The sequence below is a fragment of the Sceloporus occidentalis genome, unplaced genomic scaffold (assembly GCF_023333645.1).
Source record: "Sceloporus occidentalis isolate IW3139 unplaced genomic scaffold, rSceOcc1.0.p SCAF_1, whole genome shotgun sequence".
Classification (NCBI taxonomy): domain Eukaryota; kingdom Metazoa; phylum Chordata; class Lepidosauria; order Squamata; family Phrynosomatidae; genus Sceloporus; species Sceloporus occidentalis.
Genome location: NW_028316981.1, coordinates 106,425,018 through 106,560,982, shown reverse-complemented (window position 1 = coordinate 106,560,982; position 135,965 = coordinate 106,425,018). Strand labels below are relative to the sequence as shown.

General features: G+C 42.3%; 1 long non-coding RNA gene across 1 annotated transcript; it reads right to left on the bottom strand.

The window, feature by feature from the left end:
* Positions 1–17,462: 17,462 nt before the first annotated feature.
* Positions 17,463–74,527, bottom strand: LOC149321928 (uncharacterized). Its single transcript, XR_016281872.1, has 2 exons — positions 74,362–74,527; positions 17,463–18,076 (listed from the first exon to the last, which is right to left on the bottom strand). It is a non-coding gene; the product is annotated as an uncharacterized LOC149321928 (long non-coding RNA).
* Positions 74,528–135,965: the final 61,438 nt, after the last annotated feature.

The following is a 135,965-nucleotide window of genomic DNA, read 5'->3' as shown; positions in this document are numbered from 1 at the left end:
AATAAATGCAAATGACTATAGAATCTTAGTATATTACTGTTCATTATGAGAGCATGGTTGGTCAGGAAATTCCAAAAGTAAAAGTGTTTAAACTAACAAGGAATAAGGACAGTTTGGAATAGGGCAGGAGATCTTTTTGCATGCAGGTTGGTTGTTCCCTTTTCTTCTACATCTGACACTGCATAGAAGTACATCCTCTCCCACAGGAAACTGCATTTTGAAGTTCTTCACCTTGAGACCTTTGTTGGAATCAATGAGCTAAGAAAAGGAGGAAGTTAAGATGATGAGATTATAAGGGAAATAGGAAGAAGAATCAAGAGAAGAGATTTTGGAGGAATGTCATTTCAAAAAGATGATAAATGGCATTTCAAAAATTCATGCAGCTGTTTCATTCTTTCCCAAACTCGAAAGAGAGACCGGGTTTCGACGGGGAGAATAAAATCATGGAAGGCATTTCCCCCTTCTTCCTCTGGTAAGGATTTTAGCTCAGGCTAATAATAATTTCAACTTAAAGAGCAAATTAACATAAATGTATTGGTTAAGGTTTTCCATTTCTAATGCAAATGAATTAAACATTTTACTTTATTAACTATCAACTAAACATATTCTTTCTGACAACTCTTCCTGAGGCCCAGAAGCACTCACAGAGATGAAATGGAGCACATTTCTATGGATCACTGCTATGAATTAGCAAATCTTCTCTGAACAAATCTTGCCAAACAACAACAGAAACTCCATGACAGGTTTGCCTTATGGTCACCATAAATTGGAAATGACTTGAAGGCACACACAACACACACAGTATTTAGGATTATATGCCTTCTGAACATGGCTAGGTGCCAATGTTTTCAGACACTTTGAGATCAAGCACACATTGAAAGAGGACTACGTTTTAAAAAATAAAACAAACAAACAAATGTGTATTTGTTCAATGGCAGCATTTTTGTAAACTACCTTAGGATGGATTGATGAATCTCACATTCATCACTAGATAAAGCACATTAACTCTAAGGGTGCCTATCGGACATACTCTTGGTTATCAGCAAAGCCATGTGAAATGTTTGGGATTTGAAGAAATATCTCAAATTTATAGTGCGAAAAGGGCAAGAACTGAATCTAGCAACAGGGTCAGGCTCCCAGTTTATGGGCCTTTTGCTTCATACTCGGATTATTTTTACTCTGTGGTCTCTTCTCGGTCACTTAAAATCCCAGTCCAAAGAAAGGATGGGAAAACTGCCTGAAACCCCAGCAGTTTCATATCCTGTCCAGTTTTCTCACTTTAAAAGAGAAGAGAAAAAAAATATTTTAAAACAGTATGTAGTATGCCTTGGACTTTCCATCTTTAGACTAGAGAGTCAGGGATGAAATTGTGCGTGCCTGTGATTGTACAGTATATGTCTGCATGGGCATAGGAAATAGCTATTGGGATTTTTCATCTAAATATCATGGCACATATGTATCCTGAATTCCTTGACCTGAAAGGAGTGTGATGTGTGTGTGTGTGCGCGCGCACGTGTGCACACATTCACAGTTTAACAAAAATTGGTCATGTCTAGGTGAGAAAGTGAAAAAGCGGATGGAATTTAGTTGTCACTAAATCCTACTCCCATAGATTTCAACTGGATTGAGAAAGGACTGTCAAAACAAATCACAAATTGATCTGGAAATGTTCTTTTAAGTACTTGCAGCAAAGACATACACATTTTGTACACTTCAAGAGTAAAGCCTGCATTTGGATTCATTTAACTGATGATGAGTCATCTGTGAACTTTCAGGATCTTTTAATTCAGAGGGGCATTGTGGTCAGCACTAAAAGCTACAATGGAAATGCTTAAGTGGAAGCTGCAGCTAATCTGTATGTTGTAAAGCATTTGCATAAATGTCATATAACAAAGTCTCGTGTCAGCTTAGGTTTCTCAGCTTCTGCTTTTTTGCCAGCTAAAACAAGAAATTTGAGGATGGCAATCGTAAATGTTCAGAATTGTGAAACTGGGCCTCACATTGTTGAAAGCCTTAAAATGGAATGATATATTGTTGTTGGCAGGGATCTCATGGGCATTTACCTCAACCCTCTGTACTGAAACAGAATCTTTCCTGTGCATGTTTATCTTGGAGTTATCACAGGAGGATGAAGATTAGATTTAGTGTAAGCCTTCACACTGAGGAAGCTCTTCTGTATAAACCTCTTCTAGAGTTAGTCCATGATGGTAATGATGATTATGATGAAGATGATTCTCTTTTATCTTTATTATGCACCTATGATATAAAATAATTTTCCACATTTTAAATACCAGAGGTAACAGTATTAAATGTGTCTGAAAAGACAACAAATCCAAAACACACACACACAAAATAGCATTTCACTTAAAGCAGCAATAGTCTGGATGCCTGCCTGGGGTCAGTAATGGGCTGGATGAGGGAAAACAAACTCAAGCTGAATCCAGAGAAAACAGAGGTACATGTGATAGGTACCCCAAACCCAGACAGGGAAATTTGCCACCCTATCCTGGATGGGGTTACGCTCCCCCTAAAGGATAAAGTTCGCAGTTTGGGGGTACTCATGGACTCATCTCTACAATTATCATCTCAAGTAGATGCGATGGCCAGGACTGCTTGGTATCAGCTGCGGCTGATAGGTCAACTGCACCCCTGTCTGGACAGAAAGGACCTTGAAACTATAGTACATGCACTGGTAACCTCTCGCTTAGATTTCTGTAATGCGCTCTACATGGGGCTACCTTTGTACCAGGTTCGGAAGCTACAACTAATTCAGAATGCTGCAGCCAGATTGATCACAGGTATCCCAAGATCTGACCATATAACACCTATATTAAAATCTCTCCACTGGCTAACTATTAGCTTCCAGGCGCAATACAAAGTGTTGGTCGTTACCTATAAAGCCCTATACGGCTTGGGCCCGAGTTGCTTAAGGGAGCGCCTCTCCCTACATAATCCGCCCCGCACCCTCAGAACAACGGGGAAACTTTTAATTGACTGCCCCAAGGTAAAACTAGCAGCAACTCATCGGAGGGCCTATACGGCGACAGCCCCTACCCTCTGGAACGCACTCCCAGAAAAGATCCGACTCTGTCCCACAGTAGAAGCTTTTAAGAGGGCATTAAAAACTCACCTTTTTCAAGTAGCTTTCCCTCCCGACTTTGTTTAGATGAGGAAGTCCCCCCCCCCCCCCCCCATAACTGATGGTTTTAATGGTATGTATATGGCTCAGGTTTTTATGCAATCTGTATGAAATTGTGATTTGTAATTAACGAAATATTGTACTGTTTGTACTGTGACATGTGTCACACAACTGTTATATTGTAAACTGCTTTGATCTTCAGGAAAGGCGGTATATAAATAAAGTTATTATTATTGTTGTTGTTGTTGTTATTGTTATTATTATTATTATATCCAAAGAACAGGAAATAACTCAAACAATGAAAGCTTTTCAAAGAGCATCCTGCTCAAGATCTTCACTGGCTGCCTATTCGCTTCCGAGCACAATACAAGGTGTTGGTAATTACCTATAAAGCCCTACATGACTTGGGCCCAAGTTACTTGAAGGACCGCATCTCCCCATATAATCCGCCCCGCACTCTCAGAACAACCGGGAAGAACTTGCTCGAAGTCCCTACTTTGAGATATGTTACTACAGTCGGCCCTTCTTATACACGGATTTTTTATACACGGATTTAAGCATACACGGTTTGAAAATGTACCAAAAAAGTATAAATTTACCTTGATTTTCCATTTTTTATAAGGGACACCATTTTGCTATGTCATTATATGTAATGGGACTTGAGCATACACGGATTTTGTTATACACAGGAGATCTTGGAACCAAACCCCAGCATATAACAAGGGTCCACTGTACTTCTCAGAGGGCCTTTTCAGTAACGGCCCCCAAGCATTGGAATAGTCTTCCCGAGGAGCTCCATCTTATTACCTCCCTTGAACTGTTTAAAAAGAGACTTAAAACCTTTCTCTTTAACCAAGCATTCCCCCATGTTCACTGAAGTTATGTTCGATTCCCTTTTCTCCCTCTCACTTACATACACCTATGAATTGGATTTTAATTGTATATTGTAATTAATGTAATGTGGTTTTAATTTTATGTTGTTTTAATAATTTTACTATGTACACCGCTTTGATCACTGCGGAAAAGCAGTATAGAAATAATAATAATAATAATAATAATAATAATTATTATTATTATTATTAAGAGATCTCTTTCTGCAAGGGTATTCACTGAAGCTAGTGCCACCAGTGAAAATGTCTTCTTGCAAATGGAGACTTCCAGATTGTACTTACGTAGCAAGACCACCTAGAGCAGGGCTTCAGTTACTACACAGAGTGCATGAGAAGACACGTGCAGGTTACAGACTCTCAAAAATATAACAAAAACAGCATACATACATACTCAATTACAGTCTCAGCAGCTACTGACACATCCAATATGATACAGAATCTCCCATATTTTTTCACTCTGTTTAGAAAAAGGCTGCTCCAAATTTGCTAAGATAACCATGTAAGGGAGAAGCAAGTCTTTAACATCTTGTGAGCATATGACAGGTTTGTGGGTTTGTGCAGTGTGCCTGACATATGCTCAAAAGTGTTTAGGGATGTGGGTAACCATGAATCAAACATGATTATACCTGCAGTGTTATGGAATATTCCAGTTCTTAAAGGTAAGATGGAAGTTCTTGGTGGCAAGACTGTTCAATAATGGAACAGATGGCTTCTTTGGAAATCTTCATACAGAGGTTGGATGGCCATCTGTAGGAAAGCTTTCACTGTGTATTACTGCATGTCTAAGGGTGGACTAAGCACCCTTTGCAGTTCCTTCTAACGCCACAATTCTATAAGCTCTAACAATACAGCAAAAGAAGTTCCCTATCTCCTTCGTGCTAAACAAGGACAAGCAAGGTGACAGAAGTTCAAGCTCAGGTTAAGAAGACACAAGAATGCTATTAGTATCCTCTGGCCTCCTTGGGTATTAAGCATGACCTCAGATGGGAGTCAAAGCCCTACTGCACCTGGCACCAAAAGGCCTATGTCATTTTATCAGGTGATTTTGCAGCCCAAGAAAACATCTACTATAGTGAACAAGAACCAGTGAATACAGAGAAAGGTCTTGACACATCTACAGATCACAACCCTCTTGAAGGCCTGGCAGTGAAGCTAGCATGCTGCATAGCCTTCTAACAGGGTAGGTCCTTAAGATTATTAAAGATAGCTTGCAAATGGCTACTAGCCAATTCTGAAGCACTCATTTGTCTTGCCCTCTACAAGAGGGGTTTATGCCATTACATGGATGGAAGGAAGCAGCAAATTAAAGGTGAAGAGAGTAAAGATTAGTTTTCTATATGTTCTGACCCCTTCCCATGGGTCAAGAGCCATTTTGTATTACAAAGGTGGTTAACACTAGTTTCTTATCAGATCGACAAGTTACACTTCACTGCTCTGCTGTGTCTAATCCTACCCTTTTATGGAATTTCTGGTCTCTCTCTTAACATGTCCCTAACCGTGATCCCCTTAAGGGCTAATTAAAATGTACAATGTACAATCACTGAAGCAATAGAGTCTACACAGTTCAGTGTGCCACCTTGGCTTCCATGGAGAGAGTAAGCTCCCTTACATAAAAATGACTCCTTATCTCACAGACTACTGCTTCAAACAAAACACTTCTATATTCCAGTCTTTTCTTTGAGGCTGTATATTGGAATAAAATCAGGATTTTTACAATGAGAACACTAGATAAGACCTGACAAATCTCTGTAAAGCAGAGTAGTCTTGCAAAATAATTGTCCCACCTCAGTGACTACATGTCTTCACTGGCATTAAAGTTCAGTTAAGAACCATCTACTCATGGCAAGCAACCTGCCAGACTAGCAATAGAAGAAATGCCTCAGCTTATGAGAGTAAAGCAGAGCTGTGCTACTCAAAGTGGTGGTCAACTGACAGGTCTCTAGTTAATCAGTAAAGTGTCATCTCCCCCACCCCCACATCAGATAACTTGAGTTGCACAGATGTGGGGAACAAAGTGTCTGTGATTTGGCTTCCTCTTGGTCTTGATACCTGATACTACATAGAGGGACCCACTTCAGGTTCAGTGCTTTATTAGCCCTTTTGGCAGAGAGAAATAACTAATTACCTTTGGCAGCAAATACTGGGGAGTAGCATAAGTTTTCCAGAGCCACTTCTATCTGTTGGCAAGCAGAGTTATATATGGCCACATGGCCTAAATACTCGAACCTAGCCTGCTGAATCTGGTACACTGGAGGATGCTATTCTCTTGACTGGCAGTATGTATGAATAGAGAAGGGCTGCCATTTTCCCCTTCAACAGAAGATTCAGTTGTCCTGGGCTGGCACTGCTCTGTGTAAGGCCCACCCATACTTTTCTCCATCAACGAGTAGCATCAACAATGGAACCAGGCCCCCATAACCACCAACACATAACGCTGGAGGTAATTGGGTATCAGAAATGGTAGATATCTCCTTCAAACTCACCCTCCTCACCAGATGTGCCCAAATATCATTGTGCCTTCCATACTCATGTGAAAATGCTAAGAGCAGTCAGTTCCTCAAAATGCAAATTAAGCCTTGAAGAGAAGGTTTATTTGTTTTAAGACAAATAAGAAAAAATGGCCAGGTTCCCAACAACAATGTCCAAGAGCTGGAGGTACATGAAAGGTCTATAATTCTGAAATGGAAGATTGCACTCTGGGATAAAACTGTAATGCAATATGATAGCCACAGTATTGGACGTTTATTGCATCATTATAATCTAGTCTTTAAACTGTGAGAGGAAAATCACTAAATCTTTCAATTTCTTTTGGCAAACCCTATCGTTTGTTTCTCCACTGCCCTACTCAATGGGGGAGACCTTCTTTTAATTGTATTGTGTCTCTGTAGGGAATTCTATTATAGGTTAGTATAATACCCAGTTGTGTGAGTCACCTGAATCTGGGCCCCAGAACTGGTAAGATATTGTACAGTAACTCATTATCAATAATTAGTTACCTGCAATTAATTTATTTATGGACTAAACTAGAGCATTATGATTGTAAAGTTACAAATGTTAACATTGCACCTTTTACAGTGCAACTTTAAAAAAAATCATCAAAAATATTTCAGTTAGTTTTGTATAAGAAAGTAGAGTTACTTTTAAAATCTATGATCATAACCAATTACTTGTTTAGGTCTTTGAACTCTAGCTGGAAGTAATTACTTTTCAAGAGTAATTGTGTAAGCTCTGAGAAATTGTGGGTGGAGGCAATCTATGGGAAAAGACTTCCCACCTAAACATTAGAAAGAACTCCCTGATGTACAGTTCTATTATTCAGATCAGAACTTATTGCAACCTTTTGTTTAATCAAAACAATTCCCATTATCTCATTCTCTAATCCTAGAAAATTCATCCAGAATAGTTCTATTTTCATAGTAACTAGCATTGCAATCTTAAGCACATTTCCCCCTTGCTGAGGGGAGAAGTTACTATAACAGTTAAGGAACATCTTTGTATAAAGAAAATATCTTGAAAAAGTTAGTATTTCAACAAATTTGAATAATCACTCCATTTGTTGGACCAACTTAAGTTTGCTTTTTCATTAACCCTTGCTATATTTTACTCTTCTGTTGTATTCACAGATATTCTTTCTACACTTTAAATACATATTTGGGGGGAACAGTCTACCCTTCACTTCCTACCCCAATCTTTTGACCCTAACTGGTTTTCTCAGTAACAAACATATTTTACAAATCCCATTCTAAGTTTTAAATCTGATGGAAGAGTGGAAAATACCAACTCGTAAATGGTTCTGGTAATTACTCATGATAATTTACCTGTGCCATGAGAGAACTAATAATATCCCTTGGGCACTCATAAAAAAACCTCTCAGACTGCAGCTTTGGTAAATTATCAAGTGCGAAGGAGCTACCCTAAGTAGGGTTAGTTTCTAAACAATGCTTTCAGCTCCCATTGTCCTGCAGCAGTCTGCTTGCATCTTGCGGACAACTTCCATGCTTCTTATTTATTTCCATTCCCCCCAAAATCACTGCAAAACATGTTCATCTCCACCAACCTCCCAAAATTGTCTTCCCTAGTAAAAGAATAAAGTATAAGCTTGAATCTCTGAAGGCATGATCTAGCCAAAGCAAAAAGTCTGCTGTTGCACACAAAGAGCCACTTATTACCAAATTATTATAGAAAGGCTCTTACTTACACCATCCTTGTACGTAACAGTAAGATTGTGAAAAAGGTGGATGCAATTGTCTGAAAATGCAAATATTCTCAAAATTTGTTGTATAGGCTGACACTTAAAATTGTATCTAAAATATGTTTGCTGGAATCCTATATGATCCATTATGTTACATAATTTTACGTATACTTAGCTACATTGCAGAGGTGATAATAAACCCCCTTTAGTGAACTGCAAACATGTGTAACAGGACTCTGCGAAGAGTGCCTGTTGCACACTGGACACTTAACATTAACAGCAGCCCTCTACTGGGTATGGATGTTATGCAGTTGTGCAATTCTTAATCTCGCAGGTTTCCCAGTGGAAAACTTCAGCGGATGTCTTGGCATGACAAGACGTGCTTCCCATTTTGGCAGCTATTATTCTTGCTCAATCATGATCCCTTCTTTGTATGATTTTTGAAAAACATAGCCAGGGGCATGTATAAGGCAGGCACTCCTGCTGAAAGCTAACTTTCTTGCACTTTTCTCTCTAGCAGAACTTTCTGAGAGCATGAACCAGATTTGGCATGAAGAGAGTGACTCTAGCTTTAAAAGAGCACTCTTTCCATTCTTCTTTTTTGGATTCTTCTAAGTCTTTTTTGGATTCTTCACTGTGAAATCCAAATCATAGAATCATAGAATATTACAGTTGGAAGAGACCACAAAGGCCATCCAGTCCAACCCCTGCCATGCAGGAACTCTCAAAGCATCCCCGACAGATGGCCACACTGTGAAATCCAAATCACCACAGCACCAATGGAGGTGACATCTGAAAGACACAGGGATACAGCCGCTCTGGGCTACCAAGCTTAAAAGCTAAAAGCAGCTGGGGAAAGCCTTTATCCCTCATGGCTTCTGAGTAAATCTTTCCTATTAACAATGCCACCTTCAAAGGAATGTTTACTGGATAGCTGTTCCCTGGCTATCAACCTGCCTATCAAGAGAGGCTAAGTTGACCCCTTCAGTCTTTCTTTCTGCCAGCAAGCAAATATCTTTTTATTTAAGCAAGCCTTTGGCAGATAAACTCAACTGCTGTCAAGGGGCCATTTAATCTAGGCTGCTGCCATTTTTTTCCCCTCAACTGATGCATTTTTAATTGCTGGATAAGTTTTCTTATGTTTTCATTAATCTGCTCTGTATTTTTAACTATATGTTTTATTTGATCTGACTCTTTGCTATGTTTTCCTCAATCCAATTTTACATTCCAATGAGAAGAGCCACTGGACCAACTGAATATTTAAATACTGACCTTCTAAGTTCCCATTGATTAAATGGTCTACTGTAGTTGGGACTAGCAATTGGATTCAGGCCCGAGTCCCATTTTTGCGGGGATAGAGTTGGCATACAAATTAAAAACAATTAAAACCCCAAAAGGAAGACTGAAAGAAAGAAGGCAGAAGTGAAATAGCAAATGCCGGGATTTAAGTAAACACTCATCCTGTCTACCCCCCTGCATTGCTAGATACACACACACACACACACAGAGAGAGAGAGAGAGAGAGAGAGAGAGCCACAAAATGCCTCTCTTTCTCATCTGCTTTCTTGTTTGACTATTCCTTTTCACATAAAGATTAGGAACTTTTATTTGCCCTTTATCCCATGGTACATCTGTAAAAATATACCTCATCTAGATGGTGACAGAATTCAAAGACAGTGATGTTAGGGGCTGTGCAGACAGCCCTGAAGGGGCAGCCTCCAGCTGCCTGCCCCTTTTACAGCCTGATCAAGGCCATGGCAACCGCAAGCCATGGCCCTGATCTGGCCTTTGCAGGGCGCAAAAAGTGGCTTTACGGTGCTCCTTCGGCACTGCATCATGTGGACACAGCGCCAGAGGAGCACCATGACGTTGTGCGCTGTGTGGTGCAGCACAAGGCTTCACATCAGCCTGGGGGCATAACCAGGCGTGCATCATATGGACTCTATGCTCTGACTCCACCCCCAGGCCAGCTTTCTTGCTGGTCTGCACAGCTTATTAAGTCTGGAAAATCAGTATGCAAAGAGATATTGTACCACCTTTGAGACTGTTGGAAGATTTTTGCATTCTCTTTCTCCCTCCTTAGATAAATAGATATTTCCCACATGCAAACTCCCCCCTCCCCTCATTCAGTCTAACCATGTGATTTAGGTCAATCCTCCTTTTGGTCTAACAGATATTCTCTCAAAGATTTTCTACTGAATTGTTGGTTTTCTTCCCCTCTCAACTTTCTTTGGAAAGATGGTGAGATAAAGATTTCTTTTTACCTGAATTATTTACTAGCTAGATTAGGACACAGCTTTTAATGTAAATATAGATTTACATTATTAAACTTTTATTTTAAACTGCAAGCTACGTTTGTTGTTTTTGAGTCAGTCTTAGTTCTTAGGGAAGCAAAGGTGCTGTACATACGGGCCCTACGGGGTGCCGTCATTACATGCGAGGGGCGGCACTTCCAGATGCGACTCGGCCCTTGCATGTGACGAGGGCATCAAAATGGCGGCACCCTGTACATATGGGCACTACCATTTTGATGTGCCGGATGCATAGCATCCGCACGTCTTGGTGCCTTGTGGTGTCACAAAGGTGCCACAAGAAGAACCCACTTTTTGCAGGTTGTTTTTGCTCCATGATGGAGACGCATGGTTTGTCCGCTGCGGCTCCCTCATGGAGCAAACCAAGGCAGCGGGAGACCGCCCTTTTTGGTTGGCCTGTATCCCGCCATAGTTAGACAAGAGCACAATTCCACTGCTCTGCTAATTTAAAGCCAGACCCTAACAAGATTGGCTTTAGTATTTTTGATATTTAAATATTTTTGATTCCTTACCAAAAGCTAAAGCCTTAGGAAACTTAAATTACCCTACAGAGACTAACTGAAAAAAGAAGCTGGTATCATGAGCTTTTGTAGATTGGAGTAGCATCTGAGGAAGCAGACTCAAGTCTAGGGAAGCGCATGCTACCAGTTTCTTTCTTTCAGTTAGGGCCGGTACAGATTGGCAATAAAAGTGTATGCACCAGCCAGAAGCCACCCACCTGCCCACACGTGGGCTGGCTTCAAGGTGCTCCGGCGCCATGGCATTTAGATGTCACATGTCCCCCAAGTGTTGCAAAGTTGTGGTGGCGGCAGAAAGGGCACCCTTTTGTCAGCTCAAAGAGGAGCAGCATTTTGCTGCCTCTTTTTGAGCTGGCAAATAGCCGGATCAGGGCTGTAGCGTGTGGTTACCTTGGCCCCGATCCAGCATTCAAAGGGGTGGCATGAAGCCACCCATTCAGGGCTGTCTGTTTCAGTCCTTAGTCTCAAAGGTGCTACAAGATCTCTTTGCATACTCATACAGATGGTTAATCATTCACAACTCTGGGAAATGTATCAGAGGAGTGTGAACTAGGAACAGAACTGTGCTGCAAAACACTGTTTTCAGATGGTCAGGAATCATCCAAAGAGCAGTTAGAGGTCTAGAATCTTCATTTTGGCTCTATGTAGAAACACACTACAGAAAAGACCAAAGCATATAAAGGAAAGGGGGAGAAATACTTTTTAGCTTTCAAATTAAATCACCACAGATTATTCTCCCCCATCCATCAGCTAAAAATCTCTGTGTGACCCAGGCAGAAATCCATAGAGAGATGAAGCTCCTTCTGATTTGCAGTGTACCAAATGCATCCATACAATGTGTTGCTGCTTTTTGTTTGGTAATTAGTTTGCTAATTATGTTTAAGGATCAATTGCTATGCATGTAAGTTGTGTGTGTGTGTGTATCCTGAAAAAAACCCACAACTAATAATACTGCTTACAGGTAGAACCTGGATCCCAGAAGAATACTCTAAAATTGAAACTGATTTAACAAAATGTTTTAAAATGACTGAAAACAAGCATTCATGAAAGATTTCAGTTTCTGACTTCTTCGGTGATGTCTGTTGTAAATTGCTTTTTCTGGAAGGGAAATGAGTATATAAATGTTTGTTTGTAACCCATGACAGGATCACTTTAGTGTCACCATAAATCGGGAATGGCTTAAAGCACACAACAACAACAACAACAACAACAGCAAGAAGAAATCCAGGTATGCTTTTTGTATTGTGTTGTATCCATACCCTCCTAATTAAAAAAATACTTCATTTTACAAAAAGGAGCATTTAAGTAATAATAATAATAATAATAATAATAATAATAAAATCTATTTGTATCCCGGCCCTCTGAGAACAATCGGGGTGGCTAACAAAGTTAAAAATACAAAACATATAAAATCTCTGGTACCCTCCCTTCCTTAAAAAAGTATTAAATTCAATGCAACATTTAAAAAACAGAACAAAAAAAACAACAAACAAACAAACATACAAGTTAAAAACTGACCGTAGTAGACATATGAAGTCTAGGATTCAAAATAGATTATAATTCAGTCATCTATTTTGTTCACAGAATTTGCTCTAAATACACACACAATTAATTAGCTGAGTTGTGTAGACTGGAAGTGCATACCTTCTCTTGCTAGGACAGCAGTCTTATTAACATTGATATAGACAGTGATGAATGGTGCATGTTTTACCAAAGCTAGGAAATATCACTTTTTGGAGTATAACTTTCAGAATCCCCAGCCAGCTTCACCACTGGCCACCTTAATAAGGGAATTCTGGGAGTTTCCCCAAGCTCTGGACCTTACTTTTATGAATATATTAAAACATACTTAGCATCTGCACTGGGACTAGCAATGGGGAGACCATCAGACTGCAGGTTTTGCTGTGGGGTTACCCTAGTGCATGAGAGCTGCACAGTCCACCTCACTACAACTGTGACTGTCTTGCTGAGGATGAAAAAGAAAAAGCACTCTTCCTTGTCCTCCTCAAGGGCAAACAGAGAGCGAGGTGGTTGGATTGTGTTTGATTTAAGGGCTCTTACGCAAGTCTCTAGCTACTCTGAGAAAATATTTAATGGGAACAAAGCTTTTGCAGGAATACGGGCCAAACTATCATGTTTGCATATAATTCCCTTTCAAATCATGAACAGATATGGTAATCCAGCCCATAACAACATTTTAGAGTAGTTTTAAGGTCAGAAGATGAACCTTTGAAACTGGGACATAGAACACAGCACTAACTTACTAGATCAGGACATGCTCACCTCTGAATTCTGCCTTAAATACTAAATTCAGTTACATGTTTTTCTTTTCTTTTAAAGCCATGATTTAGAATGGCAATTATTCACTCAGTTTTGAAAGGTAACAATTATCAAATTATAAGAGATCACATTTTTCTTGAGTTCACTACACTTGATTGCCCTTGTTCAGGACAACGAAACCATAGCAAGGTGCCAAGAATAGAATAATAAATTACATTTCTGCACAGTTTTTAGAAGGCTGACCCAGTGTAAAGTTGTATATATAAATATACCTACTCACTTACCCTGAAATTCAAACTTGCCCCCAGGCAAAACCATCAACTCGGGAGAAGAGACTAAAATCATGTGCCCATTGCCAGTTGGTTCTGGCTAAGGCACGCTTATGTTATTGCCAGTAATGCACAGGCCACCTGCATTCACCTAGCCACGCTCCTTCGTGCTATCTGCCTGGAGACACTGCATTTTTCAAAAACTTTATTTTCCAGCTCATGAGAAGGACACGCAAGAGATATTATCTCCAGGACTCTATGAGCCTGAGGTGTAGAGCCAAAATTTTAAGTAGTAGGTGCTAGACTGGGCATAAAGATCTATTAGTTAGAGCACGTCCTTGTATTGTATTTGACAAGGAAGGAAGTGGAACTCTAGGAGACAGTTATGCTGTTTGTTAGAAAGACACCTCCTGCCTACAGCAGAATCTTGATTTCCACAAGAGTCAGAGAGGACTGTCCCATGTTCAAGTCCCATTATATACGATACAGAAAATGGTGTCCCTGCCTTATATAAAATGACAAAATCAAGGTTTGCTTTGTGAATTTATGTATTTTAAAAATATTTTCAAGCCATGGATGCTTGAATCTGTGCATTAAAAATCTATGGATTTTTAGGGCTGACTGTATACCATCTTCACAAACTTTGACGGCTCCATTCTCTCCAGCAAGGAACAGCTGCTTCCAAAGTCACGTGAGCAATAGCTCTGATTATTGTGGGTGCAACCATGTTGCTTACCTTGTTCTTTATCTGATCAACCTCCATGCTCAGAAGGGACCATTACCCTTGCCACTACTGCTGCCACCTGGGGGCAGTGCTAGACCCAGTGTCCTTAAACAGACTGGTCTGCCTCCAATGTCACCTTGGCAAGAAATACTACATTCAAACTTTGGAGTGTTGGGGGGAGGTGTGGAGAGAGATGTTGGTGCAGGAAGAAGATAAAGGTAGAACTGCTGATCTGCTTGGAAAAAGAGAGAGCAGTGGAGCACTGGAATCAGACTGTGCCACTCCAAAAGCTGTTACTCAGTCTGTGACCAATGTCCTGACTACCTAGATAGGTAAGAAAAGGTTGTAAGTATGCAAGATTGGTCAGAGATGCCTAGTATATTCTTGTGTTCCTACTCACCGCACACTTCTTCAAACAATTCTGTACAACTATTTCTATTACATCCCACTACATAAAACATGAAATGAACAGACATCTTATTTTATAAAGAACAGAACTCATCCCTGGCACAGGATCTGATTCCAACTCTTCTGAAATCCTGCTTTCCCAAATAAAGGATCGTCCAGAAGATCCTAAGCTAAAAATAAGCTTAACTGATTGAATATTTACAGAAAACAGAAGCAACTGTAGCCATAATATATTACCTTGTGCAATTCAGTCAGGCACAGCCACTCTCCATCCCCCCTCCCAGCCAGTTCATCACTATTCAAACTAGCAAAGACATCCCTGGTCAATTCAAACTGTCTTTGTTACAGGACAGAATCCGAGGCATTCACATCAGTGGTTCTTTGCTGTGACAGTATTTTTATTGGTAGGAGCCCAGATTGCTGCTACTTTCTCCTCCTGGCATTACAAACAGAACAAGGCAGAGAGTGGAGTGCCTGGTAACTGTCCCCGTCAGCAGGTTTCTCAGACCTTGAAGTGTCCTCAAAAGCTACCGTATTGATGATGCGAGGCAGGTGCCGCCAAGGGTGGTTGGAGGAAAAATCAGCTTGGTATACACACACACAGACAGCTGATATCGACTCACTTTCTTTACGCTGCTGCTAGCAAGCCAGGAACAGCAGAGTCATGTGCAATGGAAACTGAGAAAACTGTGAGAGGTGGGGGTAGGGGAGGGCTTTGATACCAGAACAAAAAGAGCTGCCTCTATACCCAGGCAGAATCAGCTTCTATGATGTGTCTCTTGCTTTACACACGCTTCTTTCTTCAGAATGGTGGGGGTGGGATATTGAGAGATAGGGACACCAGAGCTAAAACTGTCATGATACAGTGAGATTTGTGACTGGATCTCCTCAAATCTTTGTTCTTTAATTAAAAGCAGATGCAGAAGATGAATGGGCTGTGATTCTTATTTGGGCAAAGGCACCAAAGAAGGAGGTATTTAACCATTTAGCACTTTCTACTAAAGCTTTTGGAGATGGGGAGTGAATATCAGTAGCTATATGGTGTTTGCATTTTTCTCCCAGGTGAGTTAACAGCAGCATCGGTGGGGGCATTTTGAATCAGCATGTAACAGCATGAGGAGAAGTGTTTAACACACCCCTCCAGTTTCATTTCCCAGATGAAATTAGCAGGACCACTACACACAACTGGGGAAATATGTTGGCAGATTGCCCATGTCACACCTGTTTGCATCCTCATTTCTGAGGAATCAATGGCTACGTTTAATTCCATAATAAAAAGGAATAAGCTAATGTGCTAATCAGAAATCTAGGCAAGCAAGCAAGCAATTCCGATTTACAGAATGAAATATTTTCTCTGGACTGGTTACATCAGTCTTCCTGAAAGTTATGTTAGATTATAACTCCCATGGAAAATGGAATGGAAAATAATGGAGGCTGTACTCAAACGCTGCTGGAGGCATCAGGCTAGAGAAGGCTAGTCTATGAGGACATACTTAGAGCATACTTAGAGCTGCCAACCCATGGATCTTATACTAGTACAGTACTTCCCAGGAATGAGTATCATGACACCCATCCACTGTATGTTGGGGGATATATACCTGGCCTTCACATTTTATATATATCTTACAAGAAACACCGTTGTTAACATCTGCATGGCTATGTAACATGTGTATTATTTCTTCCAGTATAATACAAGAATGGTTGCACCCATAGCAATTTTTGGCTAGGAAGTGATTGTAGTCATAGGCTTTGAAATGAGCGTCTATCTTCTGGTTGAGATATCTGTTTCCTCACAGGCAGCCAATAGGAGAGCCATGTTCTCTGACCAAATACAAACCACAGTCTCTCCTACCATGTGACATCTAAACAGTAGTCAAACATCTCTGTAGGTTCTGTTCAGCCTGAGTCCAAGCAATGTTAAAACCTGACAGTGTGGAACAAGCCACTAACAAGAAATCATGAGAACATGTATAGCCCTGTTACACTATGAATCACAAGTCATCAGCCCTCCTAATGGAATAAATCATATTTCATAAGGACTGAATACTGCCAAAGGAAACATGTGGACTACAGTATGCATGCAGTGACTGAGCACCGGACTTCTGTCCATGACTCATGCTCTGCTTGGTTCTCCTTGCTGTAACTTCCCATACACAAACTAATTTATGACAGGGATAGTACCATGACTGATATTCAGGTCAGATATGCACTATTTTGCCCATACCTATTATGGCTATAAACATCTGGCAGTCCACTATTAGTAACCCCAGTTGGCCTGCTGCATACTCTGCTGCACCTGGACAACACTAATGGGCTGCCTTTGTTTTGTCCTTTTGAAATCTAGGTTCAACATGAACAGAGGGTGGATCTGAGTCATGTTAGCCCTGATACTTTGTTACAAAGTTGCTGAAAGCCATCTAAACCAGAGACTGCTTCTTTCACTGAATCCAAAGGGTGGGGATATCCCATGTGTATTGCTTATTTTTTATTTTTTTTAAAAAAAACCTGGCAAATGTTCCCTGGTTCAAACAGTTCTTGACCTAGGTTTCAGCTTTTGCAAAGCAGTCAAGGTTTTTTTAAACACTGTTCCTCTTGGGAATGACAAAGTAAAGGTCAAAGTGGGTCAGTGGGCGGGCTCTGTCCCGGGATACACAAAGAAATCAAGATACGTCTCCCCCTGCCAAGACTGGCAAAAGTAATACTAAAAATGGAGATACCCTGGAAGACATGTTTTTACTACAAATTTTACTACAAATTTCTGTGCAAGTACATGAAAGCTTTGCCAAACGAAATGAGCTCACAGCCAAACTCCTTGGATTTCCTGGATCTGACTCTTCTCTGACCCTCCACTGCTGAGTGCCAAACTCTCGGTGTTGTTTGTTGTGGTCTGTGCTGGATCTTCTCTAAAAGCTTCCTTCAGCAGTGGCGCCAAGAAGGAGAAGAAATGGAAGCAGTGAAAATTGTTGGTATAGTGTAGCAAAATCCATTGGTCCTCCTGTGATGCTCCTTTTAGTCTGTGCATCTAAATATAGCATCCAAATTTATTACCATGCCTGCTGCTCGGCTTGGTCTAGGATGAGCCAGGATGCTTCTGATAAGATTCCCCATGTTCCTGGAGATAATGCAGAATTGAATATGCACACATAGATGCAAGCAGCTGGCCAGGACACCTCAGAGGAGAACCACAAAAGGGGAAAGGAGAAAAGACTTTGCAAGCCACAAAAAGTCTTTCTTCCATTAAGACTTTAAATATGCATGGGCTCTGATGCAAATAAATCAGAAGGAAAATTCTGAATGGATCCCTCACTAGGTGCCATCATATCCATCTGCAGGCAGAGAATAAGCTGCAGAGGGAATAAAAATTGTTGTTTTCTTTTAAAAGATAACTGAGATATAAATAGGACCATTTAAAAAAACACATTTATATTAAGTGCCTCTTTTAAAAACAACAACTAGGTTTACCATAAAATCTGCAATTTAATATAAACAAACTTCTCAATGGCCATACTTAACGTTTTGAAACAGAAACATGATTATCTATGCAACAAGATGAATTAAAGATAGCTTGTTTTGGGGGGAAAGATCCATTGTAGAAAGAAAAGACAAGACAAGAAAAGGAACTGTCTTCTAACAAAGTGTCCCAAATAAATGTGCTAGGCAGTGTGCCCCACTAAACACAGTAAAGTGTGTGTGTGTCTGTGTGTGTCTGTGCGTGTGCACATGCATACACAAACCCAAGTACATGGGATTTTCCCAGGGGGAAAGCTCAATTTCAAATCAGGGCTGGCACCAGCACCTGACAAGCTAGCATAACTGGTAGGGCCCAATATTGATGCCCATCCTGAGGGCCATACACACACACACACACACACACACACACCACAGCCTCCCAGCACTGGAGAGCTACCATGGCAGTCAGACAAGCTTACCAACATGCACTTGAATCCATGGGATGATACTTGGCCCAGTGCTCCCTAAACTTGGAGAGCCCTTCCTGGAACCCTGAGTCTGTGGTGGGGATAGGGGAAGATCTCAATCCAAAGTTCCTAGCAGCATTCAGGCTTGTGTCTTTCCTCCTATACCACCAGCTTTCAGTTTCTACTTCAAACCTTACAGAACAAGGTTCAGGATCCAAGGCTGGAGGACCAGCTTGGCTGAGCAGTGAGCTGATCCTGAAGGCCAATCCCCATCCACCAGACTATTCAGAGCCCTAGTGCTACAGGGTGCTCTTTAGTCTGAAGAAAGTCTTCATGGTGTAAGCATCATTGATACTATTTTGGTTGCTTTACTGTAGGTTCAGTTGTAACTCCTGCTTTGGAATTCAAACCTTGCCCGTCTTGAACTTCACCCCTCCTTTTGGGCTAAATGAATGTAGTATCTTCTCATCTTGGAACCCAGTTTGAAGCCTGACACTTACAATGATAGTGACATTACAAAAGCTGGCTGAAAGCAGCTATGTGTACTTTTTCGAAAAGATTGTAGGGGATTCTCAAGAAGGGGCACATGGCTGAAAGAGAAAGTACCGAATGTGCGTTGCCAAGTTTTCACTTTCAATGTTCTTCATTGTAGTCCCCAGTGCTAAAGAGACAAGCCTTTGTCTCTTTGTCAGTGAGAAATGCTATAATGAAATTCCAGCTACATGCTCCATCCCCTTGACTGCGAATTCATGCCCCTTCTTTAAATCCCAAAATACATGCTTTCAAGATTGTTTTAGTAGGCTGTACAGGTTCTAGATTACTCAGTATGCAGTAGGATAAGTGGCTGAACAACAGAATAAAACAACTATCATATATCACAAACCCCATCTCAGTGCCCATTTCAAAGCTGAGTTACTGGTCTTTTAAAAGGCTTTGAAGGATAATACGCAAAAATTAGTCTCCATCTCTCACTGACAATAGCTTCAATCAACACAGCTCAAGACACGTAGAATCAGACTGAAGTGTTGGTGCTTAAAAATATTCCACAGAACACACAACAATGCTTATGAGGGAGTTGTGTTATTCATACAATCACCAGCCTCTCTGAAGTACTAGAAGAAGCCAGCAACAACTGTGGCATAAATACGAGAATCCTCATTATTCCTCAATTATATACATACTTTTAAAAAAAAGGTCAACCATTAGTCACAGCTGAAGAGGAAAAACACCACCAGATTGTTCTGGTGATGAACACCACCCTCAGTATGAGCCTCGCCATTCTTTAAGTAACAGAAACAGGAGACAAACAGGAAACCAAAATCCCACCAACTGTGGGAATGCTTGTGCTACAGTCGATAAGAGGTACAATGAACAGTGGGGATGTATGTAAATCTGAGACACAAAAACTTACTAATCAATTTTCAGGTATGCATATTAGCCCAGGTAAACGTGATTTTTTTTACAACTAACTTACTTTTGAATATTCCCATCATTATTGGTGTAAATTGAAGTGGAATCAAACATCCAGAGAATTTCCATAATATTCAAGAAACTTAACAGTAGAAAAAGCAGAAATAGAGGTAATCGGCTCTGCTAGTGATGCAGGGGTTCATGCCTTTCAACATCAGAACATGATATTCCACAAAGCTGGAATATGCTCTGTCATTTCAACAGGTTTGCTCTTTTCCTTGCCCCATATCAGCTGCCATGACTTTTGAGAGCAGGGGTAGGGGTAGAAAGCAGGGGTGAAGGTGGCAGTAAATTAAGGCATAGAGCAAGTTGGCTACAAACAGGCCCCTGCTTGATTAGTATTAATTCATAGAAATCAAAGATGGGGCCTAGAACTCAAGAATCCCTAGCAAGAAAGTGAACCCAGCACATCACATTCTGGCTGGGACCAGTTCCATCTGTGGTAAAGATATCTCCACTGAAAGTCTGGAGAACACCTCCCCTTCCCACCTTTTCTTGTCCTAGGTAAGGCAGAGGGTGGATGGATGGAGAAGAAAGTGATGGCTACTTTAAGTGCATACTGTATGAGTATTTTGCATGTGTTTCATTGACATACTAATATCAAATTCTGTCAACTTCAATTTCAGAGAGGTCCTAACATTTTCCAGTGAATACCAGGTGCTACAGGCTATATTTCTGAGGAAAGAACTGGCAAAACCACCTCTGAGTATTCCTTTCCTATGAAAACCCTATGAAATTCATGGGGTCACCATAAGTCAACAGGTGACTTGAAAACACACATATACATACATGTCTATTCTGCCCTTATCCTGCACTGTATTGTGATTTCCCCCCCTCTAGTTTTCACAAAAATCTATGCCTATTTTTTCCACATTTTGGAGGCATCTTTTCTATCTCTTTTCCTAAATGCATACATTTCCCAAGCAATTTACAAGTGAATAAATTTTCCATGCAGCTCTATTTAAGCAATCAAAAAATGAATTGAGCATTTTGTTCACATTTTTGTATGCATTAAAAACATTGGCAATGTATGGATTCCAAGGACAAAATATGGCACAGTACAGACCGCCCAAATGTGCCGTGATGGTGCCAATTTTAGGGTTAGCAACCCTAGCATGGCATGGTGTCGTAACAATGCCACTGACAGGCACCGCCATTGTTACGCAAGTACTGCACGGTGTCCGTGTGTGACCATGCATCGCTTACATAACAAGTGCACCAGTGGCACACTCATTACATCGGTCGTGTGGCACAAAAAGAACCTGTTTTTTCTGGGTTCTTTTTCCTTCAGAGGGAAGCCGCGCAGTTTGGCGGCTGCAGTTTCCCTCTGGAGGAAATTAGGACGCCGGCAGGACACCCTTTTCAGGTCGTCAGTCCCACGCCTATGTTACCTTTTGTGAAGTTCAGGAAGTGCAAACCTGGTTAAATTTACAATGAAATGGAAACCAAACAAATTCATCACACTTCCCCAGCCTAGAGAGAGCACATACAAATAAATCTTGCTAGGTGCAAGCACAAGAACTCTAGCAATATATAGATATGGAGAGACTATTTTGTGTGTTATTATTTGTACATTACTTGCTGTAAAAATATTTAAAAAAATATTTTTAGAAATACAGTGGGCCCTTGTTATCCACTGGGGTTTGGTTCCAGGACCTCCCATGGATAACAAAATCAATGGATGTTCAAATCCCATTAAGTACAATAGCATAGTAATTGTGTCCCTTATAGGAAATGGCAAATTAAAGTTTGCTATTTGGAATGTATGGTTTTTTAAAAAAATATTGTCAAGCTATGGATACTTTAATCTGTGGATAAGGAGGCCTGACTGTATTATTCAGTAACAGCCACCACCACTGCTAAAAATTCTTCTATAATTTTTCCACAGAAGCAAGTACTACTCAGCAAAGGTTCTCTCCAATGCTGATTAATAGTTTCCTGCTTATAAGTTCAGCCTTTTCATTGCTTCCTGCTGAATATACCATTTGACTATAAAAAAATGAAATGTAAAAAGGGAAATTAACAATTGAAATCCCCCTAGCTTTATTTACTAACCTATGTTAAAGGATAATTCAAGAGAAAATAAACTATTCATCAATAATACTCCTGCCCTGCACAACAGGAAGTGATAAAAAAAGGCAGAAGCAGCAAGCAAGAAATTTTTAATTAAAAGCACAGGAGTCCTGAAAAGTTTCAGTAGTGCTTTGGCTGACTATTCTGGACAAGGTGGCACTGCAATGGAGAGGTGGGGTGGATGACAACACTAAAAAGTACTGGTGTACAATGGTGTTGTTGGGAATTTCTATAAAAAATAAGGGAAGAAATTGGAAAGCAGTCTGGTTCAATATGAACAAAAAAACCATTGTAGTCTTTTCTTTCCCCCCTCTTAAGATAGAAGAGACTTATAAATTCATAAAAACTAGTCCCAAATAATTGTGCATAGGGATGCACTCTTTTAAGCGCCCCACTCAGTTAACTCTCATGTTGCTGTCTGCTTTCTATGTCACTTCTCAAAAGTTTCCATACTGGATCATGGTGACAGGCCCACAAAGGATTAATTGGTAAGACTACCCTCCCATAGAACTCTCACTACAAAAGTCACCTTGTGGGAGATAGAGAGCAGTCATGTGAATTGGCTCGTAGGCAGCAAAGATAGTGAACTGTATAGCCTATTGTTGAAAGATGGTGCAAAGTCCAGCTTGCCTTCTGCGGAAAGCTCAGTGAATGGGTCATGTTAGCAGGAACATGGTACTAAATGCTGTATACTTTCAGAGTATTTATTTAAAAAAACACACACAAAAGAACTAAAGAAATACAAGTATGAAAGACCTTTAGCTCCCTAACTGAAACAACCGCCTTCATCACCACCATTCTTCCTTCTTAATTTCAGAGCGTTACTACTTTCTGATGAGGCCCCCTTTCTTTTAGAGTGCTGCTACTATCCCAGGCTTCAGTACCCAGAATGAGTCAAACCTGATAGGCTAAATATATCTGTGGCAAGGTTGGGCAGTCTTCTAACCTGTAAGATCTCTTGGGCTAGTAGTACAAAAAGACACATGCTAATTTGTTTTGAATACCAGAACAGAATAGTGCTCATGGCCTTTGCACATAAAAACCTATTCCTCATTACCTCAAGCTTTGTTCAATTTAGGCAGTATAATTTTATTGCAATGTTAAACAATTGAGAACTGGAGCTAGCTGCCAATGTACTCAGATTGCCCTCAGAGCTATCCATAGGTCTAGCTCCACCTTCTTCAGCTTACCCTTCAGCTACAGCAATGGCTTTAAAACTCCCTATTAGGGAATTTTTTTTTCCGTAAAAGCTTGTCTGCTGAGGAACCCCTATGCTTGGCATGCATACAGTCAGTCCACAGGGAGTGATCACCAGAATTGCCAGATATGCACTGCCAGGATAACTGGTAGCAGTATACAAGTTACCTGTAAGGGAAGCCTGTTTGCCATTTTGCCGCATCTCATTGGAGGATTCTCTGAATAAGACCCTAAAGTACTCTTGGCTTCACTAGAACACAAGCATGGAACACAATTTTGAACACTGACTTAGTGGTATCGATTTTTATGCCAACCTCTTGCTTCTCAGAAAAGAAATAAGAGTCACCAACTACATCTTGGCATTCTTATTTGCAGAGCTCTCTTTTGTACAATCTTGTATTCTAAGAAGGATGTTCACTGTACTGAGCAATCTAATGGACATCTTTAGCTGCTTTAGGACAGCCCACACTTCAGTTCAGTTTTGATACACAGAGCTAATGGAGGAGGGATTCCCAACTCTTGGTTAAATTATGTAAACGTCTTCAGAAAAAAGACACCGAGAGGGATATTTAACACCCAAAAGTGCATAAATGCTGCACGAGTACCATCTTGGATTCAGGTGGCATCCAAATAACATGAGATTTTATTCAGCAGATGCTAGTTATTTAATACTCTATATCCCATTCTTCAGCCACATACTTTTAAGAGAATACTTTTAAGAGCAGTCAGGTGAAAGCAACTGACATATCAGAACTACAACAACAGAATTAAATTAAAACAACAGAAGCTGTAAAAATGCACACACATCACAGCAGAATAAAGTCAGATAAAGCATCATTTCTTTAAAGTGGGCATAAAAAGCAAAAGACCTTAACTTCACACACACACACATATCTCTACACATAGGTACCAGGCAAGTTTCCCTAAGGAGAAAGTATGATGAACTTAGCAGGCAGGAAAGGCAGGTAATTATACAGGGCTTTAAAGAAAAGCAAGAACACTTTAAAATGTGCTCACAACAAAGCAAGAAAAAATTGACAGTGGCCATACTGGCTGGTGGAGTCTGGGTGTTGCTGTCCAAAGAAGGATATTTCCAATTAGCAGCCTGGAGAAATTTATTCTGTACCTGGCCCAAGTCTCAGAACCATTCTGGATATGGACAATGTTAGGAGGAGGAATGAAGGGAAACAAAAGAGGGCAAGCCCCTGGAGAAGCCTCATTTGTGGCCTGGGAAGGATTCTCAGTATTATTTTGGCAAGGCAATGTATATAACAGATCCAAAACTATCAAATACAGATAATTGTGCTAATTGCAGGAACAGAGCACTTGGCCCATTCTTTGACACTTGCTTGGAGCCAGAGCCACTGAATTCAATTCAGAGAGACATCTCCATGATGAATGGGAAGGGAGCATGATTTCATTGCCTGGCAAGTCAGAGAGTAAGAAGGAGAGAGAGTGCAAGTGTGCGCGAGAGAAAGAGGTCCTGTGCTCCCTGCCACTATCATGGACTGTTGCTCAAGTGTATGAGATGATCTGGTGCCAGCACAGTCAAGGACTGTGGAGTCAAAAAGAGGGAGAATGAGAGAGCTTGGATGCAACATCAAGCAGCAGCCAATGCATGGGCTGACATGAAGAGGCTCAACCGTCAAAGAAATGAAATTGGATTATGCAAAAACAGGTTACAGGAGATTTACTCTAAAGAGTCCAAGTTTCTTCAGAACCTTTACAGAAAGGCCTTCTTGTGAGATCAAGCAGGGGTAAAGAGTTGGTGTCATTCTTTTAAGCTGCCAGATGAAACCATTTCTGCATCAGCCTTTACATCATGTGTTCCCACTCACTGAGCAAACTTTGGGTTCTCCCCATTCAGCATAGCAGGAGACCCATTCTATCACATGTAACATTCCAAACACACACAGAAATAGACTGCACAAACAGCCTAAACTGCCCGACACTCTGTTACTTTCAAAGAAGGTTTCATTGTCATCATAAGATTAAACACACAGGCAGAACCAGTCTCAGCCTATGGTCAATCCAGTGTTCTTTTAGCCCATAATACCTTAGGCACTGAGATTCAATCTGTCTTTAAGTGGGAAACAAGCAATCCACCAGTCTTTCCAAGTGGGATCATTTCTTAAAACATATGTAAACAAAACAAATAAACAAAAACAACAAACACAAATCAGGGAAAGCTAAAACCCAAGCATTCAGTCCACAACATTAGGAAACCTGCTAGATGGTACTGCCAGTTAGGGCACGAGATACTTTCACTATGCCAGGGCCAAATAAATTGTCAGAAGGCTCTTTTGAAAGGATAATGAGCCAGCTCACTCACTGTCAGCCCTCCTAGCTAGCCTGGAGGTGGAACACTGGGAGACAGATCCATCTCCTTCCTGGCCGCAGCAGGAAGTCTGCAGCTATTGAAATTTTTCCTCAACCTCTTCTAAGGTTAGTGAATTAGCTGTAGGAAGTGCCTGGGCAAAAACATTAATTATAACATGCAAGATTTCCAGGCTGGACATCCCCAAGCAACAGGCCATAGAAGGAGCAATGGTCACCTCACGGCTATCTGGAAGACAGCTTCCACAAAACCTCAAGACCTAAACATTTGCATTTAGAAGACAAGCAGACAACGTATCAAGCTGGGATTCCTGGATGCTACCCCATGAAATCCCAAGGAGCATTCTGAAACTAATACAAGATCTTACAATTTATGACAGTAGTAATGAGGGGAGAGACAAGCTATGGTAGAAATTTTACAAAAAGAAATTCCGGGAAGGAATTAAAAAACAACAGTGAATAGCTGTCACTCTTTCTTTCTTTCCTTTGCATGCAATAAGATATACAGTATAAAGGGATAGTTTCCTGTTTTTAGCAATACCATGAGTATAGCAATGCATAATTGCTGGGAACTAACTCCCTGAAGCATCAAAGGGGAATTCCCAAGCAAGAAACTGACTTTCCTTATTCTGTGCTCTTACATGCAACATGGGTACAGAGGGGAGGAAAAGAGTACTGAAGATTTACATTTCAAGGCCAGGAAGGGAGGTGCTTATTGAAATTACCATGCATCAGTACTTGTAATCTGGAAATGGCTGGCCTTATTCTGGCTACCTACATGGTTCTCTTAATGACCTCTATGGTCCCAATGTCAGACGTCTCCTTAGCCTCTTGCCAGACTTCTGATTATCACTCTGGCTCTTGCTTTCTTTGTTCTCTCTGTTCCCTTGTCTGCTCAGGCATCTACATTGCTGTTGTAACCTAAGCTGCCTCTGCCTCCTCCTTCACCACCACCACCCTGCAAACACCCACTGAGCCCATATCATCAGATATGCAAAGTGGTGATCTAAGTGGGAAGGGTCTACCTTGAATACCAAGAAAAGAAGACAACAGCAGTTCCAGAAGGGCAGCCATGAAAATCTCAAAATGTTGCAACAAAATCTTACAGCAACTTATCAATTGAATAAGGCACACACGTTCACGAGACAAACACTGGGGGGAGGGGGGTTGGGTGCTAGATTACTTAGATTGCTAGATCTCTCTCTCTCTCTCTCTCTCTCTCTCTCTCTCTCTCTCTCTCACACACACACACACACACAAAATTTACTATAAATTGATTAAATTGTTTAAAGTATTTTAGCCCACTTTTAAGCGAAAAAAGGGGGAGGGGGGCTCCCAAAGTGATTTGCAAAGAAGAGAGTTTCTGCTCTCCGGCTTGAAGTCTAAGAGCCCTGACACAAAAAGATAAAGGGTTTTGACAGACCATCCCTTTCCTAGCTGGATCATGGCCACAGCAGCCTCACACCACAGCCTGATCCAGCCTTTCAAGGGTGCAGAAAGGAGCCACAAAAAGCAGCTCCTTTCTGTGCCCTCAGAAGGGTGCCATAGCTGCAGCAGCATGGCTATATCGTGCCCCTTTGGCACTGCTTGATTTGGATGCAGAGCCGGAGGCGCACCATGACACCGTGCGCCAGCTGGAGCGGTGCACCATCTTGAGTCAGGGCATCCTGGAGGTGCGGAGTTGGCCGTGCGGCATCAAGATGCTATATCCTGTCTCTGCCCCCAGGCTGGCCTTTCAAGCCGGTTTGTAAAGGGCCTAAGAGATTAGGAGGAAGTATGTATATGTACCACAAACAGAGACTAAACTGAGCAAAAAAAAAAAAGAGAGAGAGAGATACAATCAAAAGAGTTACAAAACATCAGATTAGGTGTGTCTCACTCCCAAGTGGCAATATGCAAAGCATAGTAAGTAGTATTTAATGTTTCCTGTATACACCAAATAGTGTATATCAACTATTACTAGCTATAGTTACCTAACCACTTGTCGTCTCCATTGAGCCTGAAATGAGAAATTGCAAATAAATTCCTGCTGTATATGGGGGATTTCTGTTGATATGTTAAGCACAGCAAAAATTTATGCTGTTATGAAAGGTCCAGGAAATTTCTATTGCTTAAGCAATAAAGGTGAACGCTTTAAGGGTGTCACTATGCAAAATGCAAATAAATTCAAAATCCAACTACATGCATGCAAGGTCCAACTTGTTGGATTGGAGGTTTTGCATCAATGCTTATCTCTATGGAATTGGGAGTAGAGAGATAATTTCCTTTGTTGTCTGTATTGTTTATCTCTATGCTTCTGTGGTCAGTGTGACTGTAAAGAGGTCACTTCCTATCTCCTCCTCTTCTCTGCTAAAAGTTCAGAGTTGTTTTAAGACTCGAGTCTCTTTCTTCTTCCTGTTCTCAGCTGAGATGAATGCAGCCACAAGGCAGTACCTCAAAGGATCTTTTTTCTTCTTATGTTCACACGTAAGAGTGAGCTTTAGGGACTCCTCTATCATAGTACAGATTTTTCTACTGCCTGCCTGTTTTCCTAGTAGCTAGATGAATTCTTTTTAACAATAAAGTCTCATTTGTATCTTACATATGTATTCTATTTCTTTATCAGAAGCTCAGATATATACTGTAGGAACACACACTGCTACTGTGCTTAATATATAAACTACCAATTTTACTGAATTCCAACAGGTTATGATTGCCAGATAAAATCCAACAGATATAATGGGTGCCAGATAAAATCCAACACAACTACAACAGTCATTCCTTACTCAAAGGTTGTGATAATGAACAGGTAAGGACTAATATTACCTCCACTAAGTGGAACATGCCTAGGATTTGGGCCCTAGAAAGTTACTATGAATTCCATAAAGCCAATTTGTGGAGCAGGTGACAAAGGATACTCCCAAAAGGTGGTCAATTAATCAAAAAGCATTGTGCAGTTATGTGAACTTTTATTCTTTAATGGGATTTTCCTACCCTTGCAACAAAAAAGAGCCAGCGTGATGTACTGGTCTGAATACTGGGTTACAATTCTGGTGACCAGGGTTTGAGTCTCCACTTGGCCTTGGAAATCCACTGGGTGACCTTGGGCAAGTCAAACTTTTTCAGCCTCAGAGGAAGGCAAAGATAAATGCACTCTGAACAAATCTTGCCACCTGAGAGAGTTGCCTTAGGGTTGCCATAAGCTGGAAATGACTTGAAAGTATACTTGTGGCCCTTCAGATGTTATTTTATGGGATTCCCTTCATTTTTGGTAATGCTGAATGGGGCAGATGACAGTTGCAATGTAACAACTTATGGAGGAGCACAGTTTGTACACTCTTCTTTTAGGCCAACTGATATCTCTGAAACTAACCTAATTCATGGGATGCCTGTGAGAAGGACTATGTATATTAACCTTAGCTCTGTAAAAGTAGAGCAAGATAAAAATATAACCAGTAGCATCCTGGATCTTTGTCTTAAACATTTTTGTTGAAGTATGAGGCTATGGAATACTCTGGGAGATAGAAATGCTCCTTATTGGCTTCTCTCAGCACTTTTAAGGTCCAGTTGCTATCCATGTATTTACTTGCATTCAGACAAATCAGTAATGCAAACGATCAAAGGGCATTATTAATAGATGACAATACTTCTAACTTAGAAGACATTCAGAAGAAGCCCTTGATGTCATAGACTGATAGTGTTTGGTACCACAATAGAGCTGCCTAAGTTGCTTCAAAAAGAAGCTTATCATTCAGGGCCTATGAAAGGAAGGAGCATCCTTCAGAATGGATTGCTTTAATCCTTCACTGTGGGCCTATTCTGGATTGGAGCTATGAGGTTTCAACTTGCATTATCAAAAGAAGAATTACTAAAATTACTGAAATATTTTTGTAATGCAGATTGCAAGCAAGTTGGGGAGGCTGATCCAGACTAAGCAAAAGATCTTCCCACGCACAATCTATGGTCCCAATCTTTATAGTGCATCCTTTGTTTACTTTTAAAAGAGGGAGTGAAAGTAACTGGCATCTTATGTACCTTTATCATGTAGCCTGTTTTTGTACAGTCCAGAAAGAGAACTTGCTGCATGTCCAAATCTTAAGCGAGTACAGATGGTAAAATCCTTGAAAGTCTGGAAAGACACTGGGAAAATAAACTGAGAAAGTGTTTTCTTCAATCAATATTACTATGTTGCCTTGATATGGAGCAGACCTGCACAACTTGGCAGTAGGAAGGGACCAAAATTAAAATAGGCTAAACTTCTTTGGGCCACAGATAGGTTTTAATTAAATATGAATTAATTAATGTTAATTATTAGTAGTTATTAATAATACATATTATTAATATTAATATTAATTCCATCCTCATCCTCCTCTGTCCAGCCTTCTCCTCAGATGAAAGCCAAGCAGTGGAGCCTTGCAGGGTGAGCGTTTGCCCTTCCTCTTCCTCCACATGTTCCTCTCCTCAAGAGAAGGTCAAGGAGCAGAGGAGCCTTGAAATGTTCTACATCTTCTCGGGCCACCCCAAATCCCTGGGCCGTATGTTGTGCAAGCCTGATATGGAGCCATGTTATCACCCATAGTAGAGCCACTGACCTGAAGATACTATACTGTGGATAGTGTACTGAAGATATTGTACTGTACTATAGTTGTGTCCTATTCTGCTTCACTTTCTGGCTTTGTAAAATAACTGTCTGCCCAGGTTACATTACTTACCAATTTAAATGACCACATCATGCACCTGATAAACAGAATCCCTGAAGCTTATTTCACAATAAATTCATTAGTTTCTAAGCTATCACACAAGATTCTTTGTTAGGTTTGCTGCAACAGTCTAATAATATAGATATCCCTCTCCAGATTCATTTACAGCCTCTCCTATGTACCTAAACCGTTTCACCTACCATGCAAGATCATGTTACTCAACACACTATGAACTATGCCACCAATTTGATGCATAACAAGTGGAGATAAAGAATGCTATTGTTCTCATCTGCTGGTACAGGCATGAGCTTCAAGAAACACTCCCTTCTGAGCCAAATCAACCCACTGCAATGTGGTTGATATCTGATGTCAAGACAGCCTTTCATAACTGACTGCAAAGTGAGACAGTGCCTATATCATTACTATGGCTTGGATTTTCAGGTTTTCTCTATGCCAATATATCTCTGAGAAAGTTGTACCAGATCACTAGGGCTTTGGTCTCAAAAGTACAGTTTCCCATCCTCCAGTGCCAAGCTGTTTCTTTTAGTTCAGGCAAAGAAAGACCTAGCCTATATATAAAAAAACGCTGCAATAATGAACCACTAGAAACGAACAACTCTAACAGCAAGGGATATCAGGGTTAATTTGCTTGGGAACAACAGTCATGGTGGTATGAGGTTATCAAAGCTCCTAGTGCAGCATGATGAAGGACTAACCAGATATTTTTCACAGGATGTTAGATTTGAATACTTTAAAGAAGAGTTCTCATCACTTAGGTAAGAGCTGAATTTGTAAATTCTGTGAGGAATTCTGTGCAAAACAACATCTTCTGAAGTAAAAAATGTATCTCATTGCAGTGAAGAGGTACACACAACAAAAGCTTTGATGATGTAGAAGCTAAGAGTATCTTCAAATATACTTGAAGGGGGTATGGAAAATAGTGGTCATTATTAATGTAGAATCAAAGCTACTTGCATAGAGTGATTATGATTACTGATTCTCATTAGGAGGAGAAAACAATGGAGCTGTGATAACACTAAGGAGAGGTGTATCTTCATCCTATTGTTGTTTAACTTGGATTTAGTTACCACCGTATTTAATGAGACTTACTGCCAAATGGGTGTGCTTAAGATTGTATTTTTAGACACCTCTACGTAGATTAAATTATAAAATGTTCAAGGGGAAAAATAGGTACACTTACACTTGATGCACATATGTAAGATCACTTAATATTGAGTAGTGATCAATCTAATACCTTTCAGCCAATCAACCCATAATCATACTTCTGGTGGCTCAGGAATTGTAAGAGTGGTATATTTTCCACTGGGGTTCAAACTTGCATTGCTGACTGCAAGGATAAGCTCTGGAGTGATAGTTGTTCTAATTCATTAACAGCAATAATAAAATGATTTGTTTTAAAAAGGAAAACTGAATCAGAATTGAAGACTGAGGCGGGTTATAGACCGCCCATTTGGGGCGGGCTGCACCCGCCCCTTTCCCCGGTGTATCGGGGCCTCAGCTGCCAGAACGGCAGCCGCTGAGGCCCCGATCCGCCGCTTTTCAGGCTGCGGGGAAGCAGCAAAACGCCGCTTCCCTGCAGCCTGAAAAGGGGTGTCCCTGGGGCTTCAAGCCCCAAGGACACCCCACGGCGGCGGGGAGAAGGAGAAAGGGGCCACTTGGCTCTTTCTCCATTGCTTCGCTGGGTGCAGCCGTCTGAAGGCTGCGTCCAGCGAAGCAAAGCGCCGCCGCAAACCAGGAAGGAGCTCCGAAACGGAGCTCCTTCCTGGTCCACGGAAAGGGCGCCCTAGGCGCCCTGGCGCGGACCGATGACGTCACGTCCGCGCCGCCCCATGTAGAGGTGGCGCGGTCGTGACATCGTCATGGCGGCCCCCTTGTGGAAGGGGAGCCGCCATTTTGTACGGACTCAGTCCGTACTAGGGTTAGGGGGGTGCGGAAGCACCGCAGCTTCCTAACCCTAGTACGGACTGAGTCCGTACTTTAATGGCGGTTTGTAACCCGCCACAGATACATTTGCTCAGAACAAGACCCTTTCCCCATCCAAACCAGGAGCTAGACACACTGAGCATCTCTTTCTTTTGTTCCTCTAGGAATTTGAAATTAACAATAGTCATCTGCCTAGATCCTGTGAATGAGGAGGGGAGGATCTTTCAAGTGAGAGTGAAAAAACAGTAATTTTGAAAGTCTTCCCATGTGTAATTCATTTCTTCTCTGAAAGAGTCAAACGTGGTGGCAACTAGGTATGCAAGTACAGGAAGGACAGGTAAGCTCTAGGCAAACGCTTTGTGCTCCTCTAGATGAGTGGTTCTCAAAGTGTGGTCCTGTAGATGTTTGGGATCCCCCAATTTCTGAGCATTCCTGAGCACTGACCATACCAGCTGGGACTTTTAGGGTGGATGAGCCAGGACATCTGGAGGAACAAAATATGAGAACCTCTGCTCTATCTGTTGTCCCTCTGCTCTATCGGTTGTTCTTCATCACTGGCCATGTTGGTGATGAAAGTTGCAGCCCAAGAGCTTCCAGAAAGCCATTTTATCCTGCTGTAAGAGACAAATTATCATTTAATAGATTACAAAACTCAATAATAAAAAAGCAATCAGCCACACAAAAGGAGCTTTCTGGATTCAGGTTCCTTCCTGACTGAGGCGTACACAGTGCAGAATAGATGTGGATTTGCCTCTGGACAATGATACTCATTTGATGCAATTAAGCCATTATGGCCCCCTCCTCATTTGTACAGCACAGAGCGCCAGTGCACATTTCCTCCACAGAGTGGATGGGAAAGCATCTCCCCAATTATTTCTCATTTCCCCTAGACTTTGTTGTGTATGATAACATATAAACTGCCTCTTTGGGTCCCATTTGGTAGAAAACTGATAGAAAACAAAGTGGGAAATATTTCTTGACTAGTAATATTAAGAAACTGCCTGAGAGTTAGTTTTTGGTTAGCACAATCAACACTTCTCTGAGTATAGTACAAAAATAAATAAGAGGAACGTTAAAGAACTGTGATAGTTTCCACTAGCTCTGTTCTGGACAGATGGCTAGCTCATAAAACCTAAAATTCTGCTATGTTGCTTAAACCCTTTGGCAGTTACTACTGCTAAAATATTGTGCCTCTTTGCACCTGACTAATAGAGCTGGTGCATTATCTTCCAAAGTTACTACAGAACTCTGAGAAAAACTTGGCTGACCTCTTCTTCCCCCTAATGGTATAATGGGTTAAAAACATCTAAAACAGGGAACACTGCTGAGAATCAGCAGCTGCCTCTGGTTGGAAAGATGCAGCTGCAAAACTCTGGGTGAAAAGATGCTCCCAAAACTCTGGGTGGAAAGATGCTCTGGTGAATGTTTAGAGCAAACACTTTTTTCTTGGCATGGAATCCCATTGAGGCAGGGCCAAAGAGGATGGGAACTCCAGGCATACTGCCTTGTAGTGCCAACACTTCCAGCACATTGGTTCAGTTTAGGACACCTGCCACTCCACAGGCCAGAGGGACCTTATGTTCTCACCGGCTGACTGGGAGCAGTGTTGCTATCCCATGGTGACAACTTTGCTCTAAATACTTTTGCCTTGTGACTCTGACATTAGCCAAACAACATGCCAGGGATACACATAGTTTCCTTGTATCTGACCACATGGACTGAATAAAAAGATAACGGAGACTGGGGAAAGAGGAAGGAAAAGAGAAGGACTTGAAAGGACAACCAATCCAGCCCTTTTGGTTCCCACTTATCTAAACGAAGGAGAATTAAGCACATGCTCAAATCTTCTACTGAACTCTATGGAAGCTTTTTAATACATTACTCCTCTTTTAGTTGAATCAGTCATTAACCCAGAATAAAAGAAATAAAAGAAAGGATTGCAAGACTCAATATGGAGAAGAGGGAGTGCTAGCCTATTCAGCACTTCTCTGCAACCCCAACCATCAGGGAGTGAATTTGCTTATTACTGACTGGAAGGGAGGAGGGAGCACTGGTAACCAAGCACTGAGCTCTGAAAGCAACATATATAATCCCAGCCAAAAATGGCAAAGAGACAATAAGCTAAAATAAGAGTTGGCAGGAGGTCCTGGATCTTCAGCAACTCAAGAGGATTCTCAAAACACGGGAGAGAGGGAGCAGAGGTGCAGCCTTTTCACTTTCCTGAACAGCAATGAAAGTCTGAAGTGCTGCCAACTACATCTCATCTCACCTGTCCCATATCTACAGGGAAAAATCTCATTGTGCCTCCCCTGTGATACTCACAAACTCTCACTCCTGACTTCTGCAAACACCTCACAGTCTCCCCCCCCCCCGCTTCCTTCCTGCCTGCCTGCCTGCCTGCCTGCCTGCCTTCCTTCCTTCCTTCCTTCCTTCCCTCCCTCCTTCCTTCCAGCAGCTCTAGCCAGTAAGATTCCCTTCACTCTTAAGACTGGTTTAGAAGAAGATTCCCATATATAAATAATACTTTGCTAAGGTGGCAAACCACGCTACAGTGGAAACCATGCTGTAACTATCCGAACAGCTGTACATCCTTCCCATTTGTCTGGCAACTTTCCTCCCTCCTCCCAGCCAAGACCACGCATGCTCCAAAATCTCTCCCACGGTTGCAAGTAAACATCCTGGGTTACTCAGGGATCCAGATGTTTTGGGAAGGGAATGGGCAGGAGGGAGCAGTCTTCAGAGAGCAAGGAGAGCAGGTGAGAGGAATATACACCTGTGTGTATACACACCAAAGCTTGGAAGAGTTTCATTTTGGACTACAACATCCAGAATCCTGAAGGCAGCATGGCCATTGACCATGTTTTCTGGGAAATTCTCAAATAGTTATCCCCAAAAGGAAAACTTCCAAGCTTTGATGTGTATTTATATCTTCTCTTTCAGAGACACACACAGATTATTGCCCATTAAAATTCTACAGTTATACTTTTCATGGAGCCTGGATTACACTACTGACCAAAACATTACTTAATGGTTAAATTCACTCAGTGCTGTTAACTCTAAGGGGAAAGATAGAAGGCATTCCAAGTATGGTCAAAATCACTGCAACACCAATTCTGTGCCCTGAAAAGTACCTCTGCTGTTGAAACCTCTTCCCACCACATTTAAGAATGCAGATCTTGAAGTCCTAAAGATGCTTGATGGGGCAGAGTTGGGGTTTGTGCTTCACCACACCTACTTTTATTTTAGAGGGTGACATTTCAAGGCTGAAACATGAAGACAAGCTGTTTCTCTCTTGGCTGAAATGAAACCCCCCCTCAGAGACCCTCAGAGCAGCTTACACTCAAACTGACCCCAAACAACCTTCTTGCCCAGAGTTCATGCTGGTTTCATAACCACCAGCTAGAGCTCTACCTTGGGCAGCTCAAAGGAAAGAGATGCTTTGGAAAAGTGCTTAGGAAGCTACAGACCCCACTACAGAAAAATAGGTACCTGAGTGTGTTTGCTCCATTTAACTACTTGGAAATCTCATATCAAATTCAATACAATAAGTAATCTGGTCTAGGCTGAATAACATCACTGTTTATTATTACAATCAGATTTTTTTTTTAAAAAAACACCACACACTCAAGTGTTTACAATATCTTTTTTTTTTAATCACTTAAGTCACAATGACATCTGAATTTAATACAAACATGTCCTCTTCTTAAAAATGCACCATGACCATCTAACTGGCAGCTGAAATGTAAGGCTGCTTCTCTGTGCTCAAAAACAAACAAACAAATGAATCAGTTTAATGTATCTGCTTTCTGAGGTTAGACATTATGACACAATAAAATACTAAACACATTTACTACCAAGTAAATCTTACTGAACTGTGTAGGATTTACATCTGAATAAACATAATTATAATTGCAAAGTAAGTGAATTATTGGGTTGATAGGGGGATTCATACTAAACCCAGCTAGTCATCAGAGATTCTAGGATCTCATAGAATCAGCGAATCATAGAATCATAGAGTTGGAAGAGACCACAAGGGCCATCCAGTCCAACCTCCTGCCGTGCAGGAAATCACAATCAAAGCATCCCCGACAGATGGCCATCCAGCCTCTGCTTGAAGACCTCCAAGGAAGGAGACTCCACTACACTCCGAGGGAGTGTGTTCCACTGTCGAATAGCCCTTACTGTCAGGAAGTTCCTCCTAATGTTGAGGTGGAATCTCTTTTCCTGCAGCTTGCATCCATTACTCCGGGTCCTAGTCTCTGGAGCAACAGAAAACAAGCTTGTTCCCTCCTCAATATGACATCCCTTCAAATATTTAAACAGGGCTATCATATCACCTCTTAACCTTCTCTTCTCCATGCTAAACATCCCCAGCTCCTGAAGGCGTTCCTCATAGGACATGGTTTCCAGACCCTTCACCATTTTAGTCACTGTCCTTTGGACACACTCCAGTTTCTCAATGTCCTTTTTTAATTGTGGTGCCCAGAACTGGACACAGTATTCCAGGTGGGGCCTGACCAGAGCAGAATACAGTGGCACTATTACTTCCCTGGATCTAGACACTATACTTCTATTGATGCAGCCTAAAATCTCATCGGCCTTGTTAGCTGCCACATCATACTGTTGACTCATGTTCAACTTGTGGTCTACTTGGACTCCTAGATCCCTTTCACATGGTTTCATTCAGCCAGGTGTCCCCCATCCTATATCTGTGCTTTTCATTTTTCCGCCCTAAGTGCAGTACCTTACATTTCTCCGTGTTGAATTTCATTTTGTTAGCTTTGGCCCAGTTTTCTAGTCTGTTCAGGTCATTTTGAATCTTGATCCTGTCCTATGGAGTATTAGCTACTCCTCCTAATTTGGTGTCATCCGCAAATTTGATAAGTATGCTCCCAATTTTGTCATCCAAGTCATTGATAAAGATGTTGAATAGAACTGGGCCCAGGACAGGGCCCTGTGGGACCCCACTGGTCACTTCTCTCCAGGATGAAAAGGAGCCATTGTTGAGCACCCTTTGCGTTTGGTCGGTCAACCAATTACAAATCCATGTAACAGTTGCCTTGTCTACCCCACATTTTACAAGCTTGTTTGCAAGAATATCATGGGGAACTTTGTCAAAGGCCTTACTGAAATCAAGATATCCACAGCATTCCCTTCATCTAACAAGCTGGTAATTTTATCAAAAAAAGAGATCAGGTTTGTCTGGCATGACTTCTTTCTCTGAAACCTGTGTTGACTTTTTGTGATTATGGAATTGCCTTCTAGATGTTCACAGACTCTTTATTTAATGATCTGCTCTAGAATTTTTCCTGGTATTGATGTCAGACTAACTGGGCGATAATTGTTTGGATCCTCTTTTTTCCCCTTTTTGAAGATGGGGACGTCTGCCCTCCTCCAGTCTGCTGGGATCTCTCCTGTTTTCCAGGAGTTCTCAAAGATTATTGCCAATGGCTCCGATATTACATTTGCCAGTTCTTTTAATACCCTTGGATATAGTTCATCTGGTCCTGTGCCCTTTGAATTTGTTGGACTACAATTCCCAGCATCCACAGACATCATAGACCCATTTGGGGAAGGCTGACCTAGAAGATGCTTCTCTCCAGGGAGCTCAGACAACTGATCTTATAAGCCTATTTTACTATATGTCCTCCAACTGCTTAAATTCTGCAATGTGTTCAGTTCTCAAATGATGTATTAATATTTATGACTCTATTAACCAAGCAATATGAACATTACTTTCAATCTTAGGGGGAAATGCTTTTTGCCCAATAACAACTAGTCCTTTTCTCGTGGAAAATGCTAAACAGTAGTAGTAGTCATTTTGTAAAAAGTAGAAGTAGTAGTAATCTTGTACTAGTCTAAACAATAGTAACTATGGTCTTGTATTTACATGTTGTCTAGACATAGTAATAGTATTTCTTTAAACCTTGCCTGGTCACTACTGGTGACTAGGAATTTCCTCCAGGCAACTGAGTGGACTAGTGAAGGGGGACTAAACACACTGCTTCTCCTTCATCATTCAGGTTATTGACTGACAGTGTAGTAAATGAAACACTTTCCTCAACAGGTAACACAAAAACCAAGCAGGCTGGTAAGAGAGAAACAGAGATCTCAGCCCTCTTTCACAAGCCCACTTCACTTTTAAATGCACAAAGTACTGCAGTCTTAGTCTGCAGGTAAGCAACCTTGCTTTGCAGGCTCGCCTATCTACAGAGAAATCTTTTGCTTATCTCTAAGCAGATATAATCCTGAAACAGATGTCAGCTGCGTGACCAATGGTTTTATCATACAACAGCCAGGTTCTCTGTGGTGTAGTTATGAAAGGGCTCTACCACCTCAGTACATCCATGGGAAAACATACATTCCAAAACATAGTTAATTGCTGTATCAGTGAAACTGCTGAGCTAGAACTGTTCTCTGTGATATTATTATTTTGAAGAAGCAGCAATCTTATGACCCTGCATCTCCAACAATATAGTCTGAATATATTTTGTATGTAAAGGTACAAGTCTTAGTCACTGGCATCTCCACTTTAATAAATATTAGGTACCAGATCCTATCTAAAAGCCTCTACCCAAGACAGTGGAGAGCTGCAGCCATTCTGAATATGTAATCCTGCATCTTCACTTTCTGCAATCACTTTCCTTACACTGCAGGATGAGTGTAGATATGGTGTACCTTATAATTCAGGGCCAGTCTGGCATGGAAACCACAGCACTGATACTGCTCCCAATGTTATACAGAATGTAGGATGCCAAGCAGACAAAACTGATTAAAGTAGACTGCAGTGCAGACTTTACAACTTGGACACCTAAGCAAACAGTGGTAACAATTCAGGCTTCAGAGGCTGGTGGTACATACAATTACTGCTGAAATGAAATAGCACTGTACTTTTCAAAATATAGACAGATAGATAGTTGTAGGCATAGTCCCTCCAACAACAATAGCAAGAAATGTGATTTTACTTTTACTTATTGCCAATCTCTATGGGGAAGGACTGTATTTTAGAAGCAAAGCAAACTATTTACATACAAAAGTTCACAGATTCAGTCTCTAGCATCTCCAGGTAAGCCTGCAAAAAAATCCCTAAGTGGTTGCCAGTCAATATAGGCTATAGTTACTGATCTGGATGGACTAATGGTCAGACCTAGAATATAGCAGCTACCTATGTTCCCAGACTGCTGAACTGGCCACCTGAGACTCTAACTGCCAGATTCTTCATGAAATTTGGACCATGGTCTGGCAAAGAATAAGTCAGTCTCATTTCATTCCCATTGTGACATCACTTGGAAAACTGATGAACCCATAAAGTGTCTGTCTTCTGGCCAGCTCTGATTTTTCCTGATGCAAATTACTTAATGCTTTTGGGTAGTGGGGGGTTGCTCCTGGTAAAGTACTTCTTTCTTCTGAAACCAAGAAGACAACTAGGCTGCCAGTTGGCATCCATCTTAAGTGCTGGCAACGTCAAGATGTATCAATAAAAGAGGAATCCTCTATCTTTCTTGCTGACCTAGAGAACTACACTGTTGATAAACATTTGTCAGAGGCCATTTCCTCTCCTACTGCTTTTATTTCTGCATAAACTGGAAGGGATTGTCTTGGATTCAGGCTCTGGAAAGAGGGAATGTTTGCCAGGGCACAGAGCAATCAGGACAACCAAAGAAGGAAAGAAGCTGGGCAGAGAAGATTATTGGGCTTCCTTAGGAAAGCAGCCCATACTGTAAAAGGAGTGGGAATACCACTGAATAGCTTAGGTCTGGCTGTGTTAAAATGAATGTGAGTCTGTAAGAATAAGAGAGGAAGAGAAAAGAAAAGAGAGAGGCCTTTTGGCCAGTACCTGTGGAATGCAAAGGATTATCTTTAGGGATTAACAACTTGTTTCCCTGCAGCATCTTGCCCCCTCTTGGCACAGGTAGGAAGATCTGGCAGTTCTAACTTATCTACAATATAAAAGAGCCTGGCACAAGGGTCCCAAACATGCCAGGAGAGAAACTCCTCAGTATCAGGTCATATTTGGGTCACTCCAAGGAATCATCCAGAGCTCACTGAATTCACATTGACACCACAAACCCCAAGATAACATAGCCACCAACCATGCTAACTGAGCATTCTGGGAGTTTCTGTCCAAAAAAGTAACTTTTGCAAGCTCCCAAACTATCACTCACCATTTGTCTATATAACAGCACAATGTACATACACACACAACAAATGTATGGCACATAGCCATAAATTAAAAATAGAAAGTTGAACATTCTCATGGTAAGGAGTACATAGAAACATGGTGAAACATTTGAATTATTGTAGTCCATGTCCACGAATTCTTTTATCCATGGATTCAAGCATCCACAGCTTGAAAATATTCTAAAAAGATATAAATCCCAAATAGCAAACCTTGGCACGTTATAGACCGCCCATTTGGGGCGGTCTGGACCCGCCCCTTTCCCCGGAGTATCGGGGCTTCAGTGGGTAAACCGGCAGCCGCTGAGGCCCCGATCCGCCGCTTTTCGGGCTGCGGAGAAGCAGCAAAACGCCGCTTCCCCGCAGCCTGAAAAGGGGTGTCGTTGGGGCTTCAAGCCCCAAGGACACCCCGCGGCAGCGGGGAGGGGGAGAAAGGGGCCGCTTGGCCCCTTTCTCCCTTGCTTTGCTGGGCGCAGCCATCTGAAGGCTGCGCCCAGCGAAGCAAAGCGGCGCCGCGGACCAGGAAGGAGCTCCGAAACGGAGCTCCTTCCTGGTCCGCGGAAAGGGCGCCCTGCTGCGGATTGAGGACGTCACGTCCGCGCCGCCCCGTGTAGAGGCGGCGCGGCCGTCACGTCCTCACGGCGGCGGCCATATGGAAGGGCCGCCGCCGTTTAGTGCATGACGGGCACACACTAGGGTTAGGGTGGTGCGGAAGCACCGCCCTTTTGTAACCCTAGTGCATGCTCGTCACGCACTAAAGCGCCGGTGTATAACCGGCCCTTGATTTTGCTATTTTATATAAGGGACACCATTTCCTTAACCACAGTATTTAAGGGGAGTTGAGCATCCATGGATTTTGGTATCCATGATGCGTCCTGGAACCAAACCCCAGCAGATAACAAGCGTCCACTGTAAATCCAAAGCTCCAGGAAGAGTAAAGGAAAGTAATAACTAAATACTCTGGCAATTTCCATACACAGATGTCATCTTCCACACACATATGTATGTCCCACAAATTCACATCTTCTCTAAGGAGCAAGGAGAAGGAAGTGCCACAATGAATCTTTGAAATGCTTGAACCCAGAAGTCTTTCAGATTTTGAATTTTTCTGTATTTTGGAATATTTGGATATACATATAATGATCTTGAAACTGGTACCCAAGCCTAAACACAAAATTTATTTATGTTTCATATACACTTTATACACATAGCCTAAAGGTAATTTTATACACTATTTTTAATAATTTTGTGCATAAAGCAAAGTTTGTATACACTGAATCATCAGAAAAAAAGGGTGTCACTATCTCAGCCACCCATGCAAAACCTTTGGATTTTGGAGCATTTTAGATTTTCATAGAGGGGATACTCAACCTGTATATCCTAACGTCCTAACATGCAAAGATCTCCTTCAGGTCTGCTTTCACTTGTCTTTAAAATTCCTCTGTGGCACTGAGCCATTGCCTGCTGCTCCAGAGTTCAGAATTGCTGATTCTGGGTGAAAGTTCAGAAGTTTTGCATTAGCAGAGTGCTAATATTTTACTAGGTTGTAAAAGGTCTGCAACTGGCCTCACATGACTATGCTGTTCAGTGCATATATGACCTTGTCCCTGCCTGTCCTCACTCATTCATATATACACACCCAAGCTCCCAAAGCTTTCTGATTGCAGGGAAATGGGGAAAGCAGGCACACCAGTGGAACCACCCACTACCTACCTAGTTATATCTTCAAAATAATCTCACTTTCACTCATGGCCTGGCCTTACAATTGACCTCACCATATTGAAGCAGAACATAAATCTTCTACCAGTATGCTGGAAAACATCTCTACAATACAAAAACTAAAATACAGCAGATTGGTGTATAATTAGGTAGAGCCATGCTCTGTTCAGTCCCAAACCCATACCCTCTAGCTCAATTTAATACCCTGTCTTCCAACAGGCAAAAATAAGGCAATGGCCAATCAAGACAGGGAATGGAGCCCTGGTGGCGCAGTGGTTAAATGCCTGTACTGCAGCCATTCACTCAAAACCACAAGGTTGCGAGTTCAAGACCAGCAAAAGGGCCCAAGCTCGACTCAGGCTTGCATCCTTCCAAGGTCGCTAAAATGAGTACCCAGACTGTTGGGGGCAAATTAGCTTACTTGCTAATTAGCTTACTTGCTGTTCACCACTATGATCTTTGGAATAGTGGTATATAAATAAAACAAATTAATTATTATTCTAGATTTTTTTCCATATCCAGTGTAAGTTAAATCAGAACTTGGATGTGCTACAAGTAATATAGTTACTTATATAACAAATAAGGTGCAAGTAGCATAATTATCTGTAACTAGTTAATGGGGGGTTAAACAACACTAAGGGGCTCAACAGACTGCCCCTTTGGAGTGGTATCCCACCGCCCCTTTCCTCGCCGGATTGGGGCAGTGGCAACTACATAGTACAAACTGGCAGTTTGCCGGTGCTAAAAAGAATGGCAAAATGCTGTTCCTTTTAGTGCTGGTGAAAAGGCGCCCTTGCCACTGCTGTGGCGACTTTTCAGCATTCCTTTGGTGCAGTGTGCCTAAACGTTGCACCAATGGAGTGCCATGACACCCCACGCAGTGCGTACACCACACCCCCATGCCACCCTCATGCTGCCCCCATGTTGGCGTATAACACCAGTCTGTTTAGCCCCTTTTGTTACATTTCAAAAATGCAACAAGCAAGAGTTGACATGGTTAGTAACATGTTCTAGTTACTCTCTTTTTAATGGCTTTTTAAGGCAATGACAGGAAATTTCCAAGTTTACACCAATCTCTTATCAACCGCAATATTTTTTTTCTCTTAAAAAATGAATAAAAAGAAAGAAAAATTATGAACAACACAAAAACACTGTAGCAAGTTACTTTTGACACTGCAATGAGTAACAACAACAAATGTTTTGTTTGTAACACACTTGTAACAAAAATGCATTACTTTTTAAAATTTCTTTCCCAGATCTAGGTTATTCATTTATGTTTCATATAAATAGATCTAAATCTATCCATCCCTGCATTAAACATGGCAACAAAATCGTAGAAATAATTAGCTTATCCAGAAAAAATAGGACAGGAAGAACCTTATATTTCTTCCACATCCGTTAAGAGAAGGATTACAAGATATTGGATTTTAAAACCACAGAACAGATCTGGTTGAAAGTTGGGAAAATGTTTCCCCTTTAAATAATGGAAGTCTTGATAGGAAAATTGCACAATCTCAGGACAAAAGGTTGAAGAAGGACAGAGAAAGACTAGAGGTGAATTTATCGTGAATGATTGAGCTCTCAAGCTCTCTGACCTCTTACCACAGTGTGATGGGGATGAAGTGCAGGCCTGATTTCTAAGTTTATTCAGACACAAGTCCAACTGCGTGCCCAGGACTGCAGTTCTACCACACAGTGTTTACTGCAATGCTGGTAATGTGATGTACCATTTATACCTGTGTATCCATCTATTCCATCAAAAGTACATTTATTTATTTTTAAACCACACCTGACAAGTGTCCAGATAGTATGAAACAAACTAACATCAAAATCTAAAGATTTTTAGCTCTATTCCATTCCTCCCTTTACTGGTTCTGTTCATGCATTTTTAACAACATCCCAACATGGATTTTAACAGCTGAATATTTTTGCATAAATAAGAGAATTTTACCATCTCAGTATCTGGATAAAAGTCCACAAGAGCAAAACTTGTAAAAAGATGGCTATGAAGAACTGCTTAGCATCATTTACTTTAAACAAAGCCTGACAGAATCACAGAGTTGGAGGGGTACCATACAGTCCAACTTTCTGGCTGAGGAAGAAAATCCAGAGGTGTAATAACCCCAAGAACTGGAGCTGTCCAGCCCCTCATTGAAGTTATCCAGTGAAATAGAAACCTAGCCCAATATAATTTATAAAACTACTGTATCTCAGTGCAAGAAGACACAGGTATAATAGTTGTCAGCCATTCTAAACTCAAGATTTTCCCCAACACTAACGTACAGCACTCAGATCATTTTTGCAGATGCCAAATTATTTCTTTTAAGCACTTGTATTCTTCCACTTTCTTTCTACCAATGCATCAGCTCAGTCCATGCCTTCCTTGTTAGTGCCCTGCTTGGCATTAACAATAGTCGCAGAATGGCAAAACTGGATTCTTTGTTCCTGTTAGCATGTTTTAAGCAATGCCATTCACCTCTGAGGTCAAACATCTCATTAGAACACCTTCCTGCCCAAGGAAGGTATCTTTATTCAAACACAAGTGACAAATTCAGCTATGCTCATCAAAAGGAAATAGCAATAGGTTTCTGAAAAAAATCATTATCTCCTTCAGATCATCTGCTCTGTCCTCAAAGATAATACTTCATCAACAACCTCATACCAAAGGTGTAGTTATGTAGCTGCTTACATACACAATAAGATTTGGTCTTTCTTGGTCCTTTTGGCATACCAGAGGATGCAAATTCAGTTTTAAGGGTCTGCCTTAAGAGCTATCTTGCCTTGTTCAGCTGCTGAATAAAAGAGAGGGAAAGGGAAAGAAATCAGGTGTCATTAATGACAGTGTCAGACTAAAGATGGAATTGAAATGAATTCCCAAAGCTGTCCATTAAGACTTGCTGCAAATTATTAGTGGTATTGGCTAAACCCCTACCACTGTACATCTACAAATAGGAAAAAAAGCACATATATGATGCTCTCTACATATCTGGAAGTCCATGTCCTTCTACTGGAAAAAGGTCATAAACACAACCTTCAATTCAAATGTATACATTTTTACATACCGTATATATACATACTTTAATCCACATTGCAGAGTCCTGCCTAAATGAGGCATAGGAAACCTGATATTTAGCAGAGTAAATCTTATGGGTTTACATTCTTATTTGGACTGTAAATTTTGTATTACAATGTTTCCATGTCAGATCTCATTGGCACGCATGCATGTGAACATGCATTGTTTTCTAAGGAAATTCTTTTTTCCCATCTCCTCCATTCCTTTCTCTGAAGAATCCCTTTTGCTATGCAAGGGCATTTGCATGCTTCATGATGGGAAAATTCCCCCCTTGGAGGATCAAATGGTACAGTAAACACACCTAAGTCATGCACTGTAACTTATACACGTTTCATGTTGCAGTCCTACACCTATGCATTCATACATGGCAGTAGGATAGGCTAAAATAAAGCTTCTTCATGTCATTTTGGACGTATGCAGTTTAAATGCTGCATGCATCCTAAGAGGCCGGAAGCCATGCCAAAGCCATGCTCCAGCTCTAAGGACTAGAGCGCAGCTTTGGCGCAGCTTCTGGCTTCTTAAGATGTGTGTGTCATTTAAACAGCATACCTCCAAAGTGACCTGAAGCAGCTTTATTTTGGCCTGTCTGTTCAGGCCCTGAGTTCTAAAATGTCGAAAGCCACACATATGTTTTCAGGTGTTCTGGTAGGTCATACTTGTCACACAGAGGTGAGAAACACTTTCTTTTTTGAACACAACAGTAACCCTGTTCCCCCTTTAGACCTGGTATTGTCGACTTCAAGGTTAACCCAAAAGTGACAGAGACTGAAAGGAGAATCACAGAGCTGGAAGGCATCTTAGAGCTCATCTAGTCCAAACATCAGTACAGTGCAGTATCAGTGCTGCAAGATCTAACTACAACATCCATGAGAGAAGCCTATGCAGTCGCTGTTTAGATACCACCAGTGAATGTGAACCAACTACCTCCTAAGGCAGAAGCTTTAGTGGGATGGAAGAAAGAAGGAAAACAGCTGATTCAAGAAGAAAGAGAAGGAAACCTTTCGCTGCTCCCTCAAACTGGGAAAGAGAAAGAAAGGGGCTTTGAGGAATATCCATCTATAAGTGTCTGCTTCTCATGTATTGTTGTGAACTGTAGTTAAGTCAGCTTCAACTTGCAGCAACTCTATGAGTGAGAAACATCTCTAATGCCCTGTCATCAACAATCCTTCTCAAATCTTGCAATATCATGGCTGTGACTTCATTGAGTCTATCCACCTGTAATGCAGTCTTTCTATTTTCCTACTGCCTCCCACTTTGCCATGTAAAGTCCTCCCTTCACTTACGTGGGGATTCATTCTGGACCCCCCCCCCTTGCGTAAGGGGAAAATTGTGTATGCTTGTGCCATATTGAAAATAATGGGGGGCGCACATGTGGCCCGCACACCATTCATTATATTGTGCCGAGAATTCAACGTATGCTGAAAGCCGTGAATGGGAAACCCGCGTATGGCACGGGCTCACTGTATTGTCATATTTTCTAACAAGTCATCTTGTCTCATGATATATCCAAAAGTACAGCAGCCTGAGTTTGGTCATTTTGGCTTCTCGGGAGAGTTTAGTTTTGACTTGCTCCAAGACTCATTTATTGCTCATTTTGGCAGCCTACATTATCTACAGAACTCTCCTCCAGTGCCACATTTCAAATGAGCTGTTTCTCTTCTTGCCAGCCTTCTTCACTGTTCAGCTTTCACAATCTTACATAGAAATCAGAAAGAATATGGCATGAAAAAAAATCTTTTCTTAGGTATTCAGTGGTATTCCAAGTCCTAGTCTTAGTCTGATGTCTTATCTACAGTCTCCATCTTCATGTATTACATAGCCCAGAAATAGAATGTTTTTGACTACAGTGGACCCTTGTTATCCGTTGGGGTTTAGTTCCAGGAACCCCCATGAATAGAAGTCCCATTAAATAGAATGGCCTAGCAAAATGGTTTCCCTTATATAAAATGGAAAAATCAAGGTTTGATACTTGAAATTTAAACTTTTTTTGAATATTTTCAAGCCATGGATGCTTGAATCCATGTATAAAAAATCCATGTATAAGGAGAGCCAACTGTATTTTGGTGTCATCATCATATACTTGAAAGTTATGTAAATCATATGTGGTCGTTGTTTTTCTCAATGTTCAGCTCTAACCTTGCTTTTCTACTTTCTTCCTTGACTTTTCTCAATAGTAAATCCAAGTTTTTCGGATAGTGAACTCAAAACACATCTTAGTAACCTTAGAATTACATCCAGCTCTGAAGCTGGAACTGAAAAGCTCTTCCAATATCTGAGAGCAACAACCCTCTAAAACCTTAGGTTTAGAAAATTTAAACTGAGGACTGACAACACTAATATGACCTTACTGTTAACATATTACAGTCTTCTTGTACCATCTAAATCAATGCTTAATTGTCTAATGAAGAAGACCAGCATTTCGCCTTCAAAACTGCAGGGAATGGTACTGTGTGTCCTTTGGCTACAAGTGTTTCTCTCCTGGAAATGTGCCACAGACTAGCAGTTGATAGCTCATGGACTGGATCAGTTCACAGACCACCACTTTGAGGAGCATTCATCTAAACTGAACACTAAGATCTCATACTCATCTGGCACAAGACTTCTCACTCTCCCATACTTTAGCTATCTGTATCATCAGCAGCATCTAAGGAAGATTTTATCACACATTAGTTGCATAACACAAACAAAAGTTAAAAGACACTGTGATACATGGCATCAAACAAATGTGTTGGAAATCCTATTATTCCATAAAGTTTGTGTCTGCAATGTCTCCTTCAATTACTATTCAGGAAAAGAAAAGATTACAAAATGCAGAAAACCCTGGAAAGTATTTGGCCAGTGACATCACCTTGAAACAACAACAAAAACACTGGAAATGAAAAACTAAAGATGTCATTGTGGAACAACATTGAGATTCTCCAAAGGCCAGACTTGGGACTGCATTATAAATATTATCAGAACAACAGGTTTATCGTGTTATTATTATGCTATGTCATGTATCTTCAGCTCCAAGCTGTCTTGGATGAAACCGATTATCTAGACCCATTTCAAACCAGCTTCAGGACAGGCTTTGGGGTCGAGACTGCCATGGTTGCCTTGACTGACGATCTGCGTCTGAGCATCGACAGGGGTAGTGTGACCCAGTTGGTGCTCTTAGACCTCTCAGCGGCTTTTGATACGATAGATCACGGCATCCTCCTGGACCGCTTGGGGGGATTAGGTATCGGAGGCACTGCATTGCAGTGGTTCCGGTCCTTCCTCTCGGGCAGGTCCCAGAGGGTGCTGCTTGGGGATAGCAGCTCCAGAAAGAGGGAGCTCCTTTGTGGGGTCCCTCAGGGAGTTATTTTGTCCCCAATGTTGTTTAACATCTATATGAAGCTGCTGGGTGAGATCATACGGAGTTATGGTGCTGGGTGCTATCAGTACGCTGATGACACCCAAATCTATTTCTCCATGTCTCGTTCGTCGGCCTTGAATTCTAATGGCATCTCTTCTCTCAATGAATGTCTTTGGGCGGTAATGGGCTGGATGAGGAAAAACAGATTGAAGCTGAATCCGAACAAGACGGAGGTGCTCACGGTAGCGGCCCCGAAACCAAGAATTGGGTTGCAACCACCAGTCCTGGATGGGATCACACTCTCCTCCAGTGACTGCGTTCGCAGTCTGGGGGTGCTCCTTGACTCGTTGCTCCTGATGACAAATCAGGTGAATGTGACGGTCAGGAGTGCCTGTTATCAGCTTCGGCTGATATGCCAGCTGCGCCCTTTTCTGGAAGTAAGGGATCTTGAGACTGTTGTGCACGCGCTGGTAACCTCACACCTTGACTTCTGTAATGTGCTCTACATGGGGCTACCCTTGTGCCTGGTTCGGAAACTACAGCTGGTTCAAAACATGGCAGCCAGACTTGCGTCAGGAACATCTAGAAGGGACCACATCACTGCGGTTCTGAGGTCCCTCCACTGGCTGCCTATTGGTTTCCGGGCCCAGTACAAGGTGTTGGTTATTACCTTTAAAGCCCTAAATGGCTTGGGTCCAAGCTATCTCAGAGACCGCCTCTTCCCATACAATCCTCCCCGCGCTCTCCGGTCCTCTGGGAGGAACTTGTTGCAGCATCAAAAATTGAGGCTTGTGGTGACCTCCCGGAAGGCTTTTTCTGCTGTCGCCCCCAGGCTCTGGAACGACCTGCCGGACGAGATCTGTCAATTAACATCTTTGGACAGCTTCAAAAAGGCTGTCAAGATGGATCACTTCAGGCAGGCCTTCCCAGACTAAAATATCCCAGCCTCAGGATCTCAGGATCTCCCCCCTCCTCAGTAATGTCTCCAAAGCCCCCTTTTCTTTTCTTTAGAACTGAAGTTGCAGTGGTTTATCGGTTGGTATTATTTTGTTTAATTTATTGTTATTTTAACTAGTTATTGTGGTTTTAATTTAGATATGCAGTTTAATAACTTTTTGAGGGGGGAGGGAAATATATTGCTTTTATGCTGTATGTTATTTTAATGTTGTAAACCGCCCGGATTGGTTCGCCACAGGGCGGTATATAAATAAAATTTATTATTATTATTATTATTATTATTATTATTATTATTATTGTCCTGAATTATTATTATTATGTTAATAATAATAATAATTTGTTTTATTTATATACCGCTATTCCAAAGATCATAGCGGTGAACAGCAAGTAAGCTAATTAGCAAGTAAATTGCTTACATGTTATGCCATGTATTTTGGATTTTTAAAAAATTTTGTATTCTTTATTCTGTATTTTTGACTTTTTGTATAATTAATTTATTGTTATAATGTTTGCTGTGATTTAACTGACAGGGAGGTTATTTTGTACTTTGTATCTGCATTTTTTGTTACCTTTGCTTGTTATCTGCCTTGATTCCACAAGGAAAAGATGGAATATAAATAAATCATTATTATTATATTATTATCACTTGGTATTCAGATATCCAGAAATCAAAGACTTGTAGGGTGATCTATCTTGGGTAAGGAAAGCCCTCATCTGATTGCTGCTGCTGCTGTGTGCTTTCCAGTCATTTCTGTCATGTGGCAACCTTAAAGGGATTCTATCATGGGATTTTCTTGGTAGGATTTGTTCAGAGGCAGTTTGCCTTTGCCATCATCTTAAGTTCAAAGAATGTGACTTGCCCAAGGTCACCCAGTGGATTTACATGTCCATAAGATGTTACTGATAAAACTCCTTGTATCATCTGATTGTTCTGTTATTTGAGATATAGTGTTTGAGGTGGGTGCTGACTTTTTTCTGGTTTACATGGGCAGACAGAGATTTGAACTGTGTCTCCAGTCCAACACTCAAACCACTACATCATGCTGGCTCTCATCTCATAAAGATATTAAATATAATTTATAATACAATATAAAATACAAAGATGCTAGTTATCAGTTAAAATTCACCTCCTACTCCTTTCTCTGACTTTAAAAAAATACTAACTGCTTTTCCTTAGAAATGTTCAGGAGAGCAATGTCTCTAGTGCAATCTGGAAAGGTAAAGAGGACAACCCTAGCAGGGAAAGAAGGATTAAAACAAACTCTCTGATTAATCACTTAGAGGAAAAACCACTCTGGGAAACACAATTTTGCTTCCACTTTGATAAAGAGGTCTCTTTAAGCACTGGCTTCCCACGCTTAATAAAAAAAAGTTGGCAAGACGTTGAAGTGAACATCGTCTGGCACGTGGGATAAGAGGCAACAAAGATCATCTCACTTCTGCAAATTCCAAAGACTTTGTGGATTTATTTTAGATTGACACACCACTTTAACTACAAAATCTGGCACTTCTCTGATCTAGTGAATGAATCTAACAACATGAATACTGAAGATAAATATGTGGAAGGATTTTGTTAAACATTTGTAGCTCCCTTTGAAATTTTATGATCCTTTATTCAGTTTCCACTACACGAAAAATGAAAACTACATCCAACACTAGTTAGCATAGGCCACATAGGGCCATCTGATACAACACACCTGAATGTCCACATCCTTACTTTTACTCCACCAAGTACCAGAGTGCAGTAGCTTTCCATGTGACTCTTACTCTCTCTAAGAGGGATTGGGATTTGTGTACATGAAGAAATGTCTTCATAACACCATGTGAAGAGCATAACTGAACCACTGCTAAACTGTCAGTAAATTATATATTTTTCCTGCCAGTTTCTTGTGAGGTGAAGGCGATATTCCAAAGCACTGCCAAGGCTAGGAGGCCTGACAACCCCAACTAGGAGGCCTTACATCCAACAGAACTCTTTAGGAAAAGGCCTTTCCTGATTATAAATTAATGCTTCCCTTAGTCTGCAATAAAACCAAGACTAGTTTCTTGCCAAAATGAGCAGGGACTTATTATTTTTAGATTACTAGTATGCCTTGCATTGGAGCTGCACAATGAGACTGCAGCCGTGCTAGTTGCCATGACAACAGCATCACTTCTTCTCCAGACAGAGAACTGTCAAGGAAAGTAAGCAAAAGGAGGAAGGATTGGAAAAGGAAAGTGACTGGTATTAATCCAAGTCAACATTAAGTTTGCCTGCCTACCAGCCTACTTACCTCCCCTATACTTTGAGGGACCTGCTGGTCCTGTCATCAGGATACAGATACTATGTGGTATTGAACACTGGCTGTATGTCCACCTGTCAGGGATGCTTTGAATGTGTATTCCTGCATGGCAGGGGGGTTGGACTGCATGGCCTTGAGGTCTCTTCCAACTTTATGATTCTATGGTATTCTCAGTGTTCATGTGAAACCCAGTAGTGTGTAGTGGTTAAAATGTCAGATTAGGACTGGGGAGGTCTGGTTTCAAATTCTCACTTAGCAATAAAGTTAACTGAATGATTACGGCCCAGCTAGTTCCTGTCTCTCACTAAACCCTACCTCATAGGATTGTTGTGCAGATAATGCTGGAGGGGGGACAGACAATTACATACCATCTTGAGCTCCCTTGAAGATAGCTGGGATACAACTGCAGTAGATAATATGGATAAATATGGTGCAGAAAACCAGCATGGTATAGTTTGAGCATTGGACTCTGACCTGAAGACCAGGGTTCGAATCCCCTCGGCCATGGAAACCCACTGGGTGACCTCAAGGAAGTCATACTCTTTCAGCCTCAGAGGAAAGAGTAAACAAATTCTGCCAAGAAATCCCCATAATAATCTAGATGTTATTGTGGTTTTATGCTTGTAATCCCACTTTGATCCACTGGGAGAGGCGGGAAATAGAAATAAAATTTTATTATTGTTGTTGTTTTTGTTGTTGTCGTTGGGCTCACCTTAGGGTCACCATAAGTCAGAAATAACTTGAAGACACACAACAACACAAAATACAGTGCAGATGGGCAACAGAGGCTTTCCCTCCATTCACATTACATACAGCTTTCATTTGCTCTAGTTATGAATCTTTAAGGTTCATAACATGGACAGTGGATAATGGGCAGAATCCTTTGAGGTTGCTGCTGGGCTGAGCTCAGCTCAGCTGCAAATGAATGATGTATTTCACTGTTCTCACCTCACAGGCAAACCCTGTCTGGGAAATTCCCCTTAAGTGGTATACCATCCAGACATAGCCTTTCAAAAGAGTTCATTCTTTCCTATGCCCAAAGGAATTAAGCCACTTGCTGGGTTTCAAATAGGAGCTAGGTCAGAAAACAAACAAACCAGAGATACGAGTGCTGCCCTCAGGAAAACTGCCACAGCTGGACCTCAGTTCACTACACTGAACATCACAGAAACAGCCAGCTGAGTGATGCTGAGATTTGCTCCTGTACATGCTCATTCTATCTCTGCCTTTTCTGGCAGATGAATAATCCCCTTAGGATAAGGAAGACCACATAGCTGTCATAATGGGTAAACTACCCAGAATATTCTTTTAGTATCACACACTCAATAACAATATGACCAGTCTGCTTCCAAGCTACCATGAGTCCCCGTTTGGGGGAAAGGCAGGGTAATGATAATGATGCTATTAATATCACCACCACCACCATCTACAGTATTTGCCTATCTGGATTCCTACCCAGGATCACAGAACCATTAATATATGGGTCCAAATCAGATTTTATGAGTTTTCGATTTGATATTACAAATAGAATGGCCCCTAGTGAAATGTAGCCTAAAGAAAATGTGTTCTTGAAATTTGGAGATTTGTTGGCCGGGGGGAGGGGGGGGAACACTTCTAACACTAGGCATGTTGTTGACACAAAGCACATCTCCAAGCATATTAAATGTAGAATTTACCCAAAGAATTACATGCAAAGTTTGTTGGGTGAGTTATGTGTAACTCATGGGCACAATGAGTCTTCCTAGTGTTCCTGTGAGCTATCCAATTCCGGAAATGTTCCACAGGAATCCTCACATTGGCAAGGGTATTCAACGACCTTATGCCAACTTAAGGCAATATCGCTAGCAACACAACTCTGTATCACTGATAGGCATGTTTGCTGTAGGACAAAAACCAAAGTGCATTCCAATCTCCTCCTAACATACAACTTCAGAAAGTACCACAGCCTCTCATCACTCCACATGGCATTATAACTTGCAGGACCCTGCACATAGTGATTTAAGAGGGCTTTCTCTCCCACCTCACCTTTTTAAAAGTAGAGTTCTTACACAATACTTGTGCCATCTTTCTATATGGTAAATCAAAAACTATTGCCTGATCCTCACAGCATGGACCTCAGTTGGATTCTCTGTCACTAGCATGCAGAGTAACCTGCAATCCTTGCTTGTCCTGAGAGGCTCTCAGCCTTGCAATTAGCCCTGCTAACCTCTGAAATCCTCAGCCTCTCTAAGCAGCCATGCATTAAATCCCGGATCCAAGAGTGGAAATAGACTTCGTAAAAGGCTTACGGCCCTATTTATTGCACTGTACGCAGTACTGTTCTGATGGCATGACATAATACTGCAGAGGCTTACCTTCTCATCCTCTGTGTCCAGACAGAAGTGTCTGAAGCAGTAGGTGGTAAACTCAGTGCATCTGTCTTGGTCAACACTAGCTGCTGAAAAGGAAACAGCACAAGAAACCAATATCTAAGGCAAGGGGCAAGGAACCTGTGGCCTATTGGCCATGTGTGCCCACTAGGGGATATTTTGCAACCCTCCCTCCCTCCCCAGCTCCCCCCTAGACCTAACAAAAGTTGCCACAACCCAGACCCCTCCTCAAAATGTCATAAAAACTTGAAAAAAGGTTTGTCCTTTTTTACACATGTGTGCACACACATACCCTCAAAACACAGAACAGCAGCCTTAGCAAACATTAGAAACCACAACCAGAAGTGACTTCTAGCCATGGTTCTCAGATGATGTAGCACACTGATGGCAGTTAAGGCTATTCCCTCCATATTTGTCCCTTCAGTATTGTTGGACTACAACTCCCATTACCCTAGTCAGTATAATCAACAGTGTAGGATGATGGGAGCTGAAGCACTTGCACCATCTAGAGTACAGAAATAGTACAACAGGATCTGGAGACCTGAATGTTCCTCCTCCCTGATCTGAAGAAATGCTAAGGGAAGAGCACTCTACCTGCTCAGGCTAACATCTTGTGTATTTTTACCAGACTTGTTTCAGTACTGAAAACAGATGTTACACCTGAGTCATGGTACAAAGTAAATTCTGTCTCGGGGTGGGCAACATCCAACCTGCATGGAGTGCCCCCTGATCCATGTTTTTGTATTGTAACCCTTTTAGTCCCACCAAATGTTGGCATTAAGATAGCAGTGGCCAAAAAAAGCCACAATTTTATTTGAAAACAAAATATGTAGGGAAGGGGATGTCTGTATAAAGTAGAAATTACATTCTTGGAAACCTCTCAGAAACTCAGCAATGAAGCAGCAAATTCAGCAGGGTGGCAAACACAAGGTGTGGCACCTAGTGAATTGGGGGGGGGGATCCCAATTGTCTCCTTCCCTCAAGAAATTGCCAAGCCCTGATCTAGACAGTGCACTATAGTGTTAAAGGCTATGTTTACGTTATTCACTTCTGTTTAAATAGGAAAGGGAACAACACAAACCTAATGGCCATAGAGAGTGCTTGTGCTACTACCATTTCACTTCCAGGCAGTGAAATCAGAAGGTAAGGAAATCATTCCAATCTGTTCTTGAAAGTTGTGCTGCTTCGTAATGCAGAAAGGTGGCTGTGTGAAAGCTAATAAAAATGTAACCAACAAAAAGAAGCAAGGAGGCAAGCAAAAAAGAAGCCCAACCTGCCCCTTTCTGTAGGTTAACACACCTGATAGTTCTGAACATCCATCAATTTTGAATGTGCCTACATTTGCATGAAATCATCTGCATACTTTGCAAAACACAACAGTGTAATTCAATAGCAATCGTACACAATGCTGTTGGGGGTGACTAAATTAGAAAACTGGCACAGAAGAACCTCAATAGAAAGGCTGAACAGCACACGATGTGGCAATTCTTTATGTAAGGAGTGGGAGTGAAAGAAGGAAGGAGTGTGTGAGAGAAGGAGAGGAAGAATGAACCACATGGGGCCCACAGGCAATGCAGAATCAAAACTCTGAGCATATTTTCCTTTAGTAACAGACCAATGCCTTTAAAAGGCAACAACGGGAAAATCACAGAGCTAAACAGTCAAGTAACCAAGGGATCCTCGACATCCCTGTGGAAAATATAGAACAAGCCTTATCCTGTGCACGGTTCCAGTCAGCCAGAGACCAAATCACAAGACCAATCAGCTAGCACTTCATGCAGTCTGGCTGAATAACAGGGTCTAAATCAGGAAAGCCTGAGTATCTGCACCACAAAGAAAGGTTTCTCTCTCTCCACACACACACAAAAACAGCTAAGTAGTGTAAAGCCTCAGGCAGCCCATGGTATGCCTCTTCCCAGTCACTCTTACTGCACTGGTACATATGCAAAATCATATAAGGCTTCTCTCCATAAAAAATGGTTAGCCACAGGTGCTGGACCAAAACTGGGATCATATGGATAAAAGCACTATCAGTGTCAGCCACCTGCAGTAGATTGCTTTTCCTTGGGGGATTTAGTGCATACCTCAATTCCTAGAGGAATGGATTACATAGAAACAGTCCTAAGGGCAGAATAGACCAGACAATAAAGGAAAGACATACTGCATGCTTTAAAAGAAAAAGAAAAGATCAGAGTGATGAGCAAAAGGCCCCAGGCAACATAAACATTGACCAACAGGTATTTTACAATAAATGGTATCTCTGCTCCAAGGCATAAAGGTACCCAAATAACTCAGCAGAGGAGGGTCATTGCCACAGTTCAAGTCACCACACCCTCCCTTACCTGCTACAGGAACTCCCATCTGGCTGACAAGGGAGATGGTAAATGTATGGGCCCTACCCTGTTAGGTGCCTATGTAATCTTATATATACAGTCAGCCCTCCATTTTCATAGGGGATCAATTCCAGACCTCCCCCCTGCGAAAATGGCGACTCTCATGTATTCAAGCTCCATAGGCTTGAATGGGATACCGCAGGGGTGCATCCCATTGAGGATAATGGAGGTGAATAAACAAGAATGCGTATTTCAAGTCTGCAAGAAAGGAGAGGCGACTTTCCTCTGTGGAGGCAGCAGAGGAAAGGGTATGGCTTCTTCCACTTCTTAATACTGAGGAAATGTAGCTTCTCCAAATGAAGATATTACTAAAGAGAAAGATTCTTGAATAATCTGCAACAGCTGAAGCTGAAATTACATGGCTGTTTTGAAGTGTTTTAAAGATTGCTCAGAAACCTTCTACATCTTTACTTAATGCACAATTGGTACCAATTATAAAAAATGTAAATTAAAATAAAACAATACTACTGTATATTATCTGGCTCGAGTGTATATCTATGGCTTTGAAAGGGCTTTTTTAAAAAAACACCAAAACACACCCACCCACCCAAAATTGGTGAGGCATTCCCTAACAATGGTTTCACTAGAGGAAAGGTGCTGAATGGGGATAATGAGAGTTGTAGTATAACTTTCATCTGGAGGGCACCAGGTTGGGGAAATCTGCTCTAGGACAATCATTGGCAGAGGGAAGTGGTCAGTATTTCACTTCATGCCATGTAGGAGACTGTCAGAAGCATCTACAATCTCTCTTATCACTTTTGAGGGACTCAAAATCAGTTTGAGATAACAATTCCATTCTTCTCCTGTGTTTGAAGTCTTGGAGGTGGGGTCACTCTCTTCATGCACCAGGTGCAGGTGGGTGAGCAAAAAAAGAAAAAAAAATCTGTTTGCTTCCAACAAAAGCAGAAGCCCAGAACAAAGAGATAGGATGGAGGTATAAACTTGAGAGGAAAAGAAGACTAATAAGAAGCCAATTCCAAAATGAGAAATAATGGGGGGGGGGGGGGGATAAAGAATGGACCTTTGGATACATTAGAAGAAAGAAAAGAGTAAATGCCACTCTTCCATTTGAGCACCAATCACATTGGAGATTATCACATGGGGTTATAAACTGCAAGAAAAAACGAATGCTCCCATCTCGTTATTGCACAATCACATGAAGATTTTCACATGACATTGTGCTCATCCAGTACTTAGCAACAGCAAGTACATTTCTATACCGCTTATCAGTGCACTTAAGCACTCCCTAAGTGTTTTACAATGTGTGTAAGCTTTTTCTCCCGTTAATAACCTGTAATCATCCTGCAATATATTATTAACAGGGAAACCCCATGTACGTCTTGCCAATAACACCTCATTTGCACTATTGTGAATGTGTAGAAGCTATTAATGATACAATCGCACTATTGTGTAAGCTCCTGTCATCAGTTTTTGCATGTGCAAAATTTCACATTTACGATCTGGAAATGGGAAGCATCTTTTGTTTATGGAATGCATAAGTGTGATTGTATCGTTATTGGTTCATTGTTATAGAGCGACTGCGAAACTGCACAGAAAAATATATTCCTCTAGTGCTACTATCCCATTTATTGCCAATAATGGGATAACTGTGAGATGGTTCTGGAATTGACCCTAGTGTGATAATTTCCATTCTTTGATGGGAAGGCATTATAGTGCCATGTAAGTGGCACTTTCTCTAGCCTTGCAACCAGAGATGCCAGCAATATATATAACCTTGGTGATTGCCTCAATCACAAATTAAGTGTTACTACACACAAACACTACACCTCCAGAAGGTCTTCTTTAGTTCAGGAGCACTAGGTAGATGCTGAAAGTGAGGTGGACAATAGGTGAGGTGGACTATAGGTCTATAGGTTCACAGAAGAAGAGAAGTGTCAATAGGATCAAACTGAGGTTTTGTTTTTTGTTTTTTCTGAATTGGTAGAGAAACAACTTGTCTCAATCTGAAACAATCCGAGAACCAGGAGGGAAGGGGTTTGCTCACCACTACTAGCCACATTCCCCAGCATTCACAAATGTAAGCTGCAACCATGCAGCATGATGAAGTGACAAAGTACTCTACCATTAATCTGATACAACCCAGCTGCCATGGAACAGAGAAATGATTCCGTCTCTCTGTTTTTGCATTACAGAAACTTAATCACTGGATGCAATCACCCGCCCATCACAACATCAAGGATAGGCATGCTGGGTTTACGTGTCTAGTCACTATTATTGCCTGGACAGCCAGGAAGCAGATCATGATCTTCCAACTAACCCACCCTTCAAGCTTAAAGTACAAAGCATTCTTGCAGACATGCAGTATTCCCTCGTGTGCTCCTCTCCGGCATTCTTGTTAAAACCCTCCAATGACAGTATCCTTAACCTCAAGTAAAAAATTGTTCCAGGGCATTCCAGTTTAGCAGCTTCTGCCCAGGGGCAGGGGAAGATGAACAATGAAACCTTCATGAGGGTGAAATCAGTGTCACAACTAAAACAGGAACTAGAAATCCTGAGATCAGGTTACCTGAGAAAGTGCCTCCTCCCATCTATACCTGTCCAGACCTTAAGATCATCTTCAGAAACCTTCTTCCAGATGCCACACATAAGAAAAAGCAGGTGGCTGCTAGGGAAAAAGGTCTTCTTTGGTGGTGCTGTGATTGTGGAATCCCTACTCAGACACAACACACAAACACACAGAGAAAGAAGTTTGCCTGGTGTCCATGTGGTCATTTCAGGTCAAGCTGAAAAATCTTTCTTTTCATCTGTAATTTTAATCTTTAAAAAAACTGATAGTACTATTAGCACTGCTGTATTAATGTTTTGCTGCTGGAGATTTTTTTAAAGATTTAACTGACTATTCTTAACTGCCCAACAATGAAAATTATTTGATGCTGTACAGAGATCACTGTTGTTGTGTGCCTTATAGTTGTTTCTGCCTTATAGCATGATTTGTTCAGTGGTATGCTTTGGCCTTCCTCTGAGGCTGAGAGAGTGTATGACTGGTCCAAGATCATCCAATGGATTTTCATGGCAAAGCAAGGATTTAAACCCTGGTCTCCCAAAGTCCTAGTCCAACACTCAAAATACTACATCATGCTAGTCCAGGAGACACAATATTTTAATAACCCACATTAATTTATCAATATTCATCCTAGTTGTTTTTTAAAGGTATAATTCATTTGCTGTCCCCACTAAACCATTCATCCAAATAGCTGAAGTAAGTAATGATTACAAGCAAACCTGTGAAGCTATCCCTAACTAATACAAACAGCACTCACTGGTTTCTGTTTCTTTCTGTTGCATGTTTTTAAAGGTCAAACTGCAGTCCACCCTCATTTCCTTTAAATGGGCTTTTAATGTACTCAGTGTCCCAAATATCAGGGCACAGGAGGGCACCCACTTTGCCTCATTTTCCTCCTATCCCTAAATGTCACACCTGCTGCTTTTTCTGTGTACCCTGGAATTCATCATTCTGAGGTGTCACCACCACTGCTCCCATTGCAACCCTGGCTGAATACAGTACCTGCTCATGGAAAGGAAGGACAGTTTTGATCACAAGTTAGAAATGTACAGAATTTCTTCTTTAATACATGCTCTTACATTCACAAAAGCACATTATCAAACTCACACTGCTGTTTGTGATGCTCCAAATACATTTAGATTTTCTTGGAGAATGAGAGCTGTGTGGAATTATGCTCTACTCTTCTAATAGTCTCTTTTATTATTATATGCATTTCAGCCCCATCTCTGAATTCTAATCAGTGTTGTTGATAATAAATAAATAAATAAACAAACAAACAAACAAACAAATAAATAAATGTTCCAAATAAGCACAGGTAGACTTTCCAAAGTTCTAAAGGCTGTGATGATGAATCTTAGATTATTATGAAAAATTAAAGTACTAAGCCACTTAGGCCTTGTCTGCACTGGCCAGGATTCTCCAGGAGCAGCCCAGAGTATAGTTTTTTGTGGGGTTTTCGGGCTATGTGACCATGTTCTAGCAGAGTTTCTTTCTGACATTTCACCAGCATCTGTGGCTGGCATTCTCTGAAGATGCCAGCCACAGATGCTGGCGAAACGTCAGAAAGAAACTGCTAGAACATGGATGCTGGTCATGAAAGCCTTCGACTTCACAGCCCAGAGTATCCTGGCCCCACAGCAGCCCCAATCTGCATCCATCACTTCAGCCTCCATTTCTCTACCACAGTGACTGTGTGCACAGGTATCTCACTGGGTCACTTGGTGAATCTACTGCCACATGGGTCACCCATTTGAGGTCCAAATTTTGGTGCTCAATAATGGTTACATATTGGGTGTCTCATTCTGACCTCATAACAAGCAACCCATAGTGACAGCTGACATGCCAGGCAGTCTAGTTGGACAGCCATGCAGATGCCTGCTGTGACGAGAAAATTGAGGGCTCAGGAATTATTTTAATTTGTTTTAACCTTGTTATGCCCCATTCTGGTGTGGGACATAACAGACATTGTCCAAACTGCCCACAGCAGAACTAGGGTTTGGTGCCAGAAACTAGGATGAAGCCAGAAAGGGCAGAGGGAACGGGACTTTTAGCCTTTGCAGACAAGGCCTACATTAGGCTTCTAAATAAGAGTTATGCCAAGAGGATCCGTCGCAGCTTCTATAGGCTGAGCTGAGAAAGGGAGAAAAATAAGACAGGATGTACCATATATTTGAAGAAGATAAACCTCAAAACCTTAGGTGTATCCACACTGCAGAAATAAATCAATTTGGTATGACTTTAACTGCCCTGAGTCTGTCCAATAGAATCTTGGGATTTGTAGTATGGTGAGACCCCAGAGCTCTCTGACAGACCAGGTGGAATACCTCACCAAACAACAAGTCCCAGGATCCTACAGGATTGAGTCATGACAGTTAAAGTGGTGTCAAATTCTTTATTTCTAATGTGAAGTCGAAGGCTTTCATGGCCGGCATCCATAGTTTTTTGTGGGTTTTTTGGGCTATGTGGCCATGTTCTAGCAGTTTCTTCCTGACATTTCACCAGCAACTGTGGCTGGCATCTTTGGAGAAATTCTCCGAAGATGCCAGCCACAGATGCTGGAGAAACATCAGGAAGAAACTCTGCTAGAACATGGCCACATAGCCCAAAAAACCCACAAAAAACTATGCTTTATTTCTGCCGTTTGGAAAACGAGCTTGGACAGTGCATCCAGGCTTTAAAAAAATGAATAGACTTGAAAGGACTCATGCTAGGAAGATCTGTAGATGTAACTAGTACATATCTTAATGCAAATACTATGAATACTACCAAGGCTTAGGAAGAGCCCAAGCCATATAACTAAATTTGTTGTTAGCTGCCTTGAGCTCCTATATCAGGAGAAAAGTGAGATATTAATAACAACAATAATAACAACCCCCAGGTAGAAGAATGCAAGTATCATTGGCATCAACCTGTGTTACAGAGAGCAAAGACAGGGTGACTACATGCTTAATTGATTAATTCATAATATTGCAAAGAATTTGCTCTTCTGTGCAAGTTGCTAATAGATTTGGAAATCTAATCCAGTTCTCTCCTGATGGATTTCAGTCCAGTTTCCCATAGCTTGTTCAGCAGTGCCTGCACATTACAAAGAACAACAAAACATAAGAATGGTATAAATGTCATATCCAGATTGGCAATTAGTAATTAAGGCTGGACAACTCGACAATATCCAGGTGTATTTGCTGACATTTGGTTGTAACAGCTTAGGCCTATTAGCTTATGTTACCACATTGTGAAAAAGATTGTAAGCAATGGGCCTAATCTTTTAATTTGCTCATGTGAACTTGTTGGTTAAGTGTTCCAAATTCTTGAACTACCAGCCTGATCTAAAACCAAGCTGGAACAAGATCAATTGCAGTTGCAGCTGAACCTGAAGTGAACCTGGAAACAAAACAAAACAAATTAATGGCCTGACTGAGACCATCTAAACTGGCCCTAAATCTAGGGAGGAGTGAATGGATCCAACCAACTTTCACTGTTAAGTTTTATACTTAACAGACACATAATCTGCAGACCATATCATGATGCCTGGAGTAACATTTTGAGTCAAAAGGTAGGACTGGTTTTGGCAATACTTACTGATGAAAAGCCTGTAGCCTAATATTTGAGATCAACAATTTAAAGCTGCTAAGGGCAGAAATGATGGTGGCTCATTCTCAGTTAACTGTAAATGGGGAAAACACATTATAATAGCCTCCTGCAGCATGGTAATCCCTCAAATGTGTTGGAGTGTAGCCCTTATGCTCTGCTACATTTGAGAAGGCTGTACTATATCACCAGCCACTTCAGACAGCTACTCCATATAATTTAATACCCCCTCCTCCTCTCTGCAAGACTTGCCACTCAAAAATGACAGCGCCAACAGGAAAGCATTTAAACATCAGGACAGCTAAGAAACTGAATAATCTATCCACCTTTTAAAATGATTTATATTTGGCTGTTTTATACAATCCTAGACTAGGATGCATAGGATAATTTATATACAGAGAAAGGCACACACAAAAGCTACACTTTTCCATCCACAAGGTAGAATACAACCTTATCAGGACAGTGGTGGGAAACATATGGTCTTTCCCATGTTGCTGGATTGCAGTTTCCACCAGCCTTAGCCAACATGGCCATCCATGGGGGATGATGGGAGCTCCAATCCAATAACATCTGGAGCTTCTGTATTCCTGCACAAGAGAGTTATTCTGGACAATGTCCACTGAAAGGATCAGGACCTGCACAGCAGTACAACTGATGTCTTTAGTTTGCACGGGTAGTTTGAATCTTCCCACAAAAGGGATTATTTGCCCTTGGGGAACCAATTAACCAAAACCACAATGATTAACTAAGAGGAATTTGCGCTCATGTCTGGAGTATGTTCACCTGGTATGTATCCAGTGTGGCCTGAATTTTCTCTTTTCCCTTTGCTTTCCTGGCAAGATGCTTAAATTCCAGGTTCATTAGCATTTTCCCCCTTTACCCCCCCCCCCCCCATATACCAAAGGTCAGATTTGAAATTCAGCCAGTGGCAGCTGAAATTTCTCTTTCTCAGCAGAAAGAAAAGCCCACTGAGAGCCAAAAGCCAAAGCGATTTTCTTCTACCTTGAAATTATGAATGTCATCACAGTCCTAAAACCTGCCTCGTGAAAGGATTTTTAAGAAAAGGAAGCTACCTTGTACTGTCAGATTACTGATCTATTGAGCCTAGTTCTCTTTTTTGATCCAACTAGTTGGGTTGTCTCACCTCGGGACCTTTATCTTGTATGATTATCGTGGCACCCCTTTTCCTTATATAAGTTGAGTCCCCCTTATCAGAAATGCTTGAGGTCAGAGGTCAGAAGTGTTTTGGATTTTGGAGTTTTTCAGATTTTGTAATATTTGCATATACATAATGAGATCTCTTGGAGATGACACCCAAGTCTACTGTATATACCTAGCTATAAGTCAACCTCATGTATAAGCTGAGGTCAGGTTTTGGGGCCAAAATTATGGATTTTGCCGTGAGCTGTGGATAGGTCGAGGGTAAAACTTGGAGGCTCCTTCAACGTGTGTATGTGTGCATATGGCAAGAGTGACTCTCACTGAGGCCTTTCTTCATAGTTTCAGCTTTTGTTTTAGCCAGACACGAGGGTGGGAGGGGGACACTTAAACAGCAATATCAACCAATCACCTAGGACTCTTTCTGCTTGGCTCTTTCTTGCTAAACTCCTCTCCGCGCCACATGGGGAAAGCTGAAAGAGCTGCTATTTCCATAGTGACCTGTAAATAAGTTGACCTGGGATTTTGGGGTCAATTTTTGGGCATAAATTTTTAGATTTATAGATGAGTATATATAGTAAATATGTAATTACTTTATGTTTCATATACCCCTTATACACATAGCATGAAGGTCATTTTATACACAGTATTTTTAATCATTTTGAGTTTTGTGTTTGTGTACATGAACCATCTGAAGGCAAAGATGTCACTGTCTTTGCTACCCCTGTGGATAATTTTGAACTTTGCAATATTTCAGATTTTGAAATTTTGGATATGGGAGACTCACCTTACATCTGATTGTATGACTACGTACAAACTACAAAGCTTGTGCTTGTGAGATGTTTACTCCTTTGGACTATAACTCACATAATCCACCAGCCAGCATGCTCACTGGGTTTCTGGAAGATATAACCCCAAAAATAACTTTTCCAAGCTCTCCTGAATTGCTGCTGCATGATTTGCATTGTACATTTTACTTCATTATGGAGTCATGGTTAAGACAAGTCCACCTGGATGCCTACACAATACACAGAGGCAACCCTGTTGGTGAAATCACTATACTGTAATACCATCCTATAGTTTTCACTTCTAAAGGAAACTAAACTAAAGGAAATTTTATTTTTTGTAATATCTAGCCTTGAGTTCTGATAATATTCTGGGCCTGACTTTAAAAGTTGACAAAATTGTTCTCTTTTTTTCTCTCAATTTTCTCTCTGTGAAAATTGAATGTGTACTTACCTATTTCATATAACTCTAGACAACTTACAATACAACTGACGATTTCTCAGCTCTCTTGTGACCTGGCAACTTGAACAATAGTGGTGTGTGTGAAATGGCAGTATGATTAATAGTTCAAATCCCAGGTTCTCATTATTACCAGCAACCTGTCTGCATTCAAGTAGACACCAGACTCTCCGGAAGAGGGACAGCCATTTGAATGCAGATGGAACACTGATAGTAATTAAGAGCCTGACTCCCACATGCCACTATAATGCTGTTGCCCAAGGATGGAGTTCTCTAGGCAGAAGAAAAAACAGTGTTTTCATAGAACAGAAGGCTACAAATCTTCCTCAGTCAGACAGACACAGAATAACAATGTCAATTAGACTTCTCCTGGTGGTTCTCTCTTTCTCTCTCTCTCTCTCTCTCTCTGTGTGTGTGTGTGTGTGTCAGAGAGAGTGAGAGAGAGAGAGAGAGAGAGAGAGAGCTGTCCACTTATGACAATCCCATGCATTACATACAGTTTGCTTAGGCAAGGAATACTCAGAGGTGGTTCTGCCAGTTTCTTCTTCTGGAATATAGCTTTCAGCACCTAGTATTATTAATTGATGGTCTTCCATCCAAGTGATAATCAGAACAGGCCCTCCTTAGCTTCCAGGATCAATCAGGATCTGGTGCCTTTAAGGTATTTAGGCCATATCAACAAAATGTGCAAAGGACTTCTTGAAAGTATTACGATACACTTCTCTATGTGTGTTTACAGAGGTAAGCACCATTAAATATAGTGGTGTTTATGCCCAAGGAAACTCCTTCCATTTTAACTATGTTGGGAGTTGTTGGTAGAGACAGACATGCAGGAGCACCTTTAAAAGTTGCCTGACTAGACCCTAGGCAAGTTTACACATAAAAAGCCAATGGTATTCAACAGAAAGAGGTAAGAGTTAATTTATTTCGCTTTCAGTGGAGTTTATCTGGACCTCATTGATTCTGCATAGGACTGCAAGAGGGAATTCTTTTACACACCAGTTCTGATGACATTTACTCTGAGGTGAACTGAACTGACTTCTGTGGAATTATTTTTAAGTGACTAGACTTAAGAGTGAAGCCTGTGGAGGAGCAGGGGTTTGGCAGTGGTTAAAGCAATAGGGCAGGAGAAGCAGGAGAATCTACTACCACCCTAAACATGAAAGAAGATCTGCGTTTTCTAACCCAAGAAGGTTTGCTTGCAAAAGACTCATCTTTCCCAGGCTGTTCATTGGCTGGGCTACTGCAGGCAGTACATTCATAACTTTCCAGGCTAGGGAGGGGGGTGAATGGAAAAACATCTTAATTAAAAGTAACTGGGCATGCACTCATGTTACTGCCAATGCTGGAGGCTCCAATTTTAGGCTAAGCCATCTTTTATTGCTTCCCTGAGCATCAAAAGAAAAGGAAACATATCACACTGCCCTGGCACAGAAAGAATGAAGGAGAAACAGTTCTTTAGCATCCCAAAGCTTTCACCCCACCTCATATTACAATAAATTGGAAACACCACCCCTTCCTTCATATGTGTTTCACTATAGCTGTCATCCTCAGTGGGTATACTCCAGTCAGGACTGTCAAAAGGATTTAGACTAATGACTGAAATGCAGTAGTTGGGAAATCCATACATGATTGTTAGTTTACTTTAACTGAAAGTGGAAGAAAGAGTGAGGAATACACCTTTGAATAATGGAGGCTCCATCTAGCTATTGTGGTTACCAGAAACGTATGCCTCTATCAACATGAATTTGCCTTTGTACATGTTTGATATTCCACCCTTTAGTGGAAAGGGTATCTCCATGTTTCTAAAGCTAGCATCAACCTATAAGTAATAATAATAATAATAATAAATTTTTATTTGTATGCCGCCCTTCCTTCGATCAGGGCGGCTCACAACAGTAAAAACAGACAATTTTAAAATACAAATCGATAAAAAATTACCATAAAAATACAATAAAAACATCCAATACACCATAAGCAGCTTAAATCCAACAAATAGAAAAAAAAGTCAAAAGAAAAACCCCATGACCCAACCTCTTGGCCACGAAAAGAGGAGGGAGGCCCGCAGGATAACTATTCGGGGAATGCCTGTTGAAACAGGAAGGTTTTTAAGTCCTTCCTGAATTGGGCCAGGGTGGTAGACGAGCGGAGCTCTATGGGCAGCTCATTCCAAAGGGCTGGGGCAGCTGTGGAGAACGTCCTCCGCGAAGTGGAGGCTAACCTAGCCCCAGGCACCTTCAGTAGCTGCTGCCCGGTCGATCTGAGGGTGCGAGGCGGAATATACGGGGAGAGGCGGTCCTTTAGGTATCCTGGGCCCAAGCCATTTAGGGCTTTATAGGTAATTACCAACGCCTTATATTGAGCTCGGAAACGGATGGGCAGCCAATGGAGGTCCTTTAAGACCGGTGTTATATGGCTGGTCCTGGAAGCGCCAGTGACCAGCCGAGCAGCCATGTTCTGCACCATCTGCAGTTTCCGAGTTTGGTATAAGGGTTGCCCCATGTAGAGTACGTTGCAGAAATCCAATCTCGAAGTTACCAGAGCGTGTACAACAGTTTCTAGGTCCCTCTGGGCCAGGTATGGGCGCAGCTGGCGAATCAGCCGAAGCTGATAACAGGTGCTCTTGACCGTCGCATTCACCTGAGCAGTCAGGTGAAGCGACGAATCAAGGAGCACCCCCAGACTGCGCACGGAGTCCTTCACAGGGAGCGTGACCCCGTTCAGGACAGGTGGAACCACCGCCATTCCTGGACCAGAAGAACCTACCACAAGTACCTCCGTTTTCTCTGGATTCAGCTTGAGTCGGTTTTCCCTCATCCAGCCCATTACTGACTCCAGACAGGCCACGAGAGGAGAGACGCCATCCCCAGTCACTGCATCAGTCGGAGACATAGAGAAACATAGTAAAATCCCAGATCAATTTGATGGGATCTGGAAATGAATTGTAGGCCTCATGGTCTCCTTTATCCACCAAAGCCACACCCTGGCCAAATAGTCATGACCCCTTTCAGTCTCTACTCTCTAGTACTGCACTCTGACACAGCTATGCCACCTCTATAAATTATACAAACTGATGGCCGAAAAACCCATGCATATAAAAAACCATTAGGCTGTTCCAATAAAGTCTAGGGATCAGCCTTTGGGGTGGAAAATTTTTTCTGAGCATCATACAAAAAGAATTGTGTTGAATATCTACAATCAACTGCTTAGAAATCTGGATAGCTAAGAGATACTCCTCAATAAGAGCACACTACACCATATTGTGCAGGTGTCACACCATCCACAGAGACCCATTTACCACATAGAACAAAGGAAAAGCCATTCACCACAATGAATGCCTGCCATACAAACTAGTCCCACAAGCTAATTCAAGAAATGGTTGCCTGGCTTACATCTGGCATGTCTGAAAACAACCACTTGTTGCCGCACCAGTGGCCAGAAAGGCCACTTCATTCTACAAAGAAAAGCACAAGTGTTACAGCAGCATTGCCACTCTTCCACCCTAAACCACAGAAGGAGAAATAGCCAAGTGGGTTTTTCTTACTATACAGCTGTTGTCTGTGGCTGGCTGTAAATGCATTTCATGCTCAGACGTTTTGAATGCGGCAACGTGTATCAGTTACCAATCAACATGTCCATCTGTGGCAATTCCCTGGATCACAGTTGGCACTTGAGAGACTTGAATGCAGGCAGTTGAGTCTAACCATTTACATCACTGTCCAGATTTTGGAAAGTAGTGCACAGTAACAATCTGAATCCAAGATTCTGTAAAAGGTACAGACCACAGCCATAAAACTCTACTTCTTGTCAATCATTTTAGCCAATAGGGTCTATGTTGTAGTTGGTTCATCTGCTAGCTGTTTCAGTGGAAAAGCAAAGGAGGAAAAGAAAAACCTCCAGAAATACTAATTTCAAATAGTATTCCTCTGGGTACTCCACATGCAAGAAGATCTCACTTGAATGAGTCTGTAGTGGAAAACATCTCCTGGCTTCTAACCATACTTTTTACGATCACTGAATAAATAGAGGAATTAAGTCTATACAGCTGTCTGGCATTAAGTTCACACCTCTTTGAGTGGGGTCCATGTTGAAAAGGATACATCGATCATGTTTCACTTACAATACAATGTCACACAATATAATGCCATAAAAAGACATAAGCACACAATTTCAGCCTTATAGTTAAAACTTAACTAGAAAGAAATCCTACTATTTTCAATGGAATTCAATCTTGGCATGCTAGTTTTCTGCTGGTAGGGCATTTTGGAACACAAGGGAAACTCAAACACGTCACCCTCTGTTCTCAGTTTGATGTGGCACAATCCAGAAAGGACTCTATATGAATTATTCTGAACATGAAATTTGCCACTTTGTTTCAATTTGTTGCTGGCATGTGTCAAAGAAAACAACACATGTCACATTAAGAAAGTAAACCTTTTATTATTTCACTAACCACATAATACTCTGTGTTTGCGTGTGTGTGTGTATCTTTAAGTTGCCTGTTGACTTGCAGAGACTCAATTTCATAGGGTTTTCTTAGGCAAGGAATACTCAGAGGTCGGTTTGCCATCTCCTTTCTCTGAAAGGCCTACAACACCTAGTATTTGTGGCCTCCCATCCCATTTCTAACCAGCACTGACCCTGCTTAGATCAGATGGAATCTGCAGCCTTAAGGGTATTTATACTCAGAAATCAGTCCTGTTGCATTCAACAGAGCGTAGTCTCAAGTAAGCGGACACATATCTGTCACCTAAATGAAACAATCAAAACAAGGACCATTATGTTCTAAGCATAAGGCCCTGCCAAACTGTGACCTGGAAAAGCTGAGGAAATGTTTCAGCAGGCAGCCTCAAAACAGCTGGTCTATATGATGTAAGAAAACTTGGATAGTTTGAGAAAATCAGGGTGGTTTTCTGGGCACTGTACAGGGACTGTGCATGCCATCTGGTCTACACTAGGTTGTAGAGCAATATGAAGGAATATTCAAGTTTAAAATTAGTAGTAAAGTACATGAACTACAGTGTGTTGAAAATATTGGGCACAGTTGAAATTTTTCCCCCCTCATTTTTAATTTCTTATTTTGTGTCTCATCCTCATTTTGCTTCTCATATTTGTATTTGTAATAAGGAGGTGGGGAGGGGGGAATGCTTAATCTAGGGACAGAGGTGGGGCAGGACAGGAGCCATTATAATGCCTTTAATGTTCAATAAAACATCAATAACATCAATGACAGGTAGAGACAGGCCACCAATATGATCCCACAAAGTGCCCACAAATGATCAGGGTTACTGCTGAGTCTGAACATGGTGGTTTTAGTGGCTTCGCCAAATATCTGTTCAGGGCTGGAAAACCTGAAATAGGTCCTTTCACACAACACAACTATAGTGCTATGATTCCAGTTTAACCACCATTGCTGCATCCTATGGAATCCTAGGGTTTGTAGTTTGCTGAGGCACTATACCTTCCTAGCTGAGAATTCTGAGTGCCCCCTCCCTAAACTGCAAATCCCAGGACTCCACACCATATTGCCAAGGAGTTAAAGTGGAATCATAGTGCTATAATCATCTCACAATCATTCCCAAACTTTGCTTCAAGGTGTTTTGGACTTCAACTCCAGAAGCTCCTTGGTTAATAGTCAGGAATTCTGGGACCTGAAGTTCAAAACATCTGGAGGACCAAAATTTGGGAACCATTGATAGTGTGAAAGGCTCATGTAAATGAGAACCCCACAGCCATCCTCTTCTTTCCATTCAGTCGCAGGGGCATGCAGACAGAGGAAGCTCAGTTTAACAAACTATGGCTCCCCTCTCATGCCAAACAGTGAGGTGATGCTGGCCTAGGTATTCTAAAAACACCTGCATAGTGTTCTGTAAGGGGAATAATGCCCATGTTTTGTCAAGAACAACACTACCCTTCGCCTAAATCACCTGAAGAAAACATAGGCATTCATTCCAACAGTGATAGCTCACACAGGCCAAAAGGAGCATTGTACAAATCTATGAAACAGCTGGAAGTGTGTGCATACCGTCTGAGAAAAGACAACCCATTTTGTTTTGGTCAATAATAGTTTACGTCTCCAACCCTTAATTAATTGAGCTGTTAGCAAGTCTCTGGGAAAACAGAGAGGAAATACTGCCCAGGGAAGCTCCAAGTGATGGCCTGTGTTACCATTATTATTTTTTCCTTCAACAAATGAAAAATGGAAGAGTCAAGCTGCTTTCTCGCTCTTCAGGCAAGATGGAGAAAGTATCTCGCTATTATCTCCCCAAGCAGCGTATGCTAGGAATTTCTGATACCTTGCAACACCTGATGAATTAGCAGCTATGATCACAAACTTGAAATGCAAAGCCCAGAACGCATCGTGCTGGCTTGTGCATCAATCGCACATTTCACACCGCTGCACAATAAGCCCCTTTTGACAAACAATCCAGACTGCAAGAGAAAAGGCCTTTAATATCTAACTGTTGTAATGCAGTCATTTTCGGAAACATCCTTTCCCGCCATGCAAGACGGAGATCAAGGTGAAGAAGGCAAAAACATCCAGAGGGCTTGCTGTTCACCTACACTATTTCACAGCATCTCTGGCAAAGCTGGAGGAGGGAAAGTAGTCCATAATGGGTGGTGGGAAGAGCTGAAATCCTGCAGGGGTCTCCATAAGAAAAATACAGATTATATTCATTATTTCATCACTTTGTGACATTTTATCTTTTGGGGATCCTTGGGGTATGACACTGGGGGCTAGTGGACCGGGAGAGGTTTACTTGCAGAAGCAGCTTCCAGACTTCATTGAAAACTCCAGAGGCAGGCCAGCAATAAGGAGAGGCTAGTATAGTACAGAAATAATGGGGAGGGAAGAAACGTCAGAGACCAGCCTAGGAAACACCTCTCTCTCTCAAGCAGAGCATGTGACAGCAGCCCAAGCTGGAGCCTTCACTGCAATTTCATCAGAGGTTAAGGTACAAGTGCAAAGCACATTTACAACCCGAAATCTTTCTTTCCAAAGAAATCACATGCCGCTCTCTGTTTGACTCCAGACTTTAACCCTTGCACATAGGCGGAAGAGGGGGAAAATAAGCCAAAGATTTTTTTTAAAAACCTTCCAAGTAATGCAAAGGGGCCGAAAGTCACAAGCACACCTGCCACAAATATGAAAGTGACCCTAAAGCTTTCCAAACTATAGCTTAGCAATAGCGCAACCTACATACAGATAGCTGCTTATACAAGTTAACACAGATATGCTCTCATCTGTGCAAAACCCAGATTTTCAGGAAATTTCCACTCAACGGCTTTTTCAAACCCAACGTACAGCGCTTGCAATGATGCTTGAGGAAAAACCTTGTATTTCAAAAGGCCAAATAGCTCAGTTCTCCAGAGAGTAGTACACAGCATGCAACAAGAACCTCTGTTCTACTTTTTATGTTTACAGAGACCACACAATTGGTTACAGGGGAGCAGACTACAGAAGGCAACCAGAGCATATTAGGCAATTTTATGCAACCGCTTTGGTCTCAACCTGTTTTCCACTGGTCCCTCTAGAAGAGCTTCCTAAGGCTGCATCCACACTGCAGAACTAATCCGGTTTGACACCACTTCAACTGCTATGGCTTAATGCTATGGAATTCTGGGAAGCGTAGTTTGTTGTGGCACCAGAGAGCGATCCAGATTACCATAATGCTCCCAGAGCTATCTCCCTTTAGCTACACCTGCACTGCAGAAATAATCCAGGTTGACCCCACTTTAACTGCCGTGGCTCAGTGCCTTTGAACTCTGGGAACTGCAGTTTTGTGAGACATTCAGCCTTCTCTATCAGAGAGCTCTGGTGCCTCAACTAAGTACACTTCCCAGAATTCCACAGCATTGGCCCATGGCAGTTAAAGTGGTGTCAACCCGGATTATTTCTGCAGTGTGAATGCAGCCTAAGCAAGTCCCCTCTCCTTCCAGCATCGTATAAATAAACCATTGGAGGCAGACAATACAAAGTCTGCTTACAAAATACCCTGTCTTTACTCCTTCACTCCAGCTGTCAGCATCTCCTCCTTCATTCTCCAAAATAAAGAAGCCCTCCTCTACCGCCCGCCCAGCCAGTATTGTCCCATGTCCCCAACTGGAAATCTCCAGCCCCAGCCCCGGGCCAGAAGTGTTCAGGCTACTCTGGATCTGGTTTGGATCTGGTTCTGCCTGGCTCCGGCAACACACCTCCCCTAAGTAAGGGCAAGGATGGGGCTCAGGGCAGGAGGGCTTGTTTGGGACCCAAACAAGCCCTGCTATGAGGACACCCAAGAAATCAAGCCAAGAGCAAGGCAAGAGGAAGGCAAGGCAAGGCAAGGCAAGGCAAGGCAAGGGAGGAGTGGCATGTGCCACATCCCGATGTAAAGCTGTTTAGTAACCTCCGCTTATGTAAAAAAAAGAAAAGGAAGCCAGCCAAGAGAGAGCAAGTGCAGAAGGCACGAGGAGGCATCGTAACCACGGGGGGAAGTCTCTGCAGTTGCAACAGGCTCTGGGTTTGAATGGTGCTCGAAGGTCTGGCCACATGGGGTCTCCCCCCCCCCCTCCTCTCTGCTTTTCCCCCATGGAGAAGCATGCAACCCGCTGCTTTTTCCCAAGCAGGACTCCACTCGTGACCAGGGGAGGGCTGCCAAGAAAACCCTTAATCTCCTTGTCAGCTTCCAAAAGGAAAAGTGGAAGGGAGGGCGGCAGAGAGGTCCGAAGTCTCTTATGGGGACCTCTTTCCTCGGGTCCTCCTCCAAAGAAGCCGCCAAAGCCGCAGCATTCGCACCCAGGACCCCACGAATATATAGATAGATAGATAGATAGATAGATAGATAGTATTATATATTCCCTAAGCGTCCCTCCTTCCAAAGAGAAGGCTAGCGATCCCAAGCTCCTGGCTGCCCATCTCCACTCCACGTGGAAGGAAGGAAGGAAGGAAGGAAGGAAGGAAGGAAGGAAGGAAGGAGGAAAGGGGGAGAAAACCCCCCAAGCGTTTCGCTTCCTGGAGTTTCTCTTCCCCTTTCCCTCCCCGCTTCTTCAATTGCAGGGAGCCAGGAAGGGACCGGGGACCCTCTCCGCATACAGATCCCATCAGGATCCCGGTGGATCCCTCACTCGCTCCTGGATCCACTGGAGGGGGATCCCAGCCAGCCCGCCTGCCTGCCTTGGCTGCCCGAGTGCCTGGGGCTGTGGGTCTACCTGGCCGTCGGCGAGATAGTGGAAGACGAAGGAGGAGAGCTCCTCGTCCAGCAGCCCGCTGCTCCTGCTGCAGCCCTCCGGCCCCGGCTCCGCCATCTTCCAGCTCCGAAGGCGCCCAGCAGCAGCAGCACCAGCAGCAGCACCAGCAGCATGCGGCACACAGGCAGCCAGCCAGCCAGCCAGCCCCGCCGGAGCAGCAGCAGCAGCAGCCAGAGCCAGAGCAGGAGGAGGAGCCTTCTGCAGCCCGCCGGCCGGCCGGCAAGAGCAGGGGGAGGAGACCCGGCGCAGGGGGAGGAAGGCCGGCTCCTTTTCCCGGACGCGCCCTACATTTTCCTGTCTTCTCTCCAGGAGGGATTCTCCAAAGGAACCACCACCACCCCCAATCTGGGGCTAAGAATACAGGGTGACCAGCCTCCGTCCTCCTTTTTCCCTGGACTAGTCCTACATTTTCAGCCTTCCTAAAGGACCCCCATTTTGGACTAAGAACAAGGTGATCAAACTTGGTTCTCCTTTTCCCCAGATCGGTCCTACATTTCAATGTTCTCTCAGGAGGAATTCCTAAATGACCTCCATTTTGGGCTAAGAACAGGGTGACTAGGCTTGGTCCCCCTTTTCTCCGCACCTGCCCTACATTTCAGCCTTCTGTCCCGGGGGGGTGTTCCTAAAGGACCCCCATTTTGGACCAAGAATAGGGTGACTAGGCTTGGGTCTCCTTTTTTCCAGGCTTGTCCTACATTTCCAGCCTTCTCTCCAGGAGGGATTCCAAAAGGACCCATTTTGGACTAAGAACAAGAAGATCAGGCCTGGTCCTCCTTTCCCCCGGACATGTCCTACATTTCAGCTTTCTCTCCCAAATACCCTCCATTTTGAGCAGGGGCAAGAACAAAGGGTGACCAGGCTTTGCCCTCCTTTTCCCGGACCTGTCCTACATTTCAACCTTCAGTCCAGGAGGAATTCTAAAAGGTCCTCCATTTATGAGTAGGACTGAGAAGCATGCACTTCTGTTGATATGCTTGCAGCTTGCATTTGGTCCTGCCCTCCAATTTCCTTGAATAGCCTACATTTTGTGGTGCCCTGTCCTTCCCTTGCTTTTGGGACATCTGGTCACCCTGGGCAGGGTTTTCCTTCCACTGGAAGCAAAGATGGGCACCCATCCCTGTCCTGAGCTGCCTTTGGGACTCAGCCTTCCTTGGTGGCTGGGGCACAGGCTGGTGGGTGGCCTCCTCTTCCAGCACAGGGTGACCACATGTCCTACCTGCAAAAGGCACCGCAAAATGGAGGACCTTCATGGAAAAGGGAGGAGGTAACAAAAGAAAAGCTAAAAACACCCACAGAAGTGTAAAGGCCGGCTGCTTGTCCAATTCAAAAAGGACACTGAAAAACTGGAGCGTGTCCAAAGGAGGGCGATTAAAATGGTGAAGGGTCTGGAAACCATGTCCTATGAGGAACGACTCAGGGAACTGGGGATGTTTAGTCTGGAGAAGAGAAGGTTAAGAGGTGATATGATAGCCCTTTTAAATCCTTGAAGGGGTGTCATATTGAGGAGGGAGCAAGCTTGTTTTCTGCTGCTCCAAAGAACAGGACCCAGAACAATGGATGCAAGCTCCAGGAAAAGAGATTCCACCTCAACATTAGGAGGAACTTCCTGACAGTAAGGGCTGTTTGACAGTGGAACACACTTCCTCGGAGTGGAGTGAGTCTCCTTCTTTGGAGGTCTTTAAACAGAGGCTTGATGGCCATCTGTCAGGGATGCTTTGATTGAGAGTTCCTGCATGGCAGAAGAGGGTTGGACTGGATGGCCCTTGGGTCTCTTCCAGTTCTATGATTCTTAGCCATGTTAAAATGGAAGGCATTCTGAAATTCCTTCTGGACAAAAGGTTGAAATGTGGACCATGTCCTGGAAAAGGAGTCCCAGTTCTGACACCCTGTCGAAGCCGGCAGCAACAATCCTTAAACCTCTCGGCCCATTAGGCACCCAGGCCCACCCTCAGCTGGTGCTAGTGGCTCAAGGGTGAGGGGAGAACAGGTTTTGCAGGCCCTCCAACATGGCCCTTGCTGTGGCCTCATCTCTTTCAGACTTCGAGTTCCCCTTGACAGCCGTGGCAAAGAAATGAAGCGGCTTCAACTCTGCTCTTGGTCCACGTCTTGTGTATTTGGCTTTTCCTCCAAAAGTATTGCCCTTTCTGGAAGTACTTCTTTCAGTGTCCCCTGGCTTTTCCACAGAGGAAAAGCTTTGTATCCGTGTGATACAAGGAAGCTAATCCAAAGCTCATTTTATTGAGATAGCCTGGTGGTTTGAGTGCTGTACTATGACTCTGGAGACCAGGGTTCGATTTCCACTCAGCCCTGAAACCCATTAGAGTGAACCTGGGCAAGTCATGTTCTCTCAGCCTCAGGGGAAGGCAATGGCAAGCCTCCGCTGAACAAATCTTGCCAAGAAAACCCCATGATAGGTTTGCCTTAGCATCGCCATAAGTTGAAAAGGACTTGAAGGTACACACAACAACACTGAATTAGCAAATTAGGCAAGCCTTTTGAAGAGTCCAGGCTTCCTTATGGTGGGTTCCTGACAGCAGAACTCAGAAGCAGAGGTCAGAGCTTCCGCTCTGCAGAATGAGCAAGAGCCCCCACCACCACCACCAAAATGCACCAAGGCTAGCTGACCACATTTTGAACCAAGTGAAGTAATAATACACATAATCGTCTGAAGAGAGGGTCAAAAGTCTAACTGCAGTGTACGTTTCCAAAGGGATCTTGTAGCACCTTTGAGACTAATTGTGTAAAACACATTGTAGCATAAGCTTTCGTAGACGTCCATCTGAGGAAGTGGACCAAGTCTTCAGAGACCTACGTTACATTTTCTTGTGCACAGTTAGTCTCAGAGTTGCTACAAAACCTCTCTGCACTGATATATCCATGGCTATGTTTTTGAATTCTACAGTATATGTGCTTTCTTCATTCAACATAGGCTGGGTCAACATATATATTTTTCCTTTTCACGAATAACCACCTATATAGATATAAATATAGATGAGAAATAGATATAGATACATCCTTCCTTGATTTTTTTTCAACCCCCTCCCAACCCCCTTGCTGTCAAAATGAGCTAATAATCTCCACCTAACAGCAGGAATGGGGTATCTCAACTAACCTACTCAGTCCAGGGTTTGAGTCCTGATGGCTCATATAGCCAAAGACAAGCATCTGTTTTGCTGGATAAGTCAAAAGCGCTCAGGTGTGATATTGGCCCTCTCAAGGTGCAGCATTATCAGAAGAGCACGTACATGAGAGGGAACATTGGGGTAGACCTGCTGTGTATATTCTTCACCTAGAAGATGCACAAGCAAAATCAGCAGGTACAGATATCGCACAGTGTCCCATTGCCTCTGCACGATGGCTTCCCCCCAGTAACTCATTTTGAAAGGCCTGCTGAGCTGACACATTGTGGTTCTTAGGCATGGAATGTGAGCAGCAACTCTCTTCTCAATCAATATGTTAGACAAGAACATGAAAAAGGAATACAATGGTTTAAAAAATACAGAAAGATTCATTAGTACATGCTGCTTCAAGGAAACATCTAGAATGTGCTCCCTTGAAAGGTGAAAAGCATGTAATTTGGATGCCCTGGGTGGCATTTCAGCAATGGTCAAAGTATGGTCTACCACTGTCTGCTATGAGAGGCAGCACATAATAGCAGTTGAGAGATTGAGCCCATCCTCAATTCAAATCTCAGTGTGGCTGAATTCAAATTCACAGTGGCCTCTAGGAAGCCAGTGTTACCATATCAACCTACCTAGCATAGCTGTTATAAGGTTTGATTGTTTTTTCTTTAAAATTCTTTATTAACTCTCTCTCTCTCTCTCTCTAATATATATATATATATATATATATATATATATATATGAGAGAGAGGGGGGGGCATCCAGTGGTAAACTACAGCAGTCAAATTTTGTGATACATTCATAAATGTGACATAAGAAGTACAACTACTCATGAACTGAATTTTCTTTCTCATTTCAGAAGGAAATAAAGTCCAGACATCAATTCAGACACCACCACCAGTATGGTTAGGCTGTATCCAACAAGCCCTTCCAGAGTCTCCAATGTGAACACATGGGCCATTTATATGTTTGATATTTAAGCCATGTTTTAGTGAAAGTACATACAGGCCACGTCCAACTTTCAAAGGTAGAATCTAAGTGCTAAATATTATATATGCAGAAAAGGTCAGCAGAGAGCAAAGATTGTGTATATCAGATATATATATGGTGTGTGGGTGTGGGGTGTGTGTGTGTGCGCATGCACGCGTGCGCATATCTCCTGCTTGTTTACCCTAAACTTCTGTGTATGTGTGTGTGTGTGTGTGTATATATATATAGTGTATATATAGTCTGCCTATGTGGCCTGCCTGTCTATCCTAAGATAGCCTACTACACTCAGGCACAGTAGTGGATGCCATCCTGTCACCACCTGTTGATTCAAGTGCCAATCTGGTTCTGCATATGGAATCAGAGGGACGTCTTCATGCACTTTCCTTCAGACAGCAAAATCTCTTGGGGTGACCCTGCATAAAAGTACCTGGATTTTAGCGCCAGGGCTTCTTCTAGATAGCATTTTCACCTTAAACTAGGCTCTAGAACTATTCCTTATTCCGTAGGCAGCTCACTCATCCATTTGTGACCCAACATCCTCATTCCCATTCCCAAACCACACAGTTTGATAATGATGCTATTACCTTTATTTATATCTTACCTTTCCCTCAAAAAATCTAGGACTCAGAGGTGGCTTACAAAATTAAAGCAATCAATAACATTTTTTAAAAATTCCTAAAACACAGTTGAAATAATCAGCAGTTTAGAGTGTAACATAGTTGAAAGCGGTACTATGTCTTGTGAAAAGCCCAAATGTTCAGTTCTCAAAAACCTGCCAGAATAAAGAAAGGCCTTTGCCTGCCAACAGAAAGACAACCGTTCCTTCTAGCCTCCATTGCAAGGAAGTCTCAAAGCCACTGGAGCAGCCACTGAGGAGACCCAGCTTAATCCACTCTGCTTCTCTTTCCAGTAGTCCTTATTCTCAGATAAAGAGACAGAGGAGAAGTGAAAGAACACAGACAAGTCTTTTTGACAAAATCATAGAATTTTATTTCCTGTATTGGTTAATGAAGGGCCTAGCTAGTTATATATACAATCTCAAGATCATTCTCCAAAGGAAGCTAGATTTACAGACCTATTTTACTTAAGAATCTGAAGGAAAACATAGAATGGGAATGTGTACATTTTTTTAAACTGTATCAGTACTTTTTGTGTTTCTGCACCCATCTCTCCCTCATTTCCTTTTGTACTTCTCTGTAGGCCTTCCTTCTTTCCTCTTTTCATGTTTACTTGTTACATTGAGAAGAAGAGCTGAAATTCAGTGCTCCTAATGCAGAACAAAGGTGGCATATAAATAAATGAAATAAATAAATAATAAACAAAGATGTGGGACTGGCTATTTGCATTCCAATGCAAAAGTATTATTCTGGCTACTTACCAGTAAGTCCCCATGAATGGTGACAGAATATAGAATCATAGAGTTAGAAGAGACCACAGGGGCCATCCAGTCCAACCCCCTGCCATGCAGGAAATCCAAATCAAAGCATCCCCGACAGATGGCCATCCAGCCTCTGCTTGAAGACCTCCAAGGAAGGAGACTCCACTACACTCCGAGGAAGTGCGTTCCACTGTTGAATAGCCCTTACTGTCAGGAAGTTCCTCGTAATGTTGAGATGGAATCTCTTTTCCTGCAGCTTGGATCCATTGTTCCAGGTCCTGTTCTCTGGAGCAGCAGAAAACAAGCTTGTTCCCTCCTCAATGTGACACCTCTTCAAATATTTAAACAGGGCTATCATATCACCTCTTAACCTTCTCTTCTCCAGGCTAAACATCCCCAGCTCCTGAAGGCGTTCCTCATAGGGCATGGTTTCCAGACCTTTCACCATTTTAGTCGCCCTCCTTTGGACACGCTCCAGTTTCTCAATGTCCTTTTTGAATTGTGGTGCCCAGAACTGGACACAATCTTCCAAGTGGGGTCTGACCAAAGCAAAATACTGTGGCACTATTACTTCTCTTGATCTATACACTATACTTTTATTGATGCAGCCTAAAATTGCATTGGCCTTTTTAGCTGCCACATCACACTGTTCACTCATGTTCAACTTGTGGTCTACTTGGACTCCCAGATCCCTTTCACATGTAGTTTCATTCAGCCAGGTGTCCCCCATCCTATATCTGTGCATCTTAGTTTTCTGCCCTAAGTGCAATACCTTACATTTCTCCGTGTTGAATTTAATTTTGTTAGCTTTGGCCCAGCTTTCAAGTCCATTCAGGTCATTTTGAATCTTGATCCTGTCCTCTGGGGTATTAGCTATTCCTCCTAATTTGGTGTCATCTGCAAATTTGATAAGTATGCTCCCAATTCTGTCCTCCAAGTCATTGATAAAGATGTTGAATAGCACTGGGCCCAGGACAGAGCCCTGTGGAACCCCACTGGTCACTTCTCTCCAGGATGAAAAGGTGCCATTGTTGAGCACCCTTTGGGTTCGGCCGGTCAACCAATTACAAATCCATGAAACAGTTACTTTGTCTAGCCCACATTTTACAAGCTTGTTTGCAAGAATGTCCTGGGAAACCTTGTCAAAGGCCTTACTGAAATCAAGATATACTATATCCACAGCATTCCCTTCATCTACCAAGCTATATTTTATCAAAGAAAGAGATTAGATTTGTCTGGCATGACTTGTTTCTCTGAAACCCATTTTGACTTTTTGTGATTATGGAATTGCCTTCTAGATGTTCACAGACTCTCTATTTAATGATCTGCTCTAGGATCTTTCCTGGTATCCATGTCAGACTAACTGGACGATAATTTTTGGGATCCTCTTTTTTTCCCTTTTTGAAGATGGGGACAATGTTTGCCCTCCTCCAGTCTGCTGGGACTTCTGTTCTCCAGGAGTTTTCAAAGATTATTGCCAATGGCTCCGATATTACATTTGCCAGTTCTTTTAATACCCTTGGATGTAGTTCATCTGGTCCTGGAGATTTATATTCATTTAGATTAACCAGGTATTCCTGTACTATCTCTTTGCTTATTCTGTGCTGAAATTCCCCTATTCTGTCTTCTGCTCCATTATCCTCAGGTTGAGCACCCTTTGCCTTTTCTGAGAAGACTGAGGCAAAGAAGGTGTTGAGTAATTCTGCTTTTTCTCTGTCCCCTGTTAGCATTTTGCCATCTTTTCCACACAGTGGCCCTACCATTTCCTTCTTCTTCCTTTTGCTGCGGACATATCCAAAAAAGCCCTTTTTATTCTTTTTAACCTCTCTAGCAAGCCTGAGTTCATTCTGCGCTTTAGCTTTTCTTACTTTACCCCTACTCATGCCTGCTATTTCTTTGAATTTCTTTTTTGTGATTTCCCCCTTTTTCCATTTCTTATACATGTTCCGTTTCAAACTTAGCTCAGTTGAAAGTTCCTTAGTCATCCATCCTGGTTTCTTGAGACACCTCCTGTTTTTCTTTCTCACTGGAACTGTTTGAAATTGTGCCTTCAGTATCTCCCTCTTGAGAAAGTCCCATCCATCCTGAACTCCCTTATCTTTTAGTATTTCTGACCATGGGATCACCCTCAATACTTCTCTAATTTTACTGAAATCCGCTCTCCTAAAGTCTAGGATGCGTGTCTGACTATGCCTGGCTTCTCCTTTCCACTGTATTACAAACTCCAGGAGAACATGGTCACTTCCACCTAATGATCCCACCACTTGCACCCCATTAACCAAGTCATCCTTGTTGGTTAGGATCAGATCTAAAATAGTTGACCTCTTGTTGCCTCTTCCACCTTTTGGACCATGAAATTGTCTTCCAGGCAAGTGAGGAATTTGCTAGACCTTGAGCATTTTGCTGAGTTTGACTTCCAGCAAATATCAGGGTAGTTGAAGTCGCCCATCACTACTACATCTCTCCTTTCTGAGTGTGTAGTCATCTGTTCTAGAAAGGCATCATCCAATTCCTCTATCTGACTTGGGGGTCTGTAGTAGACTGTCACCATAACATCCTTGTTGTTTCCCTCCTCTTTAATTTTTATCCAGATGCTCTCCACCTGGCTTCCAGGATTGATGTCCTGGATCTCTTCACTGGTGTAAATATCTCTGACATATAGTGCTATTCCTCCTCCTTTCCTGTTTGGCCTATTTCTCTTAAAAAGGTTATACCCCTCTATTTCCACATTCCAATCATGAGACTCATCCCACCAGGTTTCAGTGATGCCTATTATATCATATTTACTTTGTTGTTCTAGGAGTTCAAGTTCATCTTGCTTATTTCCCATGCTTGTGCTTTAGTGTAGAGACATTGCAGACCATGGGTCCCCTTTACTTGCTGCCTGTGCAAGTTTTTTTTGCCTCCCACTGTTGGGGCCTTGCACTTTTTTTCTTGTTTCCTCTATTTCAGTTTGACAATAATAATAATAATAAGAAGAAGAAGAAGAAGAAGAAGAAGAATATTTTGGTAATCCCTTTCGCCTTCCTTAATATTGTCTCCCTCCCCCACTGAACTCAGTTTAAAGGCCTCCTGATTATTTTTGAGACTGTTGGCAAAAACATTTCTTCCAACTGTCGTGAGATGCAACCCATCCGTTGCAAGAAATCCCTCCTCATGGAACTGCAGCCCATGATCAAAGAATCCAAATCATTCTCAGAGGCACCATCTGCGGAGCCAGTTGTTCACATCCACTATTTTCCTTTCCTTTCTTGGACCATGCCCTTCAACTGGCAGAAGAGACGAGATGACAACTTGTATATCCATTCCTTTCAGCTTCCTACCAAGCGCCTCGTAATCCCTTCTGATGTTCTGAAGGCTGTGTCTTGCAGTATCATTGGTTCCCACGTGGACCAAAAGGAAGGGGCATTGGTCAGTAGGCTTGACCAGTCTTGTCAGCCTCTCTGTCACATCACGGATCTTTGCCCTGGGGAGACAACACACCTCTTGAGACATCTTGTCAGGCCTACAAATCACTGCTTCTGTACCCCTCAGCAAGGAGTCCCCCACTATGACCACACACCTCCTCCGAGGCTCAGCAGCAACTGTTCCCTCGGGTAGGACTCTCAGGCTCCCCTGCTCTGTCCCTGAAGTCTGTCCATGCTGCTCTTCCTCGTCCTCCTTGATAAGGGAAAGAGCTTTGAATCGATTCTCTAGCTGCAAGCTCTCAGAACAATCCCTTCTTGGCCTACTTCTCTGTGTGACATTCTTCCAGCTGTCTGCCTCCTGTGTATGTGAAGTGATCTCCTCCGCTCCAGCAACTTCCTCTGCATGGTACTCGTCCAGGGTTGTTAGTTCTGTTGTGTCCAGGAAATCCTCCTGCTCCCTAATATGCTGAAGTGTAGCTACTCTGGACTCGAACTGCTGCACTTTCTCCTCCGAGAGGGCGACCAACTTGCACTTGGGGCATGTGAAGTTCTCCACTTCTGTAGGCAAGAAGACAAACATCCCACAAGTGTTGCAGGTGACTGCTGTGGTTCCGTCAGTGTCCATACTGAAAAGGCTTAGGAAATTACTGGAACAGGACTGTGGGCTTCCTCCTAAAAAAAAAATCCTCCAGAAAACACCAGCGTAAAGCCTCTGATGTTTCTCCAATTTCTGGCAGTGAGCTCAATCAACTCTGCCTCTGCTGTAGATCTCCTTGGATGAAAAAGAATTTAGCCTGCAGCTCTGGGAGGAGTGATATAGAGCTAGTCTGCTATCTCTGCCCCTAGTGACTCACAGATGTGACTCACTGAAGCTCCACCCCTCTGCAACAAGCACACTCTCCCTAGAGTTTAAAAAAATTAAACAGTTACCACTCAAAATGGCTGCCCAGCTACCTCTCTCCTCCTCCTCTCTGTAGCAGGAACTGCTCTGGAGAGGCTCCGGGAGGAGCGATATAGAGCTAGTCTGCTAACTCTGCCCCTTAGTGACTCACAGATGTGACTCACTGAAGCTCCACCCCTCTGCAACAAGCACACTCTCCCTAGAGTTTAAAAAAATTAAACAGTTACCACTCAAAATGGCTGCCCAGCTACCTCTCTCCTCCTCCTCTCTGTAGCAGGAACTGCTCTGGAGAGGCTCTGGGAGGAGTGATATAGAGCTAGTCTGCTAGCTCCGCCCCTTATGACTCACAGATGTGACTCACTGAAGCTCCACCCCTCTGCAACAAGCACACTCTCTAGAGTTTTTTTAAAAATTAAACAGTCACCACTCAAAATGGCTGCCCAGCTACCTCTCTCCTCCTCCTCCTCTCTGTAGAAGAGGATAGTTGAATCCATGGATACAGAATCTGGATACAGAGGGCCAACTCTATATGACTGCCAATATACACCACTCTCCTGTGCAATACTGAAGACATAATTCTTCAATTAATGCACAATAATTCAACCTGCAGGTGATAAGCCATAGATTTTGTATGTTTGTATGGAGCTCAAGCAGTTTATTGCAATACACCTCCATTGTCTGCCTCCAATGTGAATGGGGGGGGGGGGGGAGGGAAACGCAAGATGGCCATTAGTGCCCATGTCAGTATCAAGATCAAAATGTTCTTCCTTCACATTTAACTCACTCCATTGCTATTCCTTTTAACTCATCTGACAACAATTGATGATACTGAGAAAGACTCGAGGCCTTGTTTGGGAAGATAGCATATTCAGATAAACAGAGGTATGTGATGAAAAGTACCAATCTTACCATTTTGGAAGGGAAATGTACAACAAAACAATGCTTGCTTCTCCTGAAGGAAGATCTTTGCCAGATATGATGCAGTCATGTGTTTTAATATTACTTCTCTAAGGCCCGTTACAAACGGGCCTTAAAGTACGCGACGAGCGCGTACTAGGGTTAGAAAGGGGCGTAGAAAATGGCGTAGAAAATGGCGGCATTCCACGGCCGCCGCCATCACTACATCATGACCGCGCCGCCTCCAAATGAGGCGGTGCGGTTGTGACGTATTGGGGCCACCCCAGGGCGCCTAGTGTGCCCTTTCCAAGGCCCCAGAAGGAGCTCTGTTTTGGAGTTCCTTCCTGGCTTTGCGTCGCTGGGCGCAGCCTTCAGACGGCTGTGCCCAGCGATGCAGAGGAGAAAGGGGCCAAGCAGCCCCTTTCTCCTCCCTGCCATCGCGGGGTGTCCTTGGGGCTTGGAGCCCCAAGAACACCCCTTTCTAGGCGACAGGGAAGCGGCATTTTGCCGCTTCCCCACGGCCTGGAAAGCGGTGGATTGGGGCCTCAGCGGCTGCCGCTCTGGCTGCTGAGGCCCCGATCCAGTGAGGAAATGGGTGGGTGCAGGCCGCTGCTTTTCGGCGGTCTGTAACCCACCTAACATTTCTGTTTACACCCCATGGAGCAACAAGAAGCTCTGAATATAACACATCATAATGTGTGTCAGCTTCATTCATATTGTTACACTGTCCTCTGATTGTTCACATGACAAGATGGGGCAGCATGGTGAGGCATCTGGATGTGAATGTGTATAATCTGCACATGATTTTCCCTTGCTGAATGTGAAATAGCTATAACAAATTAGGTTATTGTGTGCTCATTTGGCATGAGGAGGAAGGAGAGAGGGCAACTTGGGTTTAAATGCATCTGAGAAAGTAGACTGAAGTCTACAAAAGCTCATGCTGCCAATTTCTTTCTTTCAGTTAGTCTCAAAAATGCTATAAGATTTCTCTACATTGGGTTTAACCTGAAATGTATCACTAAGCAGGATTTCAAACCCATGTTTGAAACACTGTAGAGAAGACAACACAAACTGCTACAAAATTATGTGTCAGACTTTGTGGTTTAATAATATAATTTTATGATTTGGGAAAAACTAACAAAAGTTTGCTTGATTGCGTCACTAAAGTGAAAGCATATGCTTATAAGAGAGAAGTCATTTCAAACTGGAAATTTTCATAGGGAGAATACTCTTGCACATAGATTAGACAGGGAAAATCCTCTTGCATGAAGACATTAAAGTTTATGCACTGATGTGATAGCCTGGGGACCATCCGTGTGTGGATGTGGGGTGCAACGTGGAATCTTAATGCCACAGATGGAAATAACATCAAAGACAAAAATACTGAGGCATCCTCACAGGCATATCAATGAACACATTGATGTGACTGGAAGACATCTGATATAACTATAGTTTCATATTGTTACACTGTCCTCTGATTGTTCACATGACAAGATGCCTGTGGCCTGGATATTTCAGAATTGCAGCTCCTGGGTATTTTATTGCTTTTCTCTAAGCATTTTCTGTCCTAGCGACCAGGAGTGCAGGAGTTTTATCTGTCTTTTAAAACATATATATTTTAAGCAGTGTTTCAAAAAGTTTTTATTCATGTATTTAATGCATTGCTTTTCTCCATTGAGGGCTCTGGTTGGCTGAAAGATGATAGATATAGAAGTAGTTTAAATAAACAAACAAATTTCCACCTAACTGGTATTCTTTGAAGTCTCTGGAAGTGTTAATTATACTGAAAGCATATTCCAATGTATCTTGTAAAGCAAATTATGGCTTTTTCTTTTGTGGCTGAAATTCTATGGTGGCTGCAATAGATGCAGCCTTCAGAGGCTGGGTAGGACAATGTGGCCTCCTCCATCCACAGAACATGCTTGGAGTCTCAAAGTATAAGACCCTATAGCAACTCAGCCATTCACTGCCGGTCTTCAATGTTGAATTATTTATTTAAAGCACTTTTATACTACTCTTGAGACAAGAATGCTTGCAGAATGGCTAACATCAAGTCACTAAAGTAAGAAGGTAAAGGTAGTCCCTTGGCATGAATGTCTAGATGTAACCGAAACAGTAGCCTCTCTAAACAAGGTAGTAATTATTAATTTCATGTCTTTCTCTCTTGGTCACAGGGCAATTGGTTCTAATGGCCCATGTGGAGGGATGACAAGCCTAGTTCTGGCTTGGTGAAGCAACAGGCAATGGAAACAGCAATAATGGACAGTTTTCTTTTCTGGCCTCCTCCTCCTCCTCCTCCTCCTCCTCCTCCTCCTCCTCTCCTCTTCTACAACCAGTATTAAGCACATTACATATTAAGACTGATGATTATAGTCTTTGTACCCTGAATGGTTAATGTCCTATTAGAAAGATGGGGCATGAGTTCCTTTTAAAAGTTCTCTCATGATTTCAGATGGCATTCTGAGATCACAACAACAAATATCAAACTTGTTCTGTTGAAGGAAATATCTCATAGAATTTCTCAGCATGACCCAAAGCACTATTATTTGAACATGACTGCACATTGTTTATATACACTTATGGTATTCTCCAAATAGATGCATGACCCATTCCCTGCTGTGGACACCTGCATTGAGAATGCAGTGCTAAGCATGTACAGAGCAGGGAGGGAAGTGATGTTTTTGTTACTCTTGTTAGTTCAAGTTCATAGAATACTCAACAGGGATTGTGATGTTGAGCAATTTATATATGAATCATGAAACCAAGATCCCCGCATGGTATAATGAAGTTTTAAGGTCTCACTCAAAGAAGTTTGGAATGTAATAGCACCAATTACTTTGGAGTCCTATTGACTTTGGAGTTTGCTGAATGGCTTCAGTACTTCATGTGATATTTCAAAAGAGTGGACAATATTTACACTAGGAAATTCATAGCAAAATTCCCTTTTTAAAAGCAATATGCAAGGAAGAGAGGTGGAGGACTGTCATTTGAATTGAGAGCTCTTTATTTTGGATAGGTCAGAGATTTATGTGGCAGAATGGCTTGGTGCCTTAGGGGGTTGTTCTTGTGTGCCTTCAAGTTGTTTCCAACTTATGGTGACCCTAAGGCAAACATATCACAGGGGGTTCTGGAAAGATTTGTTCAGAGAAGGTCTGTCTTTACCTTCTTCTGAGGTGATGAGAATTTGACTTGCCCAAGACCACCCAGGCCAAAGGTGGAATTTGAAGCCTATTCTCCAGAGTCATAATCCAGCATGCAAACCACTATTCCATGCTGGCTCTCTGGCCCTAGAGATGATTGTGGACAACACTTTTTCTATCTGCCTGTCATTTTCTCAGCTACCATTTCTGAACTGCTAGACCTCTAAATGTACCAGCCATGACTGTAATATAATATACTGGCTTCTGTTGTAAAAACCGAAATGATGGTGATAAAAAAACACTAAAAATATTAACACTAATGATAAAACACTCTTCGATTATCCTTGGACTCCAAGGTGATTTAATAACAACTAAAGTCAGCTTTCTCTCAGGTCTCCTCAATGGAAGGCCTTAGTTAAAACCTTAATTATGAAGCATATGAAACCTGGATTATGGAATAAACTCATGAGACACTGAAAATATAACAGACATATGTTGAGTAAAGCAGCCTTTTTATAGGTTTGCCAGAATGAAAACAGGAGAGGGTTCCTGACTCTTTAATGGCTGTGTAGAAGAGGGAATTTCAGCAGGTGCTACTACCTAGGAGATTATCACACCAGCTTTTTATTTCCATGCTAGGTGTGGGATGTAAATGCACAGGGACAGATTCCCCCTCCGTGGGCGGTACTCACCCTGTACCCGGTCCAGGCTTCTTCTGGATGGAAAATCTCATTCTTTAAAAGGCCTGAGAGAAACCCAGAACGGGTATGGGATAAGTACTATCTGGAGATGGAACTGTGCAGTAGAATCTGCCCCTGTGCATTGACATCCCATGCCTAGCGCAGGAGTAAAAGCCAGTGAAATACTCCCCTAAGTCAGAGACCGAATGCCCAAACTCAGTGGTGTTCCCATGCTGGATGTCACCCAGTGCTGGGCGGGAAACATCTGGGGGGCAGGACTTCCAGGGGGAAAAATCCAAGACACACTCTCTCAGCCTCAGGCTAGCAATACCAACCTCCCTTCTGATGAAACACCATGCCTCCACCGCTTCCTCTTCCTCCTCCTCCTCTTCCTTCCTCTCTCCAGGCTCTCACCAGCAGGTGGGTGGCTGGCAGCATGGGACCACTGCCTCTTTATTCTCCTTCTCTTCCTCCTCACCCTCCCTCTTCTCACCAGCAGCCTCATATGCCCACAGAGGGGGCTTTTCATGCCGCCTGTGGCACATGTGCCATGGGTTCACCATGGCTGTCCTAGTAATAACACCTGCTGAAATTCCCTCTTCTACACAATCATTAAAGATACAACAGTCCTTACCAGTTTTCAGCCTGAGAACCCTACCTCTTATCTCCTGCATCAGTTACAAATAGACAAATAAATTAATTGTCTTGATTCATTAAGATGAAATTAGATGGTACCAGTTTTGCTTGCATTTTACAGAGAATGCTGCAGTGCAGTCCTCAGACTCAAAGCTGTTTGCATTTCATAAAAAGTAGAACACAAATCATTGCCTTCATATGACAAAATCTCTACAAAGCTTATATGATTGCTTAAGTACCACACTACTGTTTTATGCCATTATTGAGGACCGGATTAATCAGAAACCGGATTAAACACGTGAAGTTCATATTGGCCCCGATTCTTCCACAATCGAAATTGAGGCTTTCACACCCATTCAAGAGCAAATGCCCCTTGGCACGGGTCTTTTGAAAGCGGAGTTTTACCTGTATCTTTTGTGAAAAACTGGGTCCCGGCAAATATGAACTTCGCCCTGGTCATAATCGGATCAAGTTCAGGGGAGGGATTAGGTCAGAGGGAGGGCAGAGGGTGGAACATGCCTCCCCTTCATCGGTTTGAGGGAGGAGGAGGAGGAAGGAGCAGGAGGAAGGGTGCCATGGAGGACAGGATAGGGGCAAAGGAGGAGGAGGAGGAGGAGGAGGAGGAGGAAAGTGCAGGAGGAAGGGAGTCATGGAGGGCAGAATCGGGTTGAAGAAGAACGGAGCAGGACAAAGGGTCAAGTTCAGGGGAGGGATTAGGTCAGAGGAGGGCAGAGAATGGAACATGCCTCCCCTCTCGCAGGCAGCTGTCTCTCTCTCTCTCTCTCTCTCTCTCTCTCCCTCTCTCGCTCTCTCTTTTTTTTGTAATTTTTTTATTTTTGACAGACTATGTGAATAGTTCCATTGATATATTTTGATAGAATGTGTCTGCTTCTGCTACATTTCCCTTTCATTTGCTTGCTCCCGGCATGACATCTCACTTTGCAAGAGGCTTTTTTTTAAAAAAATTGTGTGTGTAATATGCGAATGCTACAATGCAAATGTTACAAATGTTTCTCTTTCAATTTGGCAAATTGATACAGAATGCTTTTGCTACATATGTGTATGTGTATGTGAGGCATTCTGGGGTGGGAAAGCAAGAGGATGCAGAGATGGCATTCTGAGGTGAGGATAGATGGCATTTTGGGGTTGAAAACAGGCAGAGCAAGGAGATCCAAAGAGGAGGGAAGGATAGATTGCATTTTGGGTGGCAATCGGAGGGAAAGCAAAGCAAGAGGATACAGAGATGGCATTCTGGGGTGAGGAATTCTTATTATTATTATTATTATTGTGATCGGAAAAGAATGGCATGGGGGGAGGCAAGGGCTTTGGAGGTAGCATTGGGCTGGAAGCGAAGGGGAGGCTAGAGGCTGGCATGTGGAAACCCATGACTTTGGGGAGTCACACTCTCTCAGCTTCAGGGGAAAGGCAATGGTAAATCTCCTCAGAACCAGTCTTGCCAAGAAAACCCCAGGATGGGGTCGTTTTAGGTTTGCCATAATATGTAGTGACCCAAATACACACAACACACACACACACACACCTGGAGGTTTTTAAATTTGATAGGTTGACAGAATATGCACACACACTGCCACCAGTTTTATTTTTTTTAAAAAGGGGGGGGGGAAGCACCCATTCCATTGGCCAATGGCTGTAGGAAACGTCACTTTTGACAAAAGCGGAAGTGAATTTGATTGATAGCAAAGAAGCCTTTGTTTTAAACTGGTACCGCAAATGTGAACTTCAGAGGGGTAAATTACTCTGATTGAGGTAAAACATAGTAGGCACTTGTTTCTGAGCAGATTCGAGGGGGGGGGGGAGACCAGATCTTCCCAGTTCTATCCAGGGCAAATGGGCGAGTTTCTAGGGTGCATCTAGGTGCATTTCCCAGTTCTGGATACAAATAAAAATAATAACAATAATAATAGTCTATACTGTATAAATAATGCAGTTTGACATCACGTTAAGTGTTGTAGCTCCATCCTGTAGAATCTTGGATTTTGTCACATTACAATAATAAATAAATAAATAAATAAATAAATAAATAAATAAATAAATTTTTATTTATATCCGGACTGTTCCCATAGGATTGAGGTGGCTTGCAATCACAATAAAATACTGTACAATAATACAATAATGAAATCCAATACACAAATAAAATGCAATACAACTTTGATAAATTAATACAATATAAATAAATGCCCCTCCCCTCCCTCCTTACATATATAACATAATTTCTAATATAACAATAATGGAATGTAAAATAAATTGTTAAAACCATTAATTAAAAACAACTGAGACAAGAAGAAGTGGTATGTTACATAACCAATAGGGAGTGACCAAAATGATGGCCAATATCAGTGGGGTCTTTAGCCTTCTCTGTCAAAGAGTGCTTGTGCTTCACAAAACTACAAATCCCAGGATTCTGTAGGATGCACCCATGGCAGTTAAAGTGGTGTCAAACTGCATTATTTTTATGGTGTGGCACCCATAATCAGAGGCCATGGTCTGGGAGAAAAGATGGTGGCGGTTTGAGGGCATGCAGTGAAAGTAGTGAACAGTCCAGGCCAATTCAGTGACAGGAGACCACCTGGGAAATCATATGTATATGGAAACAAGTAGAATATAACTACAACAGTACAAGTGGAATAAAAGTACAAGTGGAACATAAATACAATGATAAATACATAATTTGAGGAGTTACCTTCTTTATGCCTTGTCTGTTCAGAGTAAGGCCCCCTCATTTATTATAGGTCACCCACTAAAGTATCTATGTCACCATTCTTCCTGGGCTGGGTTCCAGGTCCATCTTCCTTAAGACTTACTCCTTAGGACTTTCTCTTGGAAAACTCTTACAAGACCTTCTTCCAAACCGGGTCAGATAATTTCCCCTTTCTTCCATAAAATTTTGGGTTTGGGTCCTTCACAGTGTATAGTTTGGATGCCAACTTGGTCTTCATAGGCTGAATACTAGCCGTCTGAGGGATTACAAGATAGCAAGAGCTTGGAAACTTCTGGAGAGGAGATGCAGCTTAATGATCAAGCATAGGCTTTGCATACATACATGTCCCAATTTCAATACCTGGGATTTCAAGTCAAGTGAATCCTTGGCAGCATGAAGGTTTCTGACAAAGACCTTGCTGAGCTGTTCCCAGTCAGTGTTGACAATACCAGGTTAGACAAAATGATGGCCTGATTCAATGTAAGGCAGTTTCACAAAAGTTCAGGTTTCTTGTTTTTGTCATGCCACTAAGTAACAGCTTGATTCCTGGGCAACTATTATTCCAGGGAGATAGAGACATGCAGCATCCATGCTGCAGAAATAATATAGGATGATACCACTTTAATTGCCATGGCTAAATGCTAGGAAATTCTGGGAACTGTAGTTTTGTGAGACATTTAGTCAGACAGTGAGACATCTGTCAGACAGCTCTGGTCCAACAGCAAACTACAGTTCCCAGAACTCTACTCTGCTCTGCAGTCACCTTCCATCTAGAAGCAGGTAGGCTAAACTGAAGTTTCCTTAGCCCATCTCCCTACACAAGTGAGAAGACATGGTACTCTCATTTCACTTTGATTTGTGAACAGCCCTCCTAGCAAAGATTTCCTTCTTAATTTCCAAAGAGGAAAATGTGTTCTCTGTGTGTCTGTGTGTGTTTGAATTACAAGCTGTGAGCAGCTGTGGTTGGGATTTAATGCATAGCTCTTGATAACATTATCAAGGGCCACCCCTAGGTTTCATGTTTTGGCTCAGAAACCTCAGTACCTGGCACTGAACTGGCAACCTCATCACATTTCTGTTTAGGTCAACGCTTTCCCATAAATACTCAGAACTACTCAAAAGAAAGAAAGAAAGAAAGAAAGAAAGAAAGAAAGAAAGAAAAGGCACTGACAACTATATGATGGTGAAAAATGATATTGAAGTACTTTCTAGAGACACAAGCAAGTGTGTGTGTGTGTGTGTGTGTGTGTGTGTGTGTGTGTGATTGTACACACAGAGTGCCAGAAGAGTATTATCTTATATTAGCCACCAAGCCCAGATGGTGAAATAAACTGGTTGCATGACAAGCCAAGGACTTGTGCTAGAAGGGAAGAGGACAGACAGCAGGATCAAATACAGCAAGGCAGCACATTTAGCTGTACAACACAGTGACATCAATACAATATGACAGACAATGTAAGCTGAGTGTAATAGCCTGCAGTGGTGGAGTGCAGCACAGTAAGCAGAGTTCATTTGGAGGGTGAGAGACTGAATGAATGTGTGGGTAAGGTACTCTGGGATGTGGCTATGTTTGGGCACTTAAAAGTAAATAGCTTTCTAGCTCTATCTACCTAGATCTTCTTGAAAGGAACAAATCACTTTAAAGGGGGATTAGATGAGAGATAGAAAGTAAAAATGAAAGAGAAGCATCAGTGTCTCCGAGTCAGACAAGGACACAGCTAACTCCCGAGAAGAAGCCACGAGTCTCCCCCTAATTAGAGGTAACCTAAGCCTCCAGATTTCATCTCAGATTTTTAAAAATACAAAGCAAGGAGCTAAATACTTTTATGGCCTTTCTGGCCCTGGGACAAGGCACACAGTCAAACAAGGGGAGTTTGTCTACACTTACAAATCATGGAAAAGAACCAGACAGTGTCTGATTCCTCTGATATTAGGACTAAGGTCTTGCACATTAAAAAGTAGACTGTGTTGGGCCCAGTCATGAAGGTAGACTAGTACTTTATGACCATGACAATATTAAACCCTTCTGACTGGGGCTACTTTCTACCTCTCAGCAATTGGAAGAGGGTGAGGGAAGCTCATCAACAAAGAGCCTGCTAAAAATTAAATCACACTGACATAAGTTGCTATGAATGCTCAATTTGGTAAATGCTAACATGCTGATAATCTTGGACAAATTTTCTGCCCTTGAAAACTCAGGAGAACACCTGGTGGCAGTCTGCGGTCCAAGTAGTGCTCTGCTTCTCCCCTGCTCATCCAGCTCAGTCACAAGCTGACCATGTATAAACAAGTGACTGCTGACAGATACCTAAATGGGATTGTCAGCATTTTCTGACAGAGGTGCAAAAAGTGGAGAAATATCTGTATTTCTCATTCATAAAATTTATACGGAATTATCAAGAGTCTCAATACTACCTCTCTCTTTCAAGAGAACAATGCAGTTATAATGCAAAGGATTCTATCTATCCTGAAAAAACACAACATACTAAAGAGTATGGGCCAGTCATTGTGTATCTGTGTGAGAAATCTAGACTCCCCTGCAGGTACCACCTGGCCAGAACCTTAGAATGGCTCTTTGGACCTTATCGCACACACAATTTTCAACATTCTGGGGACGGAAGGAGGACGCTCGTGTGTGTGCATGCACTTCAGAAAACAGAGTTTATCACACACAATTCAGTCCTCCCCGTTCCGTCCCCTGGTGTGCACCCGTTCGCGTCCAGTCCTGACAGATGCCATTTTTTGCCAACAGAAGGTAATCCGTCAGGCAAAAATCACACCCGTCAGGACTGGACACGAATGGGTGCGTGCCGGGGGACAGAATGGGGCCTCTTGGAGGACTGAATTGTGTGCGATAAACTCCGTTTTCTGCAGCGTGCACACACACACGAGCGTCCTCCTTCCGTCCCCAGAACGTTGAAAATTGTGTGTGCGATAAAGTCCTTTATATTGTTCTGGAGGACTGCTCCACTCAGGTCCTAACCAAACTATGTCCACATACCCTTCAACTGTCCTAATATAGCATGGACAGTCTTAATTAGCCTTCTGTTATCCCACTTCCCCATCTGTTTTTAAAATGCTCCACTATTGCTTCCCAGGTGCTGGCCAGGCCCCTGGCACTTCTGCTGTGCCGCTGCTGTTTCCCTGGTGATGGCCGGGCCCCTCGTGCTGCTGGATGCTGCCCAATAAACAACTGGTGGGCTTGTGTTCCTGTCTTCCGTGGGGGAAGGAGGGACCCAGAAAGGAAGGAAGGAAAGAAAGAAAAGAAGGTGGAGAGGGGGAAGGAAGGAAGGAAGGAAGGAAGGAGAGGAGAGGAGAGGAGAGGAGAGGAGAGGAGAGGAGAGGAGAGGAGAGGGGAAGAAAAGAGAAAGGAAGAAAGAAAGAGAGAGAGAGTCAGCAGCCTTCCAAATGGGTTCCCGGACCGGGATGGGGGGGCGGTGACCGGCTGAAGGACTGCCACCTTCCCCGGCTCCAACTAATGGGAATGACAAGCGTTGCCAACCAAAAAAGCGATTCATTGTGATAATGAGGGACCTTTTGGAATTGCTTCACATAGCAGAGTGGAGCCGGATCAGAATGTGGGTTATACCGCAAGTGGGAATGGGCCCTAGGTCTCTTCTTTCTAAGACTAAGGCCTGTTACAGACTGCCAAAATAAAGCTGCTTCGGGTCTCTTTGGAGGTATGCTGTTTAAATGATGCATGCATCCTAAGAATCCGGAAGCTGCACCAAAGCTGCACTCCAGTGCTTAGGAATGGAGTGTGGCTTTGGCGCAACCTCCGGACTCTTAGGACCCATGCATCATTTAAATAGCATACCTCCAAAGAGACCCGAAGCAGCTTTATTTTGGCAGTCTGTAACAGGCCTAAGTATCCTTTTCAACATGGACCCCACTCAAAGAGGTGTGAACTTAATGCCAGACAGCTGTATAGACTTAATTCCTCTATTTATTCAGTGATCGTAAAAAGTATGGTTAGAAGCCAGGATATGTTTTCCACTACAGACTCAATCAAGTGAAATCTTCTTGCATGTGGAGTACCCAGAGGAATAATATTTGGCAGTCTGTAACAGGCCTAAGGTTGCATCTACACTGCAGAATGAGTGCACTGCTTTAACTGCCATGGCTCAGTGCCAATCAAAATTGTTTGGACACGTAGTGGTACTGACAACCTGAGAAAGGGAGATTTCATCCCTCTGTTGTGATCCCTGGGGCTGGGAGAAAGGTAGATTCCTATTTGAGAAAGTGCTAAAAGCAGTAGAGCAGGTTGCACAGCCATCTGCAAAACTGTTTAGGGTTATGGTCTCTCTAGCATGTGCAGCTAATCTCTCAGGCCCTGCTAAAGGAACACAGGAAACTCAGGAAGAGAGAAAGAGGCCTGCTAAACTAAATTATACAGGATATGTGTGTGTGTGTGTGTGTGTGTGTGTGTATGCACACAGGAAGCCATTGTGGTATAGTGATTTTGCAGTTGACTATGACTCTGGAGATCAGGGCTCAAATCCCCAGTCAGCTGGGGGAACCCATTGGGTTACTTTGGGAAGTAATAGAATAAAAACTGGAAAGCACATATTCACAGTAGAGGAGATAAAGAAAATGAAGTTCCATGTGATATTGATGGTCCACAAACTTTTAAGTTTGTTGCACAGGAACAGAGCGGAACAGAAGGGAATGGGAAGGGAATGGAATGGAGGGGAAGTGCATATTATCGCACGGGAGAATGATGTCAATGCCATCAGGAGTCCCAATTCATTCCCCATCTGTCCCACACCAGCCAATATTGAAGAACTGTTCAGAATCATTCTTCAAAATCAGCTACTGTGGGATGGATGGGGAATGGATTGGTAACTCCCAGCGGCATCAGTGGTGTTCTCCTGTGTAATAATATGCCCCCCCCCCCCGTTCTGTTCCCTTACTGTTCCGTTACGCTCCATTCCTATTCTCCAAGCCTTGTGCAATAAACTTAAAAATTATCTTTAAAAGCCAAATGCATTTTGGCTTTTAATAGGCATTGGGCTTTTTAAGAAAATAAAGTTTGTGGACCATCAGCAGCACATGGGACTTCATTTCCTGTATCTCTTCCATTGACCTTGGGAAGTCACACTCTCTTAGCTTCAGAGGAAGGTAAAGGCAAACCCCCTTTGAACAAATCTTGCCAAGAAAACCCCATGATAAGTTCACCTTTGGGTCTCCATAAACTGGAAACTACTCGGAGGCATACAGTAACAACAAAGTATTTGATGTGAATGTTCCCTGCTTAAAAGCCAGGACAGCCATTGCCTATCAGAGCAGATCTTCCTATGACATTGTACTTGCCACATGTGGGTACCATGGACAAAGCAGAGAAGTACTCAGTGTGCCAATAGCTCAAGATGAATTTTGCAAATAAACTCACATGACATATGTTGGGATGAGGCAACCCTCTGCCTCGATTGGGTGCATCTCCATGCCTCTCCCTTACCCATCTCTATTACCCTTCCCCTGGGGAAATGTGGGAATTGAGAAAACCATGATAAATTCCAAAATTGCCTGCAGAATATATGGAACATATGTCCCAAATTTTGATAGATTTGCATTATATAGTGAAAGCAGCTATATACTGTACCATTTAAATATGCCTTGAAAAGAATAAAAGGAGACAAAGCCATCAGATAATCAAACATCTCATCTAAAATCCCTGGTTGAGAAGGGCCTACTTGACCTCTGAAACCCAAATTCATACATAAGTGAAACTACTATGCCAGCCTGAGCAATCATATATAAGATAAAGCAAGGTTTATGCAACACTTCACAGTTCTTTCTAGAGATTGTCAGAGTAGTGAAGCAAAGGGGAAATTTTTTTGTCACAGTCAATTTAAGCAAGAATGAGAATACTGGAATTTGAGCAGTTATGGATGCTCAAAGTGGGGGAAGAGGATGTTGTAATTTTGAATGGCCATCTAAACATTTTTGCCTTTCACCACATGTCATCTCAGTTGTTACAACATCTACGTTACAAGTATCAGAGACATCTGAAATCTGAAGCCAAGCAGCAGAGTTTACACAGCATTTGGGGTGTCTCCTGCTGGGCAGTTTTTCATTGGCTTTCTTTTCTGTGTCACACATTCAGACTTCTGCAGGCTAAGGGTAGAGTTAAACTCTGTGACTCCTTCTGACCAGTGGCCTAGTGACATTAGTTGGTCTCTAACTGTGCTATTTTGAAAGGACACAGGCAGACTTTTCCTGTTGTATTTTAAATTGGTAACTTTATACCCAGTCTCCCCGGGCCTAGATCACATCACAAGCAGCTGGCTGTAAAGCCATTTAATCTCTTGGAAATAGCACTGGTTATAATCCATGACTCACAACCATATAAAATTATGGCCAAGTAAGAGGCTGTGAACATTTTCTGCAAAGCATAAAAGACCAGTTGATACTTGAGCCTGTATGTCTTGCAGACTTCTCAGGACTTCAGCATAGCATCTGCACACTACAAAGATGATCACTGGAGCCAGCTGTATCAGAGGATCTGTGCTGAAAGTATTCATAGTTAAAAATTAATTATCCTTTTATTTTTCAGAAGCCAGGAAATAGTTTGGCCCTTTCACAAAGACAGGAGATAAACATCTTTACAGCAGCTTCCTAAGTTTACTGATGCTGCTCCGCCTTATGCATATTACCACAAGCCAAGTACATCACTTCAATTCTCTGAACATTGTCACTCACTCACAAGGATATTTTGTGTATGTTTTATTTTTATATTTTTAATTGAATGTACCCCACTCTATTCAGCTGGCCTATGACCTTAATAAACATTCATTCATTCATTCACTCACAAATACTAATCTGTAATGTTAACTCATTTAAGTACAAAAAAACCTCCATACCTTATCCACTTAATCCTTACACCAGTCTGACCATATTTGTGAGTTATGTAATGTCATGAAACATTATAGACTTAAGCTGAATCCAAACAAAACGGAGGTACTCGTGATAGGTAACTCCAATCCGGGTATGGAGATAAGATCACTAGTCTTGGATGGGGTCACACTTCCCTTAAAGGACTGTGTTCGCAGCTTGGGGGTACTCTTGGATTCGTCGCTTCATCTGTCATCTCAGGTGGATGTGACTGCCAGGAGTGCCTGTTATTAGCTTTGGCTGATTCACCAGCTGCAACCCTACCTGGAATCACGGGACCTAGAAACGGTTGTACATGCACTGGTAACATCTCATCTCGACTTCTGCAACATGCTGTGCATGGAGCAACCCTTGTACCATGTTCAGAAGCTTCAACTAGTGCAAAATATGGCAGCCAGATTGGTCGCAGGAAAATCCAGGTTCGACCGAATTACAACTATCTTACAATCTTTACACTGGCTGCCTGTCAGCTTCTGGGCACAATACAAGCTGTTGGTTATTACTGTAAAGTCCTACATGGCTTGGGTCCAGTTTACTTGAAGGAACGCCTCCTCCCATACAATCCTTCCCGCGCACTCAGGTCCTCCAGGAGGAACTTACTGCAGTCAGGAAAAACTAGACTAGTGGTGACTTCCTGGAGGGCCTTTTCAGTTGCCACTCCAAAAATCTGGAATGACCTGATGGAGGAGGTTCATCAGATCACATCTCTTGATGCTTTTAAAAAGGCAATTAAAACAACCCTCTTCCGGCAGGCCTTTCCAGACTAATCTCTCCTAAAACAGAATCAACCACCCATGTTAATCACCCCCCCCCCTTATTAATGCCCTTATTATTGCCCATTATTGCCATACTGCTGTCACTTCTTGCCAATCTGTTTTAACTGATGCTATTCCAGTTAAATGTTTTTATTGTTATTATTTTTATTGATGGGAGGGAAAGTAGAAGGGTGGGAGTTTTTGGGGACTGTTTCCATATTTTTTTTCTGTCACTTGTATGTGAAATTTTCCTTGCTGTTACCTGCCTCAATCCTCAAATGGGAGAGTCGGGATACAAATAAATATATTATTATTATTATTATTATTATTATTATTATTTATTAAATGTAAAAAAATCAGGTATTTTTGTGACTCATAATGCAGAAATAAATGAATTTTAAAGGTAGTTCTACAATTATTCATTGGAATAAGCAAACATTATTTTCATATTTCCCAGCCAACATCCCTGTTTTTTACCAGTTTAAGATGGATGAATTCTTACCTACATTCCTAGAATTAGTGATCAGCAATAGAAAGAAGTTGTTGAAGAAAAATAATGCAGTAATTGAATACTCTCTTCTGGGACTAATGTAAATGTTTGTCAGGACTGTGCATGTGGATGTTCGGACTGGCCATCCTCTCCTCACATGAAAATTAAAGAATAAAAACCAAGCATCTTAAACAATTCTACACATTTAACATGGTCTGTACTTCAGGCCTTTATTATTTGCATGTTTTAATGAAAACATAAACACTTTGACAGCATAAAAACAATGAAATTGTAAGACCTTACATGACACTGAATAAGCCTTACATGAAACTAGCAAACAGCAAAATCATAGCATAGCAATGTCAGGTAGATGCAGTGGCAGCACAGGCACAGTATGGATATAAGTTGCAAAGAATTACATACTTCTGCTTAGCCTGAATCCACATCATGCCTATGTGGCTTGTTTATAAATAGATAAGATTATTATTCAGATGAATTGAATGCAACTGTGGGGAGGGGGGAACCCTCAGTGTAAGAAACTGACATGGATATTTAATGTCTAGCTAGAAGGTAAGTCTGTTTGTTGAATCTGTTTTGCAGGCTGGCATTCAAAATTGCCCAAAGAAATTGTAGTGCCCTCTTCAATGAGGGCTGCGTCTTTTGGGTGGTATTGTCATACTGCAACATAGAGAGACAGTGCAGCAGAAGCCATCTCCTGTCCATTTTTTCTCCTAATCCTGTTGTCTACTCTCTCTCCTGTCTCCTGTTGAAAGCCAGACTGCAGGTAAGGAAGCGGGGAAAGGGGGAATAGGGAGAAAAACTCTGCTGGCTTTTGTTCTTTCTGCATCGGAGGAGATAAAGTGATGTGGATTTTTTTCTGGGGAGCAATCCTGCAATCCCTTCTCTGATTATTGACTTTTTCTTCCATAAAGTGCACCATATTTCACACTTATAGTGCCTATATGCTGATGGATGGATATGACTCCCAATGCACCAGGTGGCTGTCAAATAACATTCCTGTTGCCAGATTATAACAGTTTTGAAAAACAAAGCCATTTTTTCTGTCAAAAAATATTACACTTTTGTTTCCTATTGTTTTAAATCCATTTTCCTTCAGAGCACCTTGCACATTTTTAGTTCATTGTAAAAATAACTATATGGAAAGGCTCAATAACTTCATACCTTGAGGGGTATTTTGCTCAGATTTGTATTCTTTCTTCCTCAAGGTTTGTGAATGTGGCAATGGTGAACTTCTGCTTTATGAACTTTTGAGCCCTTCTGTTATTTTTTTGTTTAGAGATTCACATAATTCGTCATATTACCATTAGTAATTTGGCTTTGTAATTTTTCTTCATTGGAGATCTAGAGAGCTCTGACTGCAGGTTGGCTTTAAGGATGGGGATTGTGGTCCTACATTAATAAATATACATTTCTTGTAATAACTTTTAGTGTTTCTTTTGGTTCAGCATTGTTACCAGAAATCTTAACATTTAAATTAGAAAAATAAAAATAACGATTACAGCATTCATGAAAAACTATAAACAGGACAAATACAGAATAAAGGAGCAGCTAAAACACAAGCAGCCAGTTTCCTAAAATAAATGATAGGATTCTCTATTAGTTTTGGAGAACTGCTCACTTGAGCTTTCACATTAGCCAGCCATCTAAAACCATCTAAAACCCAGGTCTAATGAAGTGGGTATCCTCTTTGAGTTTCCAGCTTTTAACCTACTGCCAAGATTGCCCTGTCCTGGTTCACCATCCACCATTTTTCAAATGGCAAACAAACCATGAGCAGGTATTTTCTGAGAAAGGTTTTAAATTTCAGGAAGTACATATAGGAGAAAGCAGAATTTGTGTATCCTAAGCCAAGACTAGCCTGGAAGAAGAGACTCTTCCCTCCATAACTGTCATCTTCCGGCCTGCGAGGAAGTTGACCAGGCAGGCCCAGCTCCACCAGGGCTAGCCTGAAGAAGAAGAGCCCTCCCTCCGGTCCATCTGCCTTGGTCCAGGCCTCAGAGGGAGAGAAGAATGCTGGGACCTGATCCCCTCCCCCCCTCACCATTCCCTTCTCCTTTTGTGTTGTGTCTTTTTAGATTGTAAGCCTGAGGGCAGGGAACCGTCTATTATCCCCTCTGTTGTAAGCCGCCCGGATTCCCAGTGATTGGGCTGCATATAAATAAATCCTATTATTATTATTATTAAGACCATTTATTAAAAGTTTTAATCATTTCAAACTGAGCCAAGAAACTCATTGCAAGCCAATGAAACTGTTTCAAATTTGTCATCATATACTGTGACCAATATGACATAAAATGTAAAGCAGGAAGCATATTTTCTGCTACCAGCATTGGAATCTTTTCCTCCCAAGTAGCTCCAAATGGAATTGATACCAAGAACAGAATGTGTCCCTGAAATGGTTCTCTGTCTTCAGCATATTATATTCACTTGTACATATCCCTAATAAAACAGATCCATATGCAAAAAGGACGTTCGGAGAATGTGCAAACAGGGTCCATTTTATCTGCAATTCAGATTAATTCACATTAACTATGCAAACAAACTAGTTCACATTTCATATGACCTCGGGGTTATTGTGCCAACTAGACTTGTGTAAGCCAGTCCTGAAAAACAGCCACATTCTAGTTTATCAAGAGGTTCACAGGCCCTGCCCCAGTTCCCATTTTGGGCTGTTTCAGGCAGACAACAAAACCAAGAAGCTGAATAAGTCTCCTGTAAACTGCTGTTATGGCCTTGTTTTCTTTCATGGATTACAAGAACAATGTATGTCTATTATAAATTAAGGCAACCTTCAATTTCTCATTCTTTAGTCCCTACCTGGGATCTCAAGCTTGGACTTCTAGTTAGTAATTATAGGCGAGTTTCAATTTGCATTGTCCCAAATTAAAACATTTTAAATTTATATCATTTCTCCAGAAAGAAATAAATAACGGAAAGTCCCACCCACAATGCAAAGAGGAGAAAGTAACTGCAGATAGAGCATTGCTGGAATGAACAGGTTTTCTTTCCCTGCTTAGAAGAGGAGGGCATGACAAGGATAAAGAAGATGGAATATTACATTGGTGGAAGGGACTTCCTTTCCTGCTTAGAAGGGGTTTTGTTTGGGGGGGGGGGGGGATAAAGAAACTGGAATCTTGGAGAACAGGAGTGGCTGGAAGGGGAGCTCTGCTTACTGGGAGGGGAGTGAGAGGGGGGACAACTGCAGTATTACTACCTGGAAGGAAGTAGTTTTTCTAGCCTTGGAAAATGTAAACTCTGATGTTTTATTCTTTATACATTTTTAAAAATTGTTGATGGGTTGAATAAAATCATGAACTTTGTGGCTGCTTCAGCTGCCAGAACATTTCCCTCTGGTCTCCAGTGATTCCCTAAAACCCTGGCATGCTTCCATTTACATCAGTCTCAATTTACATGACAAATCCAGGAACACAACCCAGACATAAATCAAGATCTACCTGTATCCTTCCTCCAGTGCTTTACTTAAAAAAAGTTACTGAATGACTGTTAGCTCTTCCCACTATCCAATGCCATTACTGCAACCATTTTGGCTTTTTATCATCCTATGGAAGGAAAACTGTATTCAGGTCACTTACTCATGCTCTGCACCAAAATCCTGACAGGAAAAACTGTGCACTGTTGTTGCCATTATATTTTTCAGTGATCTGACCTTCAATATGGCTGATCTTAGGTGGGGTTGGTGAGACATCTGCATAAAGCAGTGTATATTAATAGTAATGCTCTTGAGTGTTTTCTCTTCTTCAACTCATTAAAGGTCAGATGGTGATAGTGGTGGCTACAGTTGCTTCCTTGTGAGGTCCCACTGGATTCAATTCTCACTTTTCTAACAGATGTAAATAAGATTAGGGAAGATTTGGGGTAAAGTGCCATGACATTGGTACACTCACAGCACCCAGTTTACTCTCTCATTTACATAAGACCTAGATCTTGTAATCCCAGTATTTGGTAAATAGAAATTTCACTCAGACACTGGATATGAGTTTCCAATTTGGGGGAAAAATGGCCACCAAAGTGACTTATGGGGCCTGAATTCAACACTGGAGGCAACGGGAAGCTGTTTTGAGGGAAATGTCCGTGTGATAAAATCACCCTAACTTCCAAATTTGGCTCAAATTCAGAAGAGGTAAGTTGGACACTGACGGCGGTGTGATAAAGTCCCTGGTCTCTATCTTCCCCACCCCGGCTTCCATAGCCCTGCCTCCCTTCCCTATGTCCTTTTTAGCATGCTTTTCACTCTGTATTTATTTTTTATTTTTAGTGCAATTGTGTAATTATGGCAACACATTGAGTAAAATATAAAGAAAGAAAAGAAATTGAGAAAGAAAAAAGAAAAGAAAAACAGCCTGCTTGGGAATAACATGGTGGGAGGGGAGAGGAGCAGAATTGTGCCCAGTCACACCACCTGATGGCCCATATATCAGACTTGCTTCAAGAGGAAGTATGACAAAAGAATCAACAGTGGAAAAAGAGCATGATTGGAAGGCATTGATGGGTTTCGCCTGTCAATGAGTATGAGTACTCTAAAAATGGACGGAATGCAGACCAGCTACTGGACAGACACAGCATTATGTGATAAGGTATGACCACAGATGGTACTACTTTTCAACCCTTGTGTGATAGAGTCCTTAGTTCACTCTCTAAAGACTGAATGCTTCCGTATATGAAGATAACAACAGCTCACGTGTTGATGAGTTTGGGACATTATGCCTGTACACTAAGGCGCGGTACATACCGCTAACAAGCGGTGTACCTGCTCTGATTCTAGAGTTAGGGACTGCACGGCAACTGCATGGTCCCTAACCCTAGAACATACGAGTGGCATAGCAATGGCAGCACCCTGTGTACACGTGCACCACCATTGTTATGTAACCAACACGCAGCATCCATTGGCGCACTCGTTATGTCCGCCCTGTGGTAGAAAACCTCCCCGCTTTTCCTGGGTTCGTTTTCCTCCGGAGGGAAGCCGCATAGTTTGGTGGTTGCAGCTTCCCTCCGGAGGAAAGTAGGCCTCTGGCAGGCCGCCCTTTTCAGGTGGTCTGTCCCAGGCCAATGTGTACCATATCAATTTTGTACACATATCTAAGAGACCAGACACTCCTCCTATGGCCTACCATGATCTCTTATATCAACTGAGAATTATCCAGGAATTGACCATTCATGAAACAGGATCTGGCATACTGTTTTTCCCAACTGCAAGGTTTCTTTCCCTTTTACATGCCAAAACTCAAAATGAAATAATTTAAGGACATCTTTATTTAAACATGGTTTATGTGGTCAGTTTTTGAAGGTGCTAAGTCTGTTTTGTCTTACAGAAATCATAGGTAGTCCCTGTTTGTAATGAGGGTGGTTAGGAGAAGCACATTTAAGCAGTACTCCAGCAACCTGAATACTGAGACTGGGACAATGAGAGGCATAGCATGTATGCTTGGGAAGAAGAACTTTCTGCCTGAAGACCAGATGCTACTATAGTGGTTCATTTCCACCACAGGTTTCTTTTCCTGTTATTTTTGAATAGAGCTTTGAGATAAGATGCACATTGAGTTGGGTTTTGCAGGTAGGACAGTTGTTGTGTTTAGGTTTTACTTCTGAATAGATGTATAAAGACTTGCCAGTTCAGCAGCAAAATGTTCAAATCAGAAAGAATTATATCTGATCCTGCCCACTTGGTTTTGGCTTGATTCACTCACTGCTGGCATGTGCAACCCAATATTTCCATAATTAAAAGATTCCTTATACCTGCTGTACTCCCTGAAAAGAATAATTTCAAGTGCAGGACCACTGCCCTCAAATTAACATCCCACGGTGTCATCTCTGCACTTGTTGTTGCTGTGTGCCTCCATGTCTTACTGACTTATAGCAACTCTAAGGTGAGCCTATTATTTTTTTTTCCTTTGGCAATATCTTTCAGTGGAGGCTTGTCATTATCTTGTGACTTGCCTAAGGTCTCCTAATGGATTTCCATGGCTTAGCAAAGATTTGAACCCTGGTCTCCAGAGTTGTAGTCCAACACTCAAACCAATATACTACAGTGGCTGTCACTACAATATACTAAATACAGTACACTTTCTATACGGCTAATATATTGCCAACCAAACTCATTTCCATTATTTGAAAGGTAGCACCTCTTCAGTACATTGACACAAGACCTTCTTATTCTGAAGTTTCATGGCTAGAAATGAGCTGTAGAGAAACATTTTTAGCTGAATGTATTTTAGAACATGTTCTAAAATGCTCTTGTCCTGAATTGATTGAATAAATGGACTACAATACATACATTTCTGGCTGGACCAGTTTAGCTGTTTGTTTTTTAAGAAATCATGAAGCATCATTTTATAAATACAGAAAAATTAACCCAGCACAGAGGGTAGAAAATTATTGAAGGTGCAACAACATAGGGGTATAACATTCCATTTATAAATGGAGAAATAGTTATGAAAATTAGGTCTTCAAGTATCAGAGGTATAAAGTTCTGGGACAATGGAAGAAGCAAGTAATTTACTTGTTTTCTGAAAAGAGCTAGATAACATTATGAAGGACAGTTTGATTTTAGTATGATTCCTCAACTATGGCCTACAGAGACAACAACAAGTGACCATCTTTTGCTTTCTAGAATGTGTTTTCCTGCCCTTTGACATGCTTGGAGATGAGATGGGAGAGATGTATGACCAGCCTTTATTAGAAGGGGAATTTTCTGGGAAATTTAGTGAATGTATTTTTCTTCATGCTGTATCTGATTGCCACAGTAATTTTCCTTCAGGTCAGATCATTAGCTAATCACTTTAGGGAGTCTATTGTCTCTTCTTGTAGCATATTTGCTCCATGCTGGTAGTGCATTCTAGTTTACTCACAACAGAGGACTATACTAGAGAACATAAAGTCCCTTAAAGCCCCATGACTGTACTCTTAAATGAAAGGTTTTCAAAATATGCTTGGGAATGCATTCGCATTATGCAAAAAATGTGGGCAATAAAAGTTTTAAAGAGCTACTAAAAACAAACCCAAGACAGCTAAGGATAGCATAGATAAAACACTGAGATTCTATTGTTAATGGACTCGGACAATAAACAATTTGAATTCACTCTCCACCAAGGATCTTGAACCACAATGGAAGTTAGTACCTATCTCTTAGCAGCATAATCCCTTTCTGCAGATCAGTATCATATTATAGAAAGTCTGATAGGCTTGCAGGAACACCTAGCCTCAATTGCTTGCATGTGCTATTGCTCAGAACAATTATATATTGACTAATTAAATTATTCAGCTACCTGAATTGTCAAAGGCTGCTCTTTCCATTTTAGCTGCTTTGTATAAGCAAATAGGTATGGCATAAAGAGAGCTTCAGTCCCCTCATTAATCCCTTCAGAAGAAACTTTTCTATGTGCAATAAAACATGAGAACAAACTGTATTTGAAACACGAAAGCATTTCTAGCACTACAGACAACAGCTAGCTAATAAAACAAAGCCCTGGGTAAGCACAGAGTTTGTTGATGGCTGTTCAGCTCACAGCATACCTTCACTTAGGTATACATAATATTCAGTAGCCGCTTCTCCTGTAAGTTACCAACACAACACAGGACACTATAAAAGAAAGCCTAATGACTGTGCACATTTATATGTCAACAAGGAGCAAAGCTTTGGGCTTCTGGCTTGCTGCCAACATTGCTTAAGGTGCAATAAAATCTGGCCTCTTCAGAATTAAGGACCAACCCTGTCATCATTTATTGCCCCGTGTGTTATTTACTACTCCATGCAATGGGCAGAGTCACTGAGATGTTTGGGAAAGGTTTACCAAACAAGCTGTGGTTAGAAGCATATGGAATGATGTTGTGCCCTTTAGTAGCTGACTTGAACAGAGTGAGCCTTTAAAGATGTTTGGGCAGGAGGAAAAGTAAATGTGTGTGTGGGGGGGGACTGTGATTGTGTCCTGACTACACTAGAGAGATGCGGAGAGCTCTGATCCTGTAGGTGACCAGCAAACGGTGGCCTTCCAGCAGCCCTGCCTATGAGGCCTTCTGCAATTTATTTTGTGCTCCCAAGAATGCCTTCCCATTTATTTAAAATGAATACACCATGCTTGGATAATTGCTTTCCTGCTCAAAGTGCTTCTTAGCAACAGCAATTGCTGCAGTTTCCAGGCACCAGCTGTGGGAATGTCATTTGAATGCCGTGGCTGGCCCATAAGAAGCAAGGATGGAGGGCCACTTTGGACACACAGGTTTCTGACGATGGTTTCCTCCCCCACCCCTGGTCCCTCACACCACTGTCATGTAAAATGTACTTTAGAATAGAACCAGGGACTTGGATCACTAAGGAAGGTTAGCTGTGTGAACATAGTTGCCTACTATCTCTTGGCAACAGCCATTCCTTTAGACTGCATCAAAAGTGAAGGGGAAGTAGGTTTGACATTAACTCCACTGAGAAGCTAGTACCATCAGCCCCCTCCTTCCATCGTTTGTCATCTTGCAGCAAGCCACCCTCATTTAACTGTTGCCTTTCTATCAGCTTTAAGAAAGGGAGAGAATAGATGCCGGGACACTCCATCAGCCTAGCTGTGAAAACAGCAAACTCTGTCTCCATCTATGTGAGCTGTTTCTATTCTAGATGGTAAGTTTTTCTAAATAAAGTTTTTCTAATAATTTTTCTACAAACTTGCTTTTCCCAATTGGAGGAGGAGAGGGAGGGGAGAGGAGAGGAGAGACAACAAGAGTAATTTTGATGTTGCACTTCGGACACCTATCACAAGTGCTTTCATGGATGTTTAGGGTGTCCTAAAATTATCTTTACAATTTCAATTCTATATAGAATTAAAATTGTAACAAAATTTTCCAGACACCCTGTATGACACCAGCAATAAGCAATGGCTTGAATCCAAAGAGTTCCTAACATAAGTGGAGGGCAAAATTTCAACTTGTCTCTGCCTCCATGCCAAACTTTTTTTTTTTTTTTTGGTACTACATTGCATGTCACTCAAAAAGATTTTCCTGTCCTTAGAAGTAGCTTTTCTGAAGGTAGGCCAAAGACATTGAAAGAAAGGGGTGCAAAATTGTTCAGTTGCAGAAAGTTCAGTTGTGCAAGCAGAAATCTACCCAGTGTTCTTTAAGTTAATAATGATATGTATATCTGTAAACATATAGCTGTTAATCATGTTTTACTACATGAGTTTAAAACTGATAGATTAATCTCTGAGTGTTCAAAATACGTGCCATGTATTATCACTGTAATTCTTACAACAGCCATGCTTAAGTAAATAAGCAGCATTGTTTGTGTGTATGTGTCTTCAAGTCACCTGTTGACTTATGTTGACCCCATGAATTTTGTAGTTTTCTTAGGCAAGGAGTACAGAAGAGTAGTTTGTTATTTCTTTCCTGTGAAATACTGCCTACAGTACTGGGAGCTCCCTATCCATGTACTAACCAAGGTTGACCCAACTTAGCTCTTAAGATTCAGGCAACATTAAATAAGTTTTATTTGCCCCAAATATATTGCAGACCGGGAATTACGGTGCTATTCTTTTATACATGTCAGCTCAGATGTAAACCCCACTGAATTCAATTGGATACTTTCCAGTCAATGGTAAAGTTTACCATTAATTAATTAATTAATTAATTAATTAAGCTTACTTGCTAATTAGCTTACTTGCTGTTCACCACTATGATCTTTGGAATAGCGGTATATAAATAAAAAAAAAATAAACAAAAAATAAACTGTCATCTTGGCCTCAGAGGGAGCGATCAGGCAGACCCAGCTCCATCAGGGACAGCCTGAAGGACAAGACTTCTCCCTCCTTAACTGTCATCTTGGCCTGAGAGGGAGTGATCAGGCAGACCCAGCTCCATCAGGGACAGCCTGAAGGAAGAGGCTCCTCCCTCCTTAACTGTCATCTTAGCCTCAGAGGGAGCGATCAGGCAGACCCAGCTCCATCAGGGACAGCCTGAAGGAAGAGGCTCCTCCCTCCTTAACTGTCATCTTGGCCTCAGAGGGAGCGATCAGGCAGACCCAGCTCCATCGGGGACAGCCTGAAGGAAGAGGCTCCTCCCTCTTTTAACTGTCATCTTGGCCTCAGAGGGAGTGATCAGGCAGACCCAGCTCCATCAGGGACCGCCTGAAGGAAGAGGCTCCTCCCTCCTTAACTGTCATCTTGGCCTCAGAGGGAGCGATCAGGCAGACCCAGCTCCATCAGGGACAGCCTGAAGGACGAGATTTCTCCCTCTTTTAACTGTCACCTTGTATTTTGTATTGTATTGTATTGCAATTTTTACTGTACACCGCTATGATCATTGCGGAATAGCGGTCTATAAATAAAATGTATTATTATTATTATTATTATTATTATTATTATTATTATTTATAAGATTGCAGCCTCAGTATGAGAGAATGGCTAAACTTATACTTAAAATGGAGCCTTCTTTGACCTCAGCTTGTTGTCTTACTCACTACACACAACCTGCTCCAGTGACACCTCCTGAACACCTGAAACCAGCATTGTAAAATTTAGACCATTCTTGGTTGCTGCTGAACACTGTTAATCCTTCTCCTTAGCATATGTACATTCCTGAACATGTAGAAGTATCCTGGGATTCTCTACAGACTCAGTTACTGCTGTTGAGGGTGACTATAGCATGTTGGGAGAGGGTATTAGAAAGACAAGGCAAGGAATGGATAGCCGCACACTCCCAACCAGGTTAGTTTAGTCTGTTCTGAACAGAATACTGCACCTTTATTTCATGGCAACCTTCCAGCACAAACAATGTTAAGACTGTTGTGCAGCTTTTGAAAATATGCGGTGTTTCAACACAAACGTCTGTTGCAATGCTCCACTGCCTTGTATGAGCAGACCCCCTAATGTTCTACAGCTACCTCATGCCGAGGGGAATTGCTCTGTCTTGATATATGAGATGACTCAAGCTGCCTCCCTAAATAAAGTCACACTTCCCTCTCTGGGTAAATGGTTTTTCCAATTGATTTTAGTGATTTTCCTGCCTTTGATATGTGAACTCAGCAGACAACTCAGCTCAGAGTCATTAAAAGTCCTTCTGTACTGTGCACGCTTCTCCACCTGCTGCACATTCTTCACTCAGTGCTGCCTGATATAGGGGCAAAAAGCTTCTGGTCCCCTAACAAGTTTATGATATATTAAAACAATATAAACCAACCTCTAGTATGGAGGCCAACAACAATCCTGGGGCGTGCTCTTCAATGCCTATTCTTATGAGCTTGGGAATGTTACTTTTTTAAATTGTGCATCTCAAAATCTTGCAATTGCCATGGCTATTTGCCAAGATGGTGGAGGATTCTGAGAGTTATAGTTCAAAAACCTAGTTTTCTGAGCTCTGGAAAGAGCATGCAAAGCAAGGGAGACTGCTGCTTGTTACACTTTATATACTGGAAGAGAATAGAGATGCATCTACACTGTAGACATAATGGAGTTTGACACGAAGTGCTGTAGCTACATCCTATGGAATCCTGGGATTTGTGGTTTTACAAGGTCAGCCTTCTCTGCCCAAGAGTGCTGCTGCCTCATAATACTACAAATCCCAGGATTCTGTAGGATGGAATCATGGCAGTTAAAGTAGTGTTAACCCACATTATTTCAACCATGTAGATGCACCCTAGGACAGCAGGCAGGAATAAGCAAGAAAAAGCTGGTGCATGGAGAGTTTACAGTGAGTCCCCCTGCTGCAGTGCAGGCTTGCTCTGATAGCAGCCTTAAGTAAGCATGTCAGACATTGAGAAATTAACAGGTGAAGCTGCTCCAGTAACTACACTTCTGGGGAAGTAGCACCTAATGGAATTGTAGCTGCCATAAACTTTTTAAGGTGCAGTGGTCTTGCAGATGATGTTGTTATGTGCCTTTAAGTCATTTCCGACTTGTGGTGACACTAAGGCAAACCTATCATGAATTTTTTTTGGCAAGATTTGTTCTGAGGGGTTTACCATAGCTTTACTCTGAGGCTAACATATTGTGACTTGCCCAAGTTGCCCAGTGGGTTTTCATAGCCAAGCAGAGATTTGAACCCATGGACTTTACCTCAGAGACCCTGGAACAGGCCTGTCACATTCTAACAGGGGATGTGATGAGAATGGGAGGCAGCATAGAACACATCTTACCACACAGGGAAAGTGCTGCCGCCACTGCCAAATATTCCCATCATGTTCCGGATGTGTTCCCCAGGGGGTGATTTTCAGGAACACTTCTCAAGTGTTTCTGAAAATCGCCCCCTCTGGGATGCATCCAGAACACAATGGGAATGTCTGGTGGTGGCAGAGTTCTCTCTGTGCAGTAAGATGCATTCTATGCCACCTCCGGTCTCATCATGTCCCCTGTTAGAATGTGACAGGCCCATTCCAAGGCCTGTGCAGTAAAGTTCCTAGTCTCCCAGAGTCCTAGCCCAACACTTCGACCACTTATACCACACTGAACAGGTGAAAACAATATCTTGACAAGTCCTAAGCAGCAAAACAGCCTTCAAAAGGCTACCTGTCCCTTAGCACCTGATAGCCAGCAAATAGCCGTCACTATTCAATAGCGGGCATTAGGAAACCCAGTATCTAGTTTCTCCCTTCCACTGATAGAAGCCTTGGCACAAGAGTTTAAGTCAGGGGTAGGCAACCTTTTTGAGTCGGGGGCCGGGTTGCTGTCCCTCAGACAACTGGGGGGCCGAAGCCAAAAAATAAATAATTAAATATTTTTTTAAAAAATTACATAAATAAATAAACTGGGACAAATGTGGGACAAAATTTTCAAATGGAGGACACTTTTTTTAAAAAAAATGGAGGACATGCAAAAAAAATTTGCTGATTTTTTAAAAAAATGTTAATATAAATGCATGTTTCGGAGGCTTCTATAGACAATTGCCCCTCTTGCCCGCCGCTTGCCCCCCTTGCCTGCCGCTTGCCCCCCTTGCCCGCCTCCTCCTGATAGGCCAAAGGCCCCATGCCCTCACGCGAGAGGCCAAAGGCTCCAGCGGCAATTGGCGGCAGGACCGGGCTGGGGCCGGTCCCAAGGCCTTGCCGGGCCACATCCGGCCCGCGGGCCGCAGGTTGCCTACCCCTGGTTTAAGTGGTCGGAACTGTTCTTTTGGAAGAACTATATAACCGCTCTTTTATAAGAGGTTCTACATACCCTGAGATGTACCCTGTCAACATCTACCCCTCAAGTTGTTGTAACTTTGGTAGCTGTCAGGTAGCTCTGGAGTGGAAGTGTGATGCTATAGTTTGACATTGTTTTAAGTAGCTCTTTTTAACAGAAACACAAATACAACAATGGAGAAGAATGTGTGAACTTTATAAGGACAATTCAGGCCTAGGGAAAGAGTCTTTCCTAAATATACCAGAAAAGAATCAATTGCAAAACCTAGCAACATTCTAAAGGTTCATGTTATGCCTTCTGTGTGTGTGTGTGTGTGTGTGTGAGAGAGAGAGAGAGAGAGAGAAACTCACATTGTAGACATAATTCAAATGCATAAGTTGGTGGGGTGGAATGGAAGGAGAAAGTGGAATAGCCTCTTGATTGGATATACTTATCATCAGTGATTGAGAGTTTTCAACTTGTTAATTTAGTGTGTATGTGAAACTACCAAACCCACTGATTGCATGTGATTGTTTGTAGCCCAATAACTGGCAAGGCCTCCCATTCTGTACAGAAAAAAACAACTGATCCTCTGCTTCTCCCTGACAGCCCCAGAGCTCAGCGAACAGCTTGGCTAACAGGTGGGGTGAAAATGGAGTGTTTTGCATGGGTGTGGTGGAAGAGACATCAGAAAGTGAGCTTGTATCTGTTGAGATAAACTTTCCTAGCCCTGGAGAATCTTTTGAGAGAGTTGGGTCAAGGCTGTGGGTCTGTAGGGGTAAAGTTGTTTGGTTTGGATGCTCTGTGCAAAGGCTTGTTTGCTTGCAGAGCTTTCTATGATTCATGGGAGTTTATCAGACAAGGGGAGTTGGAAGTATAATCTGATGGCAATCTGAATGCAATCATGGGGTTTAACGTTATTGCGTGATAACCCACTACACACAAATTTGGGTAATGGGAAGTCAGTCTGAATGCAATCATGTGGTTTCACATTTAACAACTTCTTCGCGGATAAAACCTCTCGGATAAGGGCTGATCTCGACGCCAGTATTTCTTCAGGATCCAGAGTAGAGGTCCCCAGAGCCTCCATGGACTCGATTGTACTGGATCATTTTGAGTCTGTGAGTACCGAGGAAGTGGACAAGATCCTTCGAAGTGTTAGGAAGACAACGTGCTCTCTTGATCCCTGTCCCTCTTGGCTAGCAGCTCGAGGGGGGGTCGGTTGTAACTGTTATGTTGCGCCGCATAATTAATTCATCTTTTAGGGAAGGGCGTTTTCCATCCAGCTTGAAATTGGCCATTGTAAAACCGCTGTTAAAAAGCCCTCCCTAGACCCCCTGATTTGAAGTAATTATCGGCCTGTTTCCCTGCTGCCTTTTTTGGGGAAGGTAATCGAGAGGGCAGTTGCCTTTCAACTTCAATCGGTCTTGGATGAAACAGATTTTCTAGACCCATTTCAAACTGGCTTCCGGGCGGGCTATGGAGTTGAGACTGCCCTGGCCGCCCTGGTCGATGATCTCTGTCTGGGCATGGACAGGGGTAGCGTGTCCCTGTTAGTGCTCTTAGACATCTCAGTGGCTTTCGATACCATTGACCATGGTATCCTTCTGGAATGCCTGAGGGAGTTAGGTATCGGGGGCATTGCGCTCCAGTGGTTCCGTTCCTACCTCTTGGGTAAATTCCAGATGGTGCAGCTGGGGGACGTGTGCTCCGATAAGAGGGCACTTACATCTGGTGTCCCTCAAGGAGCCATTCTGTCCCCCATGCTATTCAACATTTACATGAAACCGCTGGGAGAGATTATCCGGAGACACGGGGCGTGGTGTTATCAGTACGCTGATGACACCCAAATATGTTTCTCTGTGTCTCTGACTGATGCAGTGACCAGGGATGGCATCTCTCCTCTAGACGCCTGTCTGGAGTCAGTAATGGGCTGGATGAGGGAAAACAGACTCAGCTTGAATCCAGAGAAAACAGAAGTACTCGTGATAGGTTCCCCGGCCCGGGGATGGAGATTTGTCCACCTGTCCTGAATGGGGTCACGCTTCCCCTGAAGGACTCAGTTCGCAGTCTGGGGGTGCTTCTGGACTCGTCGCTCCACCTTACATCTCAGGTGGATGCGACAGTCAGGAGTACCTGTTATCAGCTTCGGCTGATACGCCAGCTGCGACCCTACCTGGGCCGGGGGGACCTTGAAATGGTGGTACATGCTCTGGTGACCTCTCGGTTGGATTTCTGTAATGTGCTCTACATGGGGCAACCCTTGTACCAAACCCGGAAGCTTCAATTGGTGCAGAATATGGCAGCGAGGTTGGTCACTGGATGTTCCAGGACCAGCCATATAACGCCTATCTTATACGATCTGCATTGGCTGCCCATCCGCTTCCGGGCGCAATACAAGGTGTTGGTTATTACCTATAAAGCCTTAAATGGCTTGGGCCCAGGGTACTTGAATGACCGCCTCTCCCCATATAATCCGCCCCGCGCTCTCAGATTGGCCGGGAAGCAACTCTTGAGGATTCCTGACACGAGATATTCCGTGACTGCACAGAGGGCGTTTTCTAGCTCAGTCCCGCAGCTTTAGAACTCTCTTCCCGGTGAGCTCCGCTCGGTTACCTCCCTTGACCTGTTCAGGAAGAAGTTAAAAACTTTCCTCTTCCAACAGGCTTTCCCCCAGATGTTATGACATTTGCTCTCTCCCCGTTGCACCAGCACTTTATGCTAGTTTGTTCGGTTTTATTTTGTAAATTTTTACTCTGTTTTTAATTAATCTAATGTATTGTTGTGGTTTTTATATGAATACTGTTTGTAAATTGTACGTTGTGTAGTACTCTGTTGTAACCCGCTTTGATCTCCCAGGAAAAGCGGGCTATAAATAAACAGTTTATTACTTATTATTATTATTATTGTGTGATAGAATGCCACACGCAAATTCGGGCAATGGCATGCTATTTTCGGGCAATGGGAAGTCAGTTCGAATGCAATGCGTATTCACGTAATTGCGCAAAACTAGCAACTTTAAGTGAATGCGTTCTGGCCTCACTTTCTTTTCATTAGAATTTAAGAGAAATTCCTCCCGTTTGATAAACTCCATTGTCTTTGCTTCCTGTTTGAAATCTTAACAAGAGCCAGGCTGTGTAGGCAGTGGAATTCAAGTTGGCTGCCAGCAAGCTGGGTCATACGCAGATGTGTAACATAGCAATGACCTGCTACAGGTCACATTCCAAAGCAGCAATCAAGGATCAAGAAGGGTTAAAAGCAGGTGTTTTTTTCAAAATGCAAGGGTCAAAATAAAAAATGGCAATAGGATAAAGGGAGCAGGGGGCATAGAGAATGACCTTTTTTTAACCAGAGAAATTGCTCAAACTGAAGCTGTAATGCTAAGCCTTTGTAATACAAGGCCTGGTGGTAGTCAGGGTTCAGCGTATTGTCTAGATGGTGCATTTGAACCAAAGATTTCAGTCTGCCAGAGTTGTTGGGGAAGCAGAAGTACTGGTGGTGCAGGAGATAAGAAGCCTGATTGCTTGGACTCTCAGCCCAAAGTACTTCCACATGGCAGCTGGTGCATCTTATGTCAATAGGTTGGTGAATCTTCTCTTGGGTTTAGTCTGAATATTGAAAGAACTATCCAAGGAAATAGTTTTTTGGGGGATAAGGTTCACTACCTTAGACAGCTCCTAAAAGCTGTCCCACTTACATAGTGATCAGCAGTCACTATTTAAGCATTGCATATTTGAACACTGTTATTGTTGTGTGCCTTCAAGTTGTTTCTGACTTATGGCGACTCTAAGACAATCCTATCATGAGATTTCTTGGCAATGTTCTTCAGAGGGGATTTGCCATTGCCATCCTCTGAGGCTGAGAGAGTGTGATTTGCCCAGGGTCACTTAGTGGGGTTTCATGGCCAAGTGTGGATTCAGACTCTGGTCTCCAGAGTCATAGTCTAACATTCAAACCATTGCACCATACTGTAGGTCTACAACCCCTATATTTTGTAATATATTTTGATTTCTATTTTTTCCAGTGTTTTAATGAACTATATGTAATAAAACCAAACAAAAAATTCACCAAAGGTTCCACTAAAAGTCAGCTACATATATATTTAAAAATAAATAGTATTTTATAGAGTAATTCTCTGCCACTTCCAAAGCTAAGCCCTGCCAACTCATTCTGGAAAGAGGTGATGGTTGCAGTGTGGGGCAGGGGGATTGCAACTTTGCCAGCTTTTTCAACCCTTTTTTTAAAAACAAAACCCTTCATCTAGTTAAAAACAGTAGGGAGGAGTTAGCTATAGAAGCTATACAGACCGCCACAAAGGGCAGCCCTGTAGGCCCCAATCCTCCGCTTTTCCAGGCCTCAGGGAAGCGTCAAAACACCGCTTCCCCGTGGCCTGGAAAGGGGTGTCCTTGGAGCTTCATGCCCCAAGGACACTCCGATAGCGGCGGGGGAAAGGGGCCACTCAGCCCCTTTCTCTTTGTATCGCTGGTGCGGCCGTTTAAAGGCCACACCAGCGATACATGTGGCGGAAGGAGCTCCAAAACGGAGCTCCTTTTGGCGCCACTGAAAGGGTGCCACAAGCATCCTACAGTGGCACCATGACGTGACCCCGCACTGCTGTTTGGACGTGGTACATCCATCACATCAAAATGGTGCCACCGCCATTTTGATGTGCAGAGTACGTCCTAGGGTTGCGGGGCGTCTGTAAAGGACACCCTGAGGCAACCTAGTATGTATCCAGGCCAGTGCTTTGCACCAATCTGGATACCCCACTAATCTCCATTCCACCAAAGCTGGCATCACCCCAATTCTAGAATAGTCCCTCTTATTGGTAAACATACACTCAACCCTGTTGGAGTTTTCTTTGTAGTGGAAGGAGACCTCAATCCTGTCTTAATTTATCAATATTTCATAAAATCAGCCATAGGAAATTGGGGAGGACGAATCCAATTGCTTTGTCTTAACATGATGTTCACTTTCAATCTCTAAACTGGGCACATTCCACATATTCATTGGCCTTTCTAATTACAAATTAGAAATTAGACATCTTGCTGCTCCTAGTAGCCAGGCAGATGCCTTTGGGAAACCCACATGTAAGACAGGAACACATTATCACACTCTTCTGCTCATGCTCTCCAACAATTGCGGCACACTGCCTCTGATCCTGCATGTGGTCTAATAGCAGCTTTGATATGGCCAATTGTCATAAATATGCTTAAGTAATTTTAGCCAATAAGTTTTGTCAACTGAGCAATTCCACTAAATACACTGATAGACCTTGGTTTCTTTTGCACGTTCTCAAGATTTAGAGGCACTTAAATTATGTAATCTCTACAGATTTATAAAGGTCAGAAGTCATCTCTTTTGTAACTGGTCCTATCATTTGGGAACCAATGAGTAATCAGAGAACCTTAATGTTTCTTCATGGCTGGAACTCTCTTCCCCATGCTTATGGAAGAGGTCATTCTTTTACTAATGGGAAGGAGACAATTCGTAGCGGGTTTGGATTTCAAGGCAGAGACAAGAGAGTTTCAGTTGCAGCTGGGTAAAAGATAAAAAATAAAAATAGCATCCTTGGAGAGCAGTTCCTCCAGGAATCTGAAGCACAAATAGTGTTTGTATTGCCAGATATTAAACAAATAGTAAATAAACTGTTTGTTATGCAGATGTGTATTTCCTTAACATATAAAAATTTTAATGTGGATTTGTAAGTTTATTGTAGTTGCTCAATAAAGATATTTAAAAAAAAATAGTAAATAACATGTAAATAAAGCATATTGTAAGGATATCAAAACTCTCCAGAGTTTTCTCATCCAAAGGAAATGAAACCTTTTAGCACTGCCCCAGACATTTCATATCATGGGGCCATGGGGGAACATTTAGCTATGCAATATGGAATAGTTTACAAGTACTGGGATAAAACACAGCAGAATGTTCTGCAGAGGACTTGGTTTGGGGAAAGAGCTATAGTTCTTCTCCTGCAATGTCCAAAGCTATGATGATTTTAATGTTATTCATTAGCACAGTACCCAGCGTATTAATCACTCAGGTTCCGTTCTGTTCCTTCCACCTCATTCCCTCCTCTTTCTCAGTATCCTTCCCTAAGTCCTCCTTTTTGTTTCCTCTTTATCTGATTTCTTCCATCAAACTCCTCACTTTTTAGACATTTATAAATATTTTACTGTATGACACAAACCATGTCAGAAGTTAGCTTCTAAAGCAATCTCATTCTGCCATTCAACACAAAACAGCATGAGTGGGTGAGCACTGGCACGGTGGGTTAGGGTGGAATTGTTGTGGATGACTCATCCAAATGCAGCGTTTTGTTCCAGAAAGAGCATTACTGCAGTATGTAGCCTTGTCTGTATAATAATCCATGTTTTTCCTGGTTGATGCTGCACTAGGTTATCAAAATGTTAGACGATTCCACACCTAATTTGCATGGATAATGATGATGAATATGCACACAAGCAAAAGTGTTTCCATAAGCAAAGAGCCAGTAGAATCTGGTTTATGACTGGAACAGAAATACTCAGAAATCCCATGTTGTTGTTTTAAAGATGGTGTGACACCCCCCCCCCCCCCGCCCAGTTGGAGCAAGAGTCTGTGCATTTACATTATACCAACAACTGTGGACTATGACAGAAATGTGTCATTTATATACATTCATGAAGAAAAAAAACCAAGCCAAAAATTCAAAATATTTATAAACTGATCTGCATTCTTCTGTCCAAGAAATGAATCTCTTTCCCTCTCTCAGTCTCTCCCTCATTCTCACTTTCTCTCAGCTTTCATCTTTTTAGAGCTGACACTAATAAGTGGAAGAGGTTAGATGATGAACTAGCTTGCATGCAATCAGATACAAAAATCTGCACTGAGGTGAAATTCACTAATCTTTAAGTCATTCTTAAATGTAATATGAACTAACCTTTGATTCTCTTTTATAAGCTGTACACTTTTAATGCTCTTTGTTTTTTCAGTTATTGTTTCCCTTTGAAGGTTAGAAAATAGGAAAGGATTCTGAGGCATAGAGATTATCGTGCATAAAGGGTATGAGCCTGTCACTTCACTGTTTTTAATAGAAACGCTAAGAATTTAAGTTCTTGCTTAATATTCCTCCATTGAAATTATTGTGACTTAAACATATTAGAGTTCTGGCTGGATCATGCCTATAGTGAATAATTCACACAGACAGAAAAATAGACAATCCACTTGTGAGATTTAAAATGTGAAAGATCTAAACTCAGTGCTCTTAAGGATCACACTCTTCTGCTCATGCTCCCCAACAAGTGCGGCACACTGCCTCTGATCCTGGACGTAGTCTAATAGCAGCTTTGATATGGCCAATTGTCATAAATATGCTTAAGTAATTTCAGCCAGTAGTTTTAACAATTGAGCAACTCCACTAAATACACTGATAGGCCTTGGTTTCTTTTGCACATTCCCAAGATTTAAAGGCACTTAAATTATATATTCTCTACAGGTTTATAGAGGTCAGAAGTCATCTCTTTTAACTGGTCCTATCATCTGGGAACCAATGAGTAAAGAACCTTAATGTTTCTTCATGGCTGGAACTCTCCCCATGCTTATGGAAGATGTCATTCTTCCCATGTGTGATTATAAGTAAGGGAATTGTTCCAAAAAGATAGTCCTGCTATTAAAATCATAAGGCTGGAAAAAAATCGTACAACTCTTGTTGTTGATGAGGAAGATAAATACTTCTCAGATATTGGTCTAAATCCAACTGCAGCTCCAGCTAGACTGCACACATTGAATTCATTCCATTTATATTAGTATTGACTTAAGTGCTGAAAAAACTGCCACAAAAGAGTAGGTTGGGGCCAGGCTGGCGCTGCTGGGCCCAACACTGCAGCAACCACACACCTTAGCCCCAATTTGCCATGGAGCCAGTCCAAATAGGAGCAGAAAAGATCCACTCCTATTTGGGACAGTTAAAAGCCTCCTTGGGAAGCCCAGCCACAACTTTAGGACAACTTCAAGCTGCTCCGGTGGTGTGCATTGTGCAAACACCACCCCCAGAACATCTTGAAGCTGCCCATATCTTGTCAGCCAAGGTGACTTCTGGACATCTTGGGAGCATGTGGTGTCTAAATACCATGCCCCTAAGCTGCACGTAAGCCAGCTTTATTGGCCAGTCTGTTCCGGCACTTAGTATTCCACAACTGATTCAAGGGATCAGCTTTGCTTGGAACCTACATGTGTATATAGATCAAACAGTGTTTGTCTCATAAGCAGACATGACTAGAATCCCTTACAATGTTTGGAATGACATAGCTGTGCAAACCAAGTAACCCTAACCCCCCCAAAGATATTTTCAAATAGCTGGCTACTAGCACCACTGATCAAAAGGCATTTTGCACCTTGTTGCAGAAAGGAAACACAGGGAAATATGAGAAAGATTTATAGATGGAAAATGGTGGTGTCTTTCCCTGTTCAAATTACTTGAATGAGACAAAAAAAAAAAAACTTGTCTACACTGAGCAAAAATCTGACCTCACCTTGCATTTTTCTGTCCCACAGCAATCCTGTAGCAACCCAATAACACCACACACAAACTAACAAGACACACTGAGGTGACATCAGCTTATCTAGCCACCCATTTCCCCTGGTGAACTCACTTCACTCCTCTCTTTTTTCACCTTCTCAGCATGCATCAACCTATCAACCAATAGTTATTATTGTTTGCCTGTCAATATAGACCACCTTATACTCTGACTGGATTCTTCCCCATCCAATCCGATCCCCTTTCCCCCTTTGCGATTCCAATGAGTGAATGGAGGAATTTGAAATGTACACACACACACAAAAAGGAAAAAGAAAAAATAAATCTGTATTTTATTTATCACTGCCCTGGCCTTGGAGGGAGAGAATAACCAGCAGTATCTGTTAGACTTGGTCCCTTTCTCCATTGCCATTCCCTTCCCCTTTTGTTTCATGTCTTTTTGGATTGTAATCCTGAGGGCAGGGAACTGTCAAATTAGCAATCTGTAAGACGCTCTGAGAACCTTTGTGGCTGAAGAGCAGGGTATAAATGTTCTAAATAAATAATTTTTTTACTTATGAAAATGTTCAGTCATGAGATCAGGTTAGGCTATCCCCTCCCTCTTCCTTTCCTCTCCCCAAGCATCACATTTGTTTTTACTGTTTTTACTCTGCCCCCAGTCATCTCCCCCACCAGATCAGCATTAGTTTTTTTACTTCAATGAATAGAGCTCACAGATCCCATCTCTCCGCCACCACCATTCACTTGCTTGCTCATGCAGAAATCTCATGCACTCCCTCCCCTCTAGTCTCCCCATCATTTGCTTACTGGCTTGTATGGAGATCTTCAAGGTATGTGTGGGGAGAAAGATCGAGAGAGTACATGAGATCTCACACCAGAAACTCCTCTCACTCAAAGTTCCCCACTGAACCTGTCTCAGAATGCTGACCACACACAGGAGAATCTGGATTGAAGTAAATTTTAGAAATCAGATTAAAGCTCTCTGAACCACATTCTCTGCAAATTGTCAAGAACATCATGTTCCACCTCATGACAACTGAGAGATCAATCTTTTTTTCCATTAGTGTAGACAAGACCAGAGTTATTAAAAGATAAAAGCCTCAGTTGGAAGCACCCAAGGTCTTGTACCACTTGTAGATTCAATGGTGAGTGTCATACTTTCCTTTTGTCCAAACCTAACACAAACAATGTTATTTTGGGATGAAAATGGCCACAACTTTATTGGTTACAAATTTCAAAAGGAGGTAGCAGACAAAAACCAAATACCAAAATGCTATAAAAATAGACAAATGCAAAAAAAAAATGTGAAATAAATTATATAATTACAAACCCAAGGCCAGAAAAACACTAAATTAATGAAAAAACACTGATAGAACACAAAATTACATAGAGATATGAAAAACAGAAGACACAAATGCCAAAATACTCTACCTACATTCTTACTTTATCAACATCTGGTTGTAACAATTTTGAGTATACTGTTGTTTCTGTTTTGCAGCGTGTTGTATCACATCCTTATTGGTGCCAGCTGAAGAGGCTTGGCCCTTAATGTGGGTCTGGATCTAGATATTGATTGACCTGCTTTTTCTTTTCTTGAGGTTCAGCCAACCAAGCCAAGGAAGTTCTAGTGGTGGCACGAAGTTCCAGAGATACACGCCCTCCCTATAATGCAATCTACCATTTTAATCCGATTACCAAATGTTCCATACCATTTTAGCTCTTATAAAAAAGATGCATTATGGGATAAGGCTCTTGCTAAATTCATGACCTTGTAAGGGCTCTGTAAATAAAGTGTAATTTTTAGAACAGCCTAGAAGCTACTGCAATGGGTACTGCTGAAATGTTGTTCTCTCCAAGTCAGTCCCTTTTAAGATCTGGCTGTCTGTATTTTGTACCAGCTGAGGTTTTCAAACTATCTATAAAGGCAATTCTAAACAGTTCATATTCCAATATTATGGTTATAAAGAAGTGAAACATCTGTGGCAAACTCTGTATCTGAGATAAAGAGCTATCATCTCTGTCTCTGCAGAGCTGGATAGGGATCTTTAAGCAAAAGCTATAATCTATGAATCCAGTTGTAGCCTAGCCTAGAATCACTCCAGTGTTTTTGATGACTTAAGTTATTACCGTCCTTAGCGCAACAGCAAAGTAGCCTATTGGTTCAACAGTGCTCATCCTTAGAAATTAATAGAATCCCATTGGTTACTTATGTCTCCTTGAGCAGAGCACCACAGCTGAGTATCAGGCCCAAATCAGAAACAGAGTGAAATTGTTATGTTGGCCCTAAAGAGGTGGTGACTTGATTAGAAAAATAACATTTTACTTTTAAAAGACTGATTCCTTATGCCAACTCAAAAATCAGTTCAGGGTATGCATTATGGGCATTGATTCTGTCATTATATTTGTAGATTGTAGGGAGAGGGGCCTACAATTGAGATGGTGGTCATGGTGTAATCTTCAGTGATCTTTACAAATTCGGCAGTAAACTAGAAACATAATCTGTAAAATAGACAGGAAAACTTGGTGAATACTGTGGATTTCCAAATTAACTATTTGCCAGAATTCAAAGATAAGGTACATTCTCAATCATCGCAATGCTTACTCTTTAGGATGCTAAAACATTTTGACCCCCACCCCATAGTCACATCCCAAATCCATTGTTTGCAAGCAAAGTTCTGACAAGTTGTACTTCAGTCCTCGAAACCTACACATCATGCTATGTCTATGCAATTCCATGAAACTGCATATCTGTTCTTATTTTGGAGGCTGCTGGAGATTGGGAGAGAGAGGGGCAACTTCAGTTCTCTTTTCCCAGCTGCAGGCAGGCAGGCAGCTAGCTGTTGTTTGGTCACTTCCACCTCCTTTGCCCCCAACCCTCCAGTAAATTGCCATGATAGTGGCTCTGAGGAGAGAAGAAGAATGGAACTGTGTATGTCAAGCCTTATGCTTGGTATACCCCAATCACAGAATCACAGCTAGTATCTGCATCTTCCTACCAACATGCTTCTGATCAGATTAACCAGTTCGAAGATTATTTCCTTTAATTTACCTTTCACTTTCCCATGGATATGTCAGAGGAGGAAGAAGAAATGACAAGTAGAGGCAGGAGGAGAAAAGAGTGAATGCAGAATTGAACCCTGTGAAAGAGCTGTGCACCACATCTTAGATTGCCAGATTGAAACCTGAAGATTGTTGTGTAGAAAATGGGATTTCAGTGGGTGTTGCTTGTCACACAACTAGGTAACATGCAACACTTACTGAAATTCCCTCTTCCACATGACCATTAAGTTAACGATAGCTGTGAAGTCGCAGGCTCTCATGGCCGGCATCCATAGTTTTTTGTGGGCTTTTCAGGCTATATGAATATGGCCATATAGCCCGAAACACCCACAAAAAACAACTAACGATAGCTGTCAACCATTCTTGTGATCTCAGTTCCACAACAGTGGCTAAAAACCAAAGCACTACTTTGAGCAGGCTAAGTCCGTCAGGCATACTTGCTGCTCCTTCCTCCATAGTGAGGGACACTGCCATTTTTTTTAAAAAATCTTCTCATTCTCTCAAGTGTGCAGAACCACTTTCATTGTGAGGTTTCAGTGGTGTTGGATGGCTCTTTGCTGAATCACATAACCACTATGTCATTTCCATTTAGGTGTAATGTCAGGCAAGAAGAAACTTGAGATTTGAGATCCAAGCTTCATGTCTGAACTATAACTAACAAATCCTATTTAGATCTGGAAGGGAATGAAGAACAAATAGCTTCTAACATGACATTTTCATACTTATGTTTTCACACATTATCTAGAGGAGGGAACATTAAATGGCTCCAAGGCCAATCTTGCCTATATATGAATGAGCTCCATATGAATGAGTATGGAAACGGCACCATGATGTCCGTCTCCTATGTCCTCATGTTCCCACCTGTGGGTCTGTGCACAAGTTCTCCTAACTAAAAGCTAACCATGCAATTTTTCCAAAGCTATTTTTCATTTTTATGGAAAATAGCAAGGAGTAAGAGCTTCCTCCAGGAATTTTGAAATTTCTATGTAATTAACAAAATATGACTATTAGAACACATCTCCAGGAAAATACCTCTGGTTTTTGCAGGGTTATCATAATACTAAATAAGAACACACATACCTGTCAAAATGCCAGTATATACATCAGGGGTAGGCAACCTTTTGGAGCCGGGGGCCGGGTTGCTGTCCCCCAGACAAGTTGGGGGGCCGAAGCCGAGGGGTGGAGCTTCCATCCTCTGGGGGCGGGGCTGCATGCTGGGGGCGGAGCTTCCACCCTCCAGGGGTGGAGCCACCCTCCAGGGGCAGAGCCTCCACTGAAGCCCCACAAGGAGGAGGAGGCGTGTGCCCGCCCTCTCCTCCTCGGTCCCTTTCTGGACAAACACCCCCAACCTGCATTCCAAAACACACACAACAGCACATTTGTGCATTTCACACTTTGGAAGGTGACACTCTCTCGGCTTCAGAAACAGTAGTTGCCTGCCTCTCAAGCTCACTCATCATCATCACCATCATCACACTATCATTGTCAAAGCAAGGGAGACTTGTTAGCATTAAAAGCACACAAAACACGCTTTGGAAGGTGACACTTTCTCAGCTTCAGAAACAGTAGTTGCATGAATCTCAAGCTCACTCATCATCCTCACCATCATCACACTATCATTGTCAAAGCAAGGGAGACTTCTTAGCATTAAAAGCACACAAAACACGCTTTGGAAGGTGACACTTTCTCAGCTTCAGAAACAGTAGTTGCATGGCTCTCAAGCTCACTCATCATCATCACCATCACCACGACCACCACTATCATTGTTACAGCAGACCTTTTAGCATTAAATGCACTGAAACTACACAGAAATGCACTGCTCCTCCTTCCTTCCTCCCCTTTCTTCCTCCTTCCTCCTCTTCTTTCTCCCTCCTCTTCTTCTTTCTCCCTCCTCCTCTTCTTCCTCCCTGCTTCTCTTCCTCCTACTTCTTTCCTTCCTCCTCCTTCCTCCTTTTCCTCCTTCCTTCCTTCCTCCTCCTCCCTCCTCTTCCTCTTTCCTTCCTCCCTCCTCCTCCTCCTCCTCCCCCCCCCCGCGCCTTCCTTCCCTGGCTGGAGAGAGCCGGCCAGGGCCAAGGGGGACCTTGCTGCAGAGGGGCTCCTTGGCTCTGGCAGCCCTCCCGCCGGCGGGGAGAGCCGGCCAGAGCCAAGGAGGCCTCGCTACAGCGAAGCCTCCTTGGCTCTGGCAGCCCTTCCGCCGGCGGGGAGAGCCGGCCAGAGCCAAGGAGGCCTCGCTACAGCGAAGCCTCCTTGGCTCTGGCAGCCCGCCCGCCGGCGCCAGTGACGGCCCCAGCCTCACAGAGGCCCGCTGCCGCCGTCTGAGCCCAATTTGAGAGCTCCGGCGGCTGCAGCGGGCCTCCTGGAGGCCGAAATCTCGGGAGACCTCTTCTGTGGTCGCGCGAGACTTCGCCCCTGGGCGCCGCCATTTTTTCATCCAAAATGGAGGCGAGGTCTCGCGCGACCTCAGAGAAGGTTGTGCGAGACTTCGCCGCCATTTTGGACGAAAAAATGGCGGCGTCCAGAGCGGCAAAAAGCCGCGACCGCCGCTGGTGGCGGCGGCAGCGGCAGCCGCAGTCGGGGGCGCTCCAACGGCCTCTGCGGGCCGCATCCGGCCCGCGGGCCGGAGGTTGCCGACCCCTGATATACATTAAGGCCACTGTGTGAAATTTGTATTAAATTATTCTCCATGGCAGCCATAACTGCATTATCATAAGGCAGTCATGCAGACTTTTTTGTTTGTTTGGCTGTTGGTGGTACCACAAAGGCCATCTGATGGACCTGGGCAGTGGGTGCCCTTGAATACCTTCTAGTAATAATAATAATAATAATAATAATAATAATAATAATAGGTTTTATTTATATACCGCCCAATCACTGGGAATCCGAGCGGTTTACAATAGAGGGGATAACAGACAGTTAGCACTTAAAGGACCCTCTGCAACCAGTGGTAGCTGGTAACTCTGATATCAGTAGGGGTGATGAATCCATTCCTGGCTTTAGTATAAACTTTAAAGAGCTACCCAAGATGCTGAATCTATTTTGGGGTTAGGTTTGGCACCTTGTGTAATTTCTATATTCCTTGGACTTGAACTAAAACCCACTACTCCACTGACTATCACGACTCCACTGATATCAGAGCCATCAACTGCCATTCGCAGTTTAAAAGAGCTTGCTAGCATGGTGTAATGGTTTGATCACTGGACAATAACCCTAGAGATCAGGGTTTGATTCCCTGCTTGAGCATAAAAACCCACTGGGTGACCTTGGGCAAGTCACACTTGTAACGAACTGACTACAAACCAGCCAATCAGAGGCCAGAGGCCCTAAGCCAATCAGGTGCTGGCTTAGGAATTTGAAGATTCTGTTTGGCAGTTGGGCTGAGTCAGTTGGGGTTAGAATGTTGAGAGATGCGGTTGGATGTTAGAATCCTGAGGGTTGAAGCGGGAGTTGAGTTGAGGAGAGAGTGAGAGGAAGAGTCTGTTCCGGAGGGGAACTTGGTTATAGTCTAGAGAGAGGGACTTTTAACCAGTTAGAGACTCTAATTGAAAGAAGGATTATAGTAAGCCTGCGAGGCAATACTGTGGTGTTTAAACTTAGGAAAGTAGGCAATAAGGACGGTGTTAGTGTCCTTAACAGCTGGTCATAGAAATACTCTGTAGCAAGTTAAACTGTGGTAATATAGTAACCAGTAAGAAGTAACAAGTGCCTGAACTAACAGTTGTTTACTATCATTTAGTTCAAGAAATATCTGTTCAAACCTTTTGTTAAATAAAGTTCTTATTTTGTTTTATCCAAAGGCTGGTCTGCCATATATATTTTATCCACGCTGCTATATTATATCATACTGTTAACCTGCCACATAAGCAAGGGGGTTTGTTACATGAATTAGTTGGCAGCAGGGCAGGGTGGGAATAGAAACCCCCCATAGGACTGCCATAAAGAGAAGGAGTGCATTTGTTACATAATTAGGTGGCAGCGGTGGGATAGTAAAAGTCCCAGGTGCCTGCCACAATAGAAAGGAAGGAACTTTGTTACAACACTATCTCAGACTCTAAGCCAAAGGCAAACTCCCTCTGAACAAATCTTGCCAAGGAAACCCCGTGATAGGGTTGCTTTAGGGTTGCCACAAGTCCTAAATGGGCACACAACAACAATGGACAAAAGGCAGGACTCAGACATAGGGAACAAATAAATGAGCCCTGGTGACAGACACAGCACCCCCAACTGTGATACACAAGAGGTGTGAAAGACATGTGGGTGCATGTGTTTCTGGGTGCAGATTGCTTCACACTCTCACCAGTCAAAAGACCTCCTGGTAGAGTGGCTATCCTTCCCTCCAGTACAGGAAAACATGGAAAAGCTATCAATGGGAAGGCATTTGGTCACCAGTTTGAAAAGCAACCCCCCTCTGAAGAAACCTGCCAAGAAAATCCTATGATAGGTTTGCCTTAGGGTTGCCATAAATCAAAAACAACTTGAAAGCATATAACAACTGTGTGGCTATATGTACAGAGATCTGCTTTAAGGTCATTCAGTCCACCCCCATGCCAATGCAAGAGTCTACATATAAAGCATCAGTGACAGATAACCATTCAACATCTGTTTATAAACCACCAATGGAGGAGAGTCCACCATAGCAATCATGTCATTGTTCACATTGTTCTCCTGATTCCAGTCAGTCCTATAACTGACATTGGCACTGATCTCTGAATGTAGTGGGCTCTAAGATTTTACCAAACAGGCCTTTACAGTCTTGGCACTACCCTTGAACAGATGCCTTTAGTCATCCGTGACCTCAGTCCCCACAATTTGCTTCACACCTTCTCCCTCCTTGTTGGGATGAATCATTGCCATGGAACCCATTACTGATGTATCAGTGGGCATGACTGTGACAGCTTTACCTATCACCTGCCTTCTATCTATCATTGTAACATAGCTCTTGATATGCCTGTGTGCTTTCTACTTCCAGACCAATTGCAGATTGAGATAATGGCAACTTGTTTCACCACTTATGAGCTACCATCTCCCATTCAAGATGTATGTGTTGTTGGCAGAGGTCTTCAGCTTCTGTGTTGGCCATGGACATACAAGAACTATCTTGGTTTTCTTATCTCACTGTCAAAGTCTTTTAAGGACTTCAACAATCTTCCCTTACCTATGTCACATCAAGTGCCTCTGGCAAAATGTGACCTATATCTATGATGTATGCAAACAATATTCCTTGTGAAGTTGAAGACTTTCACAGCTGGCATCCATAGATTTTTTGTGGGTTTTCCAGGCTATGTGGCTGTGTTCTAGAAGAGGTTCCCCCCCCCCCCGATGTTTCACCAGCATTTGTGGCTGTCATCTTCAGCGAAGATATAGATATATAGATATAGTATATATAGATTGGGTGATCTTTGGTTGAGAGGAAGTGATTTACATATTAATCTGGCAGCTGCCACTCTTAGTCTACAGCTTTCCTAAAAGAATGACTTCAAAACTGATGTTGAGCAGCTATTTGGCTGCAACTTGCAACATTCATTCAGCACTTTAGGCTTCATATGTGGGAGACAAGAAACCTGTTTTGGGGAGTCATGAAGTGAGATATACCTACAGTTGCACAGAATACACTATTCAAATAAAAAAAAAAACCTAGTCTAACACACGAGGAATACATACATACCTTTCAAGGCAGCATTCTTACCTTGAAGTTTTTCCTCCTTGCCCTGAGCAGAAGAAAAACCAAGCCCTGACAGCTGGGGCCCAGGGTGTATCTACACTGTAGAAATAATACAACTTGTTACCACTTGAACTGTCATGGTTCCATGTTCCACATTTTGTCCCTGGTAATAGTGGACAATTATGGCAACCCTAAGTACAGAACCCTGAGATTTGTAGTTTTGTGTGGCACCAGCACGTTTGGGCGAAGAAGGCTAAAGACCTTGTAAAACTACAAATGTCAGGATTCCATAAGATGGAGCTACAGCACTTAAAGTGTATCATACTGCATTATTTCTACAGTGTAGATGCACACACCCCCCCAGTCACACTACAGAATTATTGCACTATTGTCCCACTTTAACTGCCATGGTTCCATCCTATGGAATCCTGACATTGGCAGTTTATGGAGAAGCTTTTAAAATTCTCAGCCAGAGAGATATAGTGCCTCATCAAACTTTCACCAAATGTCTCTAGAAGTTTCCAATTAGCCCTGTGCAGGTACAGAACAATCCCTGTTTATGAGCTCACAGATGACCAAAGCACCATAGTTACAGGGAAGTAACCACTTTCTATCTCCAATCATGGATGAGAGACAACAGTTTTCATCTCCAATCATGGATAAAAGATTACAGCAGTAGCATTTTGTGAACAAGAGGGGTAACCTGCCAAGGAGCACTGCAGCTTCTGGTTCTAAAAATGGAGATTCATCATCCTTGCCTTACAACATTGCTATAAGGATTGCAGCTCAATAATGCACATGAACCAATGTGTACAGTTTGATAACACTATGCAAGTGTGTGTGTTATTTATGTACATTCTGCATGAAAATGTATAATTTCTGTAATACAATCTCAGAATTGTACAATATCTGTAATACGGCCTCAACACTCCCTTCATTTTGCTGCCATTTAGAGCTCCTTCCTGTGAAATTTATTTTTTTTATCTTTTTACTCAGTACTCTAGGAAACATTATTATTGACTGAATGACCAGTGCATCAGTCCTCATTTCTGTTTCTGTATTTTCATGATCCTTTACCACCCTGACCCAGTAGCAAAATGCTCAGACATCATTGTATGCCTTCTGTTTTTCTAGCTTTTCTCAGCTTTTCTACAGTTCTTAAAGTTAGTACATGACCCGTAGTTTTACAGGGCTTTTTGGAGCTATTTTTAGCATCTGGAATTAAAAGAGAGAGTAAAGCTCTCATGTTGTCAATCTCCAGGGAAGCAAGGCAGGGTTGTTTACTACAGGATATGATGCTAGGGCTTTGTCCAGTACCCTTTTAGATGACACAGTTGATGAAGCTTCTGTCCCTTCCCTTGAGAGAACAAAAGTCACCCTGGGCATTTTTCAAGAAGAACTTCCCTTATATCCCTCTTGCAGAAGGTTTTTTTTAAAGCTATTAAGTATGATTGCATCTTCTTGTGTTAGAATTCAGAGACAGCCATCTTTCCACTCCAACCAACATCTTCCAAGGGAGGGCCATTCTTCATAGCACGCTGTTCAAAAGAGATGGCTCTGGGACAAAATAAGCAAAGCCCTCAGCCCTTTCTCTTGTTACTTTAATTTCATTTCTATTTTAGGACTTGCTCTTTGCTACAGTAATCGGCCCAAGCAAGCATCACCCCATAGCTCTTACATCATTATTCACAAGGCTGCTATCATGGCTTTCTGTGTTCTGTAATTCCAAGAACTTTTACAATATTTGGCAATCATTGCAGCAATGGGTTCTTTTCACAGAATTGCATGTTTTCCAACTGTCCTAACTTGGCAGGCACAATTCTGATTAGTCCTCTTCCATCCCACTTTTTCAGCTGCTTTTAAAATGTTCCAGTTACTTCCCCCCCCCCCACATTTTTCTTTTGTCTTCAGTTTACTTCAGTTGCTAAAAACTGAATTCACAATACTTTGTATTCAAGGAGAGGAAAAAGGACAAGAGGGGACAGAAGCTTGTCCTTTTTCCTTAGGCAAAAGCGAACTGCTGCAGCTTGCATGTTCTTCCTCATTAATAACTTTTACCATCTTGACAATACTCCAAACATTGCTTGGTCACATGTGTTCCAATTTTTACCTGTGAAATATTGGAGGGCATGAAGTTGATGCGTGCACAGTCCTTTGGACTACAAAATGGCACTGGTGCTCAGAAGGCAAAAGGACCCCCTGCCTCCAGCTGCAAAAGTGTCCACTGCAATTAAAATAGGCATGTTCCTAGTCTTACTTATTATTAGTTGGTGAGAGGAAACAGCCAGCTGATAAAACATATCCTATCCCCTCTTTACAAAAATAATAATCACAATGTGATTTGAAAAGAAACAGATTTGATGAATAATTAAAAAGCAATATCACATTTAATAAATGACATGAAAACATTTTGTGGGAAGAGAGAGATTAGCTCACTCTCTTCCATCAGTAACAGAAGGAACAGAGGTGGGGCATTTCCTCCTCTTGCCTCCTACCAAAAAGTTCTTCCAACTATTCACTGCTCTAGGATAGCTGAGCTAAAGAGAGGAAGACTCTCAACCAGAACTTGGGAAAATGTTTGTTTGTTTGTTGTTTATATGGAAATTACCAGCAACTCTTAGCTGGGATCTGAATTGTAGTCTAAAAAAGTAGCCAAGCTCACTTTCTGGATTTATCCATTGGTCAGGAAGCTAAGGACTGTGTGAGTTTGGGGGTATGTAGGTCCAATCTGTTTTAATCAAGCTGCCTGAATTATATATAATTTATATAATACACTGTATACTTATAAATAAGTATATAATTTGATAGACAGGAGAGGGTAAATACAAATAAACATATAGACAGAGTGAGGCAACTCCTCACGTTTGAGATGCTGGAGGGCAGAAGTGCCTGCTGTCATCCCATCCAGCCATTCTCTGTGAGCTCCGTTCTCCATCAATCCTGCACCCTAAGCCCTGGCTGTTCCCAGCCTCCTATACTGTTATTCCAGTGGCAGCAACAGATGCTTGTTGCTGATCTGGACCAAATTCCCATTCTGCATAGCCATATTTTCTAGGCTCATTATAGACAGTTCTTTGGGCCAAGTCACTCAAACAAGTGTATTAAAGGTAGTAGCCTTAGCATGCCTAAACTCAGAAGCTGATGGTTTGTATGTCTTTCTCAGCATTTGAACATAGCATGTGTTTGTGTCTTTCTTGTTTATCAGTCTTTCTCTTCCTGTATGAGTTATGTAGTTTGCTGTTAGTCTGAGTTTGTTCATCCTCTATTGTAGTCTGTAGTCCCCCCCCTTTCTTACTCCCAGTCTCTCATGTTTGAAGAACACATGTTACAGAGACACTCACCATAAAATGTTATGAAACCTTTGGTATTTGTAAGTCTATTATACCAAAAAAGGGGTGGGTGGGAAATACTAAGTTTGATTTATTTCTCTGTGACCCTCAAAATGTATGTGTGTATGGTGCTGCTGTGTGGCTGGTTGTTGCTCATCTTCTGCTTGTGAATACTCATTACTCTGCTTGTGAGATACAATACTGTCTCTCACATTCCCCACGAAAATGACCAGGCTGAAGATATGAACTACAGCAAACAGTATGCGTGTACAAATTTGCTCTTGTTTACATAATACTACAGGATTTGGCAGAGTAAGAATGTCAGACATATTGTACATCTACACTATAGAAACTATGCAGTTTGACACCACTTTAACTGTCATGGCTCCATCTTACAGATTACTGGCATTTATAATTTTGTAAAGCACCAGCAATCATTGGCAGAGGAGACTAAAGAACTTTTAAAAGTACAAATCCTGAGATTCCATAGAATGGAAGTACAGAAAGTGCTATGAAATGGCATTATTTCTACATTGTAGATGCACAGAAGGAGGAATGCTGGTTTTTAAAATATGAGAGAGTGGTCTTTCTAGTGGATCTTAAAATGCAGTGATGCAGAGGTTAGAATAGTAACTAGCCACCTCATCCCAACACACGTTTCTAGCAGACAATAGTTTCTCTAAAACTATTAAAAAGTAATTTTACTCCCATCTTGTGCATAATCAAACAAAGGTTTAGCTTCTTAAGGTAAGGGGAAGAAGAAGAAGAAGAAGAAGAAGAAGAAGAAGAAGAAGAAGAAGAAGAAGAAGAAGAAGGAAAATCTACATCCTTTCAGGAAGATGGAAGCTTCTAATACAGAGAGAAAAGTAGCTCAAAAAACACAGGCTTCATGGCAAACTGCCAGAGATGGAAGAAAAAACTGGTATACAGATGAGACCAGAGAAGACAAAGGATGCCTACATGACTCAGAAAGAGAGAAGGTATAAACAAACAAATGGGAAGTAAACATAATCATATGGAGAGTCTGAACTCCTAGGATGACACATGTAACCTCACATATTGAACTTACTATTGAGTGGATGGAGAGACAGAGCAGTGTTTGACTGAATGGGGGACAAGTTGTGCAGTCTTGCTTTACATGTTAAGATCTATCATACTGAATAGCTGCTATGCTACAGTGCATAAGATGGCACTGTGCTTCCATGTGGCAATTCACAGGATTGACCTCCAGCAGCCTTAGCCCTCTAAGCAGGGGCATCATAAGGGGTGTGTGGAGATGTTAGGATTGCACCAGATGACACCTCGGGGGTGGGGGGGGGATGAACACCTGATGGGGTAGTTGCTCACTCCCAGTGCCTTGGTGAGTATGGCAGTCAGTTTGGGTGGGATGGGAAGGGCAAGGGTGCATAGTGCATGCATCTCCTTGCCTGTTGCTGCTTCTCTTTCCTCTGCTCCCTCCCCCCCAACTCTCTCCTTACCTAGCACCGGGTTTGGTCACCTGGTTTGGGAGGCATCAGGCCAGGCAGAGCTGCATTGGTGGCATTGTCATCCTCTTCTGTGCACCTCTCTTCTCCCTTCTGAGGGGATCCATGAGGGGCCCACTTTGGGTTTGCTCCCATCCCTGGCTTTTCTCCATGGGTGCAGGGAGGCAAGCAAGGTCAGAGGCCTCCTTCTGCCAGCAGCTGCCACTCACTGGAGTTGTGGAGTTATTGCCTGATTGAGGTGACAATATGGAGTTATTGCACTGGAGTAAGAGAAACCTTAGTAACACCAGTGCCTCCAAGTTGATTAGACCATAATTCCCATGATCTCTGGCCATGTTGTCTGAAGATGCTAGAGGTTTTGTAGAACAATGTGTCTGGAGGGGGTCAGATTATG